The 142,618-nt window shown below is 45.9% G+C and overlaps 2 long non-coding RNA genes across 9 annotated transcripts; both read left to right on the plus strand.

Moving 5' to 3' along the window:
- Positions 1 to 2,939: 2,939 nt before the first annotated feature.
- LOC126534377 (uncharacterized) lies at positions 2,940 to 59,122 on the plus strand. 2 transcript variants are annotated; one of them, XR_011895677.1, is made up of 7 exons: positions 2,940 to 3,144; positions 4,840 to 4,930; positions 5,722 to 5,893; positions 21,103 to 21,254; positions 36,291 to 36,367; positions 46,851 to 46,928; positions 58,876 to 59,122. It is a non-coding gene; the product is annotated as an uncharacterized lncRNA (long non-coding RNA). The 2 variants fall into 2 exon arrangements; XR_011895676.1 differs by lacking the exons at positions 4,840 to 4,930; positions 5,722 to 5,893 and having other exon boundaries at positions 2,955 to 3,144.
- A 12,337-nt stretch (positions 59,123 to 71,459) lies between these two features.
- LOC126534380 (uncharacterized) lies at positions 71,460 to 131,768 on the plus strand. 7 transcript variants are annotated; one of them, XR_011895678.1, is made up of 8 exons: positions 71,462 to 71,792; positions 74,541 to 74,624; positions 76,955 to 77,061; positions 78,872 to 78,968; positions 100,965 to 101,116; positions 120,011 to 120,084; positions 123,490 to 123,567; positions 131,571 to 131,767. It is a non-coding gene; the product is annotated as an uncharacterized lncRNA (long non-coding RNA). The 7 variants fall into 7 exon arrangements; XR_011895680.1 differs by having other exon boundaries at positions 74,541 to 74,597; XR_011895679.1 differs by having other exon boundaries at positions 71,462 to 71,788.
- The last annotated feature ends 10,850 nt before the right edge of the window (positions 131,769 to 142,618 follow it).

The following is a 142,618-nucleotide window of genomic DNA, read 5'->3' on the forward strand; positions in this document are numbered from 1 at the left end:
AAGCCATCAGCCACTCAAATGTTAAAGCCACTCAGTCGTCAGGCATGTCTTCCACGCCTTTCCTATGATTTTTCGCTTTGACCGGCGAATGAAGCAGATTATCACAATTTTTCCTTCGGATTTTACACTTTGCATTTTGTGGAAGATGTCAATGTCTGGACTTTTAAGTACCTCACCCAATTTCTCGACTGTGGTTTTAACTGCAGCAACTTCGTCATAGTTTTTAGGTAGTCCTTTAATTTCTAAGTTGTTTGACCTTTGGTATTGTTCTAGCTCGCCACACTAGTGCCTGCAATGCCCGGTTTTTTCTCTTCAAGCCCTTTGTTTTTAAGAATGAGCTTTTTCATGTCATCCTTGAGGTCTTTCATGTCTTTCTGAATTTCTATCACGTTATCACGGGTGTCTGAGCAAAATTTGACGCTTTTTTTAAGCGAGCGCATATCAAGGCGCATCTCTCTTCGGAAGGAATCAAGCTGCTTGCACAAGCTCTTGGCATCTTTCGACATCAGATAAGTAGGCCAAAACAGAAACAAGAAAGGATGCAAAAGAAGGGGCCGCGCTCGGCAGTGGTGCCCAAGGCAGGGAGATAAAAAAAATATAGTTGCAACAAATATGCTCACCTGAAAACGCAGGAATGAGCTTTTAGGTACGTATGCCCGCCGTGTATCGCCACCGATCTGAACGAGCCTATGGCGCGTTCCGCTTTTTATGGTGGCAGGAGGGATCTGTCGAAGAGTTCTCGAGCCCCAATGCGTAGTAGAGCTGTCCGTGTGGTGGGTTACTCCTGGGCGACTGCGATAGGAACAGTCCGTTGCAGATAGGCGATGCGGCGCTGTTATAGTGGAAGAACTGGTCAGTCAGTTTGAAATATGGTGCAAAAGTAGGAACGTGCTTCTAGGTATGTATGCCTACGGTGCACGCCGAACTGCTTCTTCTTCGTTCCATCCCTCCTTGCGCGGTCATTAGCTTGTTCTCGACCTTCTTTGTCAATCTTCAAATTTCTACCCTGTATTTTAAAAGTAGTAAAACGCATTTCCTTTCTTTTCGATGATAGTGGTAAGCTTTCTGTCAGGATCTCGCAATGCCTGCCGTATGCGCCCCAATGCATTTTTATTCTTCTGTAAATTTACTTCTCATGATCACGGTTCCCTGTGAGTAATTGACCTAGGTAAGTGTACTCCTTCACAGACTTTTGAGGCTGACCAACGATCTTGAACTCTTGTTCCCTTAACAGGCTACTGAACATTTTATTTGTCTGGATATAAAATACCTAGCCCCATCCTTACAATTTCTCTGTTAAGGTCCTCAAGCATTTGTCTCAATTCATGCCCAGTGTAGCTGAACAGGTCAATGTCATACGCAAACCGAAAGTTGCTGAGATATTCGCCATTGATTCTCTTTACTAAGCATCCCAGTTTAATACCTTGAATACTTCTTCCAAGCGTGCAGCGATTTGCATTGGAGAGATTGTGACTCCTTGCCTTACCACATTTTTTATAGGTATCGTTCAATTTTTTTTGTGGAGAGCCAAGAGTGCTGCAGAATATTTGCGTATGTTTCCCAAGATATTCGCCTGTGCCTGCTGTATTCCTTGGTCATAATGCTTCTATGACAAAAGGGTTTTACCTGAGCTAGTTGGTTTATTTCTCGTTGACTGTAGCAGCAGAACTTGTGGAACACAGACAGAGAAATAACAAATAGGCGTGGACGGAGCTGCACTGTCAACCGATTTCTTTGATGAAATTCCCGCGCTTTTTTTTTGGCGCCACATCTTGCCTTGTACTACAAACGTTGCGAAATGAAAAAAAAAGCCAAGTGCGCGTGTTCACCGCAAATTGCACGGTGCGCAAGGTCTGAAAAACAATGACGCTAGGCTAACTATGGACATTCTTGAGGCATTTGAGATAAGTGAAGCTGGAATGCAATATGTAAGCACACTGTCAGTGACTTTGACAAGAATTCCCCTTTTGGAGAGAACGCTCAGGTAGATAAAAGGGACGAGATTTGGCGGCAAAATAAAAACCGCGGATATTTCAATAAAAAATTAGTTGACCATGCAGCGGAGACCACGTCTATTCGTTCCTTCTGTGTCAGTGTCTATGACTGCTAGTCTCTGTACCAAATAAAATGCCTTTTTCATAATATATGAAAGCTATATGGAGAGGCTGATTGTACTCAGAAGATTTGTAAACTACCTGATTGATGACATGGATGTGATCCATTATAGTCTGCCTTCCTGAAGTCGGCCTGTTCTCTTAATTCACTGAAGTGTTGCCGTTATTCTATTAGAAATTATCTTGGTGAATGTTTGTGCAGTCGGAAGGTATGGTAATGGGCCTAAACATTTTCTCAATTCCTTAACGTCTCGGTTTTTTGGATTGGTATAATATTGGAATTCTTCCAATTATCTTGATCCCGTTAGGTCATTAAGCATTTCGTAGAAACGGCGGCAAGCTTTTCGAGCATGACATTTCCTCCGTCTTTGATTAAACCGCCTGTTATTCCATCTTCTCCTGCCGCGTTTCCCCGGTTGATGTCTTGCAAGGCCCTTCTAACTTCATCGCTGTTTATACAAGAAGCATCCGTATCCTCTTTATTACTACTTCGAATGAAAGTGGCATGGCTGGTCCGGGTAGTGCACAGGTCAGCATGGAATGCTTCCGCTGGTAGGCGATAGGTGGAAATCAAAAATATATTAGCAATACTATATTTGTTCTGTAAGTGCAAAATTTATTGAGCAAGAAAAGCCTGTGCTGTTTTGAGTTGAAGCAGGAGGCACCACGCATTGTATATGAATAGTGCATCTCATTGTTACGAATGCTATTATTCATAGACGAAAGCCTGTTGCATGCAGTTGCAGCGTTTTTATCGTTTCCGCAGCGCAGTGGAACCACTGCTACAGCGCACAGATGTTTTTCTCAATACAGGTGGGAAGAGCAGCACCTATTGTAGGCAAGCGCATTGGGATATCATCGGAGCAACAACAATTCATATGAAACATAGGGCAGAAAAATTTAAAGCTGCGACCTCCATTTTCCTAAGCTTTGCACTGGCTATTAACAGACGATGTACTTTTCAAGATTTGTCTTGCTGATTACTATGGCACTAGGAATTGACGGCATCACTCTCCAAGACCTTATGAGTGTAAGCCTTTCTTTAAACTTCAGATGTGCAGCTATTTCGTGGAAGTATTACATAACGTGAGAAACGTCTGCATAAACCACGTGGTTTAAACTTCTTGATCAAATTGGCTCATGTGGCTTCTCACATGCCTCCTGAACTGCCTCCTAGACGAATGATAGCTACAAAGTAACAGTAGGAAATGTAAATTTACTAACTATTCGCTATGTATGTTCACCTGCCATATACAATGACATTCCGACGCAAATATGTTTGTGTCCCAGTACGCCAATCTATGTAGATTCTTCACAGGAGTACGTTTATTTGGGTCAGTTGGGGCAGGTCAGGTAATGCGCAGGTTAGACAGCCGTTGGACCATTAGGGTTACAGAATGGATACCAAGAGAAGGGAAACGCAATCAAGGACGATAGAAGACTAGGTGGAGTGATGAAATTAGGAAATTCGCGGGCGCTAGTTGGAATTGGTTGGCGCAGGACAGTGGTAATTGGATATCGCAGGGAGAGGCCTTCGTCCTCTACTGGACATAAAATAGGCTGATGCTGATGACCCACAGGTTACCCTGACTATGGACAGGAAACACACAAACAAAAGCGGGTTTCAGTGCATACGGCAGACATTTCCAAATCCTGAATGAGAGCTCCTCACTGTCGTTGAAAACTAAACTGTACTATTATTTCATTTACCAATGCTAACATATGGGGCAGAAACATGGAAGTTAACAAAGAAGTTGGAGAGCAGGTTAAAGATCGCGCAAAGTACGATAGAATGAAAAATGCTAGGCGTAACGTTAAGAGACAGAAAGAGCGCAGTGTGCATCAGAGAGCAACAGGGTATAGCCGATATTTTATTTGACATTAAGGGAAAATAATGGCGTTGGGCGGCCATGTAATGCGTCGGGTATATAGCGCGAGACTGGGGTAAATGTAGAACGCATTTGACCGCAGTGGACATAGCAATTCGATGATGCTGGAGATTATCATGCTAATGCCACGTGTGATCGTAGCACCAAGAAGAAGAATACGTCCTCTGTGTAAAAATTAGCCTTTCTTTTCGCGCTTGAAAAGATCATTTGACCAAGGTTGTCTGCACAGCTCACCACTTCCTGTAGGTTCTGCGTGTTTCCACATTAACCCCCAAATTTCTAAACACGCCTGCACTCAACGTTTCTCTTCTACTAAGCCAAGACGAGGCGATGGGGCGTCCTTCACTCAAGGCGCCATTGCGTTTCAAGAGCAGTACTCCATGTTTTCACCGCCGAAGAACGCCTTTAAATTGCACTCTCTACTCGGCTGAAGCGCCCCAACCGAGAAGAGCGTTTGGTATGGAGGCTATTCTTAAACGTGCTTAGCAAAATGCCAATTCTCTAAGACAAAGGCGTCTTTCGGTTAATTTGTCTTGCTAATGAAACGGCTAGAGAGCGCAACGGGCACTTTAGCTCGGCAACGTTGTCACTGTGAGCGTTCGACTGATAGATCAAGCAGGAGTTATATCTGAGGTCTGGCAACAATTGCACTCCATCAGCTGAGAGCATGGCGCATGGCTAAGGAACAAAAACAGTTTCGCCGACACTAGCCTGCTGCTCTTTGTTTTCATGTGCTCCACTGGTTGATCACGTTGCTGTTGATAATCGCGGTTGTTATGGGTAATTTTGTTCGTGTGTGTATCGCGACCGAGCCGGATTGACTTCGATGGAAGCAGCAGATGGAACAGCGGATGGCAACTTTGTTTGCGCTCAAGGCCGAATGCCGCTGAAAGTTTGCTGAAGGCCACAACAGGACATGAAATATGGGTGAGTGAGCCATTTTTGCGTGCAAGCTCATTATGTTGATGTTGTTTTCGGAAAGTTGCCTCGGCGCTGCAGATAAAACGTGTCCAATGTGTCCAAATTTTGTAGGCTCCAGTTACTTATGCTGCTGGCATTAGCATCGCAAGTATATTATTCGAGGCAGCATAAGCTAGGGGGCGCGAAACTGTTTTGTTACTTTTTTGTTTGGCTAACAGGAGCTTGTGGGAGATTCAGCACGACAGTCTGTTTTTGTTTCCTCTTTTCTAAAACAGAAATGCGGAAGGTACCTATCGGCGCCTGTGTCCAATGGTCATTCCAGAATCGCGTATGAAATCTTTCGGTAGAGGAGAAGTTATAGTAAACATGTTGCTGAATGCATATGGTTGAGTGCCTAGCTCCGCCAGATTGAAGAAAGCGTTTTCGAGTCCTGTACTTTCTTTTAGAAGCTGTGGTGGTTACGCGCTTTGTTCAAATTGTAGCACATGTGGTTAATTAGCCAGCACGGGTGCGTGCATTTCCAGTGTTTCCTTACTTTACATATGCACTACACTATGCCTTAGTATTACCCTGTCAATAGCTCATTGCCAGCAGTAGTGTTTTTTTCGCCTTACTTTTTTTTTCAATGTGTTAAGTGGTATCATTTGATGCACGTTCCATAATCGACATTTAGGTTCAAGCAATGGCCACGTTTTTTTAGTTGTGCTATGTCTTTTCATTTTGGTTCCTTGGGCACACTGAATTTACTTAGTGTGTGGACGTGCTGTGGACGTAAATTTTTTGGTGTTCTGTGCAAGATGTGGGCCTTGGAAGGACCAGCTGATGAAAAAAAAATCTACGTCTGGGCTACACAGTGAGGCTTGTGGCAGACCTGAAAGCATCGATAGATACGGTGCCTGCCTGTTCGAATTGCACCAGCAAGTTTCCCTGAAAGAACCTAGGTTCTGAAGTACTTGACTAACCTACCCGGTAATTATTCTCTGTTCATTTTCAGAAACTGTGTAATAATATAGATGTTACTTCTCCCCACCTTGATAATATGGTGAAATGAACACCATGTTATTAGAACCCCAAGCATGAATCAATTATGCCATATTAAAATCAAATTCATATTATTTTCCGCTTCCACAGGTCTTAAGGAGCCTATGTTCATGATTATGATGTGTGAAGTCATACATTGCTCGTGATGTGTTTGCATTGCAATGTGAACTTTATGCATCCCAAAGTTTGTGATGCCGAAATTTGTAGCATTTGTAGTTAGCACTTTAGTATTTAGCAGTATGTTGAAGCTACCTTAACATGAGTAAGTGCGCACTAAGAAATATGCCATAATTTTGATGGTTGATCTCAGCTTTTCTGATATAATGGTAGTAATGCACTCTACATTGTATTTTTCAGCATCGTCATTTTGACAGTCTGCATCACCATTTGGCCTATTGTGGGACCCATAAGACACGCTGCTAGACTGGTTTTTCTTTTCTTCTGTCAACCGTTTACCTTCTGCAAGCCCCACGGAAGCCAACTTCCGTCGTTATCCTATAGAAAAAATTGATTATTCTGGCCTTCATAAGTCATCTTAAGCTGGCGCTAGAGCCAGAGAAGAAACAGCATATATTCTACAAGGATTCCCCACTGAATGCCGTGGGGTGCCTACATCCGATAAGCTGCTGTCTGCAACATGGAGGATGTCTTATTCGAGATGTTTGTCAACAGTACTAGTTCTACTGCTTGTAGTATCGGAGTTCACGCTGTATTGGCAATCTTATCAAAGTACAAGCATAATGTTAACTTTTTAGAAAAATATTTCTTTAATGTTTTAGAAAAAAATTGTACTAGGATTGCCCAGAAAAGATAATATTGTTTTTTTTTCATGGCTGCAGAAAAGATGCATAGATGAAAAATATAATGAACCAGAATAGTACCCGAATTAGCCAGAATAGTGCGACACCTATTGTAGTGCAGCAACACACATAAACGGGAGCTCTTCTCACTGGCACACCAATGCAAGCGCAGCACACACAGCGCACTTAGAAAGGGAATTGCTATGCGCGCTTGCATTGGCAGCCTGGCCCCAGTATATGACAACCGATTGCTGATAAACATACAATGATTTTGAGGCCCATGAAAACTACCTTAGGTACTGTATTCGGTTTGTTTACTTTACTTTCCGTACTAAATACATTCGTTCAAGACATTTGTATACCAGAACATGACGTTTTACAATAATGGGCTTAGATTGTTTTTATTTGTATTTGAAAAGAAACATTCTTCAGATGCTCTAGCGCATGTGCAACCAGACCGACATACAGCGGTCTAAAACTTACATAATGAACCATCTAATATCTATATCTGCAGCTGCTTGCTAGAAATGTCTGCATTAGGAGATGTTGCTGCCCTACTAAGCACTTCCTATAAAGAAATGTGATATGCAAAAATGAGACTGTTGTGTTGTTACTCTAGGTTCTGAATTCAAATAAGACATTCAATTCACCTGGGTATACATGCAAGTACCATTCTGAATGCCATTTCCTTTCCTAGTTGGTCGCTTCCTCAATTGGCTCGAATGTTTATACGCATAATAAGTTAATTAAGCTTGTAGAGAAGGATTTGAACGATATAGTGGGTCGTCCTCATCAGCGCTTTTGCTCGCGAATGCCGCTCATGCTGAGAGTACGTGCCCTACGCTAACAGTCGGTGCCCAACGCCGGTAATGAATAAACACTTTCGCAAATGGTAGAGGCTGGTTCGGCCTACAACGTCAACCCTGAAACTTTGATCACATACCCTACCCTCATTTTGAAGCAAGGCTCACGTAATAATTGTTTGTAACTTTAAATTCCACCAAGTGCGCACCTTTCATTCAAAATTAAAGCACATTTATTCCCTAGCGAAATTAGCTTCACGAAATGAAGTAAAACTGCAAACACTAAAGTAAGCGTACCTGCTCGTTTATAAGGAAGCTCGACTTGCTATGGTGTGCTTCGCCGTCCAGGAATTAGTGAAGTCAGTGAACCAGCGGCGCGGACGGAGGGACAGGCAATACACAGACTAATGGCAAGAATCTTCGTAGTTGTTTTCTTTTCATAGGTTTGAATTCAGCCGCAGTTATTAACCAAGCCCTGCTTCAACGAATAGTAGTTTGGAGCACTCGCCGAATACCCGCATGCAGGTCATCAACTGGCTCATGCATGGAGTGCGACGACAGGTCACTACACTAGCTGGAAATCTTCTTAACAGGATGACCGATCTGTCCCGACCGACGCAGTAAAATAACTCCGCTGCCAAAGCGCTCCAGACGATTGCATCGGTCTATAAAACGATGCCCTTGAAAATGTTCAGCATCGTTAACACAAGAAAAATTACGGATGCAACTATGTAGCTGCGGGGCTACCTTGAGAATCGCGAGTAAAAGGCTCGAGATTTCCTTCACTGAAGGCGCGTTTTGAGTGGAGGGTGGAGTTGTGGTGGGTTTGTGAATACGAGGGTGAGTCTTCACGAATCAAACCGCATGTCGAATGAAACAACAGAACGTATGATGCGCTTCTGGAACTGGCTGGTTGCATCTGATAAATTTCTATGTGCACTTGACAGGTTTCATCAGTCTTATAGCCGGGCCGAAACTCTGCTGGTATTAGAAGGCCAAATTTTTCACCATTAAATTTCAGTCGTCCTGGCGCCCCGCATGATAGCGGACGCATCTTTGATGAGGCCTGTTTAGGCGGTATTACAGGTGACGTCTTCTAATAGACTAATCTCACCTTCGGCCTAATATTGCTAGACGCACAAAACCTATTTATCTGAATGAGCCTCTTGTAGCGCCTGTGTACAATGATATTAGTGGTTTTCTAGCTACTTATCTTGTTCATCAAGGTTTGAAAACTTTCCTATGTGGCTTGTACATCCCACTAGCGCCGGTGGGTCCACCTGCTGAGACACGACAAGTGCACTATGAAGACACCTTGAACAAGCCTACACTGCCATGGCATAACACATTTGCTTTTAGAAGCATTAAGCGCTTCAACGGTGAACCAAAAGTGACATACTGTGCCGCTAATCTTGAACGAAATTCACTACCTTTTTGCGGTAAACTCGCCAGCCTTTTCAACTATATCAGTACTTTTTTGAAGGGACAGCGCGTTATGACGAAGACAGAAGGTAACAACACACAAGACAGTGCTGTGCGTTCGTCAATATGTTGTCACATTGCGCTGCCCCTTCAAGATGTTCAACCACTACCAACTCGCCCAAATGTCAATCCTTCGCCAGTACATTCCTCCAACCTAAATGTTCCGCGACAGATAGCAACCTTCAAAGATGCTTAAACTTCTGAGAGATATCAGCAATGGCCCTTATGCGTAACGCTTCAGAGGTGATTATTAGAACAGATACCAGAAAAGGAAAAGAATCGACGCAACCCATGTATATGTAGCAATCGCTTCTAAGAAAAATTTTATTTGATGTTTCTTAAACGTCAATTCATTACCCTTTTCCTCTATGTAGCTCAACGCTCTTTACTAAAAGCATGCAATTATCCCAATTTGTACTCTTAACTTTCTGAACACTCGGCTACTTTTTAAGCCGGCCCCGCTGCTTCTCTGTAGTTGGATTTTTCACTGTTCTGTTCCAGACATCGTCAGCTCTCGCCACTTTTTCTGCGTCTGTAATTAGGCAGTTGCGCAGCGGCATATAGAAACTGTTACAGCTCGGCCATAGATACATATTTTAGTGTGCATGACCAGGTACAGGTACGCAGTGTTCCAACGTGTCTGATCAGGCTATTACCCTGTGACCCGAGCTGCCTAATTCACTGGACTCGAGCAGCCATCAGCCACCTCTCCTAATGTGAGAGAAGCTGAGAAGAAACCATCCTTTATTAGCGAAGAAATTCAGCAGACCCCATCTCCAGATTACTCTCAATGGTAATGTGTTCGCATTGAATCATTAAAACGAAAGAACGTATTGCTTTGTGAAAATGAGTTATACACGAAGCTTGAGTTGCAAGGGTACTCTTTTCGCGCACTTCGTTAGGAACCAACGAATCCTGGTGTGGCATCTGAAATATGTGGCGCGCCGATGTGTGCGAATGGTGGGAAACATTAGATGCGGCAACACGACTTCTCTCTCGCGCTCATTTCAGGACTCGCTGCGCCTTCAAGTGGCACTGCTGAAAAGACCGCGTGTGGCCTCCGAAAGGAGAAGGGTAGAGCATCGGTTGCTGCGAACGCTGACAGTTGTTCCTTCATCGCTTGTCGCACGCTCAGTGGCAGATAAACAGCGACCCAGGTTGACGAGAGGCTCAATAAAAAGCGGCCCATAGTCAGTGCATTCTCCGCGCAGGTGACTAAAGCGTTGGCGTTAAAGGCCTTCCTTTAATTCGACACGCATATTTTGCAGCTCTGGCGTAGGCTGCTAATGTATGGGGCTTGAGAACTCTTGTGATTTGGGTTAAATGCCGATCAGCGTAATGTGCATTTAACGGGTCTTTTTCTTCATGGTAGAACAGTGCATATACAGTAGCACATGTCTAGTTAACTAAGTTGGCATCGAATACGTTAATGGAAGAACGGCAGACACCTATCCGTGCATGCCTATTGACCCAAGTTGGTAACAAGGAGGATCATTGGAGAACAGCACAGATCAGCGGGCACCTGCACCGTGCTTCGATTCGACGCGGAAGAGTTCCTTCGAAAAGCGGTATCTACCCAGTCTCGCATCTATAGTGACCCATGTCGGCGTGAAAGAGGTTCACTGACGAGCGACACGTTTTCACACATTGCCACATACTCAGTAACCTACGGCCCTATAACGCAGAATTATTCCAATATGTTTTATTCCAATCTCCCGACGTCAAATTTGCGTAACCACCAACGCAAGCATCGGGCGGTGATCCACAGGGTTGTCTGAACAGAGCAATCAAGCGGTCTCCTCGTTTATAGGCGGTCAGTTTTGTTTGCATTAAAAACGAATAGCATTGCCTACAGTGAGCGGCTTTTCTTATCTAATTGGCTGACAAGAGTCGAGGAACACGCTAAAGTGGAGAGGAAATCGATGGGGCCGAGCCAGTACATTCAAAATCGGTAACCGGATGAAGAGGGCGGGGCCGGCGTCTGCGATTGGTCCATTTTCCTTTACTTGGCTTGATTTGGCTGGTCGAAAATCGCGGTGGCATGCAATGAAAGGCTAAAACTAAAACGGATCTTCAGCAAAGAAGAGTTCGCAGAGCGACGTCGCAAACGTGCCGAAAGTGCTTCAAAGCCAAGCAGAAAGGTTTATTGTACGCAAATAAAGCTACGCTTTCCGGTAGGTGCGAGTAGCCAGTGCCTGAGCGATCGGCGGCAGCCATCGTTTATTCCTTTCGGAACGGGGCAGCCTGCTTCTACTCAGAAAAAAAAATAGTTCAGTTTTTTCGGCATATTAATGCATCTTTAACGCGTACATGTCACTGTGACGCAGTGGGTTTTCGCGGTTTGTGACATCGCGTGACAGGCAGGTGAAGTAGGCGCAGCCCAAAAACATTTGACCAATAGCCGAAGGTTAATGTCTAAAAGGCGTCTAATCAGAAATAAAAATTTTGTTTTGTTCAGTCCAATAATGCATATTCAGTGTGTACGCGTCATGTCAGATGGGGAGCTATGATAGTTTTCGTGACGTCGTGTGACAGACAGGCGAAAGAAGGGGGAGGGGGGGCTCAAAAAAGTTTTTGGCCAATAGCGGAGGGCTGCTTGCAGAATTGTAATAAAAAAGTTTGGAATAGTTTTGCGTTATAGCGCCCCTAAATTTGTCTGATGGTTAGTTCCCAACCCTGTTACCTGAGCACAGCAGTGCCATGCGCTCAGCCTTTGCTCACAGACTACTCAGTTCACCAGGTAGGTGGGAAAACGGTTACATACAAACACAACTACACATGTAGATACAAAGAAAGGTAGATTTTGCATGACAAGTGCATGAACTACCCTATCAATGCTGGACGATGCATGAAGTTTCAGTTGCCTATTCGTGCATTGCTGCGTGCAGCAATAAAGCATCAGGTTCAGCCTCTTAGTCAAAGCCTTAACGAATGACGAGCACTATCTTAATGTGAATAGTATCATTTGCCTACTTCAGCCGTTCTCAGTGTGTCTGTCTCTGTCAGCCTACCAGGGGCCCAGTCTGCTGCCGTCGAATTTACGTAACTGCAGACGGCGACATAGGGCGGTGATCCGCAAAGTTGTCTAAAAAGCCTAATCAAATTCTCTGTTTCTGTACGGGAATTCATTTTTGTGTGCTTTCAAAGCGAATATAATTTAGGAGTGTGGCTTCTTTGGTGAGTTCGAATAACATACTTCATTGGAGTGTATTTAAGACAAGATTGGAGTAAAGCACACAGATAAGCAAACGAGAGTGCCTCTAAGAATTGACATTTGTAAAAACATTCTCTGTACAAATATACATACATATTCTACAAAAGTTTGCTGCCTAAGATCCGCACATGCAAGTTTTGCTACCTACCACATTGTGACATCTTATCTGCGCTCATCACTTCTTGGTTTCCTTTATGCTGATAGAACTCAATGGTGCCTTGCACAAGGCCAAGAATTTGTTTTGCAGGTTCAGCCGCCCGTATTCCGACAGAGACTAAATGCACAAAGGCGCATACATTTCATTTTCAAATACCGGTAATAGTTCATGGGATGGTGACATCAGGGCTTGCAGCCCCTAACCACGCTGTCTATCATAGCCCAAGTGGCGCCTCATAGAAGTCAAGGCTAATCAGTCGACATCACCACAGCAATCAGCGCCAACGTTTCCATAAGTTTACGAGCCCCATAAGAACCTATGTCCAAGTGCACGTCAGAATAATGCACAGCACCGTACACAAAGCACATAACGGTTTAACATTCTAGCTGGCTTGAGAATACGTCGGTTGAAGTTGCTGGTCTCTTGACAATGACAGACCATGCCAGTGTAGCTAAATGATATATAATAATTGATTATTGCATCATCATGATCCATGATACATGAGATACAAGATACGTAATTTTTGGTGGTATGTGATTTTGCTCGACATTTCTTTCTTCTTATATGCCATCGTTTTGAAATCCTGCTTGATATCATCGGCTGGATTGCCCTGCGTTGTAGGCATACATTCACTCCCATCGTAGGCAACAGGATTAGCCAAACTGTGGCTATAGACACTACGTCGCTTTGTCTTAGTACAGACTTGAAGCTATGAGTGATTTAATAGAAGACTGGGGCTATGAGCATAGAAGACGACAGCAAATTGTACAACTGCAACAAGTTTTGATAATTGGAAATATATACGCCTTTTTTTTCGTTGCTTGATCTGATGTGTAGAATTATAGCCTGAGAAGCGTCAGGAAAAATAATTGTCCGCATCCCTTGGAGCGAGGGAAAGCTCAAAGGCAAAAATAAACGATAGATGTGCTATGATAGACGCGTGGTTAGGGGCTGCAGGCATTGATGTCACCAGCCCGTAAACTATTACCGGTCTGTGAAATTGAAATGCATGCGCCTTTGTGCATTTAGACTCTGTCGGAATACGGCCGGCTGAACCTGCAAAACAAATTACTGACCTTGTGCAAGGCACCCTTGTGTTCTATCAGCATAGAGGAAGCCAAGAAGTGATGAGTGCCTGAAATACATCAACCATAATCTCGACGGTTGTCAGAGGTGGACACCACTTATAAATGCTACCACCCAATAGAGCTTCCTGACCAATTTGACCAGTTAAGTTATTGCGCGCCTAAAAAATAACAGCTTATGAGACAGTAAGCAGAGGTTCGCAGCACAGCACTTATTTTACCGCCTTGTGCCACAGCGCACGCGCAAATACAATTCGGCACTAAATCTTCTCGATGCACTTCGCACTTTAAGATGACATATCAAAGCACGCGGCGCAGATATAAGCACACTCCATCCTTTGCTATCAGTAGTGGCCTGTGGCGAGTCAGCCCCAACAGCGCGCCCTTACGCTTACCGCGTCAGCTGGAGTGTTTCAAATAGACATAGTTATGTTCCCAAGACTGCTACCTCCTTATCGTTGAAATTTATTCTTGCGGTGGGAGTTCCGACTGTTGTTTACGTTTTCTAAATGACCTACTCTTAGTATCGCGTGTGCAACCATTACATACCCACCTTTTTTCGACTACGGCGCTCGTCCTTGCAGCCACCGGTTTCGCAAGCTTGCTGATGCAACAGCTTTAGCATTGTGAATACACTTTCCTCGTAGCATTTTCCATGCGCCAAAATTTGTTGGTAAGTTCGCTTAGTGAACTCCACCCCAGTTTGCTTCTTCATATCAATGGCTCGTTAAAGCGTACATGTCTCTTTGACGTGGTAAGATTTCGCTGTATCGTGAGGGTTTGTGACAGATAGACGATGTGGGCGCAGCCTGCAAGAACTTTGGCCATCATTTGATGTGTTGTGGCAAACTAGGCGCATTATGACAGATTTTTGAATGTTTCGTTCTCCAAAATCATGTAAATCAGTACACACACGTCATATATGGCAGGACGTTCTCGCGAGTTCGTGACGTAGAAAGGAAACACCATAGAAACACAATGGAATAGCTCTAGATTACAGTGTCTCTTGTATAAAATGAAAGTTCAAAGGATGGTTACTAATAATCATTAAGGAGAATGTTTAGTTGTCATATGTGGTCCGCGTTCAGCGCATGCGCTCGCTATCGCGAGAACCGACGATATTTCGCGTCTCTTGAGACTGCGGCCGTAATGGATCTGTTCTGCCGCGACGTGGTTGAGCGTATCGTTGATGGTGCGTCTACTTTGCTTCGTCGGTTTCACAACAAAATAAATGTGACCTTCTATCTCTCCGCGCACGTACTATGCATGCATCCTCAATTGGGAACGCACGACAATGTCCAGAAATCTGCGGGCGCAGTCGCTGTGTTCGGCCATGTAGTTCGGCCACCATGACTTAGCTCTCGTCCCTCACTGGTGGAAGCGCACTGACAACGAGCCGAACAAGGGAACTTCTTAAGACATTCCATGACATGAGATACACATAAGCGTCAATTTTTACTGTCCTTTCTACGATTATAATACAGAAACGCATGAGATAGTCTGAGAAGTATTAAGTGCGAAGCATTTCTAGGCGAACATTTTCCACTTTCACAGCGCATATCTAGCAGCTTGCATCTTGGTGCTCTCATGGTTATTCCGTTAATTTAGTACATACCAAAATTGGCATAGTATGACAAGAGTGCATGACAAACATAAATGATAGGTCATTCCATGAATGTTATGATATTGTTATGCAGGAAGACGCAGACGAAAAGCTATGTACAAGTATATATACAAGGGGATACGTCACACTTGGCCAAGAGGCAATAGCCCGCGCTAGCCTCCAATCGTCGTCGTCGTCTTGTCACTGCTCGCCTCTTCGTCTTGTCACTGCTCGCCGACCCGGAGCGACTAAAGGTCGGACTCGGAAGCAGTGTAGTATGCCTTGAGCCTACCGACGTGCACGACGTCACTACATGCCAGAGGAGAGGACGCGGCTGAACACACAGGAACAATTTTGTACGTTACACGCGTCACCCGGTGCAGCATGCGGTAGGGCCCTGTGTATCGCGAAAGGAGCTTTTCTGAAAGTCCGACATGACGAGAGGGCGAACACAGGAACACGAGCGCACCAGGCGAAAGCTGTACGTCACGGTGGCGGGCGTTGTACTGACGCTTCTGTGTGGTTTAAGAGGCCATCAGTCGAGCACGGGCAAGCTGGCGTCCATGGTTGGCGAGGGCGATGGCGTCGCGCGCATACTCGCTTGTTGAAATCGCAGCAGGAGGAAGTGCCGTGTCAAGGGGCAAGGTCGGTTCGCGACCGTAGAATAAATAAAATAGTGAAGATCCGGCGGTGTCGTGCGGGGAAGAATTGTACACAAATGTGACGTAAGGAAGGGCAATGTCCCAGTCGTGGTGGTCCTTGGAAACGTACTTGGAGAGCGTATTGGTAAGAGTACGGTTTAACCGCTCTGTCAGGCCATTGGTTTGAGGATGCTATAACGTAGTCAGCTTGCGTTGAGTGGAGCAGAAACGCACAATGCCGGCGATCACTTTCGAAGGGAAGTTACGACCACGGTCAGTAAGCAGCTAGCGCGGGGCGCCATGAATAAGATAATGTCACGCAAGAGAAAGTCCGCGACGTCAGTGGCGCAACTGGTAGGGAGAGTCCGCGTGATAGCATATCGGGTGGCGTGATCAGTTGCGACAGCTACCCATTTGTTCCCAGAGGAGGACGTGGGAAAGGGACCGAGGAGGTCTAATGCAATACGAAAGAACGGTTCCACAGGGACGGTGATCGGCTGGAGATGACCGGCAGGTAGCACCTGAGATGTTTTCCTAGGCTGGCAGGAATCGCAGGCAGCAACATAGCGTTCGACTGAGCGAGCGACACCAGGCCAATACAAGCGGTGGCGGACGCGGTCGTACGTGCGGGTTACCCCAAGATGTCCTGCAGTGGGTGCGCCATGCATCTCAAAGAGCACAGTGTGTCGTGGATGTTTTGGCACGACAAGAAGAAGATCAGATCCCTCAGGGAGGAAGTTCCTTCGGTACAGAATGCCGCCCTGAAGGACATATCGGCGAACGAATGCGTCAGCATTTGTACAGCGCAGAGGCTCAATGAGTGCTCGCAGCGATAGGTCTCGGTACTGCTCATGGGCGATGTTAGTGAAGGCAGACACAGAGAAAATGCCGTTGGCGATACTACTATCGGCGTCGTCAGGCTCGTCTACCGGGTAGCGAGACAGGCAGTCATCGTCCTTGTGTAGTCGGCCAGATTTGTAGGTGACAGTATACGAATGTTCTTGGAGGCGTAAGGCCCAGCGACCAAGTCTTCGTGCAGGATCTTTCAGTGCGCATAACCAGCAAAGCGCGTGATGGTCTGTGACAACGGAAAAGGGTCGGCCATATAAGTATGGGCGGAACTTCGCAGCCGCCCAAACTAGGGCCAGACACTCACGCTCAGTGATGGAATAGTTGCGCTCCGAGGGTGAGAGGAGCCTGCTGGCGTAAGCGATAACACGGTCGTTGCCACGCTGGCGTTGGGCCAGTACTGCGCCAATTCAGTGACCGCTGGCATCAGTGCGGACTTCGGTAGGTGTAGAAGGATCAAAATATGCCAGAACGGGAGGTGTTTTGAGAAGGTCGATTAGATGGAAGAATGCAGAGGCCTCGTTATCGCCCTACTGGAAAAGGACGTCTTTTCTCAAAAGCTCGGTTAGCGGTCGTGCTATGGCCGCGAAATTTTTCACGAAACGGCGGAAGTATGAACAAAGGCCGAAGAAGCTGCGCACATCCTTGACACACTTCGGAACAGGGAAATGCGTAACAGCATGGATCTTGCCTGGGTCCGGTTGCACTCCGTTCGCGTCAACGAGATGACCAAGGACGGTAATCTGGCGACGGCCGAATTGGCACTTCGATGCGTTCAGTTGCAGACCGGCGCGACGAAAAACGTCCAGGACTGCCGAGAGGGGCTCGAGGTGCGTATGGAACGTTGGGGAGAATACTATGACGTCGTCCTAGTAACACAGGCATGTGGACCATTTGAAACCGTGAAGAAGGGAGTCCATCATGCGTTTAAATATGGCAGGAGCGTTACATAGACCGAACGGCATCACTTTGAATTGATAAAGACCGTCTGGTGTTACAAAAGCAGTCTTCTGGCGGTCGAGATTGTCCATAACAATGTGCCAGTAGCCGGAGCGAAGGTAAATAGAGGAGAAGTAGCGAGCACCGTGGAGGCAGTCAAGGGCGTCATCAATCCGAGGTATGCGATACACGTCCTTTTTGGTAACCTTGTTAAGGTGCCTATGATCTACGCAATAGCGCCATGAGCCAGCTTTCTTTTTTACCAGTACAACAGGTGACGCCCATAGACTACATGACGGTTCAATAATGTTCTTCGCAAGCATTTTGCGAACTTCTGCGTGAATAACTTGACGCTCAGCCGGTGACACTCGATACGGGCGGCGATGAATAGGAGAACATCGCCGGTATTAATGCGATGTTTAACAGCTGTAGTTTGGGCCAAAGGACGATCGTTAAAGTAAACAATATCATGGTAGGAAAACAGAACGCGGTAGAGCTCAGGAGCATGCTCGGACGGCATGTCGGCGCAATCATTTCCTGTAAGTCGGCGATGGTACAAGTTGCCGACTGCGATGGTACAGGAGGATCCGCTTAATTGTCGTCTACTGCAATAGGTGCTACTGCGTGATCCTCGAATGAGCAAAGCTGGGCCAGAGACGTCCCGCGTGGCAGCACTTGTGTCGTCAAGCCAAAATTGACCACTGTCAGGCAGACGCTATTCGCCGTAATAGATAAAACTGTATGAGGTACTGTGATCGTGTGTGTAAGTAGGACGTCTTGCATAGGAGCCGCGATATAGTGACCGTCGGGCACTGGTGGGGATGACACTAAGTTAACGTAAGTCAGTGCCAAAGGTGGCAAGCGAACGAAGTCATTCGATGGAACTGAGGCGACTGGGGTGTGGTTCAGCGGGATCCAGAGCGGGCAGGTCAAGGCGGACAGTACTGGCGGAGCAAGCGATGAGAGCAGAATGTGCGGAGAGGAAGTCTAAGCCGAGGATGATGTCGTGGGGACAGTGTGCGATGACTGTAAATAGCCCGATAGTGGAGCAATCGGCAAAGGAGACGCGGGCGGCAGAAATACCAATTACGGGGGCTGTTCAGCCATCGGCGACACGGACAACAGGCGTCGTGGCTGGCGTGATTATTTTCGTCAGGCGTTTGCGAAGGTCAGCGCTCTTTACCGGCAAATGCGGCCCAGTGTCTATAAGAACAGATACAGAAACACCGTCGACTTGCACGTCAAGAAGGTTCAGATGAGTGGGCAACGTCCGTAAATCATTTGGCGGCGTAGGGAGCAATGCAGCGTCACCTCGAGGCGCTGCATCGTCTAGTTTTCCGGCTGCGGGCGGCGTCCGAAGGAAGTCGGCGAAAAGGAGCGAAGGCGCTGGGGAGAGCGAGATTTTCATCGTGTGGGCGAAGGCGAACGAGAACAGGGGCGGTTCGGCGCAGGAGAATCAGTGGCGGCATTGTCGGAGCGTGCGACATAGGGACGAGAAGGGCCGCCTGAGGGGCGAGAGTAGTCAGTATAAATAGACCGGGTCGGGGAACTCCAGCGACTGCGACACTGCCGAGAAATGTGCCCGATTCCATGGGAGTGAAAACAAATGGGCTTGTCGTCAACAGTGCACCAATCAGATGGGTTGCTGAAACTTGGGGGGTAAAAGATGGCAGCCAGACACAACCAGGGCAATAGCCCAGGCCAACAGAAGCGTCGGTTGACGCGGGGAAGCCGGGTGGTTATCAGGGCGATGGGCCGAGCAGATGGTGTGAAGGCCCATGTTTGCTAATTCCTGACGGACAACTGCCTGGAACAGGGAAACCGTGACTGCAGGTGCGTTGGAGGGGCTGGAGTCGAAGGCAGCCCGACAGGCGGCCTCGACTCACGCCGGACGATCCGGGTAACATCGCTAGTGTTGGTGGGACGAGGAGCGTCGGCACAGGAAGATGTCGCTGGGGTGTTGGGCAGACGGGCAAGCTGCTGGTCAATACGTCGGCTTTTAGCGAGTTCCAGGCGGCGGCACTCTTTTATAACTGCATCCACCGTCGCCATGTTGTTGAAAACGAGCAAGTTGAAGGCGTCATTGGCAATGCCTTTGACGATGTGAGAGACCTTGTCGGACTCAGCCATGTGTGCGTCAACTTTGCGCCAGAGCCAAGACGTCCTGAATGTACATGACGTAGGGCTCCGTTGACATCTGCACTTGGCCGGATAACGCCTTCTACGCGGCAAGTTGGTGAACCTATGGGTTGCCGAGCAAGTCTCGGAGCTTTTGCTTAAGCGAATCCCAACTGGTGAGCTCATCTTCGTGCGTCCGAAACCAAACTCCAGGTGGGCCACTGAGGTAAAAGACTACGTCTGCAAGCGTGATAGTAGGGCCCCACCGGTTATTGCGGCTGACGTATTTGTGCAGGCATCGACGTCATCCAGTCATCGACGTTTTCCCCATCTTTGCCCGAGAATACGCCAGGATCACGGGGAGCGGGAAGAGTGATGTAGGTTGTCGAAGTGGCAGCAGGTGTCGCAGCCGGCGGAGTCGTGTTGCCGTCGCCGGGAGCCATGAAGGAAGCCTCGACGTACCGTCCACTGTGAAGCTCCGTGACGAGGTACAGGGAACATCCACCTCCACCAGATATGTTACGTGGGAAGACGCAGACGAAAAGCTATGTACAAGTATATTTACAAGGGAATACGCCGCACTTGGCCAAGAGGCAACAGTCCGCGCTAGCCTGCAATCGTCGTCGTCATCTTCTCACTGCTCGCCTCTTCGTCATTGCAAACACTTTTCCGTAGCAATATTCTTATTATGTAGGTGATAGAACAGCTGCCTACATCTTGGTGCACTCCAGGTCGTTTCCTTAACCTGGTATGAACCAAATCGGCATAGCATGACAAGAGTGTATGACGAACAAAAATGATAGGTAATGGCATGAATCTCATGATATTCGTGTCATGTACGTCACGAAATAGCCGCCTGCGTCTTGGTGCTCTGATGGTCCTTTCTTTAATTTGGTAGGTTCCCCGCACACTGCTTCGAATGACATGGATTTCCACAGGGCGCGGTGTCTTCCGGCTTTGTTTCCTGCGATATTTAAGCCAGCGTCTCGTGCCCTCATTTGTATGCCTGATCAGCGACACAGGAATACTCTATGGACATTAACGTGCCTTTATGTTTAGCGCCTAAAAGATAGAGCACATCTCTGGTGAACAAGTATGGATTTATGCTGAAGGAAGCTAACGAACTATTGATTTGTGGCGTCTGCAATCGGTGCAGTTTTTGTTTCGCGGTTCTACCAATTGCCCCTTTCAACATTTCGGCAAGGATAATAAAGTGAATGAAGCAGGATGAAAGATAACTGGGTGGTTCAGCCTTTAGAGGGTGGGTGGTTTGGCTCCCTGTGCAGATTGTGCTCATGGCCAGTACTCTCGCTGTAAGTGCGATCCTGCTGCAGGGGTGGGTACACATTTTTCAATATTAGCAAGCTGCATAGAAAAAGCTTGTGCTTTGAATGTATAATGTACATTTAAGTTATTGATGCTCCTGCAATAATTCCATTTGTTTAGGCTCTTCATACTTTTGAAAAAGTTTGGGTCCGTTACCGGAGTTACGACAGACGAACTTTGGGCCACCAACACACATGCCTGTATAATGAAGTACGCTACCAGCGACCCCAATCTTATTTATTCACCCAGCATTACGAGCTTGACTGGAAGTGGTAAGTAATTTATGATGTATTTAAGCAATGCACCAGTAAGTAAAAATGTTTTGTGCGCAAACAGACAGGGACAAAGAAGTGCGGCAACACAAGGACGAGCGCTTGCTCGCTCGTCCTTGTGTTGCCCCTTGTTTTTGTCCCTGTCTATTTGCGGACAAAAAAATTTTAAATAATGAACTTGTTCCAACTAGGCCGACTCGCAGTTATGCACCAGTAAGGTACAAAATTTTCATTTTCATGAAATAAAATTAGAGTAGTTCACATGTGAACATAATAGAAAGCTACTTTTTCCAACGCAATAATTTCTACAGCCAATGAATTATTCTCTTCTGACATTCAGTATCGGCATTTGAACTAGACTTACATAGTGTGCAGGCTACAGTGCGCATTGGGTATATCAGCAGACAATATTATTTCGTATCGGTGTACAGCTTAATAACCGACATTGAAACACCTTATGGGAAATGCACAGTTTCCACACACCACACATAATGCATAACAATAGATGAAGAAAGTTTTACCTAATCAGTAATGGTTGGTACTTGATCTCAGCCCGCAAACACTGCCTAGACAGCAAGAATCCAATAACAAAATTGCGTGTAAAGATAATCGATGAAAAATTTCACCATGCTTCTTGGACTGCCGAGTCCCAACCCCATATGCAGCTAGGCTATATTTATGTGGTAATGTTATTGGTAGTTTGCTAAACTTGCCAATTAGCTCTCACGTTTTAAACATTACTGGCTGGTAGACTCCCGAAACGGTCTAATTTTGTTTCTATTTGAAGCCTTCTTCGCGATTCAGCTCACCCAAGACAGTGCGCAATTGTCTAGCATCTTTATACATGGATTTTTATTTATTTATTTATTTATTCAATACTGTCAATCCCGTCAGGGATCGTAACAGAAAGGGCATTCAAAAAAGTACACTGACATACAAACATGACAATAATAACGGTTTAGAAATACACAGAATAAACTTATACATCAGTAGCAGTAAAAAATATATAATCAGGCTCACGCTGCAAGATTTGGGTTGGACAGATAATTGTGTTAAAATGCAAAACAAAGGTAGTAACAAAGTGATACCTACAGTAAACAAAAATAATTACTGAGATGTAAGTAGATCGTTTTCAACAAGCGTGATAAAAGCAGTTAGTGATGAACTATTAACAGAGCCCACGTTCAAAGCGTTCCAATCGCGTATAGTCTGTGGAAAGAATGAATACCTGAAAGTGTCAGTGGGGAATGAATACTCGTTTAGTGTGCGTGTGTGTGTGTGGGGGGGGGGTTATGATGTGTGTTCCTCGTTTGAGATTTCGTTATGTATCGTGAGGTATCCAGATTTAATTGATTAATAATGAGTTGGTAAATGGTTTTAAGGCGCGCTAGTTTTGCTCTGTTTTGGAGGGTTAGCATCCCGGCTTGTTTGAGTAGTTCTGTCGGTGAGTCTGCTAGCCAATGTTTGTTAAAAATGTATCTGAGCGCCTTTCTCTCAACGGCTTCAAGTTTTTTAATGAGCTTGTTAGTGAAAGGAAACGAAACTATATTTGCATACTCCAGTACCGGTCTGAGAAATGTTTTATATGCTAGTAACTTTATATCAGATGGTGCTAGTTTGAGGCGTCTATTAATGAAAAATACCTGTTTTAGGGCGGTTGCCGTGACTTTGTTAACGTGAGCATCCCATCTGAGGTCAGAGGTTAGTAATATGCCTAAGTATTTGTATTCACTGACAGAAGCAAGAGGAATGCTATTTGGTGTGTACTGAAAGAGTGGTCTATGTTTCTTCCTAGTTACATATAATACAACAGATTTGCTAACGGTAATAGTCATCTGCCAATCTTCACAGCATTTAGTTACTGATGCTATGGCGTTATTTAAAGCTATATGGTCGACGACAGAGTTAATTTCCTGACATAGCACGCAGTCATCGGCAAAAAGCCTAATGTTGTTAAATATGTTAGCAGGAAGGTCGTTTATAAAAATTAGGAATAACACTGGGGCTAAGACGCTTCCTTGTGGTACACCTGATGTGACATCAGCTGTTACGGATTTCTCGTTGTTAATTTCGACAAACTGAGTACGGTTAGTGAGGTAATCAGTAATCCAGTCTAAAATTGGGCCAGTTCCTAAAGTTAGTTCAAGCTTCCTAATAAGTTTTTGGTGTGACACGCGGTCGAAGGCTTTCGAAAAGTCTAGGAAAATAAGGTCAATTTGATTCTGGTGATCAATAGAGGTGGTTACGTCATGCACGAGTTCAATTAGTTGAGTAACGGTAGAAAGTCCCTTTCGAAAGTCATGCTGGAAAGGTGTTAGAATTTGGTTATCTTCTAGATAGGTTGTAATGTGCTTTAAGATGATGTGCTCAAGTAGCTTGCATGTTGTGCTGGTTAGTGAGATTGGTCTGAAGTTTGAAGGATCTCATTTGCTTCCTGATTTATGTATTGGTGTTATTTTCGCTGTTTTCCATTCTTTAGGAAGGGTGCAGGATGACAGGGATTTGTTAAAGAGTATTACTAAAACCTTCGCAATCCACTCGGCATATCTGCGCAGGAATGTTTTAGGAATGTTATCAGGCCCCGATCCTTTTTTATTTTCTAAATTTAGTAGTAGGTTTAAGACTCCAGCTTCAGTCACAGTAAGGGGCCCTAGTTGCTTGCCGGTGCAGGGGCTATTGCGGGGTGCATTTCTATCGTCTGTAGTAAAAATGGAACAAAAGTAGTTATTCAGTGTGGTTGCAGTATTTCGATTTTCCTCCGAGGACGGATGACTGTCATTATGTACTTTAGGATGTAAGTAACGCCAGAACTTCTGAGGAGTATCTTTTAGGAAATTTGTGAGCGTATTTAAAATGTATAATGGTTTAGCTATTTTGATTTTAGATTTTAAATCGTTAGTGACTAATGCTAATTTTTCGGGTATTCCTTCTGATGGGTGGCGTCGTTGCGTTTCTTTCAGTCGCCGGACCTTCCGTTTGGCATGAGTTACAGTTCGAGTAATCCAAGGATTATTCTTTCGCGTTATTTTAGTCTTAGTAGGAACGAAATTAGTAATACAATATGATAGAATATTTTTAAACCTATGCCATAGAATTGCCATCTCGGTATTAGTGTCTTCTGAGAGTTGATGGAACAATGATAGCTCTTCAGATAATGTGTCAAGTATTCTAGTGTCGTCAGCTCGGCTGTAGTCAGGAAATGTTATTATTAGGGATGAGGGTGTAGTGTAATGAAACGGGACAGAACACATTATTAGTTTGTTGTCAGACAGACTTTCAAGTACTTCTACATTCGCGTCATGATAAGGGAAATTATTGCTCAGGAACACTAAATCTAAAATGTTAGCGCTAGTTCCTTGTACACGGGTAGGTTCTGTTACAATCTGCGTGAGGTTGAAAGAAAGCATCATATCGAAAACAACTTCCGCGCAAGGTGAATGATGTTGCAGTGTACTCCCGTCGATGTCAGGAAGATTGAAGTCCCCTAGAAGTATTAGTCTGGTGCTCTTAACATGACGTTGTATATAAGTACATAATAATTGAAATATGTCTGAATCAGAACAAGGGCTGAGATAAACGCATCCAACTATGATATCGCTACTAGAAAAACAGAGTTTGCAAAAAATCACTTCCACCCCTAAACTTCAGGCACTGTAAGGAAAGGGTCTTAATCTTTTATTAACAAAGCCACGCCTCCACCACGTGTCGGTCGGTCCTTACGAATTATAGCGTAGTTTGGGGGAATTATTTCAAAATTGTTAATGTCTTTTGTTAGCCAGGTTTCCGTAATGGCTAGGAAGTCCGGCTCGAAACCCACTAGTAATGATTCAAGGTGACCGAGCTTGTTGACAATGCTACGCGCATTTATGTTCATGAAAGTTATTTGGGACGTTGCTGGCGGCGTGGGCGAAGGGTTCGTGCTTCTGTGTCCTGGTTTTTTGTTTGGTTTAAAGCACGTGTAACAAGGCACATGTCTTTTTTTACATCGTCCCAAAAATATAGCTCCCCGTTTATCTTTAGTTTGTCGTAAACCAGAGAGACTTTATCGCCGGAATTTTTTTTTTTTTTGTTTGCCGTATTTCCACAAGTTTCTTCTAATGTCGCGAACGCGGGGTGAAAAATCTTCACTGATGGCAAACGCAGTCCCCTTTAGTTTGTGACAATTTCGCAAAAGTTTTGCTTTGTTCCTGAAATCTAGAAGCTTTAGTATTATTGGCCTTGTTTTGGTTTCTTCCGGTCTACCTAACCTGTGAATCCGTTCGATCGTGACATCATCCAATTTCAAGTAATCTTTGACAACCTTTTTATTCATAGAGCGCTCCAGGGATTCGTTATTTTCATCTTCTTCTTCTGACATACCATAGACTATGAGATTCGACCTTCTGGAGCGATTCTCGAGGTCGTCTAGCCTTAGTTCCAAGGATGACACCACCTGCTGTAAATTGGTTACCTGTTCCGTACACGAGGAAAGCTTGTCTTCTAGGAAACTTAAGTGCTCTAATTTGTTGTCGATTGCTGTTAGTCGTTCTTCTTTTATTAGTTTTATGTCCTCTGCAATCTGTTGCAGCTGTCGTGAAAGTTCCGCCATATCAGGTCCAGGGTTAGTTTCAACATCGCCGGCAAGCAATAGTAACTTTGTTATGTACGCTACGTCAGACATTGCATCGAGAAGTACCGCAGGGCACGGCAGCACGACAAGACAGCGCTCGCTAGAACGAAAGCATTTTCCAAAACGCTTTCTTACCTGCACGAAGACAAGCGGATTATTCATCTGTGCGCAAGCCCAGCTGCTGTGCCCTTTGGGTTGCGATCTCTCGTTGGCAGCTTTTATAGTCCAGGTGGCCCGCAGCGCCGCTTCACACGACTGGTAGACTGCACTGTTGCTGCCGCTAGGAGTTGACGGTGGTACTTCACGGATACCATCCGAAGATTCTAGTATCGTAGGCGCCGAACAACTGTCATTCTGGCGCAGAAGCAAATCGGCGGTTTGGAAGTGTTGACACGGTTGTTGGTTTCCCGCCGGTATCACCAGCAGGCTGGCGATGAACTGCACGAGGAAGACAAGTGGATTATTCATCTCTGCGCAAGCCCAGCTGCCGTGCCCTTTAATTTTTCAGATTTAAACCTTTCAAGCGTCAGCATTTACTTACTATCTTCGTAACTATATAATAAAGCTCGGGCTCTAAACTCAGCCTGCACATTGGCTATATAAAGCCTACATAACCTCTAGACCTTACCTTATTACGAAGCGAAGTTATCATACAAAAGCCACAAACTCTGTATCATGCTCTCAAGTGCTTCTAGTCGAGCCAGAAGGCCTATTGCTATTGACGCTTGGCAATGCGCGTGACCTAACCAATTGGACAAGTCTACGCTCCCCATTTTCAAATAATTTGCCGGTAGAAAGGCGCTGAGAGTTTAATAAAAGATTTGCGAAATAAATATGTACACGAATGAATAGACAATACTCAAGATGCAGTTTTTGTCTGCAATGTCACATGATTGTGAGGAGAAACCTAGTAGTCGTGAAGCCTCGATAACAAAATAAAACGTACAGAAACAAGTACGTCTCAATAACATTCTTGGGGTACCTTTCGCCTCAAAAGCTGTAGATATACACTGAAGGTTTAGGTTTTCAAGCAAGATCCTTATGAATGTTATGCCATCATGCACAGGTAAAACAAATATAATGCTTTTACCACGTCTTTCAGTGCGATTTGTGTTTAATATGGTGGATCAGTGGACACGGCACCAACGCCATGACTATCTCACCTTATGTTACTTTGTTTGTACAGGTTTTTGCAGAATGGATTCTCACGGTCCAAGCAGTAGCCCTTTCCATCTCTAGAACACGAAACTATTGTGCCAGGCTGGGCAGTGCGTAACTTCTTTTGAGGGGCAGCCATCTCCTTCACCTCAAGCTTCAGTAGACACAGCAACATCACCGTGAATACGCAGCCTTACGTTCATCTTTTTGTACAGGTTTTTTCAGGTTTCGGTAGAATAGATTTCCACGAACGAAGCAGCGGCCCTTGCCCTCTCCGGAACACGGAACGATTGCGTCAGGCTGGGGAGTGCGCAACTACCTTCGAGGGACAGCGATTCCCGCCAGGTAGATTGGGGCCTGCAACCCCAATGGGGCGCCACGTGGACATGATCAACTGCGCACCCACTTGGAGCGCGATGACGTCCCAGGCAGCCCCATTGGAAAGTTGGCTGGAGCATATACTAGAAAGAACCTTCACTTCAAGCTTCAGTGGACACGGCAGCATCGCTGTGACTATGTCGCCTTACGTTCATCTGTTTGTACAGGTTTTGGCAGAATGGATTATCACGGACCGAGCAGTGGTCCTTGTCATCTCTGGAAGACGGAACTATTGTGCCAGGCTCGACAGTGCACAACTACCTTCGAGGGATAGCTATCCAAGCGCAGATAAATTGAAGACAGTGACAACAATGCTGTGCCACGTGAATTTGGTCGACCAGCACTCACTTGGAACACGATGACGTCCCAGGCAGCCCCGCTAGTAAGTTGGCAGGATCATATAAAAGCAAGGACCTTCACGTCAAGCTTCAGTGGACACGGCTGCATCATTGTGAATATGTCGCCTTAAGTTTCTCTGTCTGTACAGGTCGGTGAGAGAAAATATGGCACGCGGAGCAATTGTATTTGCTTGATTGTGCTGTCTATTCCACATATTGTCCTCAGTTGTTTGAAATACTGCAATTTAGTTGTACGTAGGTTGTTCAAGTTGTCGGGCCACGTCGATCAAAACTTTGGGCTTGATACTGAATTAAATCCCGAGAAAATATTCAGCAATAAGAGTGAGATATTAGGAAAGGTAAGTGAAAACTAAACAAGGCAGACATCTACGGATACCTGTATTGCTTAGACTAAGGTTCGACTACAGACTACTGAGAAACAAACTAAGGGGATAGGTGAAATTCCGAACCGGCTTGCAACGATAGAATTGAATTTTCGTAAGCATGACTATGAGTTACCTGCTCTTGCAAAACACATCGAGGAATTAGTGAACCCTTCTAGACGGAAAAATCTCATCATACATAGAATAGAGAAAAAAGATTTCGAGAATACAGAAAATAGAATGAAGAAATCTTTGCAAATTAGTTAATGAAAAGTGGAACTTAACTGAGAGAATACACAGACAAAATGCCTGACATGAACGATCCGGTCATTTTGAAAGTGGCAGAGTTTAGGGATAAGAATAAAATATTGAAAAACTGAAACTCAAGGGCACACAATTCAGTATCAGTGAAAATTACTCCAAACGAGTAGCAGAAATCAAGTCAGGTCAGGTCAGTTTATTTCCTTAAAGGCCCCTTCATCCGGGGTGTTACATAAGGAGAAGGGTACGTCATGCAACGACAATTCAACGTGATAAGAAAAGGGACATCTGAGAAGTGGTACATGCCCTGTATAAACAAATACATACTCGCAACAAATGTGCATTCGAAGAAAAAAATTGTAATTATGTTGGCCGAAGAGAAGAAACATCGGCAACGGACAATTCCCTTCAGTAACTATTGGAACATTTGAAAAAAGGTAGATACAATGCATACAATCGAGAACGCACTGTAGATGATGAATTTGTACAAGATAGGGTAATTAATTTGACAAACTTGAAGCAACATAAGCAATGAACACATGGTGTTTATTTGTAGATGCAACATGGTGGGGCCATTCCCACCAGTTGCTGTTCGAGAAAAGAATGAAGCACAGAAGGTAGTTCGGGGATGAGGGGTTAGGGTCGTTTCACAACTTCGAGTGGATGACGTGTGCGTTGTGATATTCTTGCAGGTGGAATGATGTATGGCACACGATTAGGTGAACTCTAGGAAAACCTTGAAAAAGATCAACGCTGGCTATGTTACGGCGGTGCGAGAGCGACTGCAACTCAGATTTCTCTTTTAAGGATGAAATGCTTGCGTCATATTGACGCGATGTCAGCTGCCCACTACAGGCACCAATCGCCAGAGAGACGACGAAAGGCGCAGTTGTGTCCTGTTATTTTTGGGTTGTCGGCCATCTTTAAAGAAGGCTGTTCTGTTTCGGCGAGGGCGTCTTAGTTATCTTCGTGAAATTTTACTGGTGGAGGTGCGGGGTACATGCTACCATTGCCGGAGACGCAGTGTACCCCAGACGCGTCTCCTGTGAGTAGCCCGGGAGAGATTACCCCTGTGCACGCACGTACCAGCCGCCGTCTGCAAGGGCTCCAACCTGAGCAAGGTTTTTTGCCCGGGCGTATCAGAACTATGAACCCGAGTCCACCGCCTTCTGTGCTGCGGCTGTTGTGCCAGCGCAGTTCATCATCAACCAGCCGCAGGCGCCGATTGTATTCCATGGAGATGCTACTGAAGACGTAAAAGATTGGCTAGACCACTTCCAGCGGGTCGCCGAATGCAAGGGATGGTATGAAGACCGCAAGCAGCTCAACGTGTACTTCGCGCTCCAAAACTCTGCGAGGACGTGGTTTCTTAACGATGAAACGGCATTGTCTTCGTGGGACAAATTTCGACGACAGCTGAGCGCCAGATACTACAACATGGAGAGGAAAGAAAGCTGAGTTGACAGTACAGGTAAAATTCCAAGCACCGAACGAGAGCGTCACCACGTATACTGAAGACATGGCTTGGCTTTTAAGACGTGCGGACACCTCAATGGCTGAAGACAAGAAGGTCGGATTTCTGATGCGAGGTGCGAAGCAAGATATTTTTGCTGGGCTTATTCGAAATTCAGCCCCTACACTTGCGGACTTCCTCGCTGAAGCAACAGCAATGGAAAGGTCCCTTCGACCGCGTGCCAGACCATACGACCGCAACCTGATGGAACTTTTATACAGCCCCCATACCGTGACTTCTGGAAACCACCTCGAGAACCTGCGCGAAATGATCACGTCTGTGGTGCGAGAAGAGCTCCAGAAACTGCAGGTTACCGACGCCCGACAGCACGAATTTCTGTGGCAGAGATAATGCGCGAAGAGATAAAGCAAGTCATTGAAGCTCCTGAACGCTATGAGGAACCACTACGGCGGAGCCTGTCCGAATGACTTATGCGGACGCCGTACGACGACCATCGCTGTACGGTCCCTCAAACGTCATGCGCCCCACGGAACAAACGGCAGTAGCATTCAGGCGTCGCAGTCCACCGTCCATCCAGGAGTGGAGGCCACAGAAAAGCGACGCATGGCGGTATCCTGACCTCAGGCCCCTGTACTTTCATTGCGGAGAGGCTGGTCACGTCTGCAGGATCTTCTATCGGCTCGGGGGTCTCCGTGGGTTCCCTCCGGGTGCTCCTCGTCCACGACCTGGTCAGCGCCCTATGGAGACAGAGAAATTCATCGCTCGTCGTGGTAATTCATTCGACCAGCGAAGGCACGAGCCCCCTACTTCATCGCCCGCTCGATACGAATCGCACAGTGCCGTGTTTCCTCGAGACGCTCGTAGTCGTCGTTCGCCTAGCTTTACAAACCCGGAAAACTGAATCTAGCGACCTCCGGAGGTGAGGCCGCTGATAGCGATCGCACTGAATATTCTCCATCGCGACTGCAATGACTGTATTCCACGTGGTGTGCACTCAGTCACTCTGTTTGGTGTCAACATATTTTGGACAAGCGCGCTATCCGCGCGACGTATGCGGCGTTAAATCTTGCCTGATCGTACAAGCCTTCTCGGAAATATTGACTACGAATTGCAACAAAAACTTTCCGTGTTGTCGTTATTGTTGTGGTCTCAACATCATCATCATCAGCCTAGTTAAGCCTACTGCAGGGCAAAGGCCTCTCCCATACTTCTCCAACTACCCCGGTCTTGTACTAATTGTGGCCATGTTGTCCCTGCAAACGTCTTAATGTCATCCGCCCACCTAACTTTCTGCCGCCCCCTACTACGCTTCCCTTCCCTTGGAATCCAGTCCATAACCCTTAATGACCAACGGTTATCTTCCCTCCTCATTACATGTCCGGCCCATGCCCATTTCTTTTTCTTGATTTCAACTAAGATGTCTTTTACCCGCGTTTGTTCCCTCACCCAATCTGCTCTTTTCTTATCCCTTAACGTTACACCTATCATTCTTCTTTCCATTGCTCGTTGCGTCGTCCTGAATTTCAGCAGAACCCTTTTCGTAAGCCTCCAAGTTTCTGCCCCGTAGGTGAGTACTGGTAAGACACAGCTGTTATACACTTTCCTCTTGAGGGATAGTGGCAACCTGCTGTTCATGATTTGAGAATGCCTGCCAAACGCACCCCCGCCCATTCTTATTCTTCTGGTTATTTCAGTCTCATGATCCGGATCCGTGGTCACTACCTGCCCTAAGTAGATGTATTCCCTTACCACTTCCAGTGCCTCGCTGCCTATCGTAAACTGCAGTTCTCTTCCGAGGCTGTTAAACATTACTTTAGTTTTCTGTAGATTAATTTTCAGACCCACCCTTCTGCTTTGCCTCTCCAGGTCAGTGAGCATGCATTGCAATTGGTCTCCTGAGTTACTAAGCAAGGCAATATCATCAGCGAATCGCAAGTTGCTAAGGTATTCTTCATCAACTTTTATCCCCAATTCTTCACACTCCAGGTCTCTGAATGCCTCCTGTAAACATGCTGTGAATAGCATTGGAGATATCGTATCTCCCTGCCTGACGCCTTTCTTTAGTGGGATTTTGTTGCTTTCTTTGTGGAGGATTACGGTGGCTGTGGAACCGCTATAGATAGCTTCCAGTATCTTTACATATGGCTCATCTACACCCTGATTCTGTAGTGCCTTCATGACTGCTGAGGTTTCGACTGAATCAAACGCTTTTTCGTAATCAATGAAGGCTATATATAAGGGTTGGTTATATTCCGCACATTTCTCTATCACCTGATTGATAGTGTGAATATGGTCTATTGTTGAGTAGCCTTTACGGAATCCTGCCTGGTCCTTTGGTTGACAGAAGTCTAAGGTATTCCTGATTCTATTTGCGATTACCTTAGTAAATACTTTGTAGGCAACGGACAGTAAGCTGATCGGTCTATAATTTTTCAAGTCTTTGGCGTCCCCTTTCTTATGGATTAGGATTATGTTAGCGTTCTTCCAAGATTCCGGTACGTTCGAGGTCATGAGGCATTGTGTATATAGGGCGGCCAACCTTTCTAGGACAGTGTTCCCACCATCCTTCAACAAATCTGCTGTTACCTGATCCTCCCCAGCTGCCTTCCCCCTTTGCATAGCTCCCAAGGCGTTCTTTACCTCTTCCGGTGTTACTTGTGAGATTTCAAGTTCCTCTAGACTATTCTCTCTCACCTTATCGTCGTGGGTGTTACTGGTACTGTATAAATCTCTATAAAACTCTTCAGCCACTTGAACTATCTCATCCATATTAGTAACGATATTGCCGGATTTGTCTCTTAACGCACACATCTGATTCTTGCCTATTCCTAGTTTCTTCTTTACTGCTTTTAAGCTTCCTCCGTTCCTGAGAGCCTGTTCAATTCTATCCATATTATAGTTCCTTATGTCCGCTGTCTTACGCTTGTTGATTAACTTCGAAAGTTCTGCCAGTTCTATTCTAGCTGTAGGGTTAGAGGCTTTCATACATTCGCGTTTCTTGATCAGATCTTTCGCCTCCTGCGATAGCTTACTGGTTTCCTGTTTAACGGTGTTACCACCGACTTCTATTGCGCGCTCCTTAATGATGCCCATAAGATTGTCGTTCATTGCTTCAACACTATGGTCCTCTTCCTGGGTTAAAGCCGAATACCTGTTCTGTAGCTTGATCCGGAATTCCTCTAGTTTCCCTCTTACCGCTAACTCATTGATTGGTTTCTTATGTACCAGTTTCTTCCGTTCCCTCCTCAAGTCAAGGCTAAGTCGAGTTCTTACCATCCTATGGTCACTGCAGCACACCTTGCCGAGCACGTCTACATCTTGTATGATGCCAGGGTTCGCGCAGAGTATAAAGTCGATTTCATTTCTAGTCTCACCATTCGGGCTCCTCCACGTCCACTTTCGTCTAACCCGCTTGCGGAAAAAGGTATTCATTATCCGCATATTATTCTGTTCTTCAAACTCTACCAATAACTCTCCTCTGCTATTCCTAGAGCCTATGCCATATTCCCCCACTGACTTGTCTCCGGCCTGCTTCTTGCCTACCCTGGCATTGAAATCGCCCATCAGTATACTGTATTTTGTTTTGACTTTACCCATCGCCGATTCCCCGTCTTCATAGAAGCTTTCGACTTCCTGGTCATCATGACTACATGTAGGGGCGTAGACCTGTACAACCTTCATTTTGTACCTCTTATTAAGTTTCACAAGACATGCCACCCTCTCGTTAATGCTATAGAATTCCTGTATGTTACCAGCTATGTTCTTATTAATCAGGAATCCGACTCCTAGTTCTCGTCTCTCTGCTAAGCCCCGGTAGCACAGGACGTGCCCGCTTTTTAGCACTGTATATGCTTCTTTTGGCCTCCTAACTTCACTGAGCCCTATTATATCCCATTTACTGCCCTCTAATTCCTCCAATAGCACCGCTAGACTCGCCTCACTAGATAACGTTCTAGCGTTAAACGTTGCCAGGTTCATATTCCAATGGCGGCCTGTCCGGTCTCAACACATGGCTCCATAATCATGCCGCAGTCTTCTTCCTTGCCACTGCTGCACGTGTCCACTTTCCTCATGAGCGCTTTTTCAGCGTCGTTCAAAACGATGCAACCCGGCTCTCGGCAGCGTGGCGTAGCGTTGTCAAAGGCCTGCGCGCAACCCTTGCACAACGTTGCGCAGGGTTTTTTGAAGCAGTTCAAGTTGCTTCATGTGCCTCGAATACACGACAATGCAAGTGATGCGTGCTCATATCACGAAATGGGCGTCATTGCCCGCTGCTGCATCGCGGTCACTGCGGGGGCAGCCCAGCGTCGGAGCGTAAACGAACTTAAATCTCGGAGGCAACGTCGCAGGCTGCGGCCCTGGCTGCTGCCATACTAGCGGAAGTGGCCCGCGGCGGCCCCCGCGCCAAGGGGATATATTCTACTTGTACGCTCCCCGGTCATCTCAGTGATTTCTAATATATTTTTATTCCTTCAGAAACTTCAGTAACTCAACTTGTCACTGAACTTGTGCCCTGATACCATATCTATAATAAATCAATAAATTTTGTAGTGTAATGGTTTTTCTATTTTTTCCTGGTATATATTGAATTGTCCCTGCAGTCGCCACAGTAATTTATATTTATATGTAATTGTTCCAGGCACATCAGTAACTAACTTTTAACGAAGCTTATGCTGTAATATAATACCTATAATGAAACCCATGAATTTTTACTTTACTATTTCTTTCTATTCTTTCTGATTTATTTTGAATTTCGTCCCCTGTCGTCTCAGGGATTTCTTATTAACTCCAAATAATCCAGCCACTTCAGTATTTCAACTTGTAACGAAACTTATTCTATAATATGATATCTTTAATGAAACCCATGAAGTTTGCACTGTGCTATCCCTTTTATCTGTTCCTGTTTTATTTTGAATTTCCTCCCCAGTTGTCAAAAGAAATGAGCTGGAAGTCCTGTACAAGAAACAATAGTGTCACTCGACGCTGGTGCCACTAAAATTATTCGTAACGGTTCATAGCGGTTTTGTTCGGATTCAAAACCCTTCGAAGAAAAACAATGATAAAGTCCGGGTATTTTTTTTCCCTAATAAGTGAATAATGACTTTTGAGAGCATGCTCCGAGCCCGAACTCAAGGCACTGAGCATGATCTCGAAGCAGCACTTCAAGGAGTGCACTCGCCTAAATGCGAGACCACTGTTCTGAAAAAAAAAAATGAACTTGCACGAACATACACGAATCATGAAACTTCGATAAGAAAGCGTTGGATCTGTAAGATCTGTAAAATGTGCAAGCCCTTAGTTTTGCTACGATGCCGGTCTTCTGGTGCACCGAGCCTGTTGCTAAGCCAGGTGGGGGCTGACCATGCTATCGGTGCATTACATTTCGTGCAAGTATGAACAAGCGTTTCTGGAAGTCAACAAATTGGACTGAAGTAGCGACCCATTCGCACGACAGCTGTTTGAGGCTTTCAATATTGAGAAAATAGGCATGCATTGTATCAGTAATGCTGCTGTTCATCTATTTTGGGGGAAGAGTTGCAACTATCTGATACATTTCTGCCCATTAACAGGAATGCTGGACACCTATAGGCGTAGGTATGTTGACTTTGCTCTACGAATAAAAATGTCAGATTTTGCGCCCACTGGGTTGCTTCTTGCTCCCTCCTACTAAAACTCATTCTTCACGTCGCATTACTATGCATTCATTACCCTGGCTCCGAGCGTTTCTTTCACTTCTTTTTTTTTCAGAGCGCAGCTCTTATGTGCCCGTTCCTGCGGCGAGCATAGGTGTCGGCGTAACCAAGGGAACGAGCGTAGCGAAGAATGAAAGAGAGAACGCGGAGTTCACCTAGGGATGAAAGACGCGATGAGGAGAGGGGAGGAGGAGGGTATGATGAAAGCGTAAGATGGAAAGCGTAGTGTGGCGACAGTCGCTAAGAGTTGGCGCCAGAGTAGCGCACGTCGTCTGGGCGGCGACTGCTGTAAATAACGGCCCCGCGTTATCCACGCGCTTGCCCTCGCAATTTCCAGATTAGCTAGGCCATCGCGCCGCACTTGAGCTCTGTTTGCAACGTGCCGCAGGAGACAGATTGTCAGCGCCAGCGAATATATCGCGAAATTAAAACACGTATAGCGCTGCGCTCAAATTTCACATCAGGGACTGTCGCAATCACCTGCGAATGTTTCTTTTTGCGAACATATTCTACAATACCGTATTTTGCATTTGGGCCCGCAAGAGTACAATAACTGCAGATATAGTCGCCGCCCTCATCTTTACTGGTAGTACTCAAAATATCTTCGTGCTAAAGGCCGTATTTTGTGAAACACAAGACTGATTGTTTAAAAATATATTGTGTCCTTAACGAAATTTGCTTTGGAGTGCAAGAAAATGAAAAGTGTGCGTCATCCTCATATGTATATATATATATATTTCAGGAAAAGCCAGCAGATGTATGCAAGTATATTTCAAGGCAGACGCGGCGAAGCAATCATGCGACTGAGCCAGAGACCAGGTAATGTGGAAAAGTGCGTTTGATTGCTCATGTGTTCACAGCATAACACTGGGAAAGATCACATTCGTAAGGGGTACTAACGCGAAAAAAGTTTAGCTTAGAGCTGAGTAACACAGCAGTAAATGATTTAGCTGCACGAACCATGACCTCCCCCCCCCCCCCCCCCCTCAAGCAGTGTCGTTCAGATACACTCCTTCCGGTTGAGATCGCCGTTCGCTACAGAGCCAGGCCTGTTGCACCGCAACACTTTAGCAAGCCGCCCATAGCACTCGGACTTAGCAAGCACAGCTTTCTAGGCAAGACGAGTGTTGGGCAAACTTCCGGTCACAGTTGGAAACGGGCTTCATGTACAGCGCAACATCGGGGTTCAAGGTGGGATTACCAGGATTGGCCTAGAATCCGACATTGGACAAGAAGGGCTAGTGACTGCATGAATACTAATTGCACAGTATTAACTCAACATGATCATCTAATACCCACCAAGTCGTCGAACCTGAGCCGAGAGCCTTTACATAGTTGTCGGTAGATCACGACGACGTGTGGCCAGTATTCTGTCAGGGCTCCAGCAGTAAATGGTGCAAGTGCCGTTGTCGTTCATGAAACTCCCGTTACAACTTTCGCTGCAATAAAAAAACATGGCGGCGCAAAAATATGTAATGATCACGGCGCTATACGTAGAAAGAGGAAAACAGGATTCGCAGCCTAATGACCACGCATGGAAAATATATAAATATTAGAATCAGAACAACCAACCTATGCTCCCGCTGCTATGACAAACTACGAGTGCTATGTGCTCCTGAAAATTCCATATTCTAAAGCACTGCTCACACAACGCGATTCTAAGCAGAAGATTCGTAACCACCACGTGGTAGTCACTGGCTCTCTAATGCAATGTAATACACAGTCGATGGACCAATATTTTTGCCGCATAAGACCCAGACGCATGGGGTGGTCAATTTATTTCAAATAAATCAGCGTTCTCGTCGTTCTACGTTATTATCGGCGTTGCTGCCGGAAAGGCGAAGAACACAGAAGTCATCGCAGCGAGCATTCAACATTCGTTTCTTTCTTTACTTAAGGGTATATGGGAAGGTAATAAGAATGTCATTATGAAAAAATGCACATAAGAATTTGTTGAACCCACCAACGCGCACCCATAACCATATTCTCACCACCTTGTCGTCGCCGGCGTTTCCAAGCCATATTCGAGATAGTATTTGCAATATTACTGTAGAATCTCCCAGCCGCAAACCACAACATCTCATGCGCCTTCTCCTCGAACATCTTTTCCTGCTATCAAAAGTCTCTTAAAATGCATTCGTAAGCTGTCATACAGGGCCTCCACGTAACGCTCACATACCCCGCAATACACCCTTCTGAATTTCAAAACTGAAAAGAGAGGTATGAATAAATACTTGCTGGCGCGTTCTCACTTTGAAGGCAGATGGCTACACTATTACGGTTACCCATCTATCTTATAATAGGTGTGCAAATGTGGATGATATGTTTTTTATCCTATGATGGTGGCAATGAAAAGCGGCTGAAGGTCAGCTATTTAATTGAAGCTCAATCAAACTAACAAATTGTGATTTGAGCATAAGCCTCACTCAGACACTGACTCACCATCATTTTACTCAGCCAGATTCACTTGAATTCAGACTCAAGAACCTTCTGTGGGACCGGACTACCCTGACTAAAATTCACCCGAATTCTGCTCATCCGGGTTCAATCCGGGCTCAGACTAACAAATATTCAACTGAGCTGCGCTCACTGATGCTCAAGCTCACAAGAATTTTATTTAGCCAACTTTACTCCTGCTGAGACTCACAATACTCAGACGACCTCACTCTGAGTCCGCCTCATCATACATAGCCAGCTTCGCTCGGAGTCAGCCTCTCCGAAATTTGGTTCTGCCGCTCTTTATTCACGCGAATTCGATAGCCAGAATCAGACTCAAACAGGTCTGCTTGGCCGAGACACTTTCACAAACTCACGTTTTCTCATGAATTGAATAAATCAATTATTAGATTTTCATACAACAATTATAGCACTAAACCATAAACAGTTAGAAAAATGTATGCACAAGAGTTTCAAACATACGAATACGTCAATTGTTGGACAATGTGCATACGAAAATAAGTATAGCCATGCAGGGAAAACCATACAATAAACATTTAAAAAATACCTGCACAATAGTTTGAAACATTCAAGAAATACCTGTATGCGCTGTGTTTCTGAGTGTTTTTAAACAAATATCTGGGACATACTATCTTGGCAGTGCCGCAAACATTTCGCTTAAAAAGTAAATGTGCTAGAGCTTCTTCACATTGTGGAAATTCTTATTTGTGTGCTTGTGCATGCGTGTGGCAGCGGGAACGCACTTTTCTTAGAGGGAAGAGCACGTGCGTTTTTGGCAGCCATAACATTGACTATCGCTAGCTGGGCCCTACGAGGCTGAGGACACCTCAGCCTAGTACAGAGATTGTCATCAACAAAAATGTAGCCCGAAGCTACACCGAAAACCACTGTGGGTTTCCCAGAAGGAAAGCATCGCAGTTGAGAAAAAATTTGTCCGTGTCCTGGATTCGAGCCCTAGATCAGCGCCTTACCAGGACTAGCAGGTCACTTAGCATGTATGAGTTCTGCAAAATCTTGAAGCACTCGGACACTGAACATTGCAAATGTTCACTGTCAGTAAAACAAAGAAGAAGAAATTTATATATGTATTTTTTTGTCGTCATTGAACCAAGAATTTGATGCGCTGGCTTTCACTGAAACCTGGTATACTGAATCGAATGATGTTGTACGCTTTCCTGGTTATAGATGTGAAGCGCTGTTTAGGAAAACCAAAAAAGGGGGTGGTGTAGTTTTGTACATTAAAACAGTTTTTCTTACGAAATAATTCCACAGTGCACAGTTTTCAGCCCTTCCTGTGAATGACTTTTTATTCAGACAAATGCATTCATCTTCGGCGTAATTTATCGGCCACCTTCTGCGTCTCTTCAAGAGTTCTTCAACTTTTTAGAAATAGTATTGGGCGACCTCTCCTTACAAAGTAGACCTGTGGTTATAATGGGTGATTTTAATATTAACCTACAAGAACAGTCAAATTCTGTCAATGAATTTGTTGATATGATGTTGGCTGATGGCTACTCCAATATAATCACAACGCCTGCTCGTATCCCAGGCTCCAGCGAAACACTTATTGATCTATGCCTAACAAACAGTGATCTTCGTGGTACCATGGCAGGAGTACTCCTGAGTGACATTAGTGATCACCTGTCAACCTTCTGCTTTATGGAAAGGTCAACTAAACAAATATTCGAACATACTTACCCACCAAATAGTTACCGCGTTATAAACCAAAGCAAAATTTAATATTCTCGTCAAATCGTCTTCTCAGTCGAATGGAGCCGATTGCAGCGTGATGAAGATCCTAATATTTTGTACGACAAATTCTTGCACAAAATAACAGTTCTATGAATGAGCTTTCCCAATTGTAACAATGGCAAAGTGCAGAAAACGAAGGAAGTCTTCGATTACACGTGTCTTGCTCAGGCGAATCAAGGCACGAAATCGGCTTTTCTCCAAGTTTTTAAAATCTAAAGACTTGACAGTTCTGAAACAGTACAAAAAAGTTAGAAATCAATTAGGTGCAGATATAAAGAAATCTAGAATTCAATACTATGCTCATGAATTTTCAGATATCTCCTTTGACCCTCAAAAAACGTGGCGTACAGTGAAAGATCGTCTACAGAAATCAGAAAAAAATATACCTACACAAATGACAATTGGAGGAACGGCTCTTAGTGGTAAAGTTCTTGCCAATGAGTTGAACAGACATTTTTTGGCATTTGGAGATTCTCCTGCAGGAATGCCCAGTAATATAGGAAAATACATGGAATATAATGTTCAGCACAGCCTTTTCTTACATCCAGCTACTCCAGCAGATATTAATGATATTATATTAGGTTTGAAAAATATCTGTTCTTGCGGTTCTGATGGCATTAAGGTAGCACCAATTGAAGCAATTGCTGACCTAATAGTTAATCTACTTTGTCATATAACAAGTCTAATCTTTACAACAAGTATTTTCCCCGAAATAATTAAGATGGCAAGAGTTGCTGTTTTGTTTAAAGGTGGTGCTACAAATATAGTTAATCATTATAGACCTATATCAGTTCTACCATTGTTTTCCAAAATAATAGAAAAACTGATTAATACACGGATTACTACCGATCTTAACAAACACAAGTTACTCTCTCCCAGCCAGTACGGATTTCAGACGAACAAATCAACTGAATCTGCCTTGCTCAGTATTAAGGATAAACTTAATAACAACATAGAAAATCAATCGTACACATTAGGTGCTTTTGTAGACTTCAGCAAAGCGTTTGATTCTATGAAAAATATTATACTTATTAGCAAACTACCGTATTATGGAATACGAGGCACTTCACTTACATTATTTCAGAACTACCTTTCCGGTCGTTTCCCGTATGTTGTCATTAATAATGCCACGTCTAATTCTGAGCTAATAAAATTTGGGCTTCCTCAGGGGTCAATCCTAGGACCTACTCTGTTTCTTTTATACATCAATGACATGGTATCTATCCCACAAAGCCCTTCTATTATCCTTTACGCTGATGACCCAAGTGTATTTTTTTCTGGTGACAATTTAGGTTCCTTAATTCCGCGTGTAAACTTATGGCTTAAGAATCTATCTGACTGGCTTGTTAGAAATGAACTCACATTAAATGTCGACAAAACTAAGTACATTGTTTTTACGCCTGTTACCAGACCTCTTTATATTAATAATGATGTGGCATTCGAGTCCCGACAGCTAACGAAGGTAACATAAATTAAATTTTTACGTGTTCAGTTTCATGAAAACCTTCGTTGGTCTTGCCATATTCACTATATTAAGCGCAATATTGCACATTGTATTGTTATGCTTAATAAATTTCGCTTATTGTTGCCTCGTTATATACGACGTCAACTGTATTTTAATACTGTTCATTCGCGACTGCATTACTGCCTGCTTGTTTGGGGCACCACTACTATGTCTAAAATGGAAAGCCTCCATCGATTACAGAAAAAAAGTGTGCGCTTTATTGAAAATCTACCACAACGTCAATCAACATCTGTATATTTTTCGCAGAATCGCATCTTGAACATTGAATCACTATATGAACGGCGATTATCAGAGCTTGCATATTCAGATTTCAAAATTGATCCACAACTCTTCCCTTTAAGGTATACCAAATATGAATCCCATTACGAGTTTAGGAGAACGAACTTCATCACGTTTAAATGCAGGACGAATTTCGTTACACAACTGTTAAATTGGCAAATTCCTAATCTGTTAAACCTTTATCCTGCTTTGATTGACTTGATAGAAAACTGTTCCTCTTTCCCTGCTTTCCGAAACCAGGCAAAGAGATTTTTCTTAAATCGTGTATAAACCAGTTGGAAATTTTTTTCCTTTGTTTTTTTTGTTGTCATGGGAACATATCTTTTATTGTCGTATAGGAGATGCAGTTAGGATTCCTTGTTTTTATTTTTTTTTGCCAAGTGAACATGTTTGTAGTTATTATACATTCTTAATTAGATTGATCTGAATGTACCGTGTATGTATATAGCTGTATGTAAATTGTTATAGTCTTCCTGTAAAAAAAAAAATTTACTTCGTAACTTAGAATGTCGAAACTGTGCCTGCGTGAATTCAGGGTGTCTAGGGCCAAGTGAGGTGACCACTGTGTCGCCTGTAACCCTCTTCACCCGGACAGCTGTATATTGTCTAAATTTCAATAAAGTCAAAGTCAAATAATTTCTTCGGAAGTGCTTAAGTTTAGAGAAAGTTTATAAACACACATAACTTGGCATTCCCGAAAATGTAGCACAATGCTACAAAAGAAACCAGTTTCTAAGAACAAAGGCTTCTTCATTGCTCAAAACTTCGTCCTGCTGCAAGTTTCCAAACTGTGACCTAAGCCTTAAAAGGGCCGTCGCTCTCATATCTAAGCTACCAAGGATGCTAGCAGATCAAATCTAAAATTTTTCCTCAACTGCAAAGCGTCATTCCTCACTAACGCTCAAAAGTTTCCTTCGAAGGCTCTTAGTAGCACGAAGCGTGTCGGCATGGGTCTGTGCTTGGCGGCACCAAATTGCGTTGCCGGAGCTGGTATCAGGACATGTGTAAAACTGGTGACACGCGCTCGGTAGGTGGTGGTTTGAAGCGCGGCACTAAGCCGGACGACAATGCCAAGGAAGGCCCTGTATTCCCATTGTCGATCATTTTTTTTAAGAATATGGTCGATGGACGTCGCTTTGCGGTGATGCCGTCGCTGCACCTTTAGCGGTTCTCTAAGTGACCGAAATAAACAGAAGCCACTCAGCATTCCTTTTAAAATACATTTTTGCTGACGCCTCACTCGACCTCAGTTTTGTCCAATTTCTATCAGTCGGACCCCTTCGAACTCACATTCACCAACATTCTACTCTGTTGGCGTCACTCGCACTGAAGGTCATAAAAATTTCACTGAGTTGCGCTCACTTTGATGAGTTTCGGATGCCGGCCTGAGTATATAAGACCGAGTGATTCGAGACATCGGTGCGTTGGCCTACCTATGGAAGCGCCATGCACCCAGTGACTCAAGTTAGAGTGAAAAAGCTCCGTTCAAGAGTACTACATACCCAGTATCCCTTATGCAGTGATACGAATTGGTATGATGGTTGGTTCCGAACCCGTTTCCCTAAGCGTAACAGCCTGATGACCCACCAATTAGACTATAGATAGCCGAGTCACGCAGCTTCCTGCCAAATAGGTTAGGCGTGTTCAGGCAAGCTGGCCGGCAGGTGGGCAGGCAGATAATAAAGGAGGTTGGCCAGCAGGCAGAATAAAACTAGGCGAATTACCCTAACGTTTTTATTTGATATAAAATCATTAGAAGTGGAGACAGAGATAACTTACAGCCACAATGAATAACTTTAACGTTCAGAGTTTTATGTATATTATCACCACCTGATCATATTTATTAGGACGTCTGTCGTCTTCAACAGATAAAGGCTGCGCTTCAGCGGCGAAGCAATGCCTTTAGAGCCGTTCTTTCTTTGCCTCTTGTGCAATTTCACCACGGCTGCTGCGGCTACTGGTTACTGTCTTGCCGAGAAGCTCTTGTCAAGTATGCTGGTCGCACTGACATTTATGCCACTATCACAGCGTCGCCATCGTATCATTGTCATGCCTGCTGACTTCAGGTTACAATCTCAACTATTGGTTTCTATCAGACATAGTCCACGCAAGCAAGGAATATAGTACTAATCGAATCGAGTTGCAGCGCCAGTTGGGCACGTGTCGTGGATGGTAGCTCCAATCCTAGTACGTCGTTGTTGTCATGCTGTTTTCGTCATTCTATTGTCGTCAGTGCTTCGTTATCACTGCGTGCTCACTGCGTCGTTGTCACAGAGTCGCCGTCATGACTTCGTGATCGTTCAATCGTTATCACGCCGTCGTTATACCGTTGCCACCCTTTCTGGCTGCTGCTTATATTCTTCGACGATTTTGAGCAAAGTATTTTGAGCACACTCGTAAAGACAGTATAGTAAAAAAAAAAACATTAACTTTCAAATGCAAGTAAATAAGTAACCCGTACTCGAAGCTTCACGCGTGTGTTCAGTTGTTAAGAGGCATGGCTTGTCAACCTACGCAGCTGTGTTTTTAACACATCAGCGTGTGCTGCATGCTCTTACAAGCTGTCACTAGCATAATTAGAGAAAGCGCAACCATCGTGCTGAACAAAAACGAGCATAGATTGCCATATATGGGACTTTTGAGAAGGATCACTTTCAGCGATACTTTCACTTTCGCGTAAGCAGTACGCTGGATGATTGGAGAGGTTTTCCTAAACCAGCCAATTAAGCGCCCATTGTAAATGATCATCCGAAAATAGTTCGCACGTTAGGCCCTGATTACAATGCATATTTCAAATGTGGCACAGGTAAAATGATTGTGCTGTGTTTCGAACGTGTGTGGCCACACCAATGCAACACATGCTGCCGCAGTACAGAATGTGACAGCCTAAGAGCTGCGTTTTCACTGAGATGCGGAAAATTAAACTCACATTGACAAAAATATACCGGCGGCATGTTCTGTTGCCAACCTCGAACACCTTCCCTTCGCCGAATGGTTTCCATCTGCCAACAGACGGTGTCCTCCAATGGGAGTGCGTGCGCGCTCCACACGAGCGGATTCAGCGTACACTAAATTTTGCGACCCAGCCTGCCATGATGCCGTCCGCACCGATCTGCACACACGCGGAGCGCGTGTGGAGTGGAAGACGGATTAACAAATTTCAGGCCATTATACATGCACTGTTCCTTTCGGACGATCAACTGGAAAGGTGGGGCGTAGTCGGCAAGAAATATTAGGGGATCCGTAAGATTGATTTTCAATAAATGTTCACGCATACGTCCGCTGCATATTCGGATGTTAAGCTTTCTATATTCTACATTTCAGTTGCTGTTTATCTTCCATTCGACGTGTTGACGTAACCTGTCATACCATATTACCATAAGCCTTATCGTGTAGCCGACAGAGCACCTCTCCCTAAACTTTTTATATGCACAGTTTCGATACTCTCCGCAGTCAATAACCAATTCTCCCCAGTATACAAAAAACTGCGCTTGCTGGAAAAAGGCGCTTCTCTTTCAACTAGTTGAACAACAGGTCCGTAACAATCTTTCCCTCCGAGTAGACAAAAATTTATTGAGTTAATATCAGGGACTACAATAACACATGTTGTGCTCAATCGAAATTCTGTATATAATTCCCAAGTTAAACGCCTTCTATCAAATTCCGCATAAGTTGCTGCTGTTTTATCTAGGCAGTTTTGTTGGGGGAAGAGCTGTACGGTTATATAGAAAGAAACAAGAAAATAATTATCAATACCAATGCAGTCCAGCATCATACAAGAAATCCACCAAGGCTATGTTATTAGACCCAAATTTATTTGCTGTGATCACTATGTCGGTAGCTGCGGAGGCCAGACTATCCAAGCAAGGGCTCCCGGATACGCCTTGTAACTGGGCAAGTCCACAGCAGTTAATACACATCCGTATTTAGTGCCAGGGTTGCATGGCTTGAGCAGGCGTTGTTGTCATTGGCGAAGCCCTTCCAATTGCAGGTGACGCCCGACGTAGGCACTATCGCAACCTTTATCTTTCACAAGGCAAACTTTCCCCTCACTTGTGAGTTGGCGGGTACACAGGGCAATTAGATCACTTCTTTCGCATCTGAGAGAACTCATTTGGGGTAGGATAGGGACAAACAAGTGTGGAACAACACCTGATGGCGGGTGCGCTTCCTTCGTGTTGTGTGCTCTTCTACTTGTCACTGCGTTGAAAGGGTCACAGCTGAGTCCTTGCATGCAGTGTACGTGAACATGAAAACGTAAGTTTTTGTGAAGCTTATGTAGCTGTTATGACTCCCTCTATATGTTTCGTGGCAATCAAGGAATTGTTGCGTTTGTATAATTTTGTGATGCATGGTAATAATCAGGCTGCATCAATGATGTCATGTATCGCCTGGATTGCAAGTAGAGTCAGTTAATCCCTACAAAGCTGAAGCGTTTGACATACATCTCTTATTTTATCCCATGCAAGCTATACTTTTTAGTGGGAAGCAAGACATAAAAATTATAAAGAACGTTCATTTGTTTTAGAAAGCAACGCTTTTTAGGGACATTCCTTGTGAACCAACATGGCAGACATTTAGGGTTACTAAAGTATATGTAATTTTCTATCGAACTTTCAATTTGGAGCTACACAACACAGTCCACAGTCAATCGTAAAATTTTGTATGTGCGATACAGATTGTGTGAAATTGCATCCTTGGGTACATTGGCTAGTAGGCTTATGCTAGAAGACCACGTAGTGGGTTTTCTCATCTAGTAAAGGCTGTGGCAGTAACTGTACTGAAAATCGAACTAGTGGACTACAAAACAACTCGATAGAATCAGGTAGACATATCTTCCTTCACAATAATCATAATCTTATTTCTGTGTTTACTTTCCTAATGACTATTAGGGTTTGTTAATTTACGTCCATAAGGAAAATCCTTTCAGAACTGTGTCCTTGCTAAAACACATTGGTGGGCTAGTTGGTTGGTATTCACGATAAAACAATCTAGTGTAACGGGGCGAGAGCTAAGAAGGATTTGGCACACACAGAGCGCTGCCTATCAAAGTTCTTCGTTGTCCTCATCATGTCGCTCTGGACTATGTTATCAGTTCTGCATGCCTCTGTCTTGGTACATGGACATCGTCAAGCTGCTATAAAAGCTCCTTGGTCATGTTCCCTCCAAATCTTTCTTATGAAAATTCAGAAGTACAAGAAATAAATGAAATAATGAATGAATAAAATGTCACTTAACATCGACTTTATGTCCTATCATGCTCACTAACACTCTAACTGTTTTCTTCAGGAGGTTATGGCGTTGATCACACCCTAGTATTTTGGAATCACATAGAGCACTGTTTTGTGTTCAACCGAACATTCGAAGGTAAGAAATCGCCTAACGCGATTTGCCTTTTATTTGATTGCCTACGTTCCGCCGTTAGATTATAGGCAATAATAAGCAGACAGTTTCAAATGCGGTTTTATAAAACCTCACAAAATAACGTGGCTGTTTGAGTACTTACATTTTCCAGTGGAGTTAGGAGTAAAAATATTCTACGAAACACAAGTGCAGAAGAAAAAGTAACTTTCTACGGCTATGCCATTTATTCCTGTCTTGTGATGTGTATGTGAACGCCCGACTTTTGGAATTGTCTGTTGTGTACTCCCAAACATTTGCTAAGATTTTCCACTACAAGTTAGCAACATGAAATATTGTAAAGGCACCAATTTCAGTTTCCCAATTAACTTGTAATGCCGGTAGAAATGTTACGTCTGTGTTAACGAATGTCAAAGTGAAAGGTGGTTACCACTCTAGTTCTCTATATACAAAGTATGTTTGCACCCATAGTGCAAAATAACGGGCCTTCAGGACGTTATCACGATGATATATGCTTCCGGTGCTTCCAGGCAATTCACTTTTTTTAATAATCGAGAAAACTAACGACAACGTTGTGGCATGTGAATTAAAAGAAACACGATAAATAGATACATGAATATTATGAATTTTGAACCAATTTTATTTGACATCCACATGGACAAGTAATACATATTTTATGAAGCAAACCGACTATATTCCATAAATAATGGAACAAACGAGAGAACAGCAGTTTTCAGTGCTATGATTCATGGTAGCCCATGTATATTCTTTTTTTTTGCACGCGACTCCTAAAAAGCAAGTTTTCAAATTCATCGCACTCACGCTAAGAGACACAATCCCACATCATCACGAGACATTTTCATGATCTCTAATATCGAGCTCTGTAACTAATTAGCCCTTGATTGGATCACTACAAATCCGGCAAAACCAAGGGTGACAAGCCCTCTTGTAGTAGTGAAGAGCAACGTATGCGCTCTGCCATGGCCAGATTAGATATGTGCGCACAATACCCATATCGGCAGCTAGCTCCAGGAACACTCTCGCATTCACTGTACCAGCATAAAATTCAGCAGTGTAATTTGTGGGAGATGCACAATTTCTAAAGACAAGTGCGACGACGACGATGACGGCAATACCCGGGACGTACGCAACATTATAGCACCAGCGCAAGAAAGAGAATGACAGAGCTAATAACCGAGACTGTGCTTTGTTTATAAAAAGAAACTGAAAGAAATGGTGAAAAACTGATAGGCGTAAGCAGTTCAATTTCTAGCGAAACAATGTAGACGTGCACTCGTGCGGAAGAAGTACCTGTGCGTTCTGTTACCGGATTGCGAAAGCGGGATAGGTTAGCTTCAGAATCACGAAGGCGTGCTGGCCACTTGAGAAAACCTTGTCAAGTAATTGAAAGCCCGCTTTGGATACGAATTCCTATAAGAAAACGGACACATACGTTCTTGCCCAGAGCCCAGTTGCCTGGCGAAGCGAGTGCAACGCATATTCAAGGAATATTGAAGGAAGCTTTGCTTAATCGTGAATTACGGAACAAAGGCAAAGTAGGATATTCGTTGAAAGGCATCGCCGAAGTTTTCTAATAACAAAACCTGAGCAGTCTTTTTGAACTAAGGCTCCAACGTTGTGCGTTCAAGGCTCCGAAGACTATAAATATCTATCCCAAGTTCTGGTGCCTCTGAATACATCACCACATCTGCATGTATGGACCTGGCCGCCTGCAGTGCCATCCCCTCGACTGTGCGTCGAATGGTTAAATATGAGCAAGCGCAATTTCAAGGCGTAGGCGCTAATTACCAGTGCGCGTTTGGCAACTGCATTCTCGAACCTTCACCATCCTGGTCGCGAGAACGTCACATGCACAACCGACCGCCGTCAGAAGAAAGACACTTGAACACCTGTTTGCTGTCCGTCCCAACAAATGTCAGTCGCCGCAAGCCATCACCAATCCAACGTGTAACTACGGAGTATTAACCAATGTCACGACGTGTTCCTACGGAACACCAACGGACGCTGGGACAAGTTCGTATGGAATTCTTCTTCACGTCATGTCATATTTGTGTAATTCTATGTTGTGTAATTCTACCCAACTGCATGTGTACCTGTTCCAGTTAGCTTGAGCCATGACCTACCTGGCTGCTACGGGTGTACACTAAAGACAAAGAGAGTTCCGGGTACTCTCTTCGAGAGAGTATCTGCTTGTCCCATATTTCACTTTCTTTTCGAGAGTAGATCGACCCTCTTTGACAGAGAGTAGAATATCTCCTCGTGACAGAGCTTTATTACTCCAACGCATGGGAGTGCGCGTACTCTTCCGCAGAGCGCTAATACTCTGTCCACAAGGGTAATAGTACTCCCTGAGACCGAATGCTTCTACTGCTCCAAACCAAGTACTTCTACTCCTCCAAGCCGAGTGTTTCTATTCTTCCAAACAGAGCGCTAGTACTCTTCCGAATAGTGTGAAAGCACGATGTAGAGCCATGGTCACGTGAGAAGACATTCACAATACTTACATGCGGGGAATATTTCATTCCTTCATAAGCATCTCCTGCAATAATGTTTGGTAAATTGGATGTACTCTGCAGTCGCCCAGTTACTCAAATGAACCATTTCTCTCTCCTAAAATGTCCAAAATCTTCACTGATCAGTCGCAAAACAAACTGAATAATACTTTGACAAACACACTGACAAACACATCAAATCTGATTACAATGATGGCTATGAACTTTACGACACATCTTGTGATAAAACATAAGTATATACTCTAAAGTTTCGTCAGTATTACAGTGTAAAAATATCATTTAATTTCAATTGGCTCCACCTTCTCAAAAATAAAGTGTACCATGGAAAGCAACACATATAACAAACGTGTGCAAACTCAGAAAGTATTGACACTACGATGGAAGATAAATAGGCACCACATTACTGGCCAGCAAACGCATTTCTGGCACAATACTGATGCCCCTATATAGCAGAGGTTTCCAGAAGAGCTGCTAAGCATGGGGCTGGTAATGTAGATAAATTGTGCAAGAAACTTTGTGTGTCATATTCTAAGACAGCAGCTCATTTGATAACGTCCTGCACAGCGTATGGATGTTCCTGACTGAGAGTATGGTGCATTAAGAAATCTATTGTATATTCTCATGTGAGGCCGCAGGTCTAGCTAGCTTTGCTTGTGTTTCACATAAAGTTATTGATGTATAGGCTGGACCCCATTGTTTCTAACTGTGTCTTGTGGTTCTGCAGCAATATCATGCCCGGCCCCAAACTGGTACGGAGGCATATCATATTCCTATTCGGTTGGCCTCCTCACGAATGTAGTTTCCTGGCGCTGTCGAGAGTTATCCGTTACACTTTCTCACATACAAATAAAATTAAATTTACAATAATATTTAGTGTGCAGCAAATGAGTATAAAACTGCAAGGAGCATTGGCATTAATATCTTGCGCATCAAATTTCTTGTAATATATGGTAGCTTTTCATTCCCATTACGGTAATATTGCTTTACTTCTGAGGAGAAGCTTGCGTAAATACACGATCAATTATTGTGAATCGTTCAATAAGCAACCTAACTAAAGTATAGAGTGGCTTCAGATGTGAACAAAACATAAGATGTGATGAATATGATGTATCAAAGGTGACATAAGCATAAGTACCGGCAGGGATACTCATGGGATACACATGGGATACTCTGCCCACAATGCTTGCCCTTTTTAGAACCTAAGAGGAAGCCATATATATAAAATTAGGTGTAAAAATTAGATAAGAAAGAATACATGAAAATCTGCCTGCTTCATATCAGTATATAAAATACAGAATGACAGTGGTTTTTATTTGCACCCTTGCATTCGCGTGCTGTTAAATCATCTTAGCACCTAACCAAGCATGAGCTGTTGCTGTTTATAGTGACCACAGCACCGTGCTCATTGCAAGTATGTATTATGTCACAAAGCAAATATGCAATTTCAGTGTACCAATATTTTTTCTATCACATTGATATATCTGTTGACAGGCAAGATAAAAAATAGTCACTTCTCACAGAGCTAATCAGCTTGTTTTTAAACACATTTCTAACTTTTCAATGGCACTTGCTCTTATGAGTTTGTCTCCAGAGAGCATACTCGATCTTGACTTTCCCATCAGAGACATAACAAATATATCATGGTAAAGTGACTCCATAGAGCACGTGATAACCTTCATCTTGGTGTGACATAGTGATTTTTTAATGTTTTGGTGACGTTTAATCAAATGGTGCGCCCAATATACCCACCTTCTTGTTTTCTCGTCCAAATCGCAAGGCAATGTATTTTGATTCTTTGGGGTGCGCTGCTCTACATCACGTGGAGTCGCGCTGGGCTGTCTCTTTGACATCCTTGTGTCCTTGCAGCTGCCTTCTTTCTTTGTATAAAGCGCGTGCCTGAAAAATATCGTCGGCAAAAGCCAACACGAGGACATGGTGTAAAACAACATCAACAGAGTCAAGAAATAAGGTCACGGCACTAAATGAAAGCGTCAACTCTTAGTCGTCCTACTGAAGTGCATGCGAAACGTCTAAATGACTGTAACAGTCAAATTGGCAGCACATGAAATGTGTCTCCATAGCTATGGAGCCATTAGTGAGTTGTGATTATATCAAATAAGCTAGTTAGTTTCCCTCCACCCCAGACCTGAAATCCTCTGTAACAAGCAACTCTCGGAGATAGAGAAGGACGAGGGCGTGGACCCGCTTAGTCAGCTTAATACGAAGCTCCGGTATACCGTAATGCAGATACCAAGTTTTTGGCGCTCCGTTAGAGCAAGAAAGCGAACCTCAGTCTGACGCCCGAGTACTAAACACGAACCCAGGACCATGATCGTAACACTCCGGAGTGAGGCCCGACTCAAAGACTTGCATATTGGCTGCATCGTGTGCACTGTCACAAGGCAAAATATGCAGTTACGAGGCGAGCGTTTAAGCTTAGTAGCTGTTGCCACAGACTGTACTCCAAATAAGGTGCGTCAATAAATCGAAATCGTGCGGCTTATCACTAGTTAAGCGTTGCTAAAACCCAATCTCAGTCAGCATTATTTCAATTTCTTATGCAGGAACAATGTCGGTAGGCTTATGCTCCACGTTATTTTTGATGAAATGAAAAGGAGAGTGAAACTTCTTATATGTACGAAAGAATCATTATCAACTTTGTTTGTATCACGATTGAAGGGTTTGTAATTGCAAATATTAGTGTGACGATGGATCGCATTTATTTATGAAGTGTGCAAAGGGATCACTCAGCGAAAGCAGTTCACAGTGCCGCACGCCACCCGCACGGCTTCGTTCTCCTCTTCATCCAAACTCCGCTCGCACGTTTCACTTGCCCGTTCGCAGACGTTGTCTACAGTCGATCGGCAGTGTTTGAGGGCGATATGCGTCAGCTGTATCTTTCTAAAGCGGCGACCATTGCTTGTGACGCGGGAGATTGCATACGTAACGTCACTGAAACGGTCGAAAATGAGGAATGGACTGGAGTATCGGGCGAAGAACTTCTGGCAGACCGCGTTTTTGGACCGGTGTCCTCCACCACACAATGTCACCTTTAAAATAAAACACGTACTGATGGCAAACATCGCAACGGATCTTTGAAGATGTGATGTAACGGGCTTTTTCCGCTCGTCGCTATTTCTCTGCAACCGAAATTTCCACGTCTAGCGTAAAAGAAAAAATCGTGTCGAGACAGCTGTGAGGAGCGCTAGTATAGAGAAAATAAAATTGAGGCTACCCGGTGGTCCCGACCTTCGCGATGTTGTAAGCGCAAGTGATAAAATATTTTGTGCTTGGAGTCGACATAAATGGATAACATGTTGGCAAGAGTCTTGTCCGTACGCTCTACGAGTCCCTTGTTCGGCGGGTGATACGAAGTGGCATTGCGGAACTGGTAGGCGCGCAGACGCGCGATCGTCTCAACGACGTCGGCGACGTTCACTGTCACTGAGAATTACTCGTGGAGGATGATGACGCAAAATTACAAAGCGACGCATAATCTGCGATATGTGGAAGGCCGTATCTGCAGGTAACCGAAATTTCCACTCTTTATGCGACTATTGCCGCAGTTTCTTCGTGCTACGTCAGATGGTAGACACAGACGATTACCCATCGATTCGCATTTTTCGAAGTTGAAAATGGGCTGAGAATGTGGACACGAAAAGCCTAGAACGGAACGATAGGAGATGCTACAGGTTGAAGAAGTCCGGGTGGCGTAGTCGTGGGACGTTTGGAGCGTTGGCATTGTTCGCAACTCGAGACGTATTTTTCCATGTCGTTTCGCATCTTGGGCTAGCTGAACATCTGCTGGATGCGGTGAAACATTCGAACAAAGCACATGTGTATGTAGCCACAAGTTGCGGCATTGTGCGTGAAGCAGAGAACGTGACAATGTGGAGTGCGTGGAACGACGAGAAGCAGGCGGACTCCTTGGCGCGAATACTTCTTTTGCAGAGGATGTTGTCGTTCATAACAAAACCGCTCGGGTTGCCGTGCTCATTCGCAGAGGCGAACAGATTATCTAAGCCACCGTCGTCATGTTCTGTTTCCCGGAATGTCGCAAGATCAGGGAACTAATCGTCGATAGCGTCCATATACTGATCGAATTTTCAGCGTCGCACTCAGTCTTAGAGAGAGGTAAGCGTGATAGGCTGTCAGCATCTGCGTAGCGGTTATCGCTTTTATAGCGTAGTACAAATAAAACTCTCAAACCCCTTGCGCAAGTTGGCCAGAGGGCTCATGTAGGCCCACCAACCAACAAAGAGAATGATGGTCGGTGATTAACGAGAAACGATGGCCTTAGGCGTAGGGGCGAAACTTGTCAACGGCGAAAACGACTGCCAGGCAATCCTGTACTGTCACTGTGTAGTTGCATTCTGAAGCCTTGCTCAATAAACGGCTTGTATTGGCAACTACGTGTTCAGCGTTGTCATGGCGTTGGATGAGCACTGAACCGACGCTGATTCCGTTGGCTTCGTTATGAATTTCTGTAGGAGCAAAAGAGTCAAGGTGGCTCGGCACCGGCCATGTTGACAGCACGAACTTTAGCTGCACAGATGCAGAGTCACAACCCGGTGTCTAGTGCAAAGGCACATCTTTTTTCATCAATCAGTCATGGGTGTACCCTATCAGTAAAATTTGGAATAAAGCGCAGGAAATGTGTGTATAGGCCCAGATAACTTCGTAGGTCCTGAAGAGATTGAGGCTTCTTGATGCTGCTGACAGCGACGGCTTTCTACAGATCTGGTCCAACGCAATTTTTGTCCACAAGGTGTTCCAGAACTAGTGTTTCACGTACTCCAAAACTACATTTTTGGAGTTCAGCGTCTGTGCAGCTTTATATGGATTGTTTAGGACAAGATCAAGGCGATGTTTAGGTTCCTGGAATGTTCAGCCAAGGATGACCACATCGTCCAAGGTACTTTAACAAATGTGCCATTTGAGGCCCCGCAAAATTGTGTTCGTATGTGTTTCAAATGTTGCGGAGGCAATGCAGAGCCCGAACGGCATAACATAAAATTAAATCAAACCATCTGGCATTGCAGAAGCTGTCTTTTACCCGGATCGCAAGTCTACCGAGGAAAAATAAGACGCCTAATGTAAGCAATCGATAACGTCATCGATGCGAGGAAGACGTCCTTCTTGGTTACCGAGTTGAGACGTCAATAGTCAATACGGAAGCTCCATGATCAGGGATCATTTCATAACCAAGATAACAGGCGCAAACACAGGGATTCGTCGATTCTTGAATAACGCCGTTCATTAGCATCTCGCTGACTTGCTCTGAAATGACTTTGTGCTCCGACGCGGATACTCAGTAAGGCTTCTGAAGAGCTCGGGACCTGTGTTCTGTGGGCCTTCTATGCAAAGTCATATGCTTTACATGTCTGGGCGGCAATGTAGCTAAGCCTCGGCGCTTCTGGGAAGCAAGAGATTTGTTGATCATTTTTAACTACTCTGATTCTGTAATACAGAAATCAGCAAGGTCAGACTGCATGGGCTGCCATGCAGATGCCACACTCCTTTTCAAATAGGCCGAGGCGCATACCCCCCGGGAGCATAAAAGACTCGACTGTACAGTTCACCACCCATAGCTGTGTTTTTCTGCCAGTACGCGATACAAGGCAGGGAGGCACAAACATGCTTTTTTCACATTAACCAAGGACAACAGCTCCATAACAATGTCAAAAGAACCTCTACTCGGGTCAGTTCTCGAAGCACAAACAAGCACGCATGACGTAGACCAAGCCACAAGAACAGAATCTTTTACTACAACGAGGTGGTCGCTGCGACAGGGAGCGGACAGAACTTCACCTGTCCCGCAGTCCACAGCCCCACTCCACTCATGCTAAAAGTCGATGGCAAGGATAACGTCGTGCGTGGAATTAGCCGGTACTGCAAATTCTGTCTTGAAGGCCTTGCCAGTGACACAAACAGACATGGCGCCTACACCAACTGGATAGAAAGAGGCACTGCTCATTGCTCAAAAGGTAGTAGGTTTGTCCCTATAAAACCTAACTTTACTGCCATGTCGTTCCTTGAAAACTAAACTGACCATAAAAACCGTTGCTCCTGAGTCTATCAAAGCCATTCTGGCAACATCGTCAACTTACTTGTGGGCAACGCTGTACGTCCAGTGACCTCACCTCCGTCGGCCGATCAGGCTACCTTCTTGTGGCGGAGATGAAAGCGGCGACCTGGACGGTGGCGATGGTGACAGACGCTGTTGCGTGGTAGGATGTGTCAGGCATCGTACAGATGCTAAAGAATTTGTACGGCCGTTCTGCCGGTACACGGGCTGCTGGGCAGTTGGATCCGAAGGCCAGTAGGTGTAATAGGGCCGTTGGCATCTCCACGAGAATGCCGCAGGTTGCTCGGGAAATGTCATACTGGGCTACGTAGCGTAGGGCGGAAATGGGCGATGTGTCCACGAACACCGCACTAGTAGCACACGAGACGTTCACGTGGCATACCAAAGGGTGCGTTATTGTGAGTGTAGTCGGCACACTCTACCTATTTTGGAACGAAAGGAGACGGTTACTTGTAGCTGTAACGGCCACGGGGCGTGTAAGGTGGCTCGACGTTAGAGGCATTGGTAGTGGAGCCCATAGTTAGGGCTCGCAGTTTGAGTAGCGTTGCTCGTTAAAACTTGCAGCATTGATAGTTGTGAATGCTATGTGACACTATGTATCTCTAGCTTGCACAGGAATAGAAGCATACCGACGTAGTTCCTCGTCTATAATGAGACGAATAGTGGAGGAAAGATCAGCAGGTAGTGAATTATGCCATATGTCGATGGTTGCGACCGTCGTGAGGTTGGCCAGACTTCCCAACTTCGAAGGATTGCGACGTCTTTTAAGGGCCTTGAAGGTTCGACAGTGAATAATCCCGTCAGGCAGTAACTCCAGACACTCCCTGCAGATAAAGATGAGATAAACAGCCTCGTTAATACCTTTGATAATATGGCCTACCTTGTCTTCTTTCGCCATGTGGGCGTACACCGACTTGCACAACTTCTGTATTTCTTCAATGTACGTTCGGAAAGTCTCACGAGAGTAACTTGATGGGCTAGTTGGCACATGGTTATGCTAGGAGAACGCCAGCAAACAAAAATGCTGGAATTCTCCTAGCATTATTACGCAGGTCTCTCCGGTAACTTGAGCCCTCTGCGACAAAATCTGCTCCGCACGCTTCTTCTTTGTTGCTGAGTCTCCAAAACATTTTTGATTTGCTCCACAAGTAGTTCCCAGGTTGACAAAGTGTTGTCGCGGTTCTCAAACCATACCAACGCAGTATCAGAAATCAAGGTACCACATTAGACAACTGGCTAGCGGCATTCCAACCGCTGCAATTGCTCACCCGCGGATATTGGCTGAGCCATTCACCCGCGTCGTCGCCGGGTTTTTCCGTGAAGGTCCGCGACTCCTTGTAGTGGCAATGAGACGTCCTCGAGCACTGTTGTTGGATGTCTCCGTTCGAGCTCGCGACGAAGCTCGTAGTGGTGGGCTTCCATCGTTGGAAGATGATGGCCCACAGGTAGCAGTAGCTAGTAGCTAGCTTACCCTGCACTTCCAAGACAATTGTGAAGATGAATGGCGTTTATTTACAAGACGAAGGCAGCAAAGTTATAGCTCAGTGAATGCAGTTCGCACGTGAGTGCGCCAGTGCAGGTTCATTCTCCTATATATCCAAACTCCGCTCGCACGTTTCAATACTTTCGAATAAATAACCACAGTTCCCCCAGCTTGTCGATCTCTATTCTAACCAAAACCATCGGCCGATTCTAAAGGTAGCGCAGCCTAAAACAGTGGGCGTAACTTCGTTCTTGGCGCCCTTCAACTAGAAGAAAGCCTATTAAAATTTGTTCTGCCCTTGGAAGAATGGCAGCCGCGTCACACAAGCTTCCCAAGCACAGTGACTGGGGAGCTACGCATTCGGAAAGCAACGAACGGGCTTCACAGAGGAACCTCTAGCTGGCGCTGCGTCTCCAGGTGGAAGTACAGAAGAGTAGCGCGCCTGCGTGCGAGACGCATAAAAAGACCCGTTTTAGGGGTGGAAATAGTGTGTAAGCTAAATAGCCGCTCTGCTCATCGCATTAGCATCAACATTCATCAAGAGAGGAATTCTGTCCAATTTTTCTGTTTCATAACATGATCAGCGCATCTAGTGAGGCATAAACGGCGTGCGAGCGATCAGACTCCTAATTTAAAAGTACAGTTTCCATTTAAAGTGACCCGTGGGATTGATCTCGTTCGAAATGAAAATCATGGGGACCACTACTCCAAGTGAGTGGCTAGGCAGGGTGAGCCTGTGGCATGTTTTCTACTTCTACCTTTCAAACGTGTAGCTCGTGTTTTTGGCAAATAGCCAAATACAACAAGGTTGTGAAAAACAACAAATTATAGCCTTCAGTGTGGCAGCAAAATGGCGCAGAAGATAAGTTTGATTCATGCCCCACCGACTTACATTGAAGAAACTGCTTACTGCTTAACTAATCACATACGGAGCAGGTATATAACCTACAAAATACTGCAGATGGTGCACGCTACAGTAACTATTATAAAGTGGTGCAAGCCGAAAATCATCTGAAAAGAACAGCCTGCAAATACTTTTTAGGAAGTTGGGCATGAATGTCTGAGTGCTAGTTTTTTTATAAGAAAACAAGAAACAATTTGACCAATTAGAAATAATCTTGTGAATTAGACGTTTTCTAATGAAGTACGCATGAAGCACACCAGGTATATTGTTTTCTTTGTTCAGCAACAATATTTGCTGGCATAATAGTGCTACGTGCTATAATTTTGTGTTACTCGGGACTTGGTGTGCGTTTATTGTTTTAAAATCTTAGAGGAAATGCTCGCCAAGATCGTCACTGACAAGTTCCAATGCAATTTTGTCATCGCATCCTCATTCCCTCATTAAGCAAGGCTGGCTTGCACCTTGTGCGTTGGATCGGCGGAGACATACCACAAACAACCATTTTTGGGCGCACCCCTCTCTTCGGCATGTGCAAACATGGCACCTTTATCACGTTGGAAAGATAATTAAACATAACGTGGCCGTATTGTAGGCGTCTCTCTGTTCCCGCGAACGTGGCTTACAGATACAAATTAATGCTTAAGTTTAACTTCACATTTTCTTGCCAAATGTTGCGTGACATTTGCTGCAACCAGATAACGCTTAAAAACACTCTGCGTTACGTTAGACCCTAAAATTGGCTTTTGTGTTTTAACATGCCACGATCTCGCAGCCAGACTACCCGTACATAGCATGAGTTATGCTAACTAAGGCGCAGCTGCGTGACACATCTACGGGTCCTTAAGATTGCTGCATTCATGTCACTTTGCTTTTGACAAGTTTACAAAATGTTCGTGACCATGGCTGCTTTATACGTATTAAAAAGGCCTATTGTTTTCTTCTAGGCCAGCCACAGTGCGAGATGTGGGTCTGGGGTGACCACGTTCGGAGACACGTGCCTCAGTGTCAGCTAGCATACAAGCGCCATTGCAACACACAATACCCTGTTTACACACATCGTTGTGGACAACCTTGAAGAAAAAAATTACGTTTGCGATTTTTGGATACAGAGGTGCCGAGTTGAGCTTAATATCTGATGAATGTAAAATCCCATTATGTAAGATGATAATAAAAAAGTATATTGGCTTTACACTTTCGTGGTTTGTGTCTTCATTGTTAACCAGCTAGTATTGTGCGTGAGTAAGCATGTGAATGTCCGTCAAATTGTGGTTTGGCTAATAGCGCTTCAAAATACCTACAACGCAGACGCCATTTTGGTGAACAAGTAAAGTTAACTTTATCGTGCATAAGATGGCGCTGTCACTCATGAAAGAACGCTGCCACTTCACTGAATATCGCAGGAGGTTGGTACAACAAGCGGCCGTATTTATACTGATGTTTCCTATTTTTCGAACCATCTTAGCGCGAATGTAAACCACGGCGCCTGCCTTGGCATCGGCTGCTTCCTTCTGCTGAGGGCTGCGGGAGACGGAAGAAAATGACTGCATTTGCGATGCATGTTGGCATACTGTTGTTTCTAAGAAGGTTTCTTCCCGCATCGCTTCAGCTGTTTCCTTCATACGTGCTCATAACAAATCTTCTGATGGTCAGGATGTGCAAAGGGTATTCGTCCTACCGGCCCTGAGCTGTTGTTAGCTGCACTAACAACCAGTGAACGAGAGAGTTGCTCATGCAAGAGCCCTGCGATTGACGTTCATGGATACACAGGAAGTTTGTGTTTGCGTGGAGGTCGTTCGGCTGTTCTAACAAAGCTCTTGCAGTGCCTGAGAAATGACGCCATAGCATAATTGCTTTAAAGAGAAAAGGCTTCATGCTTAGTAAGCTTGCTGGGGTGGGTCTTCGAAATCAATTCAATTTATTGCTACACAGGGCGAACAAAATTGTATTTATGGCTTGACATGGTCCGCTGGTCGTTTTACCAGACAGTGCAAGAGCATAAGGTGAGGTATCACCTATAGTCACGTAGTAGTGACGGTGAAGAAAGCAGCAAAACTTGGAATGAGAAAACTAGCGTTTTATTTGGCGAATGTGTGCCCTCAAGAACAGGCTACAATTAAAGATCGGCGCCAGCGGCGAACGCAGTCGGCGATCGGCGAAAATTTGATCTGCCGGTCAAGTGCGTCGGCTTTTAAACACGAGCCGTCAAACTTGCCAAAATAATCGTCGGTGCCCACGTGTCTTCCAGAAAATTCTACAGCAATCGAGTGGCGCATACACGCAATCAACTTACACAAGGTTCGGTGACAACAGAGAGCGGATAGAACCATTGATAAGATTCCAGAAACTTCTGATACATGGAGGGGCGTGCCGCACTGAGCGATAACATTTGTCAGACGGCGAAAAGCACTCACATGAAAAAAGATAAACAAGTCCACGTGTCACTATCTAGTAGAGTCCTCTTAGTCGCAATGAGATAGTGACAAACATAATTCATTTATATAGAATGAATAAAAATGACACAAAATGCGTATGTCGCACACATAAAATGCACGAATGTGATGGTACAATAGAAACAAAGAGGAAAAATGAATTATGATAATAACGAATGCGTACTATAGATACCCGAAATGAACACTAGTGTCACGCGGAGCAAAGTGCAATGCACAATTCGCAAATGTGGGGCCGCAAAAAAGTACAATTTTCGCCTTTTTGTGGAAACGAAGAGAATAAAATGAAAAAGCACAATAATGAATGTTATACAATGTACATACTTTTTAGGCAGGACGTTAACCTAAAGCGCGGCATTTCGTAGGTCTAATTAGTCCTACGTGGCAGCTCCCATAGTTCTCAAGTAAGCGTATTTAGCTTCCTATTTCTGCGTTTTATGTCCGAGATATAATTTAACGTGTTAATAATTCTGTTAGTACCAGCCTTAAGCGGGTGAATTAGCGCATGCTCAGAAATATGTGGCATAGGAAGTAAAGTTACTTTCATAAAAGTGGGCGCGTATGGATGTGTGGGCGCGTATGGGTGGTGTGACGTTGCCCCAGTAGTGCGAGGAGAACACGCCTTGCCGGCTCTGCTGCAGCACGGGCGTCTTCCTTCTAGGTAATTCTGCAATCCCGCTGCAGCCTGCCAATAGCTCTGAAGAGGTCTTTAGACTCAAGCTGTGTGCGCTTAGACAGTTCACTTTCACTTTTTACTTGGTAAACTTTGTTAAAGTTAACCAAGCCGGACTGCTGACTTGCTTCAAACCCCAGTACGGCCTGTCTTCCTTTCTTTCACGACAAAGAAATTGACCGGGTGACTAGGAATCCTAGCTGAACAGAGAGGCGTACCTCTCCCATGCGCTTAACTTCATTTCCTCTGCAGCTGTGAAGAACGGCCGTTGTCGGTAGTGAATGGTGTCGGACATTGAATGCCTAAAATATGCAGTGGAATGCAGTTCGCTTGAGCACCTGTATCAGCTATCAACTTTACGTCCAGGCCAAGGATGCGACAAATGACAAGCCAGTCCCGCTATGACTTATCGATGCTATTGCCTCTGGCCACAAAATTTTGAGCATTTAGAAAACGCTGTCGCTGTATTACGTTACGTCGCTTCACGCCAATCCCTTTCCTTGTGTGTTTCAGAACGAAACCACCAAGGCTTCACAACGTAGCGCAGTGAAACGACGTAACGCAGGACAGCCATAGCGTTTTGTAAATGCTAGAAATTTTTGTGGCTGCCGGCAATAGCATCGATAAGTCAAAGCAAGACTGGCTTGTCATTGCTCGCATCCTTGGCCTGGACGTTGGTGCAGGATAGTTGAGGCTGGATAGTTCATACAGGTGCTGAAGCGAACTTGATTCCAGTGCCTATTTTAGGCATTCAGTGCCCAATGAGCAATGTCTTTCTTGGCTGGCAGCTTTTCACACACTTCTTGCATGCAGTTCCAAAAACTATTTCGTCTTGCAACATCGAGTTTCGCAGTCTCCCAAAACTACAGCCCCTAACCTTCAACTGCAGGTCCCTGTAGAACTCCTTGAATGGATCACCACGCGCTCGCACTCTGCTCAGAAACACGTGGGTCTCATACACCTCCTTGCTTTGTGGCAGGCAGTAGGCTTCGAAAGCTTCCACCAGCTTGTAGCAGAAGACTTTGTCCTCCTTTTTCATGCGCATGGTATTGAACACATTGGTGGCCTCTTCCAGATAACTGGTTTCTGCCCCTTCCTGCATGGCTTCTGTCATTCCTTTGGCTTGGTGGTGGAAAAGTAAAGCTGTATTTTCGCTTGAACTTCAGGCAGTTGTCAAGAACATTGTTACCAAGCTGTAGCGTCTCCGATGGTGGAAGCTCTGGCATGGTGCTCGTTGTGGGCGTCAACGTGGGCCCGGCCCTTCTGAAACCATGTGTTTCACTGATTACACGCGCGCGTTAGTGTGCCGGCAGTCAGTGACGTTTATTATCAGTAACACGATTTTATAAAGTTGGGACATGTAGAGCGTTGCCAGCTGGCTACACGTTAGAATCCCCTAGAATGAGATTAGCATCCTTTGGGAACTTCTCTAACTTTTCAGTACATATCTAACTCCCTGACGCCATCTTTGGCCACAGGGTTTGAGCCTAAATAGACAACTTCGGCCAGTAAGCCTGTGTAGACTACGTGAGAAATGACATCTTGGGCCATTGGGTATGTGCAACCGCGCATGCGGTATTCTTTGCCAGCACGCAAGAATTTCTATGGGCCATTTGGTAGGTGCCCGGAAACGGAGCAAGAGGCAAGAAGTGTAAAAGTTAACATGAAAAGCCACTGAGTGTGAAAAACGTTAAGTGAACAGAATAAGGCCAGTGCGAGCATAAAATGCAGAGCGTTGAGCTGCAAAGAAGGGAAGAAATTGAAAGCATGGCGTTTCGTTACATTGCTCGAATGCTAATTGCCTAAATGCATAGTGAGATAGATTGGTTCTGCCGGAATTTTTTACCTTGAAGGTTTTATGGCTAGGATATTGAAAAATATGTGTTCCAGATGTTGACGACAACAAATCATCATGTGGACCGATCCTGTTGATAGTGAACAAAGGTCCAAGGTCAATAGCACATGCCCCTGTGGGCTCTGGGACCTGTATCGCCCCCTTGAACTACCCTTGCCACACGCGGGACCCGAACAGATCCCAAAAACCAGGGTAAGAACAGATGTTTTTGAAAAAAGTATTTTGCATTACTTTTTCAAAAAGCATAGTTAAAAAATAATCGGCGCCAACCGCACCCAACACATTAGTGCCAGTCCTCGCACGTTCGTCGTCGTCGTATTCTTACACAGCTGGCTTCTTTGTGGCTCATCATTCCCCCGTCGAATTTCAATTCTGTCGTCGTAGTGGGGAGGCCATGTTTACGGGGGTATGAGTCATTGCTTAAGGGGGTATGAACCATTTATTGTCTTATGTGTTGGGCACATTTAATAATAGACGTTTGATAACAGAGGTGATACGCGAATATGTGTGCGTACCCATATCACCACGATGATTACAGATTAGGACAATAAATATGGTCCCACCTTTGTTCAATATTCTGGGTCACCTCTGTATTATGCGATAAACAGCTTTGCTGGTTTTCCATCTTCACATAGTGGAACGGCTCTAAACTGTTTGGTGTGTCTAAATATCAGTGGAGATTTCATGCGACATAAAAGCTGCTTTTTGGTCGCTGCTTTCGCTAAATTCAGAATATGTTAAATGTTCACAACTCCTTTGTCCATTTAACTGCAGACAGATTAGCTTCACAGGCTACCTATGGCTGCTGTGCAGAGACAGTGACAGCGTGGGAAAGCATGTGCTTCAAAAAACAATATCCCTATATTATCTAAGCACATATATTATTATAATGATTAGTACAAAAGTAGAAAAGAACAAATAAGTGGACAACAACATGGACTTAGCTTGTGAGGTAATAAGATGCAGGTTGCATTCACAATATATTCATGCCTGTTTTTCGAATCATTACGTACGCTCGTACACCTTATGCGAGTCGGGTTGACAGGCATGGAGTCTCAAACTATTGTTATGTGTGAAGTAAATTCTAGAGTTTTACATGCCAAAACCCGGATTTGATTATTAGGCACGGAGAAGTGAATCACGCCGGATTAATTTTGACCACTGGAGGATTTTTAACGTGACCCCAATGCACGGTACAGGTGCGTTGTTGCTTTTGTGCCCCACCTGTTGTATATTCAGTTTCGTATTCAAAGTGTATGATCACTAATGCAGTGTATCCCGCCATGTCCCCCCTCCTTTCTGCCTGTTGCATAAAGCAAGTTGCGTTTATATGGTCCCGCCAGAGGAAGTCGTCTTTCCTTCTACGGCGCTCCGCGCCACGGCACTTTGCCCTCGCTCCGCAGGCCTCGCGTTCTACCGCCTCGTTGAGGCATGGAACAAACTGGCTACAAGGTAAAACTTGCCCAGCTTGCAGTCACTCCTGCTTCTATTCCTGTTCTACTTCAAGAAGGATGACAATACTCTGCCGGTCACTACATTTTGGCCTCCTTGGACTGCGAACACTAGCACTGCTTTCTCCTGCATTCCGAGCGTGACGTTTGCACCTTCTCCACCGCCAAAATTTCCTTTCCTTTGTAAACCTCTGGCACCTTAGCTTACATAGAAACCTTCGTTTCAAACTCTTCTACGAGCGACTGGAGGCGACGTTTTATCGGAGAAGGGGAATAATGTAATTTTGTTGGATAACGCGGGGTTGTAGGGTCAGCGTCTGTTCTGCGACTTAACGTCGCGGGCAAGCCCGGCCACTGTGCAGTTCCACGACAACATTCGAGGTGTAGGAATAGCAGCATCGGCGTCGCATCAGAATAAGGCAGACACTTGCGTCGAGAAGAAGCAGCTGCTTCTGGCACGCACTGGCACGGACTAGTGTTCGAAGATATTAAAAAATAATGCTAAGTCGCTAAGAGATCTAGCGTGTCGGTTTGCTCTGTCTCTCGGAAGGCCGAGACTCCACCGGTCTACGCGGTCACTCGTCGCCACAGTTTGTTGACCTCGGACGTGATCGTTGCATACGCTCCTCCGGTAGAGAAGACCATGAACCAGACCGAGCGCTCAGAGCCAGTACCCTTCTGATGAACGTGGTGAGCCCATCGCCGTCCCCCCTACCACAATACTCGGACCAGCATTTCTCGGCTAGGATTCTTCAGGTGGAATCGCAATTGCAAGTGGCTGATATATGCCCGCAAGCATCAAAGTTTCATTACGCTGTCGCAGCACTCTCTTCTGCCGCCTTTGACGAAGTAGCAGATTTGTTGAACGCCCCACTTTCTACTGACACCTATGACGATATCAAGGCAGCCCTGATACAGAACACAACAGCTTCACAGTATTCTCGCATTCAACAGCTTTTGCTCACTGAATAACTCGAGGACAGATGCCCTAGTCAGTTCCTTCGCCGAATGGGGCAGCTGCTTTTAGGCAACGCGAGATCCATGTACGACACGCTGTTGCGCGAATTGTACTTACAACGACTCTTGGCTAACGTGCAGATCATCCTGGCGATAGCTTCTGCCATGGATCTTAGCAGACTTGCCGCGCTAGCTGACTAAGCCATGGATGTAGCCACGCCAACCATTGCATCCACGACATCCTCTCCGGGTGATAACTGCCCTGCACACGGTTCCCTGCTCTTCAATAGCAAAATATCAGCTCGACTGGTTGTGTGACCGCCTGGAACACGTCACCTGTGCTACGGAACATTGCCGCACGATATTCTGCCGCCTACGCGGTAGTAGTTCCAGCAAATCAAGACGCACAGGCACCCACTATGAAACAACACATACAAACCCGGGGTTTGCTACTACCACCGCCGTTTTGGAAACGACGCTCATCACAGCCGGCGTTCCTGCACGTGGCAAGGAAACAGGCCGGCCGACCTCTAACGGCGACGAGTGGTCCGGCCCAACACACAAGTCGGCTTTTCTGCGTGACGGACAGTCGCACGGGACAACAGTTTTTAGTCTAAAGAGGAGCGGACGTAAGCATTATTCCCGCCCAAAGCTCCCAACGATAAAACCACACCTGTGTCGTTTTTGCAATTTGTATAGGGCACCAGAATTTAGTTTTTTTTAGTCACGCTCCGTCATGCTAAACCTTGGCATTCGACGAGCGTTCCGCTGGATTTTCGTGGTTGCGGACGTTCATTGTGCAATCATTGGAGCAGACTTCTTCCACGGCTATGGACTCTTTGTCGACGTTTAAGGACGCCGTCTCACCCAACGTTACTAGACTAGCTTCAGTTTTAAAACTCGGCGCCGTTGCGCGGAACCGCCACCCGCCCGCGCCTTCGTGGCGCTGCAGTCGCACCCGGCTTCATTTCCTCACTAGCCGGCTACGCGGGCGGGCCGGACTAAGCACGCGGTGCAGCGTTGGTGTATTCTGTGGTTCGTTGTTGACAGCGAATTCCAGCAGGCATGTGATCCGTGGAACTGTAGCCTTCGCCGAGTTTCTTAAGAATATCAGCGGACGATGCCGACGTGCTGCGTACCTGGCTGCATAGGTCGCTATCGGAACGATGTCGACAGTTCGGCGCACCACTTTTTCTGTGCTCCCAGCAGAGCGATTCCTCGTGCCGACCGGAAACTTTCTGCGAAATAACCATAGGTACAACACGTACTACACGGACGCAGCTGTGTATGCAGAAGCGACCGGGCGGCGCTACCAAAGGAGGTACGCCCTGGCAGTCGTGAACGCGATCAGCCAACAGCAAATTACCGCGTCGGCCACGGCGGGATCCCCCACCTCCGCTGAAATATTAGCAGTGGCGATCGCACTCGCTCACGCGGAGCGTTCGCAAAGGGACTCGGTCGTGGTCGCGGACTCCCAGGAGACATGTCGCATGTTTCTCAAGGGGCACGTGACTGCGGCTAGCCTCGCGATAATCCCCAAATCCTTCAACCACCATCATCGCCTACTCTGGTGCCCGGGCCACACGGGGGTACAGGGGAACGAAAAGGCTAACGCGTTAGCTCGAGGGTTCACTAACCAAGCGACGGCGTCCTCTTCTAACCCCAACAACCCGCACTATACCTCACAATATTGCACAAATTTAAATGCTAAAGACATCCTTGCTCATCAGCGCGGAGTCCCCAGAAACTACTCGCCACCTCACCCACGACTTAGCGGGGAAAAGGCCGCCGATTGGCGTAAAATACAGACCGGGGTTTTTCCCCATTTAAAATTGCTAAACGCCATGTATCCCACTCGTTATAGGGACAACTGTCCTTGGTGTGGTGGCATACCTAGCCTAATACGTATAACCTGGGAGTGCACTAAGCACCATCATAGGCGAAATACCAGCAACACAATGGAGCAGTGGGAGGCACAGCTCGCCCGCTCCGACCTGGCAGGATAAAAGTTCTTAATTAGCCAGGTCAGGCAGGCGGCAGAGGCCAGTGGGGCCCTGGACTGAGAGGCTCCGACCACCCCTCCTTCAAATATTTTCCATTGCAATAAAGTTTCTATTATTATTATTCTGCGAAATTCACGGCACGCCCTCGTGCCATTGCTCCCGCGTTCGTCGTCGTCTTCCACAGCTGGCTGCGTGGCCGTTCATCTTTCCAGCGTAGAATTTCACTTCACTTCTGTCGTCGTAATAGGGAGACCGCGTTTACGGGGGTATGAGCCATTGCTTAAGGGAGTATGAGCCACTCATGGTCTTACGTAACGGAAATATTTAATTTTGAAGGAATTTAATTTCGAAGAATCACAAGCGGCAAATCGCAGGCGAAGGCTGCTAACCACGCCGCCGAGCAAACTCGAAACATCGAACGCAAGCGACGAATGCGGACTGCGGGCGTACCGCCAGTGACGTCGTTCTCCGTCGCAGCCGATTGTGTGTGTAAGCTCATAACTGAGAAATACTTTAATGAACCCTCGGGATTAACCCAGTGATAAACACAGGGGCCGCACGTTTCAGCTTCGTTGATTAAGCGTCTTCACGGAATGAAAAATCCGACTTCTTTTTTTTTGTGTGTGTGTGGCTTGTGTGTACAAAGACCGACCTCATCTTTCTTTTTGTAGCGCTTCTTTCGCGTGGTGAGAAGCTTCGGTGTGGATGAAGAAACACACGACATTTAAACACGCAGCTTCTGCGCTTCGCTGTATGCGTTTCTGCCTTTCGTGCAGTTTACCCTTCTTTCAGTATTAACGAACTGGCGCGATAAATCTTATTGCTGTAGGTGGATACCGCTTTCTCGTTGTATCACTAATTCGGACAAGTGACAACGCCAGCGAGCGTGAAACACGCGCAAACTGCCCGTCCGCACGAGCTCAAGGCTGTGACGAGGCGTCTGCAGTAGAGCCCGATGGAACAGCGTTGCCATCTGGCGGCTGTCAGAGAAGTGGCGACAGCGGCTGTAAGGGCGCGGGCGGGGAGTTTTACAACTGAAGCTAGTCTAGTAACGTTGGTCTCACCTACTCCGTTACCCAGCTGTCCGTTCGCGGCGTCCCAGGAACAACCACATCGCCGACCGCACTTATTCCTGCCATATTGGACGAACTGTTCACCGGGTTCCTGCGCAATTTTCCCACATTGAAGCACTAGGCGGACTGGAGTCAACCGGTCCAACATGGCGTGTGCCATCACATCGTCATCTCCGGCCCCCTAATCCACTTCAGTCCCCGGCGTTTGTTCCCGTTTTGTCTCTGGTCTCCGCGTGTCATACAAGAAAGTAAATAAACGTGGGGAACCCATCCCTACTTGTATGCAATAACGGGTGTAAAGCCAACTGACATTAACTGAATAAGGGGTTGGAAAAGTAACCCAAAGCGCTTATGTTAAAAGAAAGACCAATTGAAAAAATGACATATGCGCACGCTAACTCCAAGTGTCCTAAGGTCCGATCAGGGATTGCAGAAGGTCCTCACGCAGAGCGTTTATAGAGGTGAGAATCCAGAGATGCGTGTGAAACGTGCAGTGATGAACCGTGGTCCGAGTGCCCCAAGAAGAAAGGTGGTAGTATGACTATGGGATGATCCGTGGCATCCCGTGTTCCGAAGGAGCCTTGTGCAAGGAAGACATCTGAAACATGCTTCAGTCAGAGAATTAATACCACGCGACATTGGCCAGCCAGATCATAAATTCTGTACCGATCGGACAGCCATTGCCAAAGTAAAGGGAAGGACCTACCCTGATAGAGATAGAGCAGGTGTTATATGCTGATAAATGACCAAAGGAACGAACGGAACAAACAGAGAAATAGATGAAGCGAGAATGGTATTGGCGGCAGCATGCTACCAGAAAACGTATGACAGGTTCAGCGAATTGAGAGCACACACCAACACCAGCAACGCCAGCCATCCCTCGCAATGCTGGGACGGGATTTTACAAAAGGAAGATTATAAGACAAGAAAGAAAGCTTGTAAAAAGCGAGAAAAAAAGGGGGAAAATAAAGATAGTATATGTAGTAAGATGGGAATCGAACCACCGAAGGGACTACCATGAGCCGAGTCAGACGAGGGGGGTGCCTCCGTCGGGAAGGAGTGTGCAGGGAACTGCGTCCCAGTGCACGGGGTCATATCACGGCCGTCGTGCGGACACCAGCGCCGTGCACCGGACGGCGGGCGCGGCTTGTGGGCAACGAGCTCAGAGCCCCCGGGTCAAGCCGTCACACGCCCACGCGCAAATAGCAGGCAAGGCCACGGCATACATATACTTAGCGCTGCTAAACCTCCGAGGGGACGCCACCCCAGCTCCACAGTTCCCTTATAGATGCAGAGCAGGATTGGCAAGCACATGCTCCTGCAGCGGAACACATCGGCTGGGCTTACAAGTCCTGTCAGTATCAGCATCATCAGCCTGTGAGGTCCTATGATTGTGGTCCCCCGCGCATCCGGTTTGATACGTTATCAAGTAAAATATACTATACACTGACGCGCCGCTGCACTGCTCAGATGACGTTTTCTTCCCTGGTTTTGGCCCTCGACGTCGCTGGAGCGTAGGTTCAGCCACGGTCTCCCCAGCCAGCTGGTGAAGAGGAGAAGACTGAACCTTCCTTCACTTCCGTTACAAAGCTGCGTCCCAAAAGCTGGATTCGAGGGGCGAGCCACGGTCCCCAGTCAGGTTATTTCTGGAGGCTGTCCCATTCGCGGGGGGATAGCAGAGTCAGCCACGACTCTGAGTCAAACCTGTGCCACTTTCAAGTGGGCGCACGCTCGGCTGGAATGAAGTTGAGACGTCTCGCATTGAGGCAAAATAGCAGCGCATATTGCGCGCATACACACGTGACTTGCCAAATCAGCGGCTGTCACTGCGTGAGTTGCCCAAGAGCAACAGGCAGATAAAGTATTAAGCGAAATGAGCAAAGAAGAAGAGGGATGAGTGAACACTGATATAGAGGCGCGCGGCCGCGATTACGAGTTGTCAAGCGGGGGAACGCCCGCCGGCCAGTCCACCACCACTGCGCGAATTAGGCGTTCCATGCGTGTTACAATGGCCCAATTCCTCCAGTTTTCAAGATTACGCGGATATGTGCTCATCGCCAGGGTGCCGTCCGGGGCGCCAACAATACACACCACCAGCCGTCAGGGAGCCTCCCGTAAGACAATGATAGAAAGAGGTGCACTCCACGCCACACGGGCATGGCTTGTTAGGGGCTACACCAAAGCGTTGTAGGTAGTAAGGGAATCTACCGTGTCCCGTAATAATCCATACTGATGGTTTGATTGGAGGAAAGAAGGCCGGGATTGCTGAGATGGTGGGGACCTATAAAAAAGCTTTCGTATATGAGTTGTCTGATCTCCAATATCGATACCAATCGCCCTTCATCTGGTTGTGAAACTGGCGTTGATGCAACGGATGGACACTCTAGCGCGGCGTGGCAGGCCAGAACGCCCCGCGGCCGACGCGGCCTCATCAGCCACTTTTCTTTTTTAAAGGCGAGGGAAAATGCCTCAGGACCTGCAGGGGTATGGGATGGAGCTGAATTATGTTATGTGCGGTTCAAATGTTATGAAACTAATCAAAATGCAATAAGAATAAACATGAGGTTATGAAATGTTCAAAAGCTGTTTAGCGCAAAGTATCTGTAGAAGTGCTTTCTTTCTCTTTAAAATAAATGACAAGAATTTAAGTTGCGTGTGTTTGTCAGGCTTATATATGCCACGTGTGTTTTTGTTACTGTTAAACTTTATTTTTGCATAAAATGAACAAGCCCTGATGATTAAATCATAGCTTTGCAAATTGCAGGAAATGTTGCCGTTCCTAGAAAAAGTTACACGTGCTTTAGTTTTTGTGGCTTCACTGGCTAGCCACCCTAGCACTTGAATATTCTCGAAACCTCCTTTATTGGAGCGCATGCCAGAGCGCGGTGCAATGCATTCACGTGAACGTAAGTGCAGTTGGCAGCCTGGCAACAGCTAGGCAGGATGACGCAGTTTAGCCGACCCGTTCGTAAAATTCCACGAAGAAAAAAGCCCATTGTCTCCTTGAAGTAGGGCTCGAATATACAGCGACCTATTGTCTGGTTGAGCAGTAGCGAAAAGCTGCCCTTACTGCATGAAGCCTCAGAGGCCAAGCAAAGAACTGGATGCATTTAGGAAAATGCACGAGTGTAAGGAGGTGACGTCACTTTATGCAAGCTCTGGTCACCAACAAAAGTTAACGAGTCAACTATTGCTTGAGGGAGTTAGCTTAATATGGAGCATGGCGCAAAACTTGCAAAGTTGATCTTCATGCAGCTACCGTCTCTTCCTCAAATGAGCTTAGAACCGTGATTTAAGCATTTATTCTCTCTGTCTCTCAATTGGCCATGACAGCAGTTGCGTCAACCGCGGATGGACCTCACGGAGGTGCTTCTTCCCTGGATTTGACAACAAATTTTGTCAGTAAGATATGGTCTTTCTTCACATATTTATTTAAAACAATGCTGTGGGATTACCCGTGGCTTATATTTGAATAAAGGGATATGGGAACACCCGACATATGTTTAGTGCACCCATACACACTGATGACTTTTTTTTGTTGTTGCTGAGTGTAGGTATTGAGTAGAAAGGTTCTGGTTCAATGTCTTCGGTGAGCGCTGAGTTTCAAGCAGCAACCACAATTTGTTGGCTTTGAATAGAAACACAGGAGAAGATAGGAGAAGTTAAGCATGCTACTTGCATTTTTTTCAAAGCCCGCTCAGAGCAAACATACCAGCGCAAACTGTCCGGTTGCAATGTTGTCACCCAGGTGACTTAATCTGTAAAAGAAATGATATGTACACGTGCAGTTCACATATGTCTAGAGCTGTCTGTGCAACTTTTAAACAAAGGTATAGATTACCTGGAGTGAGGCCCACTTTCAATGTTCTGTTTCAGGTTTCCCCCCTATTGCTAAAAAACGTTCCGAAAAAAATTTTTGTTGGTCATGGTTATCTTCGATGTCTTTTGTACGTTTCGATAGAAAATTAAAAGGGCTATGTATTTGGACTTCATACATAAGCCCTCCTTTAGTAAAGTAATCACTTTAGGCACATGCTGTTTGTAATGAACCACTACATTACTATAGGCAGGATTAGATGTTCTAAGTAAAAGCCCCTTGGGCACAAGAATAATGCAGAAATTCCTTATAAAAGTTGAGCTTCACCGAGTACAGTCCGTGTTAAACACATACATTATCGTGCGTGCGCGGACGCGGTGAGAATAGATTCAGTTACCGCGACATACTGGCCAAGGTACGCGATCTGTATTGTTAGGCCTAAGGTCGGTCACAATAGGTGCTTTAGCAGTAAAAACCGCATGTAGCGACATGAAAATGCGAAAGTGACGATTTAGCGGTAAATCCAAAGAAATGCGATAGGATTACGTCGCACCACGTTGAGGCGCCAGATTCGTTATTTTAACCGCGTTCGCCACGTAACAAAGTGTTCTTTGGGAGCTCACTTGACACGCGTCCTGCCTCTTCGAGTTGTGAAATGCAAGTGACAGACTATATATCATAAGGAACTGCTTTATTTCAGCCGAGCTCGAGCTGCCACGCGAATATTAAGCGTTGCCGCGGGTGATGAGGTGGTCAGACGAGAAAAGGCGACAACGTGGGAGGAGCCACATGAACAAGGCACGTGCTATGGTGACAAAATCTTTAACAAAGCGGCGCAAGTAAAGACAAAGTCATACGAAGCTGCGGAAATCTTTTGCTGAGTGCGGCGCAGGAAAGACATTGAGGCACAAATTTTTTTCCGGGTCTGGTCAGATTCCACGAGCGTCAACCAGATGTCCAAGTACAGTTATCTGACGAATGATAAAATACTATTTTTTGGAGTTGCGCTGCCGAACAGCCTTTAAAAAATACCAAGAATGTCTGAGAGTTACTCAAGGTGTGTCCCAAACGTAGGTGAGAAACCTATGTGACACCTGTATGACATAAGAACACCATATGATATGACAGGGCTGCTTAAAGCTCGGAAAGAATCACTTGAGCTCATGGGAAATGTTGGAAAGAAGCTCGACAGCTACATTGTAAGTACCGTTCAGAGGTTGGATTCAATAAAATGTGAGGTAAGGCGTCTTCCTTGAAGGGGTGTACAAATTCAACGTCTTGAGAAAGCAGTGTAACATAAAACATATGTGTAACATATATCGACTAGCATGGTACGAATGTACGCGAAGACAGATAATCTTGAAAACAGATCGAAGCAGGCGTAATAACTTGATCATCCGTGGGCTTTGGGAAAATACCAATGAGATGACAGCATCACTGCGTAAACTGGTTCTAGAGGATGTTTTTGCTTCCAAAATGGGCATCACATTAAAGCGTGATAAAAGAATTCAACGCATTGTAAAGAAGCGAGGCATGAACAAGCGGGCCGTTTTATGGTTTTATAACTTCCAAGGAAAAGCGGAGCTGTTCAGGAATGCGTCCAAGTTAAAATGTTCGGGTTTTATCCCTTAGAGGTGACTATTTTCAGGCGTTGCGTGGAAAAAGAGAGCACTTATGGAAATATGCAAAAGCAAAAAAAAAAAACATAGGATGGCCACTTAGTGAAGCTTTCTTTTATTAAGCTTCAAATTATGATAAAACTTATACTTAGGATACTTATGTGCAGGATGTCGTGAAAGTAAGGCGCATGTGACACGCCCAAAAAGAGAAAGAGGAAAAAGAATTCACTATGTCCGTGATGTTCTTTTGCCGATTATGAATTGACATAGGGAGAAGACAAAATTGATGATCTAGAAGGTCTTATCAAATCAATGAAGGCTGACATAGTCATGGGGTCAGAATCTTGCCTTGATGAAACAATTTTGAACATGGAGATGTTCCCGTATAATCTTCAGGAATATAGGAGAGGCCGATCGAAACAACGTGGCGGTGTTTTCATTGTTGTGAGGAATTCTATTGTGCCGGAAAAATTTATTTATTGATAACAATGAAACTGATTCGGTTTGGTGTCGCATAGTAGTGTCGCAGAGTGACCATTCTAGTTTTGCTTTTGGTGCTTGTTATTGTCCTCCTGTTTTTTAGTCAAACGTTATGCGTCAGATGCGAAAAATTGTCTGCAGTTTTTCTAAAGATTGCGTCGTTCTTGGAAGTAACTTCGATTTGCCTGTTCGTAAGTGCTACTAACAGTACGCTTGTTTTCAAATTTATTGCAGTTGCATATTGTCAGTTGAGAACGTTCACTGACGTGCTCGCCCCCATGCACAGGAGAGGTAACAACATTCGGGATTTGTTTTTTGGTAATACCCCTGATGTTATTACCGAACCGCATGTTATTGCTGGTATTAGTCACCACAACGCTGTCCTCGCTAACTAAACCTACTATTAAAACACAGACACGCGAGTTCAGGAGAATCTTCTTTTACAGTAAAACGAAATACCATGAAATGTCAACACTAATAGAAAATCAATCTCTGCCGTTTTAATGTAGTGCAGAGGGCAAACGTCGATAAGTTATTGTTATTTTTTAAAGAGCGCATTACTTCTCTCACTTAAAATAACGTCCTGAGCCTCTCAAGCAATAAGTTAAACAATAGGAAGAACTTGCACTGATCTATATCTTATTAAGCTGATCAAAAAGATAAGAGGGCTTCCTCCCGACAGTACGAAAATAAATCTAATAACTTCGACAGCTGAATGCCTTGATGAAACTTTATAATATGAAAACCACAGAAGCAACAAAAAAGTATTTTGAGGGCTTGGCTGCTGCCTTTCCTCATAAATAGAGGTTCTGAATGTATATAAAGCGATGTGGTAGCAAGAAAGTTAGTCTGCGGAATCTACGTCTTGATGGTTTTGATAGTCACTGAGGATCGCATTAAGGCCGCAATTTTCAACGAATCCTTCAAATCGGTTTTTCGCCCTCATACTGAGGATACGTTTGAGTGTAGAATGAAGCAGTGTTTGCCCTTGAAACAGGTTTACCTTTCTTTTATTGACATATATGAACTGTTAGAACATGATGAAAATGATACGACAGGGCGAAATTGTAACTATCCAAGAGTTTTCAAACACTGTTCTGAGACATAAGCAAATTACCTTTATGCTATATATAAAAATATCGCTAGACCTGCGCACGCTTCCTGATGACTGTAAGGTTGTTATCGTTGTACCTGTTTTTAAAAGTTTCTCTATATAAGAGGAGCCCATTATAGGACTATTTCCCTGGAAAATGGCACAGAACAGAAAAGACAAGGACACGAGAGAGCGACACCTTTTCCAATGAATCAACAAAAAGCCCACGCTTCCAAGCTATTTCCCTGACACCAATTCGTTGCAAAGTACTTGTTCATGTTGTATGTTCCGCCTTAATGAATCACCTGACTTCAGTTAGATTTTTTAAGTTTTTGATGACATGGGTTTGGAAGAGGATTTTCATGTACAAACCAAATAATTGGATTTCACCACGACCTGTACAGCGTCGGCTTTGGACAACAGAGCACAGAATGATTGGAGATAGCTTTTATTTCTAAAAAGTGTTTCATGTGCTATCACATTGAGCTCTAATACAAAAGTTCCCGCTTTTAAACACTGACAAAGCCATTTCCAGATGGTTTAGGAATAATTTACCATCAGGGAAACAGAAATTGGTTTTAGGTCGATCATACTCATGTTCAGTTTCTATCTCTGCAGGAGTACCCCGTGGTCCCGTTTTTAGTCCACTTCTTTACCTTGTGTTTGTCAATGATAATTCGCATGCTCTCAAGAGTAACACTAGAAAGTTTGCAGATCATTGTGTTTGGTATACTAATTTGACTTCCGAAGCGGATCCCACACAGCTTCAGGAATATCGTATCAAGTAGAGGTATGGCGTAAAATAATGACATGCTTGGTACTACACAGCAACACGTATGTTCCGTCAGCTTTGCCAAAAGGGTCAATTGGCTCGTGAATCAGCACGTTTTAAACATTGAAGTTATTAGGAATGAGGAGAAATACAGGTATTGGAGCGTTACGTTTTCCGAAGAACGGGCATGGTCTGACTAAATCAACAGCGTTGTTAGCAGGGCAGGAAACACCCTTGGCTTTTTTCAACGAAACCTTAAGTATTTGACTAAATAAAGTAACAGTCCGCGTATCATGCCTATGTCAGACCTTTACAGGAGTATGCCTGTCCTGTGCGGGAGCCGTTTCACAAGGAACATATTGATGCACTTGAGCGCATTCAGTCTATTGCAGCCCCATTTGCTCGGCTGAAGTATGATCGATTTGAATGTTCTTGAGACATGAAGATATACCTTAAGCGCAAATCTTTAAAAGAGCGAAGACGTATTCTTAGATTAAATTGTTTTATTCCATTTACAACAACCAAACGGGACCTAATGGTTCAATTTATCTACATCAGCGAATTATCAGTCCTCCGGTTTGGATGACAAATTTAAAGTTCTGGCATACACCCCCAGGACCGACCTTTATAAAGATTTTTTTTTAAATAATGATTTCAGAATGGAATTTGTTACCACTAGATTTAGTTGGCCACAAGACTGCTGATTTATGTTATGAATATTTGTGCACCCGCAATAATACCACCATATGCGCTGCGGGTAATGACTGAAATAACGTAATCCAGGTAGCAAAGACAAGTCGACCATTCAAGCCCTTACACACACCGAAGCCTACCGGAGCAAATATTCACCAGTTGAAGTATGCGTAACCTGCAGCAGAACTGATAGTTGGGTGAGTTGGTACGAATTCATAGTGAAATATTTAGCGCGCACAACTGACCAGGACACAGTGAAGGGGGACACACGAGTGCTTACTCACAACCGTTTTATTGTCGGAAAGATACAGAACATATATACCCCAGCTATCAGCGCTGAGCATGTGCAACAAGAGTGGTGAGCAAAACGGAAACAGATTAAAAACAGATTAAAAAGGTTCAACAAGTATTTAAAAATGCAACTTCATTTTCAGTAATTGCAACCGATGGTTGGCTTATGCATTTTTCAGCACACTTTTTGATATGAAACGCTTCTGTGATTTCACGTGTTAGTTGGTTTTTGTCGGAAAGCAAAATGTCAGTGTCAAAAAATACCGCAACACAATGACATAGATTACAGTAGTTCGACAAGTGCGAATAGTTTTCTTTACCGAGAGAACGTTCATGTTCTTTTAGACATGAACGACATAACTGGATATTTCACGACAAATATATTTTCTGAAAGAGGGGTAATGTTCTGTTCAGAAAGTTACAAATTGTTTGCGCTTCTCGCTTTATTACAAGATTTGCACATATTTACTGGACCATTGTTTCTTTTTCGATTATTATGGGTCACTCAAAATTCGTATTTTGTTTCTCTGGGGTTCTCGGTGAACTAAATAAAGGGCACCGTGTTCGTATTCGTCGAAAATAAGGGCCACGTTATCGGTACTGTGTCACATAGCTTAAATTGTGCGGGAAAGAACGGCCTTGGGGTAGAAACGTAAGCCAGTGATTCATATATTGACGAACCTGCTTTTACGAACAACGTAGTATTCATCCTGCTGCCCAGAGAGCAATATGAACGCAACTGAAATCTAATTTAGCGAAAATAGTGGGCTCCTGTGGAGTGCACTGAGGTCCAAGTTTAATCGTAGTAAACTGTGCATAGATGATTCCTTGCATCCTTAAAATTGCTTGAGATTTTTCTAAAGCGTTTTAAGGGGCTAAGGTGTCCAACGGGCGAATCATATCCAGGCCGTATTGTAAAGCGTCGGATTTATTACAAGCAATTGAAATTATTATTACAACGTCCCAAAAAAATAGGAGCTCCGTTGAAAATTGGTTTGTGATTGATCAAGACCGCGCATGGGTGCTACATTATTGCCTAATATTACACAATATCTTCTTGTTCATACATTTTTCGTGCATATATTAGAGAGCTAGAGCACAAAGTACAATGTTTGTTTTTGATTTATTGGTTTCCAGGCCTGTTCCGTGTGTTTCCAAAACGTCGCAAAGAACGAATGGTTTTGTCCTATAATAGCTTCATTGCTAAAGCAGCATCACCAAGTGAGCTGGCAAAGTAGCGTTAGCCATTGTCTCTTCCTTGGTCATTTCTGCGCAACATAATATACGTAGAAGCAAAGCCGACACTGCATGAGATACTATAGGGAAGCATTTGCCATTGAAAAAAAAAAGCGCTATGCTTTTGTGACGAAAGCAGGTGCTTCGGACCCAGAGAGAAGAATGCTGAGAAGCCTCATAAAGTATTCTGTTTTCCCGAAGCTACTCATGACGCTAAGAACACGGTGGTGAGAGAAACTTAATACAGGCCACATTCGACTCTAAAGGGCCTTAAAAAAGTCGCAACGTCTTTTCATGCAGGTTATACATGCATATCTAATTGTGAACCTTCTTTCATTGATTACCTTGTTCTTTAACTGATAAAGTTTAATATAGCAAGTGCTCCTGCTTTCGTGAAGCGAGACTACCAATTGTACAAGCAGGAAATACCCAAATAACAGCACCTATACAAATGTCATAGACATTTGCGGCCCATTTCAGCGATACTTCCCGTTGGGTCATGTCTGCTGTGAGAATCGCTGTCCTCTTTTACCTGCCTCTTGCGCTGAGTGGTGCCACCCTTAAAGATCTCAAGGAGGTAAGCAGGTTCATTCACAGTTACCCTTTTGTCTAGATGTTTGACACATTGCTTCAATTGTGATTACGCCCTTCATTCTGCAGTATTTGTAGCATTTCACATACTGTAACAGTTCTGTAAAAGTTTCTGTAACATAACTGTACCTGAAACTTTAGGATATATTTCAATTTTGTTGTCTGCGCCTGCGTGCGACTATCTGAGCATAGGAGACGAAGACGATGACCTCAGTTCGCCGTAGTACTGTTGTTGCTCTCCGGTTTTCCAAACGCGGCCTAAATAAATGGAGTTTACTTGGTCTTTGACTATGCCGCAATTTTGCCATTAACTTCTGAGTTTTTACGCAAGAACAGTTTGATGTCACTGGTGGGAATAGCCATGAACCAGTTCCTAGTTTTGTTGCTATGGACGTAGCGGCTCGATCTGCGAGCATATTGCCTTATAATATGACATGTTGGTCTGATCTGCCGGTTGCACACAAGGATGAAGAAAGGTCAGCAATTACACTATTCTTATGCTTTTGCAAAAACATTCAACGCTTTACGATGCCCAACGAGTGTGTATATATGACTTATTTTGTAGTTTCAATTTGTTTATGTGCTCAACCGCCGATAGTACGACGTAGGCCTTGCTGTGAATTTAATTGTATGCGGGTGCAGGACGTCGGATTCCGAAAACGATGGTCCGACTGCTGCATAAGAAATGCCGCGGTGCGACTTTGATGCGTCAGCGTAGAATTTAGGACGTCAGTTTTACGCGTATATTGCGGGAGGGGGGAGTTCAACAAAACGACAGCTGCTGCCAAAGTTTCTTTCTTCATATATTGCCAACGTAACTAATGCTTTTCATCATTACCTACACATGCTGGTGCAATTCGGACTGTCTTCCGTGCCTAGACCCGCTGTTGCGGAACACGTGCGGCGTGCCCGATACTAGCACTTCCCGCCATAAGAAATTTTAATTTGTGCTTCTTGAATCAAGTGCAGTTTATTTCAGACCACCTAATAAAAGTTCAAAAAGCAAAATCATTTAGCTATATTGAGCCAAACGTAACGAATGGCGCATTGAGCGAGAAAAGCCGGCATCTGGCGCCTTACAGCATATCTTGCAGCATGAAATCATTGAATTATCAAATACGAGAACTATTGAATCCATGCCCAGAGAATTTTTTTTTTTTGCTTACCGTGAGGTTCCACAAACGAGCCTCGGCTTTTTACCATTTGAACTCATGTACGGAGGTCAGGTACGAGGATCCTTGTCCATACTGAAGGATGTGTGGACAAGAGACCGGCTCAAGAAAGATATTAAAATGACAGACGCATATGTCCTCGACCTCAGGAGCCGACTAGAAGAGACCTCGAAGGTAGCTCACCAGAGCTTTTGCACAGCTCAGAGGACTCAGAAAGGGTACTACGACCGGCACAGTTGCCGCTGATAGATGAAATTAGGAGATCGCACGCTCATACTCCTCCCAACGAGTGGTAAAAAAATCATGATGCAATGGAAGGGACCATTGGTAGTCACTGCAAAGAAAAATAACTTTGACTACTGGTTGGACGTTGGCCAAACCATGAAACTATCCCACATCAACATTCTGAAGCGGTATGAAGAGCGCCCATCTCTAGCCGCGTTCTAAACTTCTTTGTTTGTCGTGGTAGAAGAGCCAGAAACTGAAGCCTCCGTACTAGGCTCCAAAGCTGAAGCAAGGTGGTTAATCGAAAGCATTGGCACCTTGTTCATCCCGTTTCATATGCAAGCAGATAGCTTCTCCCACGTGAAACGCCATATTCTGCCGTTCAGCTCGAATGCTTTCAACGGCAGAATATCGCTTTATCGAATATCGCAATGCTTTAGCATGGGCGATCGAGAAGTTCCTCCTTTTTCTATGTGGAACTACATTCACAATCCCAGCAGACCCCCAAACTCTGTTGTATTTGTCGCTTGCCAAGCATCTTAATAGCAGAATTATTCGATGGAATTTAGCTCATCGAGAATATTCTTTCGAGGTCGAACACATAAGTGTCTCAGAAAATGCTCGAGCTGCTTATTTGAGTAGGTGAGGATCATCTACTGCATATAGCGCTTAGGAAATCCATTATCCTGTATGCTTTCTTATGATTGTTTTTTTTTCCTTGCTTGAATCATGTATGTGGCTCAATCTCTTCAGTGCATGTACTGTTTGAAATCTCATTAGTCCACGCGCATCACCGCAATCTTTCTTTTCTTTCTTTCTCTCACAAAAAAACACTTTTTAAGAAAGTAGGACTTCTGTCATGTATAAAGGCTAATGTGTGCGTGTCTGGTGCGGCGGCTGGCCAGTGACTCTAAATGAAGAGAAGGAATTGTGGGATTCAGCGCGAACTCACAGAACGCTGACCCTGGGCCAACAGCCAATCACGAAGACACACAAGTTGTGGAAGAGGCAGGAGAAGAGAAGAAAGAAGACGGGGGTTTTTCGTGGGTCGAGATGAAGCAAGGTGTGCGTGGCTGACGAAGCGAGGCTGTTGGGCTGCGGGTCTGAAGCTCAAGACGTCAGAAGCGCCAGGCTGAGGAAGCGAGACTGTCCGGCTACGGTTCCGAACCTCAAGATGTCACGAGCGCCGGGCGGAGATGCGAAGCTGACGGGCTGCGGGCCCTAACTTCAAGACTTTAGTGATGGCCCTGACTCGGTCCTACCTCCAGCCGGTGATGTTCGTGGATCCTGGTGACATGGTGCAGGAGGCAAGAACTTTCTACCACTCCCCTCCTGTGGCTATTTGACCGAGCTGCACCTTATCCTTAAGAAGGGACCGACTGCTCACGACCGACGACTTACGCGACCTACGACTCAAGCGACCGACGCCCTGCAGCTGCACCGCAACGCATGTCGAGTAAATGTTACTGGTCACGCATCTTACTTTTTTAAATAATTGTTTAGTTCTGCGAGAACACCTAGAGGTGCCCGAACTTTTTCTTTTTTTTTTGTGAGTTGTGATATCTCGTTTAGTTGGTTCGTTTGTGTTATGCTTAGTTTAATCAGATATATGTTTCGTTAAGAATCGGCTTCGTTGTTTCTCTTCCCCACTGCGTTTTCGTCTGAGTGGTGGCCGCAACAATTCGAATTGTGTAAATGTCAATACAATCGGGGGCAAGCAACCCCGTATTAATCTAAGCAAACCAAATCGCCAGAAGCACCTGCATTTTTTTTTCGTAGGACAGGAAGCACAGTACGTGCTACTGGCACAAACTGTGAAACGCTGCCGTGGTGGCTCTGGTCAGGATGGATGGATGGATGGATGGATGGATGGATGGATGGATGGATGGGATGGATGGATGGATGGATGGATGGATGGATGGATGGATGGATGGATGGATGGATGGATGGATGGATGGATGGATGGATGGATGGATGGATGGATGGATATTATGAGCGTCCCCTTTGGAACGGGGCGGTGGGTCGCGCCACCAAGCTCTTGCTACTATACTGCCTAATATCCTACCTAGCTTAAACAATGAAAAAAGAAAAAAAAACACTCTGAACTACCACGCCCAAATTTTCTGATCCAATATTGCGAACTGTGTTTTTGTACGTCTCCGCCTTTTGTCGTTTCCCTACTTTTCTTCCACCAATCCTTCAGTCGCCTCTTACTAATGTCTATTGCGGACACGTTTGCTTTACCACTGCTCCCTCTGAACCCAAGGGCTCCAAGGAGGTCAGTGGTGCCTAAATCGACCGCTGGGTAGACGTCTTCACATTCTAATAAAACATGCTCCATAGTTTCCCTAGCTTTACCGCAGCAAGCACAGGCTTTTTCTTCCTTCTTATATCTCGCTTTATAGGTGCGTGTTCGAAGACATCCCGATCTCGCTTCGAAAAGTAATAAGCTTCCCTTTGAGTTATCATCAGTGGTTTCCTTCCTGATTTCGTTTTTTCCTCTTAAGTAGTTTCTTATGGCAGGTTTCTTTTCCATTGCCGCCACCCATGAGATTAATTCAGCCTCTCTGACTTTCCGCTTCTTTTTTGCTGTGTTGTCCACCCTACAGGCCGTATACTTGCTGGTAAGCTTCCTAGTTCTTTTCCTCCACTGTGAATCAATGTTTTTCCGGTACAGATACCTGAACACTCTCCCAGCCCATTCACTTTCTTCCATATTCCTCAGCCGTTCTTCATACACAATTTTACTGCGAGCTTCCCTCACTTCCAAACTAGTCCAGCCCATATCACCGTGCATAGCTTCATTTGTAGTATTCCCGTGAGCGCCCAATGCGAGGCGACCCACTGACCCTTGGTTCCCGTCTAGTCCTGATTGTACCCCTGATTTATAGCAAACAACCGCATTTCCAAAAGTAAGTCCTGGAAGCATTACACCTTTCCACATACCTCGGAGGACCTCGTACCTATTGTATCCCCATAGCGCTCTGTGCTTCATTATGGCTGCATTTCTCTTCCCCTTTACTTTTATGGTTTTTTCCTGTGTTTCCATATATCCATTGCCTTCGTTTATCCATATACGAAGGTATTTATATTCTGTTACCCGAGGTATTTCTTGGCCCTGTATCTCCACTATCTATTCACTGTTTTCATTGAATACCATAACACCTGATTTTCTAACACTGAATTTCAGACCTAAATTGTTGCCTTCCTGTCCACAGATATTAGCCAGACGTTGTAAATCTCTTTGCTTGTTAGCTAGCAACACAATGTCGTCCGCATAAAATAAACCCTGGAGTTGCTGCTCTATTACTGTACCCGCCTGTTTGTATGAGAGATTAAACCCGGTATTACTTCCTTCTAGCGCCCTCTCCATCCTCACCATGTACATCATAAACAGCATCGGGGATAAAGGGCACCCCTGCCTCAGTCCCTTGTTGATATGAACTTTCTCCTCGCTCCTCATCCCTTCCCATTCAACGCGAACGGTATTTTTTAGGTAAATCTCTCTCAAAAGCTGTAGACAATCGTTACCTAAGCCTTCCCCTTCCAGAATATCCCGCAAGATGTTACGGTCTACGTTGTCGTAGGCTCCTGTAATGTCTAAAAAGGCCAGATACAACGGTCTGCTATCTGCTTTTGATATTTCAATGCACTGAGTAAGAACAAACAAGTTATCATCCAAACGCCTACCTATTCTGAAGCCATTCTGAAGCTCTCCCAAAATGCCATTATTCTCTGCCCATGCTTGAAGCTTTAATTTGATTGCCTGCATTGCTAGCCTGTATATTACCGATGTAATGGTCAACGGTCTCTACGAGTGAATTCTGTCTTTCTCCCCCTTACCTTTATAAATTAAATTCATTCTACTTTGCCGCCAACTGTCTGGTATTCGTCTATCTTTTAAAGTTTTTTCCGCTGCTTTCACCAGAGGTTCCTTACTTTTTGGTCCTAGTTCATTTATCAGCCTCACGGGAACCTCGTCTAGCTCTGTGGCTGTGCGTTTAGGAATTTTCTCTTCCGCTTTCTTCCAGTTTAAATTTGTCAGCACCAGCTCCTTTTCCACTTGGGTCTCTTTCATGCTCTTTTTTTCATCAAGTACAACCTCGTCATTGCCTCGGAAAGATTCGGCTGTTGCTTTTCGGATGTAATTTATGGTCGCTTCTCCTTCCAGTCTGTTTTCATCTTCGTCTAGGATATGTTGTTGTATTGTTGTTGACTTCCTGCCTAATAATTTTATGTTTATGTGGTTCCAAAATATTCTAGGTGGGCCCTTCTTTTTCTCACGTATTTCTGACAACCAACATTCACTTTCACCTTTTATATTTGCTTGCACCAGTACTTGAACCTTAGACTTTTTCTCCCGGTATATTTCCCATTTACTGGTTACTTCATCCTGTGGCAACTGCGCCTTCTTTGCCTGCCTGTGCTCTCGAGACACTTTCTGTCGTTCGGCGATCGCTTCTCGTGTCTCCTTGTTCCACCAGCTTTTAGGTTTCTTTTTTTCCTTTCCAGCGAACATGTTGCTTCTCTTTCCGTATTTCTGTCGCTATTATACTTAGAAGCTCACCATATTACCACTCATTACTTGGCCATTTGCCAAGTTCTTCCTCAACTCTAGTGACTGTATTTGCTATTTCTTCAGCGTTCAAATTTGGACTGGCCATTTTGCTCTCCTTGCTCTCTTTCCCAACTACATATCCCATTTTCAAAATGATGCGTCTATGGTCACTCCCTATGCTGTTAAACCCTTCCTCATCGATGACCATTTCTCTCAACTTATCATGAATTCCTTCTGTAATCAGACAGTAATCAATGGTCGATTGCCGGTTTCCCACTTCCCACGTGATCTGTCCTTCACACTGATGCCCTGCATTTACAATCACGAGGTTATGTTGCTCACAAAGGTCCAGCATTGACTTCCCGTTATTGTCGGTATAGCCATCTAAATCCTGTATGTGGGCATTCATGTCACCTAATAGGACAATTTCAGCACCACTCCCGAAACCCTTAATATCAGCGCTTATGCATTCAACTAACTCTTTATTCTTCTCTGTACAATTTTTTTTGGTCCACAAATACGTAACGGCCAGCCATGTTTCTTTCCCACTCATTGTACCTGATAACCAATGATGCTCTTGACATTGTGAATTCACTCTTTTCCATTGGGCTCCCTGATTGATGAGCGTTCAGATTCCCCCTCCCTTTCTTTCCGACTTAGTTCTGTTGCACCCTTCCCAAACATAATTCTCAATAACTGGCGGCTTTTCGTAGTCTCGAAGGTGCGTTTCTGTAACCGCATACACCCCTATTTGTTCTTTGTGTAACTACTCCTCAATCTCTACCCACTTTTCCTTTCTTCTGCCGCCCTGCATGTTTATGTAGCCTATTGCATGGCGAGCTCTTTTTCTTGTTTTCTTCATTTTTCTGTATACGGCGATGCTCTTCTGATGTTCCCGTAAGGGACCTTCTTCATTACTATCTACTCTGACCTCCTGAGCACCCGCGGGTCCCCTAAAAAAAGCAACAGCGCGACTACAAAGTCGCCAGCCCACTTCTCGTGCTAGCCTGTAATTGAAGTGGATCCCGTCTCATTTAAAACCACCACAACTTCTCACTTCCCTGTTTACTTCGACAACCTCGAAGCCTTTCTCTCGGCTCATTTTCCATATTGCCTCATTCGCAGCCACTACGGCTCTTTGTACGTGACTGTCACGCACAGGCACCTCCGGTACCATGCACACCACGATCTGCACCTGAGGGGATAGCTCACGCAAGTCGTCCACCCCCTTCGCCAAGCGCTGGGCTAGTCCTGGCCCTTTCCTGTTTAGGACGTCATTTAGCCCACCGGCTACTATGACGAGGTTGCGCACGTGGGCATTTTCCGCGAGCTTTTCTTTTGCCCGCTCCATGACAGAACCCAGTGTGCGCCCTGGAAATGTCCCTACCGCCACTCTTTTGTCGCCTTTCACCCTCTGCACAATTTCTTTTGAGCACCCAGCCAGGCTTGAATCGCCAGCAATAATCACCCTTTCACTCTCTCCTAACTCTCCCTCCTTTCCTTTGTCATTTTCCGCGTGATTCCGACTCGACAAGGGGCATTGTCTCCTGAGGTCCTTCTTTTTCCGCGTAGCGGCCTCAAGGTAGGTGCTGCTCTTTCCAGCTAACGCTTCATCACCCTGCCTGCGTTCCACGTATTTCTCTGACCCTCCCGCGCCTGTCGCGTCGGGGGTCTGTGTTCCATTGTCACGCACATTCTCGGTCACAATGGCGGCCCTGTTCAGCTTTTCCTCGGCTACATCAAGTCTCTTTTCAACTACCTTCCGTGCCTCACGCTCCCTGTTTAGCTCATTTTTGAGCACTTGCACCTGTTTGAGAAGCTCTTCCTGGAAAGCCTCCATTTTCTGCAGCCTAGTATCGATAGCACATTGTGTGCCGGTTGATTCGACGCCCTCTTCATTCTCACCCGCTCCTCATCTGCCTTAAGGGAACCCCCCCCCCGGCGTACTGCCTGCGTTACCGGCTTTCTCGTCATGTATTGCACGGCTTTTTGCAAAAACTATAATACTATGTCAATGCAGAGCACGTGCCTTTTAGAAAAAAAAACGATATGCACAGGATCCAAATCCTCAAAATGCCGCAAAGCAACTCTCACCACTGTTTCAAAAACAATCAGTGACGCGGAGACCACAGGTGTGACACGCTCTCGCACGCGCTCAACCACGCAGCCACGCTCTTACTTTTCTACCAAACACGCACAGTAAAACCACTAATAGCTATTTGTCTTGCCACTTCCAAGCTACTATTTAAAGACTACAAACACTCAACGTCCCACTCGGCTGCATGTGTTGGAACACATGGCACGAAAAGACGCTCTAATCATCCTGCAAAACAAATGTACACGAAGCACTCCCGCGCACCCGAAATATGAGACACAAAAAAAGGAAAGAAAAGGAAAACCCCCCCAATTACTATTTAAATGCAAAAAACCAGCAAATAAAAACAGAAGCAAGCTCAAAGCATGCACAAAAACTTATGATTTCGTCGTCGCCATGGAGCTCCGAAAAGCACGTCCAGGATGCGCGGAAGCGAGCGCCATCTGGTGGCATTTGAAGAAACCCAGTGGCGCGCGTTAACAAGGCCGCAGCTGGGCCCGGAAAGTCGTGAGCAGAGGCAAAAGAAAGCTTCATTTTAACAAAAAGTCTGTTTCTTCACGAATTTTCTGACGGACAGTCATAAGCATTCAATCAATGCAGACCGTTTTTGGGAAAATGTGGAAGATATCAGTGCGTTCAAAGTTGCCTAAGAAAGATGATTTGTCGGCATATGCCCTCTATATTACATCAAGCTCAGATTATACCTATTGTAATTAAAATGACCACTCATTCGATTCTACTTAAAGCCATTGTACAGAACTTGTGCTGAGAGCACTTGTGGCAAGCCGGATGCCTAAGTGGCGGACAGCATCAAACATCTTTAGAGAGTGCTGTGTAGCAGACTGAGACAGCATAGTGCAATAGTCCAGACAATACGCGCTTCCTATCGCGGCCCCACGTTGTAGGTGATAACATTTCAAGAAAGTTCATTGTTTTTAAACATTAATCTTTGAAGTGCCTCATGTGCGGAATGAAAGTTTGTTTCGAGTCTAATATGGCGCCTAAAAAGCTCCTTGAGGATTACGACACATTCGTAGCCGTCGTCGCCGCAAAACGGTACTAGGCATCTCTTCTCATGCCTTCGCCAAACCATCCTCATTCCATCTCCGCCTCTTGCTTTCAATGTAGCTTCCTCCTCCGCTTTCTTCCTCGTTCTCTGGTAACATTGATAGACCGTTGCGCTCCGCGCTGACTCTTTCATCCTTCGCTCTGCTCAATATCTAGGTCACGCCGACGACGCCGAGGCAAGCCGACGCTCAACGCAGGAACTAGCTGTTAAGAGCTGCGCTCTAATATTGGTGTTGTTTGGTAACTAGTATGTGCTGTCTCTGAACTTTCGCACTGGGGTTTGCAAATGATCCTTTTTTAGTGTGAAAAGGACGTGCTATCTTTTAAGGGGTTTAGCTTAAAGCCGTTTTGTTCTGCAATTCACACACTTTATTCCAGCCAAGCGGTAAACGGCCCGCACATTGCGAGGGGACATGACTTGAATCATAACTGTTAGTCATATGAATATACCAAAAAACGTACTCTGTAGTATAGATGAGCGCAAGGAATTCATTTACGTGATAACAAGTGTACGCCTTAGTACCTGACTTTGCGGTACACTAGTTGTAAAAATTATGAAGATGCCATTGCCAACAGTAAAACCAAATATTCGGTGTGATAAGTACGCTTAAATTAGGTCAGGGATATTGCCCCGAATACCCATTTCTAAGAGGTCTCGCAAAATTCGATATGTCCAAGTTGTGTCATATGTCTTCCTCACATATAACACGGAAAGGAAGAACTGCGTATGAATAAAGGCGCCACGAATGTTTGCCTCAATATGCATGAGATAGTCAGTTGTCAAATGACCCTCTTTGATACTGCAAAATAAGGGTCAAGCCCTTGTTTAGTTTAGGAAACTGTAACTGGCACCTATTTATCACGTCTTCAATAAATTTGCGTAAGCAACTTGTGAGTGCTATTTGATGGTAACTTTACACGTCGTACAGGTTTTTACCCTGCTGCGAGACAGCGTATACAATAGCGCTTTTCCATGAACATGGAAGGTATTCGGCAGCCCAAGTAGAGTTCAAAAGTGCCAGAAATGCCATCTGTGTGTCAGTATATAGGTTTTTAGTAAGGTCATACATGATTCTGTCAATTCCCAGTGCACAGCTCATATATACGCTCAACGCAGCTCTGAGCTCTGCAGTAATGAAAGAACATTAGTAGTTTGATTCAGTCTGCATTTGAGGTTCAGTGACTCGTTCTGCTACTTGTTTGTATTTAATGAATAATTCAGAATAGTACATAGAGCTTTACACATGTATAAAGCTATCACCACGTATGAGCATTAAAGTCACTGACGACAAGAAACGATTTAGGAAGCCGTTAAGTAAGACCCTATAATTTTATCTTGATCCAGTGATAGTTTTGGAAGCATGTACATGGAGTAGACGGAACCCAATTTATTATAAATAATTGACAGCTCTGCGTCTGCCTCGAGGGACGTACGAATAGGCAAGTATTTGCAAGCAACACCCTCTTCCACGACTATGGCTATACTGCCGGATGAGGTGTTAGCATCGTTAAAGTCTTTGCGAGAAATGGCATATGGCCGGAGAAATTTATGTTTAGGTTTCCAGTGTGTTTCCTTAACATACAGCAGCATTGGATTATACTCGTGTAAGAGTTATCTTTTTTTCATGAAGAATTGGAGGCCTCTCCCATTCCACTGTAGAATTTATCTATCCATTTTGAATAAGCGCTATGTATGGTGTTCAGGAAAGGAATGGTTAACTCAATGGTCCAATCCCGGGCACCGTGATGCGCGGTTCGTTCTTGGTGCTGTAGAGTAAATACCACCACTTCTTAGGTACTGGTTGCACCGATTTGCTGGGAGCTATGTCCATTGCCTCTTGCGGGACGCTGGGCACTCGCTCTTGCGAGCGATTTCTTGAATTTCAAAGCCTAGTGTCGAGAGACGAGACCCTGGAGACAAGCAATCCACATGTGGTACGGCCCTGCTTCAGAAATGGTGAAGCGACGCCGCCTGCTGTCGCCAAGGGGGCTGATGGCACAGCAAGGTATTCGCCCGTCCCACAAATAGAGGGGTGACCTTTGTGGGCGGGGCCAATGTCGCAGTCTGCTGCGGCAATGTTCTCTTACAAGTACGGGCCACATTAGCGTACTCTGCGGTGTGAAGAAATTCTGCCAAGAAATGCCTTTCTTGGCAGGAAATCTCCTTTCATGGTGACGATCTACTCTTCCTTTTCCCATGTCAGACAAGAGCGCCAATAGACAGCGTGTTTGCAGCCGCAGTTCAAGCAAAGGAGTTCACCGTTGCAGTTATCGGAAGGATGATCGTGGTAACCGCACTTAGCACATTTTGTCAGCCTCGGCAGCATTGCCAACCATGGCCGCGCGGTTGAAATTTGAAGCATCTGCCTGGTTTGGGGATGTACGCCCTTTACTCGCCTCTTTACATACCCAGTCGAAATTAAATCGGGGAGTTCACTATGTTCAGCATGTTTTCTTGGAATTTCTTTTTCTCCTGTTTATTTTTATTACCTGTACCTGCATGACGTTCTAGTCCGTCAAGCTCTCTAGGAGTTCTTTATCAGTCAAGCTCAAAACTTCATCTTCTGATATCACTCCTTTACACGTATTCCGTGATCGATACGGTGTTACTGTGATTTCAGCTTCACAAATTGCCACCAGATATGAAATATTTTCATGCTGCAGCTTGTCGTGTGCCTGGAGCAGGAGGTCGCCGCTAGCAATTTCTGTCCCTTTGTAGCCTACACCGAGTGTTTGAGTGAGGCATTTAGCAGCAATGAATGGTGAAATGGTTCTGACAATCTTTCAGCGGTTCTCAGTATGTATGACATGGTATCGCGGAATGTTCTGTTTGTGTTGGACAAAAAGATGGAAGGTTTCTGCGGCGCTTGTTTTTTTCGAAGGAGGACAATAAGGTAGCTTGGGGAAGCAGCAAGATGCTATAAAATCGTAAGTAATTTTGGCAGCGATGCCGGCCGCCAGCCGCCGAGCCCAGCAAGGCAACTGACAGGAGTTCCTGCAAAAGAAATCCTGTGAAAAAATTTGAAGTAATAATAACGTAAGAGAAGGCAGGACAGGTATGAAAGAACAGAATAATGAAATAGAACGACGAGGAAGAGGACAGGAAGAGGTGACTGCCGATTTTCTCTGGGGAGGGTTAGTCCAGGAATGCCGTCTAGATGAAAAGCAAGACAAAGCGGTGTGTTTCCTCCGCTGAGGAGCCTTAACGCTCCAGACACTCAGCATCTGCTCAGCTCACAGAATCCCCTTTCCTCCGGACACGGCCACATTCGGGCAAGGGTACAAAGGTTCAACTATCTTGGGATCCGCCTCGTGGTATCGCAATACACTGAGCGCCTACTGATGCAGACTCTCCTGAGGGCAAAGAACGAGCGATTCTTCAGAATAAGACAAGTGAACGAATCGCGAGCACACTAGGTTACAGCAAATATTCATCTCCAAATACCCATTCATGTTGCGGCTACTTCTTGCACATTTCGTGTAAAGAAATTCAGTGAAGTAATTTACATGATCTGCCAAGGAATACCATTCTCCTGGCGAGACCAGCTGGTATTTCTTGGCAACAGCAATATTCCTTTGATCTGAAATAATTCATAAGTTTAAATAGAAATGTTTGCACACATTGCCACTGGTTAGTAGTGTAGCAATTACGAAAGAACAATTGGTGGTAATCGAAGTGAAAATTGAAATATGTCTAGTATGATCCAAGTAACAAAAAAAGATAAAAACACGAATGAGATACCCTATATCGTCTGAACTGATAGAGAGCAGTTATTCAAAAATTGAAAGATCGCTCTTAATTCTAATTTAACTGTAAAAATTAATGAAAAATATTTTATGAGCCACTTATAAGGCAAATAACAAGAACGCACTTGCAGTGTAGCAGGAAATAAAGCGGACAAGGTGTGTCGAAGAGATTCATCGTTGTTGTGACACATCTTGCTGTCTCATGTTGTGTAAAACATGCTTCAATATCGCTAAGTAACAATATATTTCAAGTTCAGAGGACCTACTTAGTCTACGCGTGGCTGTGGCGGTGGCGCTACTGTTGACATCCTTGACTACGTCAAAATTGCCACCATCGACAACACCTATGATCAGCGCCATGGCGGTGTTAGGATGTTCTCGAGAGGACAGCGTAAGGTGGCACTCATAACGAATTAGTGTGCTCCATAGGTGATCAGAGAGGTGAGAGTAGCATAGACGACGTGTGGGAAGCGTCAGTAGATGCTTTGTTGGTAACGAGGACGCTGCATCTTCACCTCTATAAGCTGCACTATCTAGTTTTGGCTGCGAATGTATAGAGCATGTCAGGGCAGAGGAGAGTGAGATTGGCGTCGTTGAGATTATGGGGAGCGAGAGTAGCGGCTGACAAGGACACTGGTGTCAGTTATAAGAGGGTCGTCGGAGACTGAACAGCGGTAAGCGTGCCGAGTGGATGAAGTTTGTGAACTAGCAGGGTGCAGGAAGCTCGGGAAGGTTGGCAAGGGTGGAGGGCTCGAACGGCGACTGCTGTATCCTCAAACGTGTCTAATCATGTGAAACTAGAAACATATGGGCTGATTGTCGGGCGTTCTCAATTCCGAAGTATGAAGAAAGGGCAACTAGGAGGTTTGATAAAGTAGATGCTTGCGTGATGTAATATCACATGCATGTATATTTCAAACAGAACAAGGTTTATTTGTCAAAACCGCGCAATTTACACTTACGAAGTCTATAACAAACAAAAGGAAATGACGATGACAAAATTATAAAAGGAATAGTCTGTCAGACACCGTCACTGTAAGCCACACAGATTACGGGCATACACATGAGAAGTCAAGAAACAAGAAATTCAATTTAATTGTTGAAGAAAGCGATTGAAAACCTACTAACACACATATTACCAAAGTTCTGAAGAAAGTCCACCTTGCAAGAAGAAACACCGCAGTCATTCCGTCCCTTCAACTTAAGGCATGCTGCACTACCTACCCCTGTCTTGCAGCAAGCGGTATATTGGGCAAACCAGCCGTTGTTGGAATAAGTAGCCAAGGAAGCACGCCTACAGTGTATCCTCGGTGACGTCTGGTCACCTTGGTTCACTGCCGATAATGCGGTTGCGTAGCTGAGTTTCAGCGTTCTGTCGTTGTAAAAAAAAATTGTGAGGTCTTACGTGCCAAAACCACTTTCACATTATGAGGCACGCCGTAGCGGAGGACTCCGGCAATTTCGACCACCTGGGGTTGCTTAACGTGCACCTAAATCAAAGTACACGGCTGTTTTCGAACTTCGCCCCCATCGAAATGCGGCCGCCATGGCCGGCATTCGGTCCTGCGACCTTGTTCTCAGCAGCCCAACACCATAGCAACTGATCAACGATGGCGGGTGACGTTGTAAACGTCTCCGAAACTAACTGTCACGAGAAATTCTCAAGGTGTTGAAAATGGTTAGGCTAAGAAAAACGTTTGTGAGCAGACTTTTGGTCACTTCCACAAAAAAAGAAATTTATTTTTTTGTTTCTTCAATTTGGAGTCGGGGAAGAAGAAGTAGACCACGGAGTGCGGGCGTGCTTCGTGTCGGCTCCTCTATTTCCCTATGTTTATTGCGGATTATCGAGCTTCTCTTGGTAATTCTTCTTACCAGCGATCGGCGGACTCGTCAAGACTCCCCCGACACCAAGTTTCGCAAGGTGGGCCCATTTTCTGGCCGATAAGCAGCGCCTTTTGTCCCGCCACGCAGGCGGGCCAAGCTAAGCCTATCTCCACGTAGGCCACTATTGCCCGGCCGCCGCGGCGGCGGGCGTGCCAAGTCTACCGTGTCGCCGGACCTCATTGGAGCTCTCAATCTCCGATGGCATAGTGCCAGGCCTTTCCTGACGTTAAATGGAAGTTGTCCAGGTAGAAGGAACGGAGATTAGGGCGGAAGATTTCGGCGAGGGATCGCTGTGGTGCGATGTCAAGAGGAAGAAACCGGCCGACGGTGCGACCGAATCGGCGCATAACCAGCATGTGCACATGCAGCGACGGACGATAGCCACGTCGACTACGGGAGTCACTACCGCGCAGTACAAAAGGAAGTACGCCCGTCAAGTGCAGCAGATTGCCATGGCAAGCCGAATGCCAGAGTTACCGCCGGACGATTACAAAATCGTCGTACACCCCCGAGGCGGTTTCAACGTGCGCGATTGCGGGACGGATCGTATTTACTGCTGCCTACGTAACGCGGCGGGTGTAGGCAGAGAAGCGGCCGGGGAAGATAGCATCTACCTCAACGTTAAACAGAACGTCGCTGTGCTCAGCACGCCGTCTGAAGACAGAGCCAAACGCTACGGAGCCATTAGCAAGCTTTGTATCGGAGACCGAGAGTTTGAGGCGAACACTTGTCAAGCCGCTCCGGAGAACACTTCCAAGGGCCTAATTAGGAACATTTCCAAGAGCGAGAGCCCGGCAGACATCATCGCTAATCTAGTGACGCAGCGCAACCCCGGAGGGCTGCACGCGAAACGCATGAGCAACACGGACAAAATAATCGTTTTGTTCGACGGATTCCACGTACCGAGATACGTATATTACGGACCTATGCTAGTTAGATGCTCCCTCTACAGGAAGCAGATTGACGTGTGCTACGAGTGCGGTAAGCTGGGACACCGCGCCGACGTGTGCCCCAATCCCAATGACAAGATTTGCCGTGGATGCGGACGCAACAATCCGTCGCCTGACCATCGATGCGAGCCGCGGTGTCGACTGTGCGGCAAGGGACACTTCACGGGAGACCGCAGGTGCAAGGTGAGGTACAAGACCCCATACATGGTCAAGCGTCGCCAACTGGAGCGAAAAAGACAGGAAGAGGAAGAAGCAGCCAGAGCGTACCGCAGTGGTTACAACAGCAGCAGCGACTGTAATGGCAGCGCAGGCTACTACCTCAATTTTCCCGCGATAGACCGTCATTCAGTTACCGACAACCGAAGAGGACGCTCGACTAGCCGTGGCGGGAAGGGCGGCGCGGGAAAATCTCGATCCCGATCCCACTCTCGCAACCGAGCACAGAGGCCGAGAAGCACGTCGATGACGCGTGGTGGCGGCGGTCCGGGCACCGCAGCTGTGGGCCACATCAACCAACAAAGTCAGCAGCAGCAGCCCAGCAGCAACAACAAGGTCAAAGGAGCAGTGGGCAACAGGTGAGCTGGGCGCCTGTCGCCCCTTCTCCCGGCGGCGAAGGCGCTCCGGCGTGCCGCCCTGGCGGGCCCGCCGTCGGCGGCGGCGGTGGGAACGAGCTCGAGCGAGCGATAGAGCGAGTCCTACAACAACGTCTAGAACCATTAGAATCAATAATTGCCGAGCTTAAACGCGAGAATGCGCTCCTTAGAGTGGAAAATTTGAAATTGAAAGGCGAGGCTCCACAACCGCAGCAACCACAGCAACGTCAAACGACGATGCCGCTGTCCTCGGTGCCTCGATCGCCGACTCCATCACGGCCTGAACCGGCCGGGATGGACACGGACGACGAGGGCAGCTCGGGAGAGACGGCGGATGAACGCGATGATCGTCCAGTTACCGCGAAAACGATCACACTAGCTCCCGCAAGACCCGACACAAAACAGCGATGCGGCCGTTACGGGAAATTAGAGAAACGATTAGACAGCATCGAGAAGAGCCTCGAGGAAGGTTTGCAAAAGAGACGGCACATATAAAGGAAATGTTTAATAGCGCGGCAGCTAAGCTCTCTGAGCAAATAACACAAATGTTCGCCACGCACTTGGTGCGCATAGACGACATAGAAGCGAGGCTGCCGCCAGCTGCGGGTAGACCAATAAGAACGATGAGCAAGCCGTACTCTAGACAGCCACAACACAATCAGCCGCAGCAAAACACACTCACAGACGTAGAGACGCAACCGCAGCAGCAACCAACTCGCCTCGATGCGACGGGTTAAATTAAACACAGGCATCACCATGGCTATACACGCAACGAACCACACTAACACTGCGAAACAACAACAATACACAATCTGGCAGTGGAACTGCCGGGGCTACAGGAGGAAGCGGGGTAATCTCCAGCAATTCATACGCAGTCGCGAGACGAAACCGGACGTGATCCTTTTACAGGAGACAAACCATCCCGTTAAACTAGCTGGCTGCAAAGCCATAGACGCGACCGCGACGGAAGACAGTAAAAGAAGGAAACGGGCTACAGCCCGCGTCGCGGGTGGCGCGGGGCCGGGGGCGATGGTGGCGCGCCGGCCGTCTCTCCCGCAACGCCCGTCGCCGGTCGCCGCCGTGCTCGTTCGAAGTAACGTCACTGTGGCGCAGCGAGAACTTGCCCGCGTAAAGATACCTCACGTGTTCGTAGAATTAATTCCTAAGAGACGCCTAGGACTTTTCGTCCTTAACGTGTACAGTAAACCCACGCTGCAGCACAGATTCGGGGACCTGCTGCGGTGCGCGCGCGCGGCTTCCGTCGGCGAGCCTCTACTTCTTGCGGGCGACTTTAACGCGCCCCACGGAGCCTGGGGCTACACCCCAGAAACACCCGAGGGCAAACACCTTTGGGAAGACTCGCAAGACCGAAGGCTTGAATGATCGCGAATCCCGCCCATCCTACACGCAGAGGGAACAGCGTGAGTGCCGATACGTTACCAGACCTTGCGTTCGTTTCAAATGTAACAGCGCACTGGCAAAATACGCAGGAAGATTTTGGGAGCGACCACGCGCTGATCGAGATGACGATAGGCACGGGCCCGAGCGGTCGTGGTACTAACCCTGAAGGCAAAGGTCGTAAGCTCAAACTCGTGAAGTGGGACACGTTCCGCAAGAAGCGAGAAGAAGCGGGGTGAGGCGACGAGCCGATTACGGACATAGACGAGTGGACCGAGAGGCTCAGAAGGGACGTAGGCGCAGCAACGAGCGACGTTCCGCCAGAGGCGAACCTCAAAATAATTGACAGCAGACGTTGCGCGAAGACGTTGACCCTGCGCGAAGAGGAACGGGTATACTCCAAAATACGCATTACATTGACAGATGGTACTCCCGTACCGCACGTAGAGAAAATTAGAATCCTATGGTTACACCTGCAGGCAAACGGCCATACTGGAGAGACGGTGCGAATACTTCGTCGTTCGGTAGATGACACGATCCGACTCTTGCGTCGCATCATGAATAGACGCAATGGTATCCGTCTCGTGCAGGCGTACGCGATAAGCCGCATAACGTATGTTGCCCCCTACTTGAAGTGGATCGGGTCCGAAAAAAATGGCTGTGGCTTAGCTAAGGTTAAGCCCAGGATACGAAGCATACTAGCCTTTGTTTTAGTTGTTGAACCACTGTTTAGCCTGGTGAACTGCTGTTGCTTGGCTATATTTGGTTCGGCTAGGCGAAGAAACAACTCATGCGTTACTCTGCTTCGCCTTCAAGAGTGGAACGCGACAGCGTTCCCGTCGACCCGCCAAGGGGTGTAGGACAATGGGCTACGGCGCAGCGACTACGCGCCCCGCATTGGACGCGGTGAGCGTCGAGCAACGCAGCGTTCGGCGCAGCAACGAAATGTGCGCCTGAGCAAGCGACGCACGCCTGAGCCTTAGAAACAGCTCGTTTCTAAGGCAACACCGCATTCACTACAGGCGCTTTTGTACCGCTTTGAAGCATCGTACTCGTGGCTCAGTGGTAGCGTCTCCGTCTCACACTCCGGAGACCCTGGTTCGATTCCCACCCAGCCCATCTTGCAAGAGTTGAGTCAAAGCCACCTAGAAACAAGCGCAGCTGCTTATATACCGCCGCGACGCCGCGAGCGACGGCGCGAGTTGGAGCCCCGTTTCTCCTCTGTCGTGACGTCACGGTGTCACGTGGTCAGCCTTGAAGGCGACACCGCGAGCGACGGCGCGAGTTGGAGCCCCGTTTCTCCTCTGTCGTGACGTCACCGTGTCACGTGGTATGGCATGGGGTCAAAGGTCATTGAAGGCGACACCGCCGCGCCTGAGGATCTGGGTTGAGCTCTACTAATATGCTTCGCATAAAAACAAAGTCGAATGCATAATCCGAAAGGCTTTCAAGAGGGCGGTCGGCGTTCCACTCAACGCGAGCACCGACAAGTTTCTAGAGCTCGGAGTTCACACCTCACTTGACGAGTCAATTTAGGCGCACGACGTTGTGCAATGCGAAAGATTATCGAGGTGAAAGGCAGGTCGATGCATCCTCGAGTCACTCGGCATCGCGTACCACACTCAGCATGGAGAAAAGACGGCGGTGCCCGTCTCAGCTCGCGACCGCCTGATCATCCCGCCGCTTCCCAAGAACAACATGCACCCAACACACCACGCCGGGAGACGCAACAAACGAGCAAGCGACCTTCAGAAGAAGTTTGCTAACAGCAACGACGCGGTGTACGTAGACGCGGCGCGATATGGAGGAGGGAGAAGCGCACACGCGATCGCGGTTGTAGACCGCACGGGTAAGTGCCTCGCGAGCGCCACGGTGACCACGGGACACACGGAGGCGGCCGAAGAAGCCGCGATAGCCCTAGCACTCGTCGCGGGGCCGAACGATGCGATCGTGATCAGCGACTCGCAGGCGGCAATCCGCGGCTTCGCGCGCGGTCGTGTCTCGCGGGAAGCGACCCGCATACTCCAAACTTATGACGACGGCCACTCGTCATCGCCCTCGCAACTCCGATATTCTACGGTCTTCCTCCTCTGGGCCCCGGCACACACCGATGTTCTCCTCGCGGGCAACGAGGCGGTCCACGCCACGGCTCGAGGTCTCACACGCCGAGCCGCCGCTGATTATGTGGCCGCCGCCACCGCCCCTGAAAGCGGGGCATCGGATCTGCCAGATCGGGACACTACAACAGAAATACAGCAACAAGAACCACACTGGGCGTGGGGTGATCGCCTAACCACGCTCAGAGACCTCACTCAACACTACAGATTCGAAAGACGCACATTCCCGCCACCGCACGATAAATTGAACAGGAACGAGGCCCTAACTTTACGCTTGCTCCAGACACACACCTACCCTAGCCGCGCTATCTTACACCAATGCTATACGCGTTTATACCCAACAGACGCGTGTAAAGCTCGCGGACAAAGAGCAACGCAGCGACACATGCTCTGGGAATGTGCCGGCAACAACGGTAATCAAACCAGCTGCGCTCGCGACGCGTCCATAATCGCGGCCGTTGCCAGAGTACGGGAAGGCTCGAGCTCGCTTCTTTCCGACGCTGCCCCGGATGCAGGAGCCGCCGGGGACCTTCTCCATAGGCGTCGCCGCCTCTGGGAGGCGGCTATCAAATGTGTTCAGAGCTGGCAGACTAGCTCTGGGCCGTCCGGCAAGCCGAAGATGCCGCCCGAGTCCAAGGACTTCGAGCCGCCACCTGAGGCCACCACAGCAAGAACTGCCGGACTATTCTTCATTAAAGTTTCTTCTTCTTCTTCAATTTGCATGTTTGCGCCCGCAATATGTACGACTTACAGTGAGGTGACTAATAGAATATTGCTTCTATATACTAAGGCGGCAGGCTTCAGTGGCTCCTACCCCCAATGGCTTAAGCAAGCAGGTTAAAAGCTTTCTCTGCAGCACCTTTCAACCAGTGTTGTGGCCCCGAGATACAACGTAACATTGCCAAGCATGGATATAGGGTCCCACCTGTAGTTAGCGCTCACATAATCAAACAGATTCATCTAGTCCATAACAGCCCCATTTTTGCCGCAGACCATACCAGGGTATCCAGCAGGACACCAAATTAGGTAAGCAGGAAGGAGCCTGCTTAGATAATTGCTCCGCTAACTACAAGCAACCTGCGCTTGTGAGAGTCACTGTCCTTTCCTGTTCTCCTCCATCTTCTGTAAGGCTACGTGGCAACTAGGGCCTCCTGTTCGTGGAGGAAGAGCTCAAGAATTTCGCCCAGAAAAGTCTTAACAAGTGCACAAGGTGATTTGCCAAACAAAAGAGCTCGTAATTGTGCGCCATACGAAAAATTTCACACAAACTGATAAAAAATCCACGCTACACAGGCGGAAGTGACTTCAAAGACCTAACTTGTGCCTATTACCATCTGCGACTGAACACACGCAAACGAACAGCCGTGACAGAGCACAATAGAGCATACTAAACGTTTGCCCGCTCGTGAAAATAAAGAAACAGTTTTCTTCCTCAAGGATTGCATAAATCGTCTGTGATCTCGGGCTACACATGGAACACTGATGGCTTATTATTTTTGGGGCAGAATGCAGCAAGAATTGTGGATGAACTCGTGTGCTTCCTAACATACTCTCAAAATTAATATCTGGTTGGATGCTATGTCGCCGACACTGTAAAGCTCTAACTACTATCATGTTTAGTGCTCCATACTTGTGTGCGGTTTTTCTTACATGTTTTTCTCCTTTTCAAGCTCTCCTTAACAACTCACATTTATGGGCTTAGGGAACACCACAATAATGCTTCCAACACCATTCAAGGTCGTCTAGGCGTGCACTGTCTTGACTGTGGGTGCAGACCTGTCTTCGAGAACAGCAAAATTGTATCTAGGAGCAAATCAAGCCTTACTAGAGAAATTATCATGGTTGACGCAATTTTACGTGCGGGAAATAAGAGTGTCAGTTTCTTTGATAGCCTTGTGTGAAAAAGAGCTGACCTACGTTGATTCAAATGTTAGGGTCTGATAGCAGTACGACCAGGTTCTGTGTGGATGTGTGATCGTCTTGCTTCTTTTTTTTTTTTTTTTGCCAAGTGTTCGCTTTAAAAGTAACTGCGCGCCGGCAAAATAAACAGTTTTGTTGGAAGTTAGCGCTGCGACTGTGTACTTTGTATGCCTCCTTTGTCTCCGTTGGTTCCCGCGCTGTAGCCTTCCACTATTTTCAACCAAGAAGCCCAATAAGTTACTTTTCTCTATCCAGGCACTCAATACGCGTGAGAAAATTTGGACTCTCTACAGAAGCTACTATCCAAGCGCCCGGGGTCATAACCAAACATGCATCTACTCTGAGATGCGGATGACAAAACGTGGATATTATATTGCCGATACGCACTATGAAGTAGATGGTGTTTGGTAAGCATATCCAAGTTTTCGAGCACTGCGTCAGCACATGAGACATGCTTCGCTTATTTAACCTCCCGTGGTATACACAAATAACTTCGCTATAGAATAAACACAGATCGGAAGTATAATCTGCATAACAATATTCAAGCAATCTTAGAATGTTGCTTAGAGTATTTGAACGACTCTAATTGAGCAGCCTTTTCCCAGTGTTTAAACAATCACAAGTGGAAGTATTTAGAGCACGCCAAATATGGCTCTGTACTCAAGATGATAGTAAGCTAGCTTTATAAACTCCATCAAGCTCCCTCAAAATTACTCGACATAGGCTCAAATTTTCTGAGATGAAATTCTAACGCAAATTATTGCTATCTACTCAAAGGCAAATTTCGACATAGTTGTTGAGCCGCCTATCTCAGCACGATGCGTTGGCGGGCTAGTTGGTGCGAATCCATATTTACACTGTTTAGCGCAAAGCAACGGACGCAAGACAGACGACAGGACAAGGCGCTACTTGTCCTGTCGTCTGAGTGAGCATGAGTGCGCTCTTGTTATTGGATGTTGGCGGTGCCTGCACATGGAGTTTGCTGCGCATGTTCCTCTAGATTCCGCTGTCTATAAGGGAGTGACGAAACAAAATGAAGTTAGTTGAGAGTAGCGCCTTGTCCTGGTCGTCTTTTTCGTGCCCGTTGTTTTGTGCTAAACAAAGTAATTATGGATGCCTATCTCAGGCTACACTAAGATAGCGACTAGTACGGCTATCAAATTAGAAGCAGTCACACTTGAATGAGGCGGGGAAAGTAATTTTCACGTTAAGCTACATGCTCCGATGGCTTAAAAGCTTATGACGCATAGCATATTCTAGATTTTTATGGGGCAAACTTGGTGCCGCAAATGAATAGCATGCCTTGATAGTCGCTGGCGGACACGAGGTGCCAGTCAGGCATCTAGTTTAGACTGCATGCTTTTAAATAGGTCCTAATTCAAAGATTTCACTGCGTGCTCCAACCTATGAGGAACATCATCGTGCAAATTAGGAGCTTTTGAATTGCTTAATTTCCGCTTTATAAAGGTGCACTGGTGCGGCTAGAACCAGCCAGAATAGAGTAAGCTCCCTTCAATAAGAAACATTATTGTAAGCAATATAAAAGTGCTAGGTTGAAATGAGAGGTGCTTGAAAAGTCCTCCTAATTTAGCCTAGTGTGCATTGCAGCCAGCTTTAGTGTAATCGAGAGTTGGACGGAAGCCCGTCTGGTCGGCATGAGACAGGACGAAGAAAGACGTACACCAGTCAAGTAAAACTTATTAAAAGACAATACGCTTTGGCTTTCGTACAGAAGCCTTGTTTACAATCTGTATGCATGAGAATTCTATGGCTACTTGCCTCGGAAATATATGCGCTTGTCTGCAATTTGTGACCTGATGTATACACGGGGCTCTACGGAAGTGTATATGAAAATGCCTTATGACTACGTATGGCTAGGGTAAAAACAGCGCGAACTCTCGCTCACGGACCGGGATAAATGGCGCAAGCTTCGCGAGGAGAGGCCTCCCTCAGATACCCGACCTATCATATTGCAATGGATGGGTCAGGACCAAGAGGACGTTCGGCGTGGAACCTCTAAGGTTTGCACTGACTTTCTTGTTGAGAATGGACAGCAGGTTAGCTCATCTGTTAGAGGCCAAACAGGTGATTCTCAGGAGATGGACAAGTCAGCGACTTAATCGCAGGGCACGAAAAAAGATATCTGAGATTAACGAACACATTGAGAAGCATAGCGTAGCCCTCTCTAAACAGCAGTGGGGTGACGTTTCAATTGTATAGACGCCAAGATCCGTAATGGTAGAGCTTGGAACTTGCTTAAGCACCTCATTATTGAGCGTAGTACTGAATCTAATTAGAGACATGTTACTGGAATAACCATACATGAGGCCGCACGAATTAACTCCGAGGATGAGTTAATCCGTACGCTTGCTGACAATTATCTCCGAGTCGGGTCAGGGCGGTATCCTGTACATCTCGATTAACAGGGCCAGACCAATTCCTCCCTGGATCCGGAGTTTTGTGTAAAGGAGATTCGTAGGGCTCTGCATGACCTATTTGGTAGATCCGCACCAGGGCGGGATGGCATCTCCAACAAGATGTTGTGAAATCTGGATGATAAATCAATCGCATACCTTACACTGGAACCTAATGAAATGTCGAGGAATGGAGCGGTTCCATTGCCCTGGAAGACTGCTCTCGCAGTACTGATCCCCAGACCAGGCAAAACACCTAGCGTCGACAATATGAGGCCCATCTCGCTTACATCCTGTGTGGATAGGGTAGCGGAGCACGCAGTCCTCAATCGACTCTACCTGTTCATGGGGAATAACGACATTTACCCCCATAGTATAATAGGATTCAGAGCAGGCCTAGTCACACAGGATGCTATAGAATTGATGGTGCACAGGAGGCAATGATGACCATGTTGAGGGAGCCCTAAAGGAGGCCATAGACGCAATTGAAACCTATCTCGAACCCACCCGTCTCAGATACTCCCTCTTCAAGTTGGAACTACTACAGTACACTGCCAAGAAACGCGGTCCAGGGCCCAAGGGTGGATACCTTTTGAAGACAGAGACATCAACCTATATACTAGAGACGGTTGCCCCATACCCAGAGTCGATTGAATCGAGGTCCTGGGCATGATCGTTGAGTCAGGGGGTACAAATGGCAAGACTATAGGCAATCAAATTGCTAAAAGTGCCGTTCCGTTAGTTCGGAGGGTATCAAATCGGCATCATCGACTTAAGGATGATAACCTCATTCGACTACTGCATGCTTTCGTACTGTGCCACTTTGCATGTGTCAGCTATGCATCGATAGAAACAGGCATAGCGGGATAAACTGAATGCACAGTTTAGGAAGATTACTAAGCGGGTTCTCGGATTACCCGTATACACATGTACAGAGCGCTTAATGCAGCTTGGCATTCACAATATTCTGGAAGAGATTGCAGAGGCCCATCCTCGCGCACAGGTATCTCGCCTCGCTGCAGCGAAGGCAGGGAGATTCATAATGCAAAAAAGGGTGAAGCGTGCATATACAGACACAAAAGAAGACAAGGAGAAGGGAGGTTCATCTTGCAGGAACCCTGACATCACTCCTATAGAGTATCGGAGGAGTTCTCTGATGTTCTTCCGTCGATTCGTGAGAAAATTACGTTCGCGACCATACCTAGGAGCATGCACCCCGATCATAATTGCGGTAGAAGGAAAGCAAGGGCGGCCAACCTCGCTAAGCAAATAGACAGTGATTAGCGACAGGTCAGCTTTGTGGGCGCCGCTTCTTGTAAGGAACGTCGGGCGTTCATCATCGTCACTGTGGATGGCCGGCAAGGAATCACCAATGCTATCTCGGTTCAGACCAGGGACTCGGAAATTGCTGAACAAATGGCTATTGCACTAGCCTTGCAGGATAGCTCACGGGATGTCATCTATAGTGATTCTAGGTCTGCATATTGTCACGTGGTGGTGACGTTGAAGAACACAGTAGCAATACTGTGAAGGACAAAACTATCTTTTATTGGGCGAACCTGCGCCCACAAAAACAGGCTACACTTATAGCACGAAGATAGCGGCGAACACGGTCGGCGATCGTCGAAAATCTGATCAGCGGGTCAAGGGCGTCGGCTTTTATACATCAGTCGTCGAATGTTCCAGAGTAATCGCTTGGACCCGCGTGCCTTCCACAAAGTTCTACATAATTCGCGTCGCGCGCACATGCGATCAGATTACACTAGGTTCGGTCACAGACAGTGGATGGAAGCGTCGATAACATTCCAGAAACTTCGGATACATGCAGGCGCGTCCCGCTCTGTGCGATAAGATTTGTTAGGTGGCGAAACGCGGTCGCCCGGTAAATATAAGTACACGTGTAAATACCCCCCTCTCAAAAAGCATTGACCCGATGCTGCAAACAAACGAAAGTAATAAAGAAAAGCACTCGTAGCAAAGAAAATAACAAAATAAGGAGGTTCGTCAGCGTCCCTAAAAGGGTTTAAGGCGCACCATGTGGACCACTTCAGATCGTTCGTGGCGCCCCTGTGAATGCGAAATGCCGTCTGGCCTGACCTCATAGTCCAGTGCGCCAATACGTCGGATGACCTTGTAGTGTCCGAAATAGCGTCGCAATAGTTTCTCACTCCGTCCTCGTCGGCGTATCGGGGTCCATACCCAAACACAGTCGCCGGGCTGGTACTCGACGAAGCGTCGTCGGAGGTTGTAAATGTTTGCAGGAAGCCGCTTCGGAAGAGGTCCCACGTCGTCAAAGTGGCTTCTCGATTCTCGAACCATGTCCTGGCGGAGTCCTCCAATGCGAAATGGACATGTCGTAGCTTGTCGTCGCTTGCCCAGCTGTTAAACGTAGCGACCCTCTCATACGTTTCCAGTCAGCTTTCCGGGTCCTCAAATGTGCAACCGCGGAACGTCGGTGGTTCCTTGGGCTGCTGCAGCACGATGGGGGACGCTGGGGCTGCCATTGGAGTTGCCTTGGTCCCAATCTTCTTGGTCTTCTCCGGTAGAAGTCCGTGCTCTGGGGGCAGCTGTTGAAGACGGCGTATTGCTCGATAGTCCGGGAGTACGTTGGTGTTCTCTTTGCGGTCCGGGCTTGGATCACGGCTTGTCGGGGGCGTCCGGTACATGAACAAAAAGCACCTCCACCAGATGTCACGTAGTGGTGACGTTGAAGAACATAGTAGCAATACTGTGAAGGACAAAACTAACTTTTATTGGGCGAACCTGTGCCCACAAAAACAGGCTACACATATAGCACAATGATAGCGGCGAACACGGTTGGCGATCGTCGAAAATGTGATCAGCGGGTCAAGCGCGTCGGCTTTTATACATCAGTCGTCAAATGTTCCAGAGTAATCGCTTGGACGCGCGTGCCTTCCACAAAGTTCTACATAATTCGCGTCGCGCGCACATGCGATCAGATTACACAAGGTTCGGTCACAGACAGCGGATGGAAGCGTCGATAACATTCCAGAAACTTCGGATACATGCAGGCGCGTCCCGCGCTGTTCGATAAGATTTGTTAGGCGGCGAAACGTGGTCGCCCGATAAATATAAGTACACGTGTCAATATAGAGCATTTGAAAAGAAAACTCTGTTTCCCAACAGGCCCTGAGATTTCTTGGGGACAAAGTTATCATGCACCATTTCATTTATTGGTTTCCCGCACATCAGGGTCAGATAGAGAGTGCTGGTCCCAACCTCAACAAGTCGACTCACGGGGCTGGGCGTGAACTTGCGCACATCGCTTTCCCAGTGAACAGGAACACGCCCTCCGGAGAACTCTCCAGAGAACAGGAACACGCTCTCTACCTACAACGAGATTACTAAACACTACTATCTCAGCCGCAGAACCTACTTCGTTCCGCACCCGCGGCTCCGTAGAGCTCAAGCATTAGCGCTCCGCCTACTACAAATGGATCTGTATCCCAATCCGTAGCTCTAACAAAATCTATCCGGATACTTACAACGATGGTACTTGCCTCAATTGTGGAGAAATAGCTATGATTGAACACATGCTCTGGCGGTATGTCCGGTCACGCTCTATCATTGATAACAGCTCGACCAGATGGGAGGCGGTTCTCCGCAGCCGTTTTCTGGCTGACCAACTCCGGGTTGTCCAACAGGCCTACGATGCGGCCGAGGGGCTTGGCCTTCCGGTTCCTTCGTGGGAGTGGCCCGCTTCGTGATGACTCAAGGTCTGCAGGACTTCAATAATGTTTTACATACCATACCATACCTATCGCTACTTATATTTATGATTGCTACTATACATAGTGAGTACTGATGAGGCATATAAAGTGATTAAAGGGATTAAATATTTTAAGGTTTAATACGATAACTTTGTTTACCCTGAAGACTAATGAATGGGGATTTAGCGTAGAAGGGAATCACTAATCAGGTAATCTAATCATTATTAACAATGCATAATCATTAGGAATACAATAAGTTATTCAGTTTGTTAAATTATATAAATTAATTTGGGCGAAATTATCAGGTAATATGTTGATTGATTGAAATGGATTGATTAAGGCACATCAGGAGTTTTAAGGGTAATTAACAGTACTTAGGTCTAATTAGGAATATTTATGACTGCGTAGCTTCAGTTCAAGCAAGAATAATAAGGGTAACAAAATTTAAATATAAAGGCATTAGTTTACACTCATTTATATAATACATGGTTGCAGTAATTCATAAGCGAGAAGAATAATTCCTACTAAACAGGTTCATGAATCGGAGTATTTATTTATTTATTTTTATTTGAGAATACTGCAGGCCAACAGTTATGGCCCATGCAGGAGGGGCTATACAAGGCTTGTAAATACACTGTGACATAAAAAAAGAAAAAGAAAGAGAAAGAACGCCAGTCTGACAGATTGCCGCTATTAGACAAGCAGAAAAATATGTATACACATGTACATATTCATACATATATACACGCATACGCACATATACAGCACTCATTCACTCAAACAAATGCTCTTCTAGAGCTTTAACAAAATTAGGGGACTGGAAGATGGCCCCTGGAAGACAGTTCCAGTCGGAAACGGTCCTCGGGAAAAAACTGTGTTTGAATGTTTCAGTTCTTGCAAAAATTGGTTCCAGTACATGACTTCCTGTGTGGTGTGTTCGTCTAGACGATAACTGTTTAAGTTCTGTGGGATGCGAAATGTTTAGTTTATGTGCTAAAAGGTTATGCAGGAACAACAAACGGGACATTTTCCTACGTACTTGAAGTAGATGGATGTTATTTCTTTTCATTAGTGTCGTAGGTGAATCAAGCCTTCTGTATTTGTTATAAATAAACCTAATCGCTTTCTTTTGCACCATCTCAAGCTGGTAAATGTCCTTCTTTATGATTGGGCCCCATAAGACCGACGCGTACTCTAATTTTGATCTGATGAATGTTATGTATGCAAGACGTTTAAGCTTACTTGGAGCGCCTCTAAGCTTCCGCCTCAGAAAGCACAGCTTGGAAAATGATGAGGAACAAATGTCTGCAATATGCGCAGACCAGGTTAAATCGTTTGTTATTGTAACCCCTAAGTATTTATGATGTGTGACCTCCATAATAGAATGATTTAGAAGGCTGTAAGAGAAAGGAGAAACCTGTTTTTTGCGCGAAATTCGCAAGAAGACAGTTTTATCTAGGTTAAGTTGCATATTCCATTTAAGGCACCATTGATGAACAGCTAATAGTGAGTTTGTAAGAGGTAATGATCATTACGCTCGTTTATGCTCTTGAAGAGAATGCAGTCATCTGCAAAAAGCTTGACAGAGACATTTTCGGAAATAGCAGCCGGCAAATCATTAATATAAATTAAGAAGAGCAGCGGGCCTAAAACGCTTCCTTGGGGTACACCTGACGTAACTGGAAGCACTTCAGATTTACAACCATTAACCTCTACGTACTGTGTCCTGTGTTTTAAATAAGCATTAATCCAATTAACAAGGTAAGTAGGGACGCCAATACTTCCCAGTTTATAAATAACTTTACTGTGGGGAACTGTGTCAAATGCCTTGCGGAAATCTAAAATAAGTACATCAATCTGCCCTGATTTATCAAGCACAACAGAAAAATCATGAATTGTTGTAACTAACTGTGTCACAGTGGACATTTCTTTCCGAAAGCCATGTTGTGCAGGTGATAAAATGTTATTTTCAGCAAGATAGGAGTTAAGATAACCCGATACTATGTGTTAAAGCAGCTTGCAACAAGAGGAAGTGATTGAGATTGGTCGATAATTAGAAATGGTTAGCTTGTCCCCTTTCTTTAGAAGTGGCACAACGCGGGCCATCCTCCAGTCCTCCGGCACATCTCCCGAAAGTAACGAGACTTGAAAGATCCTCGTTAAGAAAACAGATACCTGTGCTGCAAAACGCTTCAGAAAGGCATTTGGATTCCCATCGGGACCTGCGGATTTTTTATCTGCGAGTTTACGCAGCATAGACGCGGGCCATCCTCCAGTCCTCCGGCACATCTCCCGAAAGTAACGAGACTTGAAAGATCCTCGTTAAGAAAACAGATACCTGCGCTGCAAAACGCTGCAGAAAGGCATTTGGAAGCCCATCCGGACCCGCGTATTTTTTATCTGCGAGTTTACGCAGCATAGACACAACACCGTTCACAGAGATAGTTGGTACGTCACCAGGATCTTCAACTAGAATTTGAGCTGTGGTTGCCCGTTCCATAAGGAACACGCTTTGAAAATACGAGTTAAAACCTTGCGCTATGATCGTGGAGTCGGTTACAACGCTGTTATTAATTCGAATTTTGGTCAAGTGGTCAGTCCTGCGACCTAGAAAATTCCAAAATTTTTGGGGATCACTTCTGAGAAATTCGGGGAGCGTCGTGTCAAAATAACGGGACTTTGGTAGTTTTAACTTATAGGCAAGTTCCTCTTTTAGAACCTGGAACTGTTGCGGACAAGGTATTTTTTTCTTCCTACAGCGCCTTACTTTACGTTTCATTTGAATAATTTCACGACTTATCCAAGGATTGCGGCGATTAATACAAACCTTTCTAAGGGGAACAAAATGTTCAATAGTATACTCTACTGTATTCTTAAAGTGCTGCCATAAACTATGAAGGTCATTGCTTCAAGGGTTATCTAACTGTGATTGTAAAGAGTCGATGATTGCGTTATTGTCAGCGCGTGCGTAGTCCTTGATCATTTTAACCGGTCGCATCGCGGCAACAACTGACGAAACACAACAGAAGAACAACAGACGATGGTCCGAGATTCCAGTTTCAACACTATCACTAAAACTATTTATTTGGTATTATTCTTGGTCACAAAAACACCTTGCGTCATCCATGACAATGTGTGCCGCTGGGTTGATAGGATCTCGATCGTCTGAGGTGGGTCTTCACCGCAAGGCTCAGGAAATGATGAGGAAGCCGGGCATCGTGATGGTGAAAAAAGTGAGATAAGAGTGTATTCATTACCGTTTTACATAGATGTGGTTTTCATGTGAGTCTCGAGCGGTTCTCTTTACCACGGGGCCAAGACGGCCCTAAATAAGCCCTGGTGGTCCTTTGGTTGTCGACGTCTTCTTGGGGAGCCTGTGGAAGTAGGTACTGCCATCAACCCTGCAATTCGGGTTTCCTTTCCTTCGACCATCCCTTTGTGTCAGCTTGGGGAATAAAAGGGTTGACGCCGTTTCAGAGAAGAGAGCAGTTATGTTGACGTGAGGGCGCCCGTTCGGATGCCTCTTACACCCGACAGATGGATTATACCAGTCTGCCTAATATTGAGGAAGGACTCACCCACTAACAGATGATAAGCAAGCGCAGCATGTAGGGTACTACCAATGATATGCGACACTTGGCCTTCTTTGTCAGGTTCAAATACAATAAAGCCATTTTGTTTATGCCTGATTGTTTCGTAAATGAGGTGAAGTGCTCTGGCGTATCTGCGGCACGCAAGAATCCGCACGTAATAGATCCTTACAAAATGGTTGCAGAAGCTTGGGATGTGCGTGCCACATATATCACAGGAAATCTTGTGTATGTGTTAGGAAATATTGAAGCTGCGCGAGAAAATGACCGTTCGCATATCCAGTGAAAAAGTTGTCAATTTTTCTTTCAAGAGGATGCCAGCGGAAGTTTATTATTTCTTTCTTCTAAAGGAACCATACACTCAGTATCTCGTGATATACGACCACCGACGTATGCTGCATGCATTTAAAATGCATGATTCACCAAAGCGCTGTGCATTTGCCAATGTGACGGCGAAGTTCTTTTGCCCATAACTTTAATTCGTTTCTGCCGGCTATCCTTTTGATTTTTTGAGTGCAGATGATCCCAAAAATGTCACCTGTTATTCAGGCGGGAGCATTGCCATTTTCAAATTTTTAGGCACCTATTTGACAATTTAGTGCTGATTCCAGGCATACGCCACAGTCCATATTAGTTTAGATTCCTAAGCCAAACTGGGGTCAGCTTTCCTGCTTCGCGCATTCATTCCTCCAACAGATGATGTCTTATTGTTTTATGTGGACCTGTAATGGTGTGCATTGCGAAGTGCCCGACTATATTTAGTGGTGACTTCGCCGTTTTTGTGTGTGTGTGTGTTCTGCAGCCGATTATTTACTGCGATAGAAATTATATGGACACTCAAGACGGATTTCTGCCGTCACCATCGCCGTCAGGTTCCGTATGCGTGAAAGCGTGTGAGGGTGAGCCGGCAAACGCGGTTCAATATGGCGTGCGCGAGCAAGGAACGCGTCCCGGATGCATGCACTCTCCTATGGCGCGCGAGGCAGGGGGGTGAGGCGAGGGAGGAGGGGGCGTTCTTCTCCGCTGGCTGCTACGGTGCCTCGATGGCCTCCTTGCCCGCCGCTCCGTGCAGAGGGGACACAACCGTGGCTCACGCAACGGGGAGAGAGAAGAGAGAGAGAGAAACAACTTTATTTGCCCTTGTAGGGTAGGAAGTTAGGGCAGGTAGGCCTAGTGTAGCTCCCAGGTGGGGTGACTTCTTGGGCCCACGAGACGAGTGCGAGTTGCGTTTTCTTGTCTGCTCTTGTCAGCAGCTAATTCCAACCCTCCTCGGAGGAAGCTGGCAGTAATGATTGTGGGGGAGGGTTACCCTCGAATCCCCAGAGAATGTGGGCCCGAGTGGTGAACACTCCATGGTCGCACTTAGTACAGGTGGGGTCGTAATCCCCTCCAGTGATTAAATAAAGTCTCGAATGACTGAGAATGGAATCGGTCTGTAGTCTGCCAAGCGTGGTGGCTTGCGCTCGGTGGTGGTTGGGGTGGGGAGGCGGGTAGTACACGCGTCTCGTCTCCTTGAAGAAGTTGGTAATGTCAGCATAGGATTTGGAGGCCTCTACGAGCGCATCCGGGTTCGAGCGGCCGGCCTCCCGGTTAGTTAGGCCTCGGACTAAAAGATTGACCCCTTCGTTCCCAGGGTTCCCCGCGTGAGCAGGAACCAACACCAAGCTTACAGTTCTGTTCCGCGGAGGATGTGTGCGGCAGGAAGACAGAGTGAGTTTTTTGATAAATTTTGGATGGCTTGCTTAGAGTCACTGAGAACCGTGCGTGTGCGGGCATCCGCGATGGCTAGCGCGATTGCGACCTCTTCAGCAGCGGTGGAGGAGTGTGTGCGCACTCTAGCGGTACTGATGAGAGTGGTAGCTGGCGTCGCTACGCAGGCTACGTATGTCTTAGAGTAGCCTTTCGCCGCGTCCACCTACATGGTATGTTCGTCCCTGGAGTAGGTGACGTCTAAGGCTTGTGCCTTTAGTTGGCGGCGCCTATCGTGGCGGCCGGGTAGCATATTTTTGGCCGTGAGTTTGATTACCAGCCGACTGCAGACTCCAATCAGGAGGGGAGCAGTGGGGTGGATGTCACATTTAGGGTTGATGTCAAGACGATTAAGAATGTAACGAACGTGTTCCGTGCGAGAAAGACGGTGTAACTGTGCAGTCTTGTGCGCCTCTATTAGCTCTATGAGGTGTTGTATACTCCAAGCTGGAGGAGACGCTGTGTGCTGGCGGACTGGGGCAGTCCCATTGCCGCCTTGTACGCCGAGCGGCTGATGCTATTTGCCGCCTCTTCGTCTTTACGATGGAGGTGGTAATAAGAGTATGTGTAGACAATCCTACTAATGAGGTAGGCTTGTGTGAGGCGGCAGAAGTCGGTCTCGCTCATTCCCCTGCGGCGAGTGGCAATGCAGCGGATTAGGCCATTGATTTGGTGGGCTGTGGTTCGGAGGCGTTGGATGCTTCCGAGTTCTGCGTGTTGTTCTGTACCAGCATGCCTAACACGCGGATAGTCTTTACAGGAGGTATGGGGCTGGTGGCAACGTGGAACGTGATCGGCTGTAAGGGTCGGGGACGGGTCGGCGGACACGTCTGTCTCGTATAACTAGCAGTTCACACTTGGTGGACAAACAAACGAGACCGTTTGCCTGCACGTAAGTGTGGACGGTGTCGATTGCCTGTAGAAGTGAATCTTGTATCTCCCCGTCCGAGCCAGAGTTTGTCCAGAGGGTGATATCATCGGCGTATATTGAGGGCTTAATGTGGGGTATGGTGTCGAGAAGTGTCGGAAGGCCTCGCATAGTAATGTTGAATAGCAACGGGAACAAAACAGCTCCCTGTGGTGCTCCCCGGGTGCCCATGGTGACTTTGTCACAGCAGAGGACTCCAATGTGGAGTTCGGCAGTGCGGTTGTGAAGAAAGTTGGCAATATAGTTGTACGTGCGAGTGCCTACATTCATCTGCGAGAGGTTGGTCAGTAAAGAAGCGTGCGACACGTTGTCGAACGCTTTACTGGCTTCGAGGCCGAGAATGGTGCATGTCGCCCGGATGGGACCCGGTTCGAGTATGTCGTGTTGTATCTGCCACATGATAACTGGGTAGAGAGTCCAGCGCGGAACCCAAACATGGTGGGGGGAGGAGATCCTCCTTATCTGCGTGAGTGTGGAGTCTGTTCAGAACTACGTGCTCCATAACCTTCCCCAGGCAAAACTTGAGCGAGATAGGGCGTAGGTTTCCCAGATCGAGTTGTTTGCCTGGTTTGGGTATGAAGATTACCTTGGCATGCTTCCAGGCGACTGGAAGGCGACCTTCATGCCAGTGGTGGTTGAAAAGGTCCGCAAGTGCTGCGACCGACTGGTCGTCGAGATTGCGGAGTATTTTGTTGGTAATACGGTCATCGCCGGCGGCTGCAGTAGTCTTGACGCGGTTGAGAGCGGCGTGGACTTCCGACGCCATGGTGTCTCTGTCCATGTCTGGGTTCTGTGAGCCTTTCTAATTTAAGGGGGTGGGAATGTCGGTGTTGGTGTTGATGTGTTTGTCCCTTGAGGTAACAAGGAGTTCCTGGTTCATGCCTGGAATCGCGTGTATGACGCGGTTGAGATTCTTGTGTGATGCAGACTTGGTGTGGGTCGGATCAAGCAAGTGCTTGAGCAGAAACCATGTGTTCTTGCATCCCAACTGCCCGTCGAGTCGGTCGCAAGTCTGATGCCATTGTTCCTGACTAAGTTTGGTAGAGTATTCTTCGATCTCTCGCTCGAGGCCTGCGATGGGAAGCTTGAGAGGGCGGTTGTGTTTGCGTCGGAGCCAGCGAGCGTGGAGGCGGCGCTGGGCCTCCCACATATGCATGAGTTTAGCATCTCGGGTGGGACCACCTGGGTAACTCTGGAGGTGGCGTTGGTTGCGTCGTGGAGCAGAGTATCTGTCCATGTGTCGAGGTCGTCTATGGGGCTTTCCAGACGCTGAGCTCGTACGTACCGGAAAGCGTCCCAGTTGGTGTGTTTGAATGTGCGGCGGGGGCGCTTGCTGTGTGTGGCTGTAAAGGTAGCGCTGAGCACATAGTGCTTGCTACCTATGTTCATACCGAGATTTTCCCAGCGCGCATCTGGGATGGTTCGGGCGAAAGTGAGGTCGGGGCAGCTCTCTTTCGTGATGCTGTTACCGGAACGGCTGGGCCGTTCGGGGTCGAGGAGGAGCGTCAGAGCCAGTGTATGAGCAGTGTCCCCAACCTTGGCTCCTTTACGACCGCAGGCTTTGCTGGGGTAGCCCCAATAGGCGTGTGAAGCTACCCCAGCAAAGCCTGCGGTCGTAAGGGAGCCACGTCTGCAACTCCGCTTACCACCAGGGTTACCACGAGCGGAAGCAACACTTCTGTGCCGCCTGTGGCTCGGCGTGGCATTGAGGAACGCCTATTCATTCCGCATTGCAATGGCCGGCAGCCCTACTTGTGACACCTGCGGCTGCGAGGAGACGATTGAGCACCTCCTTTGTGACTGTCCCCGCTACAAAGTGCCAAGTGCTCGTGACCGCGCTCGAAAAACGGGACAATCGCCCCTTTAAGAGGAAAAAGCTCTAAGACACTGGCCCAGACAGGCTTCGGCATTCAAGGCCTTAAGGGCTTCACTGAAGTTTTTAAGGACATGCGAATAGTGCGCCCGCCTTTGAGTGTTCTAGCGCGTAGTATCGCGTTACTGTGTGAATTTTCTGGTTTCCATTTCCCCCTCTTCTTCTTTCTCCTTTTATTCCCTTCACCGCTTTCCCCAGCACAGGGTAGCCAGCCGGTTCTTACACTGGCTAACCTCCCTGTCTTACCTTCGCTTTGTCTCCTCCTCCTCCCACTCGGCGTGTGGTGCGTTAAAGTCACCCACTATAAGTAGCATCTCAGTTCCGCGCGGTCGCACACGCCTTGCGGAGGAGAGTGGCTACATTAGTGCTCTTGTCACTTGGGTGGCTGTACACATTTAGGATGTTGAGTGGGGATTCGGTTCGGCTGTTTTAGGGACATGCACAAACGTGTGTGGGACTTCGGAGTAGTCAAGATCGAATTCATTGGCGGTGAGGTTGCGGTGTACAAGGATGGCGATGCTCGGGCGGAGATCCGGCGCCACCGGTTGATTGTAAGCAGTATAGCGGGCGAGTTTAGTGTCGGTGTATGTTTCCTGGAGCGCTATAATGTGGGGTGTAAATGGCTGGGACTGCAGGATATACTCCAAGGGTCTCCGCTTTGCCTTGAAGCCCCTGCAGTTCTACTCCCATACTGGGATGGGCGCGCTAGCCATCGCGTTTCCTGTAGGGTTCGGGACGCTGCGGAAACACTACGTCGGTTTTCATAATACCGCCAGCAGACGCGCGCACAGCTGCACTCTCGGTAGAGGGATGAATTTTAGCATTTGCCTGTGCTAACTGTAGCTGTAGTTGTTTAACTATGTCTGCCAGTTCCCTCACCTGGTGGTTGCCCAGTTGGCTTGTGGCTGGTTGAGGGGTCTTCTACGCGACCTGTTTGGTGGACTTGGTATCCGGCCCGTCCTGGGAGGTTGCCCGGGAGTCCCGAGAGCGCGATGAGGAGCGGCTAGGGCTGTTGTGACTAAAGCTCCTGCTTCGCAGTAGTGGGAAAGCGTCATCTCCTGAGGGTCTTTGTCGGCGGCCGCGGCTCCGTAAGCGAGACTGATGGCCACGTGATAAGGTGCTGCGGTCAATTTCAGTGCCCGTGGAGGATTTGGAAGACTTAGGTCGGTTGGTAGGCACGAAACTGTATTTACAGCTTCTACTGCCAGTGGGATACTGCCTTTACATACGATGCACGTGGCTTGACTAGTGGGTGATTGGGTGACTGGTTGAGGTTCGCGGGCCACGCCGCAGCAGCAGCAAGTGGGTTGGCACCGTTGTGGGCACACATCTTTTCTGTAACCTAGCTTGCGACAGTTGAAACAAGCGACCGGGCGCCCCTTGTAAGAGAAGACTTCGGAAGTGAAGCTCAAATAACGCGTGTATCGGGCAGCTTGGTGTTGGCGAACGTGACGACAAAGTGTCGTGTCTGGCGCATACTCCGCGCAGCAACGATATGGATGCTGGGATTGCGAGCCGGAAGCTCGGCGAAGATTTCGGCGCCGCTTTCATAGCTGTAAAACTGGTACAGAATCCCCCGCATGGAGTTCTCTGGGGTTGGGCGTAGGCGGCGACCGGGACTTCTGTGGTGCCGATGGTGATGGAGCGGACATTGGCGTAAGACATTGCACGACCACTGTAAGGCGTCCTCACTGTCACTGTGTTGTTAATAGCGTGGATTCTAACCTGGTTGGCTTTAACTGTCAGGCGTCGGTCGACGTTGGCGGCTGCGTAAATAGCAACAACCAATCGGGCGGGGCTGACGGTGTGGAGGTTGAGTGCGCCCTGCGGGCGAAGGACTATCTTGAGGTCATCCAAGGGCACGGGGGAAGTGGGCGCTTCCTGGTGGGTGGTGGAGGGCGGCCGCGTTGCCGTGTATTCGGGGCAGACAGCGTCGTGGCCAGCGTCTAGGCTCCGGCAGGTTGTTGTCCAGGCGGAGATGAGCGTCGGTAGCGGCGTTGCATCTCGAACGCCGTCCATGTGCCGTTGGATAAATCCTTCGCGGTGATATCGGTGCCTTCTACAGTGCAAGGCATCTTCGATGCGGCATTGGGCACGGCAGGGTGCGGCGTCACCACCGCAGCTGCGCACGAACGCGTCGAGGTCGTGGCAGCTCTTAGGCTTAGTTGCCGCAGCAGGTTTGGCCGAAAGAAAAAGGTCGAAAAAACATGATAACTTCCTTGCCTTGCTATGGAAAGCGTAACAACGGGTCCGAAGCGGTAGTAGCAAGTCCACGGCAAGAAAAGTGAAAGTACGTGGCCGGTAAGAAGAGACATTGCCCGAAAATCACGGAGCGCATATGAAGTGCGTCCGTTCACTCCGAGCGCTGCAGCGCCACCTCGCTTACGCAATGGCGTTGGCCACACGAATCGCGCACGCCGTAGTAGACGCCTTTGGCAGACGCTGTAGGGACGCGTTGCCGGCGCTCGTATGTCTTGAAAGCGGTCTTCGATGTGGCTAAATTGCGCGCCCGCGCAGGCTTCATCTTCAAAGCGATCTGCGATGTTTGCAGAGTGCGCGTAGTGCCGGTAGCTTCGTATGCGCTGTGCTTTCTACGTTTCCTACGCGTTGAAGCGACAGATGCTCGGACGTCAATTGGCTCCCGGCTGGTGCCGCGATTCATAACTCCAGCGTTTTCACGGATAGTTTCCGTTGTCATCAAGCGATCTGTTCATGTTTACCTGTGCGCGTGACACCGTGCTGGTTAATTCAGTTAAAACACGCTGGCGGGCTATCTGGTTTGAATACATAATAGAATGTGTAAGCGCGACTGAACCAGGACATAACAAAAAGCAGACACACAAAGACAGCGCTATCTCGATGTGTCTGTTTCTTTCTACGTCCTCGTTGAGTCACGCTTACGCATTCTATAATTGTTAATTTATTTAGTAAGCGAATGTTTACAAGTTTATACGGCCGCTAAAACTACTATTCTTACTTCGTACAGCTATCTACTAATTTGTATTCGCAATCAGTGCTTCATGTTTCAGGCGGAATTGCGAATTTTAAAGACAACTATGCATATGGTGGACGAACTTCGAAAATTTGAATGCGACTCGTATCACTCTTGCGTTTTCTTGACATTCGATACGAGTGTTTATTATTCATAGTTTTCGAATGTTCTTTTTGGTTTAAATAAAAGGCATAAGAACACTCAGTGCAGCCTAAAGGAAGAAAGAAAGATGCAGGTTTGATTGTTCGAAACGATGGTCCTGCAGAGGAGCCGCTTTCGTGCGAAGGGACTAAACGAACGCACGGAGAGCTCAACAACTTTGCCATTCATGCAGGAAAACCTTGTCGTTAGGCTGCGTATGAATAGGTGTTCTTGATTTAGGTAAAGAAAAATAACCATGTTTAAATATAGCACGCCAGCGCTTCTCACAGACCTCACTTTTTTAGACTTGCTGAAGAAACAGCTTCTTCTGCCATTGATTTTTTTAAAAAACAAAGTGCAAGTTTCTGCTGATGTTTTTTTAAGGATAGCGCATTTGCCAAAGCGTATATTTTACCCTAACTGTTTTGTTCACAGGAACAGAATTCTACTGAAGCTCCTAGTTGATGTCAGTCTTGAAATACTGATAATATGGCTATCCACCAGGATGATGCATCTTCGTTGTGAAGCGGTGAAGACGTATTGTACTCAAGCAACTTGATAAAGCATTGTACAATTTCTCATTGGAAACATGCTCGAAAGGGATCGATCTGTCCACTGTTAAATTACACCATCTCTGTGACCTCTGCACTTTTGGTTGGACTATGTCCTCGTCATCCAGTTGACTACTGCATTGTTTTGTGATTTAACAGTTGACTACTACAGTGTCGCCATGTTCAGCGCCGCTTTAATGAAACCATCTCCGAGATTCACCATATTAACTATTGCAATATCTATGGGACAGGTTACTTTTGGTAGCATCATATCCGGGATCGGCCTAGCTTTACTTACACCCATTACACCACAACTCAAGTTTAGAATCGGTGGTGTCCAAATAAACGCTCCAGTTATTGCTTGGTTGAGGCAATTGAAACAGCTCTCATAGACCAAGCTTTTGCTGACTGCGTGCTACGGAAGCTATTTGTAATGAGGAGACATCTCTTAGAGGTCATGTTTTAAACATAACATATAGTAGCGTCTTCTTTATTGCCCCAGATTGCGGTTACATCGTCTCCGAAACGACCCTAGTTTTCGTAACGCCATCTCCCGGATCGGCTCAATTGGTTGTTCTGCAGTCTTTGCAAGCAGCCGACTTAACTGGGCAATAAACAAGCCGACCGATGCACAAAATGCGGGCACAGGCATCGAAAGCTTAGCGTTAGCGTGACTGCACTTATGCGTAATTTGAAAAGTTGAGATGCGTGAAAACAATATTTTCAGGCCACGTATACGACTAAATCAGGAGCTTACTTTATGAGAATCTGCCCATAATTAATGCTTACTCTGCACTTAGCAGGCATTTTGAAAACGCGAATAGATGTTCAAGTAATTGGCTACTGGTTTGAACACACATCTGTACGAACACTGTTTGTTTCACAGAAATACGGCAAACAGCTAAAAATATTAGTTAATAAAATGTAATTTTATTGGAACCAATATTTATGATATTTGTGTTGCGTAACAGCATTACTTTATTAGAATGGGTCGCATCTTAGCATTCGTGATTGTGAACGGTGAGATGACACCATCTGAACCCCACTAGTTTATGATAGACTGCGCTTATGTATTATTTTCGTCATAAAGGGCTCTCGATGGTAATGATTCACTACCTAAATAACGACTGCTTTTCTCCTAATCAGACAAGTTCATAAATATTCTCGGAACTACAGTGCACATAACTAATTTAAGTACGAAAACAGATGAACATATAGTACAGGCCTATACTAGAATAAAAAGAAAAACGTGGCTGACTGGAATATATTTGAAAATTTGATGTTAAAATAAATGTCCTACATTTGCGCTTGCATAACATTTCTTTCTTCCAGGAAAAGTGAGCGAAATTACGCCAGATTAATTTCTTCAAAGCGTGAGCCTGTTATGCGGGTGAGCCGAGACCTCGGTAAGTTGAATATGTCTACCGCAGTAAATGTCGAAGGAAACATCTTTTGAAGGTCTGAATAACAACTGACTATTAGAACTCTAAGAAATCATATATGTATCCTATTCCATCGTGGGCTGTTACATTTTACTCACCGTTTTTGAGATGCTGTTCTGTTACGGGGGAGTCCTGGATCGGCCTTAGACTTCTCAAATGTCTACTGACTGATTACGCAGTGTTGGATTACAATGAAATGTAGTTTAGTTTATTACTCATGATGGAAATATATTTCTACATGGACCTGTAGATGCAAGTTAAGCAGCATTTCTCAGTCTCCCCAATGCGTGTGTGATGCCTTACTGAGTGCGTTTTTCCAAGCTGACTTCATGTCCTTGAGTACAAATGTTTGGTTATTATGGAAAATGCCGCTTATACATAGGCCATTTGGATGCCAGTGATGTCACCCATCTGCAGACTAGATACACGTGTTCTAAAAGGTGACATTTTACGACTGAGTGCTCAAGGCAACAGAGCATGTAGAAATCATGTGGAAATAACTGGTAAATAAACCCAGGGTTTGTTCACCAGTTGCCTTCGACCCCGACCCCTCCCTCCCTCCCCTAAAAGAAATCACGTACTCGTGGCGCCTGTGGCAGAAAGGATGTTACACATCTGCCGCCAAGTTTTGTGAGTGGTGGCACTGACTATCACTCCCAAGGTTAGTTCAAGTATGAACACATAAATACCGCAGAAGTGGATGGGCAAACGGCGCCGCGGTAGCTAAATAGGCACATCATCGCACGCGTGATGCGAAGAGGTGGGATCGTTCCCCACCTACACCAGGTTGTATTTTCATCGACATTGAATTCTATTATCTTTAATTTCTTTATTTCGATTAGTCAATACAAGTAATTTCCCCCGTGTTGTCCTTGGTGACTTTGTTTGTTGGCTTTTTTATGTTATGCAAATCAAGTAACATAAAGAAGACTTCGCTACGAGAAAGTTGTGCAACACAAGAAGACACAAGAGTATTGTGTCTGCAGAACGATCAAACGTGTGAGGTCTGATTGCGGTATAGAAAATTGCTTAAATGATGCTAGTTTATCGCGCAACTGACTCCCTTAGCAATACGGCATCTTACCTGACCTCTATCAGACTGTTTTGTGCTATAGGCACTAAGTGTAGCGTAAATTGAAACTATCCAGAGGAACACTGTGGTTTTATAGGGCTCATCGACAGGCCACGTGCGAACTTTGGTTTACACATGAAATTGTAGTTCACCGTTATTGGAGCATCCTGCCACAAAAAGAAATGATTATTTTAGTGCATTATAAAAGGAGAACTCGAACTGTCAGGTTGACTTGCCGACATGAGGTGAGCTTTCCTGTCAACGTAGACATTGTCTTATGCCCAAACTTGCATCCGCAGGTGACTTTCTTTCCCTTCTTTCTCTCTTCTCCCGTACTAGGGCCGAGGGAGTGTGTCAGTCCTTTTTTTTGTCCCGAGCCAAGCCAAGTTCATTTCCTTACATTCCTTATTCTGCTGTGTGGTCCACTCCAAATGACCATAGTGCGGTTTCTGCATTAGACGGTTTACCGAGGTTGCGTGACATAACAAGGGACGTTGCGAGCAGTGCGTTATACGTAGAAGCATTTGCGCCTGTGACCTTTGATATCAGCCAGGAAGCGGGGCTCCCTCGAAATAAAGTGTTAAGGGACTCCTGTTTTAAGTACCACCAGTTGTCGTGCCGTGCCGTACAGCCGCTTGATACTTGGCAGGTACGACTGCCACGGCGTGATTTGAAGGCTGTTTAAAAACTGTACGGCACAAAGAAAGTGTACGGAGTACATATATGCATGTATGTACGTATATATATATATATATATATATATATATATATATATATATATATATATATATATATATATATATATATATATATATATATATATATATATATATATATATATATAATCGTGTGATATTAGTTAACCATTAATACCCGCAGGTAATGAAACGAAAGACAGCATAACCTTAGTAACTGGTCATGTATTAAAGCTAACGGGTAATCAGAAGTCAATCTGACACGGGTGTATCGTTTTAGATGGCTTTACGCGCAAAAACCCTGATTTGATTATGAGACGCGCCGTAGTTTGGTATTTCGCCCCGATGGAAATTAAGCCGCGGCGGCCATGATTTGATCCCGCGACCTTGTGCTTAGTAGCGCAAAACCATAGCCGCTAAGCAACCGCGGCGGGTCAATGCTACAGGTGGCTGCGAAACCGAACCAAACCATATGACACCATGACAAATTCAAACCATAAAATGCATGAGCTTAAAATAGTTTCATTTTAATTGACATATATAAATCTTAAAGAAAATTTATATAAAGATAACTGAAATGCAGCGTGTCACAGGTGGGAACCGAATCCGTATCTTCGCAGTGAGGTGGTAGCACTATTCGACGTGTAGAAGTGGCGACGGAGACATTACTTGCACGACAAATCAAGCACAATATCCAGGCATAGCGATAACCAGGTTTTCTATTTGTGCCTGTAATTATTTGCTTCAGCACACTAGTTGATATTGGGAGATTGCCAGGAAACTACACACAGTCGATACCATTATCAAAGATGGCCATAGATTATAAAGGCCAAGTGCTGTCGCCATCATCCATATTTGGCTACTCATCTCGGCTGCACCGTCCACTTGTGACGTCGCGCAATGAAGCAGCCATCGCCTTCTGCAAATATTCTAACATGACTTGTCTACTGTGATCAAGAAGCAATCACTCCTATCGCATTGTATAGCATTTACCCGAGTCCGTCTAGGGATCCTCATAATAAAGTGTATTGTTCACCGCGAGCTTGCGAACATGGAAGTTGAATAATGTTTGCTACTTTGCAAGTCCCCCGCGAAATGTCTGGCGTCCAGAATGTATTGCACAAGACCAGCGGTGTCCGCCGCGTTTGTCGCGACACGACGGACTGCAGACAATGAGCCGAGTTCCTTCCATTGCCGCAGTATTGGCCTGCGTTTCTAGTAACACCAATATCCGAGGGTGCTCGCCAACGCGCAGGGAGCTTTTCAGATACCGCTTTCCAGACAAAAGCTGTCACAACGCCGTTATGTTTCACCTATCCCCGGGGCTTACGCCACACGCGCGTAGTACAGTCACTCGCCGTCACCGCGAGGGAGGTTGTCGCGTCCATCGCCCACAGGTGTAAGGAATTTTATAGTCATTTCTTTTATGAAATGAAATTTTTGTAAACGCAGCTATTTGAATACGTTCTCGATAACGTTGTGACATAAAGAGCAAATGCTTAGTACGGCCATTGCGAATAATATATCAACATAACGCGCTGCTGTGGATGCACATGCAGCATACTACTATGTCAGCCTCCACACTGTTTCATTTTTTTTTAGCACAACGAGGGCTTGACTATACTTTACATTTCTGGACACCAAAGGAGCACTGTGTTGTATTTCTCCTCGTGCTGGCTGGTAAGCTCATTTCCATGTTGATATCCATCTGCCATATCCAAATGTGATATTTGTGATGGCAGCCGACTTTTAAATACCATTATTTTTACCGAGAGCAATACAAGATTTATTGAATTCATTATTTTACTTTTTATTATTATAACACTTATCTTGTCGCATACAATATTTTGCTGCTTGACCTATTTGTCCGATACTGTATATCAGATATCAAAGCAAAACAGTGAATGCGAACAACTGCATCCGAAATATATGACAATGAGAGCTTGATTTGATATTATTTGTTCTAGTTTGCGCCGGCACACATTGGAACATCGCAAGTGGGCAACGCAGTTCTAGTAGATGCCTACAGGTCATATTTCAGTAACGCTTGATGCTTAGTTATTTTATATTTTTATGATTTTTACCGCTCACTTAAAACAAGCTAGAATGTAAACTCGGCGGGAATCATGTAGCTGCCGCTGCGGCTAACACCTTTTCTTCAGTTATATATTGGTCGTACATAATATAGCAGCAATTCTAATCGACACACCACATCAACGTACCTACCTAAACTAGTTTCGAATTCAGCTGACCCTTAGATGGACTATATATGTTCTAGCGGGAGGTTTCAGTTAGTACAGGACTTCCGAGCAAGTTCTTTTGGACACTTCCGCTGTACATTGGAATAAACGGAAAAGAGCGACATTTTGGCATTTATAAGTATTCAACCATCTCTACACAAGCTAAAAGGGTCAGTGCAACAAGCTTAGATTTTCACTGCATTCACGTGAGAAATTAGTCGTGGCTACCTAATAATTCGACATGCGCTCAATGTCAACCGATTTTCTTCTGGCCTACATGTTCTGTTTTCACAAAACGGTAAACTAATACGAGAAACCTAAAGAAGGGCTTTATATGAGAACGCGAATTGGTATGCGCTTCAGTGCAAAGACGCACGTCTTCGGGGGGATAGAACTCTTTTTTAAAGCGCCAGGTGATCTGCTTACTTCTGATGCTTGGTAACCTAAGGTTAAAAAGAACTTGGCTTACTTATGGCACTGACCGTGATGGTGGTGATCGTATCTCTAAGATACGACAACCACCGTCAGTGCCATAAGTAAACCAAAAGCAAGTGCGTCATCTTAAACTTACGCAAGTGAAAGTGAAAATAAAAAAAAAATTGAAAAAAATGCTCGAGCCTTTTGTGGTGTAGTCACCTGGCCTGTCAAGTAGGACGTAGCATGCTGGACACATGTCTCTTACATGTGGCACCTGCAATACGGATTAGCCAGCACCACAGCGAAGAACTAATGGACTCCGTTGAAATACTGAGTCAGCAATACCGTACTCAGAAAGTGCACCGGTAAGCGAGAAAAGATCAGGCACGAAATTCACGGTGAGCTACGGTTAGCGACGAAAAAGGACGTGGCCGCACTGACAGATAGGTGTAAGTCACTGGAGCTTTCATAGCGAAATGCACACTGATATGCTACATTGCACGGTTACATATATACATGGCGATGCATTTCTCACACATGGCCTAAGCAGGGGACAGTAGCTCAGCTGTGTTTCTTCGAATATCACGGGTCATATATAGCGAATGTGCGCATTTCATCGTCCGTTGAATAAATGAAGAACTGCAGCTGCTCCGATGCACGCTACGGACTGTTATATGATTGTAGAATTGGAGATATATTGCGATCAAACGGTCCAGTCGGTAACTAGGCGAAAGGGGTAATTTGACGCCATGCAACCGATCTGGTGCGCTATAACGTTACTATTCCAAACTTTTCTATTCCATTCCTGCAATCAGCCCCCCGCGATTGCTGAAGAACTTTTTTGGACCACCCCCACTTCACCTGTCTGTCATGCGACGTCACGAAAACCGCTATAGCTCCCCATCTGATATGACGTGCACACACAGATTATGCATGATATGACAGAAGAAAAGAGAAATAGTTATTTGCGATTGGACTCCTTTTCGCCATTAGCCTTCTGCAATTGGTCAAAAGTTTTCGGGCTGCACCCACTTCACCTGCCTGTCGCGCGACCTCACAAAACCGCGAAGACTCACCGCGTCAAAATGACGTGTACGCGTTAAAGATGCATCAATATGTCTAACAAAACTCAATTTTCTTCGGAATAGCGCAGGCTGCCCCGTTCCAAAAGGAATAAAAGATGGTCGCCGCCGATCGCTCAGGCACTGGCTACTCGCACCTGCCGGAGAGCATGGGTTTATTTGCCTGCAATAAAACTTTTTGCGTGGCTCTGTAACGTTTTCGAGCACATTGGGGACGTTTACGACCTTGCTCTACCAACTCTTCTTTGACGAGGATCCGTCTTAGCTGCAATGTTAACCTTCCGTTGCATGCCGCCGCTACTTTCGACCAGCCACCCCAAGGTAGTGAGGGAAAGCGGACCAATCGCAGACGCCGGTACCACCCTCTTTATCCGGTTATCGATTTTCAGTGCACTGACTCAGCCCCATCAAATCCCTCTCCCCTTGAGCGTGCTCTTCGCCTTTTGTCACCCACTGAGATAAGACAAGCTGCTCAGTGTAGGCAATGTTATTGGTTTTTAAGCAACCAAAAGTAACCTCCTATAAACAACGACAGCATTTGATGAGTCTTTTCAGACAACACTGCGGGTAACCGCCCGGTGCTTTCGCCGGCGGTTACGCAAACTTGTCCTCAGGAGATTGGAATAAAAACATATTGGAATAGTTTTACGTTATATGGCCCCTGGATACGCACAACTGTGCTTCATACTATGAAGTATTATTTTTCCTGTGGAACGTTTACTTTATCAAGCACACACCCAACAGTGTTATTCAATGCAGTGTTAGCGTTTATGGAATATACCGCATATAAGAGGACAATTGCGCTTGTTAGTAACCCATCATCTTACTAGGTGCGCAGCTCATAAAATGTCACAAGAGCTTGGATGCACAATTATTTCTACTATTATGTATTATTTTTTAAATATTTTTATTACATACACACCAGCTCACCAACGCGTGGCAGAATATTGCACTTGATGATAGCAAAAAAAAAAAAAACTCGTTAAGTTACTCCAAGCTGCACCTATTTTAATTCTGGAATCAAACTATTTGTTGCGAGTTGAAGCAACTGTGTCATCCAGACGGTTGATGTTATGTATGCGCTGGGACGCTTTGCAATATGACCTTTACGATATATGGCGAAATGCAAACACCAACCCAGACGATTACGTAGAGCGATACATCTGCGAAGCGATATCAGGGCGAGTAAGGCAGTAAACGTTGCTTATCAGTGAAAGTATGACAATAATACGTGACAGACAAGTACAATATATATATATATATATATATATATATATATTACATATTCTATATCGATATGTAGAGTGGCTTTAGTGGATGCTTTAGCTCAGCTAAAGCATCCGTACCGTATCTAGTAAAAGGGCGAAAATACGAAATGTTTCCAATTGGTCACAATGCTCGTGAAAAACAAAACACTGGTGCTCAGTCTACATCGCCGTGTACCCAAAAGTAACGCACACGTAGTATCGCGTGGCAGATTCCATCGACTTGTCGCTTCATAAAGCCTTTGTAACGACATTCGTTGCCACCAGAAAGCAGAATACCTGTGCTCTGTCAAGCGAGATGTAGAAAAAAAAAGAAAAAACTTGGCACGTGTCGGTCAATCTGGGTCATTGATGCATCGAAGACTGCGAAGCTCTATGTAAATAAAGTCATTTCTGCAATCCTTCGTCGGAAGTGCGAAGAGTCTGTTTGTAGTTCTGAGTGATAATACCTCACCCATGCCGACTGCGTGTTCTCACCGACGCCCTGATCATACGGTCACTACTGGGCTAACGCGCAGGGTGTGTAGCTGCACCACAACGTCTTTTTCACCGCCGCAGCCGTGACTTCTGAGCGTTAATTTGAATTCGGTAAAATGTGAGGTGAAAAACAGCAATTAGGCGTTACTGGATTAAAAAAAAAAAGAGGGAGGCGCAGAATTGTTGCCTATTAAGGTCAATTATGCGCAAGGTAACACATTTTTTTCAAATAATTGGCAATTACATATAGCCTTTCAAAGAAAAAAAATTCTGGACTTCTACGCAGGTTGCTTTGCCGGCTCGTCTTTGGCATTTGCCAACGAGCACTCAGCCTTATGTTGCGGACGTTCCCTTACTCACTTCGCCGAAAACTGAAGTAATGAAGTCTGATTTTCAAAAGAATGGCTAGAACGCATGCTCGTCTTTCAGCTCATCTTGCCTTACGTCGATGGAGGCATCGGAACAGTTGCACCACTTCTAGCAAAAAAAAAAAAAAAGACAGAAAGGTAGCCCATGAAGAAATTTTTACTATTGGGCACCGCTACCTATAACAAAAGCTCAGATAAAACAGAAAATCAAGGCTTTGTTTACCAGATCGCAGGTGCGATTTATTTTACATTGAGTGGAGAAAACATTTCCAAGAAGCTGATATACACGAAAAACGGTGCGAAGTGGAGTCGCCGCTGGTTTGCGCTGCTGCCGGAAAAGAGCGAGGTGCATGACCGCAGCATCGCCTTAGGTTACCCTCAAAGTGTAGATTTGGACGCCACCCCGAACTAAGCTTTCGTTTTTTCGGCTGCAAGTCTCGTAGTGGGTAGGACTTCCGACACGGTGTTGGAAGGTGCCTGGCGTCATCCCCACCTCCAGACACCCACCGGTTGTATATGATGGGCGCAAGCCCATCATATAAACCGGTGGGTGTCTGGAGTCAATGGACCGCTGGGTGTGTAAACCGGTGGGTGTCTGAAGTCAATGCACCGCTGGGTGTGTAAACCGGTGGGTGTCTGGAGTCAATGGACCGCTGGGTGTGTAAACCGGTGCATTGCTTGGGACAGGTTCCTTGAGGCTGATATGCTCGCTGTGTATAAACCAAGATGAACAGAACTAGGCTCTTCAAAAAAAAATATTAACAGTCTGGCGGTCCCACGCCGGAAACTTTCCAATATGCTGCTTCCCTTCCAAACGTCTGAATCTCTCTTATAGTTTCTGAGCACTAGGCTGGAAGCGTGCTTGTACATATTTTGCCCGTAGGTTTCACTAATTGGCAGCCCTCGTCTGCCTGTCAGAGCAGCGGCGGACGGTTGACCATTTCTCCAAAGCAGTGGTGGGAACAAAGTGCACCCAAAGCCACTCGAAAATCACTATTGTCTATAGGGCCTCCCCTTGAAGATGAAAACACATATAAAGAACCGAGCGCCTGGCCATGGTTAATCGTCACCAAGAAGGAACAAAAAACACTGGTTTTCCGGCGTAATTCCCCGCATACCGGGCTCTACTATTTAACCAAGGTTGCTTTGGTAAAATGGTATAAAGTGAAAATGTTACAAATGAAAATTCCGGGCTTGTCTGGCACGCTCAGGTGGCCTCCGGAAACAAGAAGCCGTCGAGATTTGCGGAAGGCATATTACAACGTCCTTGAGCACGCCGTTACAATGAACGCAAGCCCCACGGTCATATAACATAACCAGCGCTTTAAATTCAGTCCTTCTCGGCGCCATTCTCGTCACTCTTGACAAAGAGAGTGACTGAGATAGAGATTTGCAGGTTCTATTATAGTAAACATTTTCGCCACTGCTATCGATTTGCATGCTACTGTAAATGACTTAGAAGCATTACATGGGTACAAGTTTACAGATAATTGCTAGAAAATGAGTACAAATTTTGACAGATATGAAATACAAAAGGAGGTTCCATAGTTAAAGACTGTACTGGGACCTCAGGTTAAGGACAGGTGGTGAGAGCCCTTCATACATTGCAGCAAAATAAAGCACTATCATGAGATTAACATACAGGTCAAAAAGTAGAACAAATGTAAGAGAACAAGTTGACCACTGATAAACATAAAAATTAAAAAAAGAAAACAAGAAGTTTTCTTTTTTTGCTGTTTGCATCATAACATTGCGTCATAACATACACTTTGCTATACTTACTATACCACTTTGGTATACTATACTACATCTGCCTGAACTGTTTTCACGGAACATAAAATAAGGAAACAAACACGGCTAATGATATCCCTTCAACCAGTGCCCCCTAAGGAAATTGACTAACATTCTGTTGTTCTCTTACAGAATATGTATATGCATCACATGCACAGCAACATTGAAAACATTTATATGACTTGCTCGCGCGCCAGCTGCCATTCGGCCACGGACGCAGAAATAGAAACGGGTCAGCCTTTTGCTATAGGATAGTAAGCTGCTGGGATAGTTGGTTCGACATTATATATTCTTAAATTTTACGTTGTCCTCAATATATTAGATGTTTACGCATGGGCAATTACGTTCCTGGTGGCCTGTATCCCAAATAAGCTCAGTTGCAAGTGCATCTGTTTTCTGTCTTGGTCTCCTTTTCCCCGCAACACTTCTGCCCTCGCCTTTGCAATGTATAACTTACAATTGCCCGTTGCGGGCGTCTCGCTACATAGCAGCAAATCACTTACCGAAGCCAGAAGGCGCCGGTTTCCCCCAGCCGCGCCTAGGGGATCAAGCGCTTGGGCATGCTACGATGGGATTGACCGCCGTTGGGATTGACCCACTGTTCGCAGTCATTTCCTCCGGCAGCTTTCGCTCATCGAGAGCTAGTTTTCATTACACCGCCTTTTGAATTGGTACAGGTTGTAACAGAACAGGTTGTAATAATTCTTCGCCGGAGTCCAACAAATAGGTCGTCACGTCGTCATCGTTCTGACGTCTTGCCGTTGTCTTTGCAGGGAGGCTCACGGCCCACACACTATAGCTCGATCGATCATGATGATTATTAGGGATATCTCGTTTAAAATGTAGCGGCAACAAGCAGTCAACTAGCCTGCCATAGCCGGTTCATGCGTCCATCTCATTTGAAGCCAAGTGCTTCTGGAAAGCAGGCCCATTTCTACGGATCTTACATTCCACTACAATGGGCAGCGTCATTTCTGAATTTCAAATGCAGCAGACAAACGCCTCATCATGTTGTGGGATTGGCTCGGGTATGTTAATGTAGTCAGGAAGCCACGTAAGTTCTCACATAACCACGCACAGCACTTTGCGTCGTTGTGCAGATTTCCCCTCCTGATTTTTTTGTTGCCGTATTTGCCAATATCCATGGTCTTTTTTGTTTCCATCTTTTGCATCCAATTTACCATCTCTGTTTCTCTCACTGACTTTTTGATGACTCCGGGTTGTTTATTTTCATTTTGAAAAACCCTTTGATTAGTTGACAACTTCTTTACTTATTTATTCATTACGTGTTCGCGCTATGGAGGTGCAGGTATATGGTACAGCCTTATACGGCACGTTGAGCCGTCTGGAAAGTTTAATAGAATCAGAAAATAAGATTATGCTAGATCTGGAGCTACTGGTAAAGTTCAGTGGCAAGGCTCTCTGAATAACGTTGAATTCCAATATTTCGCGAGTCTATGAGTATCCGAGGTACGGATTTCTCTGAAATTACTGAATCACCTGACTGGTAGACAGACTCTTTAGGACCATGCGTGCGCCATGTATTATTGTAACAAATTGCAACGACTACACCAAACGTGCTGACCATGCACGGCACTTGATTGTATGCAGTGTCCAAGGCTCGAGAGACATTAATGACCTTTACTTCCTGCAGTGTGCGAATAAGCTTTGACTCAATTGACACGTTTTTCTATCCGATGTCCACAAAACACCTGTGAAATATTACAAATGATACTGAGTGTGGAAACTGACCATACTTTAAGTACAATGAAATTGAACCAAACAACATTGATTTTACCTTAAATTTAGCGGAATTTTAAGTTGTTCCTTTAGTGAACAATCACAAGTGGTAGGCAGCTACTTTTCGAAACAACTGCACGTTCTAGAGATATCGGTACGTTTTCTGTGTACCAGCGCGGTGTAATGAATGACTAGGATAGTGTATTTACTTACTGGATTACGTTACGGTGACATCGAGTAGCTGTAGGCTTCACCGAAATTCCCTAAATGTACGTTTCTTTTTTTCAATATGTTTCTTTTTAGGCAAAGTTCATTGCGAAGTACGAACCTGGCAGGATCATGTCAGAGCAACGGTGCCCTTGTGTAGAAAGGCATACGAAAGCCGTTGCGGCAAGAAAGTATACTCTACTTATACTCCCCAATGCAGTAGGTAATTTGAAAACGATATTATTTAACCACCAATTCAGAAATTGAATTGTGCAACTGCATTGCCAATAAACATTACCAATTGTTTCACAATTGCTTCTCGAATTTGCTTCTGAGAGTTATGTGTATTGGTGTGTCTTTGATGCGAAAGCACCAAATGGCTTATTAAGCGAAAAATCCTGCGTCTGTAGCAGCGAAATGGCACGTAAATTCCCATTGGTAGGGACGCCACGTCATGTGCTTGCGTCGACAGGGCAGAGCGTGCAAAAGGGAACGTCTGCTGCAGAGCTGGTGCGCCTGGTGTTGCGTCAAGGGAGAAGGCCGCGATGCCACTTCACTCTTGCCTTCGCTCTCTGAAGCCTCTGTCATCCGCGCGTTCCTTGCTCTTCTCCGCGTTTTCCACATCGCTAGTCGCTATAAAGAAATTAATGTATAGAAACGCCAAATAAATTCGGTACAAAACATGTTGGCCGTAGTGAGTTTCGAATAAACAAAGCTCAGAAGTCAAGTGTCTTAGCAACTAGGCTAAACAAGCGCATCCTAGAAAGCAGGCGAGTGCACTCTGCTTGATGACACCATGCTACTTGGACCAAAATTCCCATTGTCAAGTCGTCCGTGACCAAAGCGATGACGTCAAAATTACATTGGCTTACTCGGCAGCGTTCCCATTTGATTCCATGGCAGTCGGCCAAGGTAGCCTTATCTCTCGAATCAAAGTCCACCGGCCTTGTGCTATCTCGGAAGCGTTGGCGGAGCGTCTCAACGCACTAGCTTACCCGCGAGGATTTCATATTTTGAAGGGCTGCTGAACGACGTTGAAGTGGAAATTAATGCTTTCGCCTTCAAAAGTTCATAAGAAGCGCTTAGGTGTTCTCAGATTTTTTATTTTTTCATGCTTTAGCAAAGTGTCTGATGACAGTCCTGTGACATTGGGGCTACAAATAACAGTTCAGTATTAGCGGCCGGCACTACATGGAGAACATCCATATCAACTGATGCGTGGATTCCGGTTACTTTGCATCGTATTCGTATCCGAATCAGTACGAAACATTTCGTTGTTTATTTTAGGTAAGCGCGAGGCCACAAAAGGTGTCGTCAGGTGAGCGCTGTTACCAGTATAGGCAATATTGTAACGAATCAGCACTTTGACGACATACTAGTGTTAACAAAGCTAAGTGCTATGAAATGTTGATTGCTATTAAATGCGCAAAAATAAATTATTTCCGCGTGCCAGTTCTCCAGCTAGAAATAAGGGCATTTGCCGACAGTCTTAAGACAACACCAATCTCGCACAAAAAATGTATCAGAGAGCCACCTTTCTTTTTTGGTATAGGATATTTTCTGAGATCAAGAAAATTGCTCGTTTTTCGTGAGGGCAAAGAAGGATAACTCATGTTTCGAGCTATCTATCACCGCGTTCACAAATACTGTAAAATACACCTTCCGAATCAAGGAACTACTGCGTCGTCACTGTCGCCTACATTACAATACACGTAAGTACTGTAGTGGCGCCAGAATCGGCACTGGCACAGCGTCTGAAAAGGACACCTGCGTGTACTTTACATACAATTCTACATTTTCTACAATCGTTTTCTGATATGTAATTGTGTAAATTGTGTAATTTGCGTAAAATGTGTAAATTTCTACAGTGTGTTAAATTGTGCCGTTTTGCACATACTTCAGCGATGAAAGAAAGCTTTTTTTGGCAACCGACACGGTCACTCAAAAGTAACCATACAGGCATATTCAAAATATATTGAGAAGAAAACAGGCGCCAACATTTTGACGCGTATCCTATCCACAAGAATGGTTACAGGGGTGTAAGTGAACCCTGCAGATGTTTGCTCGGGAAATAATTGCCGTATCTTGACTGCAAAAGTGGAAACTTGTCATTTTCGTCAGAACTTGATTATTCGCGCATACTATTTTTATTTCATAATAACTGCTAGCCTTCACAGAAGGGCTCAGGTAGCAGTTGTAAAAGGGCAAAAATGCATAACAGAAAAAGAGAATCAGCACAAGAAGACGAGAATCAAGCAAAAGAATACATGACAGAAGAAAAAGAGAGCCAGCCTAACAAGACCTGCATCGAGCAAATAAGAAAATTCGGCATGATCCACCCCTTTTGAGCTTGCTTGTAGCCAAAAAAAAATGTGGTTCGAACAACCTCCACATCGGTACATTGTTCGTACACTAAGTGGGAAGATAAAAAAATGAAAACAGAAAATAAGATAACACGTATTCATATTAAACTATACGCACCAAATTACTCAGCACTACAGGAGCACCACAGATGAACAATTTTTCTATCAAATTGAACCGCCGTTTTTACGGCGGTTAAATTTGATAGAAACAGTTGAAAATCAACTATTCTGCATTCTTATAAAGTAACCGTGGCTTAGTTGCAGAGCGAGCGTTTTGGGGGCGGGAGGGTGTGGGTTGGATTCCTGCCACCACCGGGCACCCACTGGTTCTCGAATGGGCACAACTGTACCCCGGCCTAGCATTCGGCTTCATTTAGGAGTGATATGCTTGGGAAAAGAGCCTTCGCCCTAAATTCCTGTCCAGACCCTCGTGAGCCCAAATATGTAGTAGGTCACCACATGGATAAACTGTACAGTTGCTAATCAGCGCTCTCGTCCGTCATCTGTGTCTTTGACTCGTTCCAAAGCGCTCCTTCTACGATTGTGCAATCTGATCATAGAAAACCCTAGTGCCCTCGACTTAAGCCACCCGACCACCTCGAATCTAGTTGTGAAAGAACTGGTGTGGTCGGGTCATGGCTGCGGCAACGGCGTTTAAGCCCATCTGGACCTCATTACCTCAACGTCATGCCTTTAGTCAAGCATTATGCAGTAGTGAACAAAAAAAAAAACACGTTTTGCATTCGGGTCCTAAGAGCTAACGTGCTCAAAATATTCGTGCTGCGTTATGCCAGATTAGCCTTTTCGAGATCGAATGTCATTATAATTTATTCACACCGGATAACCCACGCACCGTTTTTTGTAGTTTACCCATGTATCCCAATAAAAATGAAACATCAATCAGTAGTAAAAGTACGTGGGCGCTGGTGGGAAAAGTTTGAAGGGCAGGTTGTCACGGTGCGGCATTATTCGATTCGGCGAAGCACCGACCAACGGGCTCAAAAGGGTCGTAGTAATAGGAACCAACGAGCAAAACGGTTTTTGCTTGCCACTCGGGCAAGCGACCCAAAAGGGTCGAAAGCAGGTTTAGGGATTATTGCCTTTTTGTCGTCGGCGTGACCGTGACGCCCCAACGTTTTTTTTTTTTTTTTTTTTTTTTTTTTTTTTTTGTAGGGACCGCTGTGTACTCTCCGCCCCGTGCGTGCTTGAGAAGTTTACTAAGAAGGCGGAGGTGCGATTACTCCGAAGTATGTACTTTCTGTGCAATCCCGTGTCCACGAATTGCTGACAGTGTATGTGTGCCGACAGCGCCGTATGGCCGGCTGCCGTCGTTTCTCCCATGTTTATGAACGGTCAATGGAGGTCCGGCACGGACTCAAGGGTGCGCAAGGTGATGCAATACGAGTGCGCGAACTCCATCAGCAGGGGAAAGCACCCGATCCGTCTTCCCTAATTAAAAGGGGCGCGGCTAAGACCTTGGGAGGAGCCAGTGTACAATTGGGTGAACATGATTGAATTGTCGCCATTATCTGCCGTCCTCCCACCCAGGGCTCTAGGGAAAGGAGAAGTTATTTAAGAGAGGTTTCAGACCGAGCTAGGCAGTCTAAAGTCTAGAAGCTGAGCCTATAATCTGCAGAGAAGCCTCAAGGAGCTAGTGCCGTCCAGTATCGCATGGGCCGCCTAGCCGCGTTTGAACTGCGAGCTACTAGTTGGCGTAAGAGACGACAAACCAACTTCTACAACGAAGCTCACGGTAGTTCCCCTCAAGTGAGCTCAAGCTGCTCGAGGGAAGACGTCAGACCTAGACTCCCGGGAAACCCGGCCCAGCAATCGCATCCACCGCAACGAGATCGGCTTGCCAGCGTTCTTCAGGAAAGCTCTGCCGTCAGCTCAACGCTTTATGGACTTGCTGCAGTTTCCCGGCCATGCGTATGTCATCAATTGTCTTCTTTTGAACTCTGTGTAGTTGACTACCTTTAAGTGTGTTTTGTGTGGTGTTAATTTCTATGTCTACTGTTAACTGGTCGTTGTATTTCTTTTGTATTCATCATTGATCGAGATTAAGCGTATATGTGTTAGTGGTCTTGTGGTTATTGTGTTTCTTCTAATCTTTGTGCCATTGTCAGTCGATAAATATTTTTCTCTCTGTCTTTCACTCTGACTCCTTCGCTGTGTTCGCTTGAGTACAGAACGACGAACCGGCTTGTATACCCCGTCGACGACTTCGCGCCGACGGCGAACGGGTGACAAGCCGTGACATAGGTGGATAGTCTAGTTGACCTAAAGTTTCGGAATGCTATTGCAGCTTTGGTATAAAACAAGAGGCAGAACGACGATAGAAAATGTAATAACGCATACGCATCACCTTGCACAATATCCATGAAATGGCGAAACGTAAGCACCATGAAATGAAACTAGTAGAAAGTACAGCATAGGCACCGTCAACAAAAAAAATGTTATCTGTTTTTATCACATTGGTTGCACCACAGAGATATCTCACATTTTGTATATCGAAGGTGCCATAAAGCTGAAAACAAAGCCATGAAGCTAGGAGATGATGCGATCTAAGCGAAACAATCAGTCAGTTTCCATGAGCCAGTCTTCGTGATGTGGACCAAAAAGGGCGAAGGCAAAAAATGGTTCCGAGAATGGCCTGTAGGGATTAGTTGGTGGACGTGGTTCCTTCGTTGGAAGTGTTTTGTTCGGTAATTCCAGGCCAGTACTTTACAAACCCTTCTAATGTAAAACTCAGTTCTTGCTGTTGTTGTTGAACGACAGACATCGTCGTCCGCCTATGTTGAAAGGCGCCTCCACATAGCTTCTCTATATGGAAGATAAGATAGAGATGAGATCAGAAAAGGCTATATGGCGACCGATGTACTATAAAAGCTGAATAAAGCAAGCAAGCTAGTCGACAATTGTTCGCCGCCCTGTTACAAAGGGGATGCGAATAAACATCGTGATCATCGTCATGAGAGCGACTTACATTCGCGGCACGTATTGCGGTCTGCTTTTGACACTGTGAGACGCTTGGCCATAAGAATGGGCACCACTGCTTAACGACGAGATACAAATAATAATTTTAAGAATGCAAGAAAGCTGAAACATTCTCTGCAGGCGATGCAAAAATGCGAGCACTACGTGTAAAAATGCATTAGGATAACTTTGCGCTCCCCAAGCGTAATTATAAAGCATATAACACATCTACATTTGGCCTAGTATACAAATAAGGTGAAAAACTGAGCGACTTGTTGGGTGTTCACGTCGAAGTTTGTGCAGCGCCCTCAATTGGGCGAAATAAAACAATAGGTGCGCCGGACATTCGCCTACTTTAAACTGACCTTTATTCAGAAACACAAAAACAAAGAAAACTCACATCATATAGCTAAAAAAACGCTGCAAAACTACAACGCTTGCAAATTTCGCAGAGAAGTTTGCTAAATCAATATTCAAATTCTTTGTTCCAGAGACACGCTGACGGTTACCTCTTAAATCTTTTCTCTTTTCGTCTGGTATAATATACCTCGAATAATACGCAGGCAAGCTGCAATCACTGCATTCATAGCATTACATCATATTTAAAATGGAAAATACAGTATCATTCCATACAGTGAATCGATGAGTCGGACAGCTTGGTTTCTGCTAACGAGCGCTTATACTCGCTCAACATCAAGCTCATAGAAGATCCGCTTTCGCCTATCTACCCTTTTCCGCAACCTGACACACGATTGCAGCTTCGCGCCCAAGCAACATATACGCATTCGTGGAGCCACAGCTATTCTAAGGCCCTTTTTGCACGCTGCTATAGTTTTCGATTCCCTTGTGGCACGTGAGAATTTCGTGAGAGTAGAGAAGACGATGTCCCTTCCATAGCGCTTTGGAATATTTTCCAGACCGTGTGAAAGCTTTTTTTACAGTGCTTAGCCAATGAAATGCGATACTCGGAGCACGCGGCCACCGGCGCTTGTACCGCCGCCGGTGAGCGCTCGTCGAGGCGAGCTGGTGCATTGTGGTATAAACTGATGGCGAGAGGGCTGGTGACGCATGAAGGCTGTATCCGGCTGACAGTCCTTCGGTCAGTGTGTCGCGGTGGCGCCACCGGAGCGCTGCAAGCCGTGGTTTCTGCACCACGTTCGCCTGCCACGCCGCTCGAAGCGAATGTGCCGCGGTCGTCCTCTGGCGGGAGGCTGATTGTGCGCGCCTGACAAAGGATTTTATTTCGCGCTTTCTGGAAAGGAATGTTCCGAAACAGAGTTAAGGTGATCGCAGTATATTACGCGCTCAGGAAAACGAGAAAAATATGTGCAGAGAACCATCTAAGAGACTTACTACAAAAATACAGATGAAAAGGAAACGCAGAAAAAAAAACGCTATAAAATAAATAAAAAGAACAAGGGACTACGAGCGCTTTCAGCATTGAACCTTATGCATTTGGTTCTGTGGCTTGAGAATCTATAGGTAGCCGGGTGCTCCATTAGCTCAACTTGAGCGGTCATGACGGCCGACATTCGTAGGGGAAGGTCTTTAAACAGGCAGGCTGCAGACGTCGAGGTTCTCTTCCCCCATTCCACAAATGACGCTGTGCCTCATAAGTTTATTCGGAATATAGAGCGAGAAATAATGCCCTTCTCATCGGTGAGCGTTGAATTCTGATCTTTTAGGTGCCAAAAGAACGATTTGATCATGAGGCATGCTGTAGCGCGGGACTCCGGATTAATTTGGCTGATCAGGGGATCTTTAACGTGGCCGCAATACGCTGGGCTCGAATGTTTTCGCATTTCCCCTCCATCTAAATGCGGCCGCCGCGGCCGGGATTTGGTCCCACGACATCATGCGTAGCAGCGCAACACCACAGCAGCTAAGCTACCGCGGCAGGTTCACAGAGCATTATCGACTGACACCGTATTTTATTTTACCTTTTGTATACTTCATTGTAGACACTGCAAAATAATTGAAAGATAAGTATTGCACAGAATATTCATTTGTCACATGTCTTTGTGATAGGTGTTTGGTTGTAGTTTCATCGTTTTACATTTCGATCACATTCCTAATTGTATCCTTGTAATTTTTTACTTTCTCCTACATCTGAAATAAGCCTAATAGGTGTCTGTGATTCAATAAACAATGCTTGGTGCGCAAGATTTCTGTTCGTTTCTTGTACTCGCCTTAAGCTACTTGATAGTCTACTAACTTGAGCCGCTACCTATGCCCCCAAGGACATACGTAGTCTAATCACCGACATACAGTTATGATCATCCCATTCTGGTAATACCGTTCTCCTAACTCAACCATACCATCGTCATCATTTTAGAAACGCCATCAAATTCTGGTCATACCCTAATCGTTATACCGTCTTCACAGTTCCATCGACATCATTCGATCATAATCGCGTTATCGTAATTCAATCGTATTTATGCTGCGGCTGGTATGCCATCATCGTCATTGCGCCGTTTACACAAGTTCATCATCGTGCATCTGTTGTCATATCGTGGTCATGATACCGTCGTGTTCGTTCCATTGTCGTCATCGCAGCTTCGACATATTTTTCTCTTCATACTGTCGTTGTCCCGCCATTTTGTTCATACAGTCGTGGTCAAGCTGTCGTCGCGATGCCATCATCGTCGTACACTAGTCGTCATTCCAATGTCGCCAGGCTTCCGTCGTCATGCTGCTGTCGCACTGGCGCCATCATTGCAGAAGTATCAACCTGTTGTTTTCAAACCTCCGTCGTCATACCGCCTTCGTCTTTGCATCAACATTATTTATCCTTCATTCCGTCAAAACTGTGCTAAAGCGATTCAATAGTTGTTATGCTACCTTCATCATGGCATTACAATCGCGCCTTGGTTATTTATCGCCATCACTTCAGAATCATCCCATCGACGTCATGCAGTCTTATTCATAACGACTTCTTTGTTCTATCTACATCATACCTTCCTAATTCTATCGCCCTGACTTCTGGCGCCATAGGTAATCATTTGGTAATCTTCTTTCGCGGTGAAAAAAGCCTGTTTCCGCGGCCCGTCTGGACCGCTATCACTGCTCTTACAACACAGGCGATCCCTCGTCCGGTACGCTAGAAAGCCGGAAGTGGAATGGCATCATGGCAGCTCCACCGTTTTGGCTGTCTCAGAGATTGCCTAGCGCGTGCGTCATCTTGCACAAGACGGCGCAGCCAATGGAATGGGGGTAGCGCCACATCATGAGTGTTATAATGGGGGCAAATAAAGAAAACAGCAATGTCCAACTAAAGTTATGGTATCCTGATGCATCCGCTCAGATTTATGGGACACGGTAACGAGGTAAAAGATCATATGTACTCTTGTAAGCGTAAAGTCCAACGTCCAAAACGATCTGTCGGATCTTAGATTGAGTAAAGCCGACCGACATAAAGTGTGGCTATCTGTGACGACAAAAAATGTCGGCCGATCAGGTAAGAGTGGAACTTCGCAATAGGCCAAACAAGAGCGAAGCAGACGCGTTCGATTATTGAGTAACTGCATGCTGAGGCTAAGAGAAGGCGACTTGCGTAAGCGAATAGCGTAAAAGAAAGCGCCAATGCCATGGTCACTTGTATCAGTGCGAATTTCTGCGTAGGCAGATGAATCAAAATGTCCCAAAATGGGTAGATCTATGAAGCGAGAAGTAAGCGTTCAAAATAGATTTACTTGTTCGCGTCCCCGACAGAAACTAATGTCCTTCTTGAGGAGATCGGTGAGAAGACGAGCGATGTCGGCAAATACCGACATCGCCAGGGCCGAAAGGGTTAATAATTGTTCAAAGTATGAACACAGCCCAAGGAAACTTGGGAGATCAGCGGACGAACGAGGGGGTGGAAAGTCGCAGTCAGCGCATATTTTGTCAAGGTCAGGCTGCCTGCTAGTAGCGTATTTGGCGACAGCTGAAATGGGATTTGGCAGATTTGAGCTGTAGGCCGGCCCGTTGAGAGACATCAAGAATTGCCAAAAGCTAATGGAGACGGATCCCGAACATCGGGGAAAAACAATTACGTCATCAAGGTAACAAAGGCACGTGGAACAGTCAAGGCCAAGTAGAAGAGAGTTCCTCATGCGTTCTAACAAAGCAGCGGCATTACATTGTCCGAAAGGCATTGTATAGACCATCTGGAGGACAAATTCCGTCTTGCGATCCTTTTCATCGAGAGCAATTTGCCAGTACTCACAATGTAAACCAATCAAAATGAAATAACTGGCACTGTGTAAGCAAACCAGGGCGTCATGGATACGCGGAAGAGGATACACGCCCTTTTCGTCGCCTTATTTAGACAGAGAACCTCGACGCAGAACCTGCGGGTATTGTCCTTCTGGCCGGGACTACGGGTGATGACCACGGATCGCAGGAGGGCTCAACGATTTGTTTGGAGATCATTTTATCCACCTCTGTTAATAGAAAGTAGCATTCTGCTGCTGACAAGCGATAAGGCCACCTGTGGATAGCAGAAGTTTTGTAAGATTGTATCGAATGGGCGACAACGTTGGTTCGACCTAGTGCATGACAGCCAAAGTCAAATAGATCGTGTTAGGATAGCAAGGCACGTGGAGTTCATCGGCGTAGGCAACGCCCAGGTCGCGAGGTATCATTTCGGCAAAATAGTCTTGTCCTATTCTGGGTGGTGGCAAATGTTCAGCTGAGTTAGACGGTAGATGAGGTGTTAATGCAGAAATCGTTTAATTCTTCAATTAGTACAGCACGGCGACTTTTACACTTCAAGAACCTGCGGCGACGACCCAAAGTTCAGTGTGGAGAGCCACGCGGGATTGCTACTAACTGGGACAAGAAGCTTTCTTAATAGATCACGTAACTTCTATCTACACGTATTTAAATTCGCAAGGCTCGGATTCGTTCTTCTCTAACTACACCTTTGATCTTCACCGCAAGAAAAATATTATATTGTCCAGCATACGTGTGGCATACTACCGGCTGTGACTGCGGACGTGTCCGTACCACGCCATCTATTCTTCGACGTGGATGTCGTCAGTCCTGGCGAAGGTTCCCGGGACAAATGGGTTGAATAGGGCAACTTAATTGCGGTGCTGTGTGAGTGGACGGTGCAGCATCGTTAGCTATGGCAGCTTCTGCGGAGATCCCCTGTGGAGATCTAGATCTGGGTTGTGGCGAGTTCATCCAGCACCTCCGCCAAGTATTACCAGGATGAATATTTACAGGGAATATGTCTATTCAGGGAGATTGAGTAGCTCTATACTACAACGCAGATCGATCGATGGTAGCCTCACATCATTTCCCTCTCCCCCTCAACACGTCTTTCCGCAGTGGCACAATTAACTACTACGTAAAATTATGTAGGAATAGAATGCACTTCCTTCAAGGTTGTATTCTTCCCGTATTTTTTTGCATTTAATCGCTTCGTTCGTTGCGCAGACGGGTGGCAGTTTCGCTGTTATTTCTTCGACTGTCATTCTATTCGTCTACTCCTGGTGGTATTTGCGCACGTGCAAACCTTTGCCGTCAACAATACGGCAAATTCATAAGCTAGCGAAGCTTCTGACAAAAAGGCGCCCAGAACCAATTCTGAGTGACATAAACGAGATGAGTTATGAGAGATGCGATTGAAGCGCGACTGTGATGCGTACAAAAAGAATGTTCCCAACATTGGTTCAGAAAGTTTGAGCCTGGGAATTCTTTGTGTTCTTTTTTAAGATAGGAGGGACATTGAGCAAGTTACGCTTAGTGGCACAAACCACCATCTTGTTTCAGACTGGACACTAATAGCATGCATCTATCTATCCAAGCACGGGAGTG

The sequence above is a fragment of the Dermacentor andersoni genome, chromosome 7 (assembly GCF_023375885.2).
Source record: "Dermacentor andersoni chromosome 7, qqDerAnde1_hic_scaffold, whole genome shotgun sequence".
In the NCBI taxonomy this organism is placed as follows: Eukaryota; Metazoa; Arthropoda; class Arachnida; order Ixodida; family Ixodidae; genus Dermacentor; species Dermacentor andersoni.